This window comes from Salvelinus namaycush, chromosome 18 (genome assembly GCF_016432855.1).
Source record: "Salvelinus namaycush isolate Seneca chromosome 18, SaNama_1.0, whole genome shotgun sequence".
Taxonomy (NCBI): domain Eukaryota; kingdom Metazoa; phylum Chordata; class Actinopteri; order Salmoniformes; family Salmonidae; genus Salvelinus; species Salvelinus namaycush.
The window spans coordinates 19007019-19151197 of NC_052324.1; the positions used below are offsets into that span (position 1 = coordinate 19007019).

General features: G+C 42.2%; 1 protein-coding gene and 1 pseudogene across 1 annotated transcript; one reads left to right on the forward strand and one right to left on the reverse strand.

Annotated features, from left to right (window-relative positions):
• Positions 1–8447: 8447 nt before the first annotated feature.
• On the reverse strand, positions 8448–75317 carry LOC120062857 (annotated as a pseudogene).
• A 20565-nt stretch (positions 75318–95882) lies between these two features.
• LOC120062728 (angiopoietin-related protein 2-like) lies at positions 95883–118183 on the forward strand. Its single transcript, XM_039012788.1, has 5 exons — positions 95883–96170; positions 108793–109745; positions 115897–116090; positions 117301–117571; positions 117751–118183. Exons 2-5 carry the CDS (start codon positions 108830–108832, stop codon positions 117948–117950), a joined length of 1581 nt encoding a protein of 526 aa, XP_038868716.1. The 5' UTR covers positions 95883–96170; positions 108793–108829; the 3' UTR covers positions 117951–118183.
• Positions 118184–144179: the final 25996 nt, after the last annotated feature.

The following is a 144179-nucleotide window of genomic DNA, read 5'->3' on the forward strand; positions in this document are numbered from 1 at the left end:
TTCAAGAACGGAGAGTATGGTGGGAGATTGAGTGCGATGAAAAGTGGGTGACCAGTGAACCAATTGCAGACCACAGCAGCCCGGTGGAAACTAATATTGTCCCAGATGATAACGTACCTGGGCTGCTGTGGCCCCTGGTCATTAGAGATTAGTTTGTTGTGGAGGGTGTCCAGAAATGTGATAATGTGTGCAGTGTTGTATGGACCCATGATGGTGAAGGACGCCGTTTTGACTAATAGCTGCACACATTGTTATGTTGCCACCACATTGTCCCGGGACGTTGATTATGGCACGGTGTCCGATGATATTTCTGCCGCGGCTCCTTGTTTTTGCTAGGTTGAAACCTGCCTCGTCCACAAATATTAACTCATGATGTACTGCATCTGCTTCTAGCTCCATGACTCTCTGAAAGAGAAGACAAAACAATGTAGCACAGTATGAAAAGACAGGGATCAGTCAATATGATGTAGCACCATACACTTCCAGTACCAATGATAGGATAGTATAGCTTACCTGCACATATTCATATCTCAGTTGTTTTACACGGTCTGAGTTTCTTTCGAAAGGGACTCTGTACAGCTGCTTCATCCTAATTCTAATGCGTTTCAGTAGACGAGACAGAGAGACTCACTCTGTTAACGTTTTGGAATATGGTGTTATTTGCTATTATGTGGTCCTGCAGTTCTGAGTCTGATGCAGTTATTTGCAATGATCATATTTTCAATGTGGGTCTCCTGCTCTGGGGTGAACAGTCAACCTCTTCCAACAGATAGTGGTTTTCTTGCAGTCCTGTAAAAACATTTGAATGGTTTTAGGGATAGATCCTTCTCATGAAAGTTCAGTACATATTACTGCACCAGTAAGACTACAGCACAGTTACTTACCGGTTCTCATTTCGAAATATACCCGGATGATACCTGCAACAGTATAGCGGCTCAGATTTGGTTGAACCTGTTGCCCAACCTCTCATGCTCATCCCATGGTTGACAACATGGTCAACCACAGTCGCTCTGATTTCATCAGTTATTGTTTTCCTGACTCCCCTTCCCTCTTCCCCATCCTACTTCACCTCCTCTTTCTACTCCTCCTCTTACTTCTTCACTTCCTCGTCCTCCTCTAGTTCTCATCCCTCTTACTTTCTGTCCAATATTGGCCTCCATTGTTGTCCAAACCAAATGTTTATTTTTTTGTGCTCAAGTTCTGATTTGTAAGTGAACTCATTATCTAAAAGTGTTTTCACATGTGTCAATGTGGAAAGGCAATTGGCGAAATAGTGTAGCAATGTAGAGACCAATGTTTACAGTTTTGCTTGAAGTGTGTTATTAAATTGCAAACTGAGTGTAAAGCAGTGAGTTGTGTTTACAGTCTTGCAAAAAGTGTGTTATAAAATTACAAACTGAGTGTAATGCAGAGAACGTGCAATAAGTTTGGCACTGTTGGTAAATGCATTGGCTACAAGTGTCAATGATTTCAGAGATAGTGCTTCAAGAATCACTGTTAGTGTTTAAGCATTTAGAAAAAACTGTATTGAAAGAGTTCTGGCAGTGTCAGAACAATCCAATCAAAAACATTGCAGCTGTTTGGCGGCTATATTGGCAAACGTGTACCCTATGTTTAAAATCAGCAATAGCTGGTTTTCATTCAATATGGTTCAGAGTACATTTATCTATACAAGGCCCGATTCAGACTTAGGAAACGTACACCTTTCCTACACATGCTTTTTCCAACACACTTCTCAGTAGTTGTTATTCAGACTTACCTTATGCAGGTGTTTAACGGGCTTTGCAGGCGTGGCTCCCTGGGCTGAATACATTTTATTAAACTGCTGAAAACCCTCCCACTTTCTAGTCAACAGATTTTCTCATGGAGTTTTCACTACATTTATCTAAAGCCATCCCTTTAAAATTTGGCACACCGTTGATAAAAAAATATCGTGATTGTAACGGCAGATTTCCTCCTCTTCATCTGAAGAGGAGGTGTAGCAGGGATCGGAGGACCAAGACGCAGCGGGTAAGTGTCCATGTTTTAATAGAACAAACTGAACAAGACACAAATACAAAATAACAAAGTAATCCTAACCGAAAACAGTCCCGTGTGGCACAAACACTGACACAGGAAACAAACACCCACAAACCAACAGTGAAAACAGGCTACCTAAATATGGTTCCCAATCAGAGACAATGAAAAACACCTGCCTCTGATTGAGAACCATATCAGGCCAAATGACAAACCTAAACATAGAAACACAGAACATAGACTGCCCACCCCAACTCACGCCCTGACCATACTAACTAAAGACAAAACAAAGGAAAATAAAGGAAATAAGGTCAGAAACGTGACAGTGATACTTGTTTGTATCATGGCAAGGAAACAAATTACGAAGTGGATTTAACTTCTTTAGGAAAACAGACCTAATTTTGGAACAAACATCATTATGTTGTCATCCAGAATCACATTTATTATTATTATTTATTTTCCAAGCTATAGCACACATGATTTTACATCCAGCAGGTTTTTAAAGGGCCAAAGAGTTTGGTCTGCTTCCCGTTTTCATTTTTGCCATGGAAAAAACATTGCGATACTGGTATCGTTCTGGCCAAGTAAATACAAACATATTCATCTCATTTTCAGCACCAATTGGTAGATTTAAAAATACTCTGAATTTGTAAACTCAGCAAAAAAAATAAACGTCCTCTCACTGTCAACTGTGTTTATTTTCAGCAAACTTAACATCTGTAAATATGTGTATGAACATAACAAGATTCAACAACTGAGACATAAACTGAACAAGTTCCACAGACATGTGACTAACAGAAATGGAATAATGTGTCCCTGAACAAAGGGGGGGGGGGGGGGGGGGGGGGGGGTGGGTCAAAATCAAAAGTAACAGTCAGTATCTGGTGTGGCCACCAGCTGCATTAAGTACTGGAGTGCGTCTGCTTTGCACCAGATTTGCCAGTTCTTGCTGTGAGATGTTACCCCACTCTTCCACCAAAGCACCTGCAAGTTCCCGGATATTTCTGGGGGGAATGGCCCTAGCCCTCACCCTCCGACCCAACAGGTCCCAGACGTGCTCAATGGGATTGAGATCCGGGGTCTTCGCTGGCCATGGCAGAACACTGACATTCCTGTCTTGCAGGAAATCACGCACACATGGCTGGTGGCATTATCATGGTGGAGGGTCATGTCAGGATGAGCCTGCAGGAAGGGTACCACATGAGGGAGGAGGATGTCTTCCCTGTAATGCACAGCGTTGAGATTGCCTGCAATGACAACAAGCTCAGTCCGATGATGCTGTGACACACCGCCCCAGACCATGACGGACCCTCCACCTCCAAATCGATCCCGCGCCAGAGTACAGGCCTCGGTGTAATGCTCATTCCTTCAACGATAAACGCAAATCCGACCATCACCCCTGGTGAGACAAAACCGCGACTCGTCAGTGAAGAGCACTTTTTGCCAGTTCTGTCTGGTCCAGCGACAGTGGGTTTGTGCCCATAGGCGACGTTGTTGCCGGTGATGTCTGGTGAGGACCTGCCTTACAACAGGCCTACAAGCCCTCAGTCCAGCCTCTCTCAGCCTATTGCGGACAGTCTGAGCACTGATGGAGGGATTGTGCGTTCCTGGTGTAACTCAGGCAGTTGTTGTTGCCATCCTTTGCCATCCTTTGGGTTGGCGCCCCCCCTTGGTTTGTGCTGTGGTGGAGATCTTCGTGGGCTATACTCGGCCTTGTCTCAGGATTGTAAGTTGGTGGTTGAAGATATCCCTCTAGTGGTGCGGGGGCTGTGCTTTGGCAAAGTGGGTGGGGTTATATCCTTCCTGTTTGGCCCTGTCCGGGGGTATCATCGGATGGGGCCACAGTGTCTCCTGACCCCTCCTGTCTCAGCCTCCAGTATTTATGCTGCAGTAGTTTATGTGTCGGGGGGCTAGGGTCAGTTGGTTATACCTGGAGTACTTCTCCTGTCTTATCCAGTGTCCTGTGTGAATTTAAGTATGCTCTCTCTAATTCTCTCGTTCTCTCTTTCTTTCTCTCTCTCTGAGAACCTGAGCCCTAGGACCATACGTCACGGCAAACCGGGCATGATGACTCCTTGCTGTCCCCAGTCCACCTGGCCCTGCTGCTGTTCCAGTTTCAACTGCTCTGCCTGCGGTTATGGAACCCCTACCTGTCCCAGACCTGCTGCTTTCAACTCTTAATGATCGGCTATGAAAAGCCAACTGACTTTTATTCCTGATTATTATTTGACCATGCTTGTCATTTATGAACATTTTGAAAATCTTGGCTCTCTAATTCTCTCCTTCTCTCTTTCTTTCTCTCTCTCGGAGGACCTGAGCCCTAGGACCATACGTCAGGACTACCGGGCATGATGACTCCTTGCTGTCCCCAGTCCGCCTGGCCTTGCTGTTATTCCAGTTTCAACTGTTCTGCCTGCGGTTATGGAACCGCCACCTGTCCCAGACCTGCTGTTTTCAACTCTTAATGATCGGCTATGAAAAGCCAACTGAAAATTATTCATGATTATTATTTGACCATGCTTGTCACTTATGAACATTTTGAACATCTTGGCATAGTTCTGTTATAATCTCCACCCGGCACAGCCAGAAGAGGACTGGCCACCCCTCATAGCCTGGTTCCTCTCTAGGTTTCTTCCTAGGTTTTGGCCTTTCTAGGGAGTTTTTCCTAGCCACCGTGCTTCTACACCTGCATTGCTTGCTGTTTGGGGTTTTAGGCTGGGTTTCTGTACAGCACTTCGAGATATTAGCTGATGTACGAAGGGCTATATAAAATAAACTTGATTTGATTTGATCCTGTACCTGTCCCGCAGGTGTGATGTTCGGATGTACCGATTGGGGTGGTTAATTTCTTTACTATCAAATGAGGAGAGACAAACTTATCACACAAGTCAGAGTTATACTTAAACTAAATCTTTAATCACTTATTAATAAGGGAGCAGGTCAATACAACGCACGCATATAAAGTGAATCGATTGAGTGCTCTACGATAATGATGGCTGGTCATGGCTGGTCGACGATTCACACTCAGATGATTCGTTGAGAGCCACGAGACAACAGTACAAAGGTCTTTTCTAGCCAGGATACACCCCTTCCAACCTACATGACAAACAGATATAAATTGAATGGGTCACAAGGTTAAGATTTGTATGAAAGATACCTATAATACATAGCAGACAGTATCTGCTGTGTCAACAGTTTTCATTGTGTAGAGACCAGTGTCTGGCCCCATATAGAACAGAAACATTAACTCATGCTCTAGAATGCTCTTTAGGTTTTATCACCCAAAAGACATCGTAAATCTCCTGTCAGTGTTATCTCCCAGAGGCCCATCCTCAGCAGAACACACACAATATATATATATATATATATATATATATATATATATATATATATATATATATATATATATATATAATACTCTATTCTGTTGAATAAAACAACCATTTGATGCAATAAAAGTATTATAACATAATCTTGCAATTTTTCCACCATACGTTCCTGTGCAGGTGTTGTTACACGTGGTCTGCCACTGCGAGGACGATCGGCTGTCCGTCCTGTCTCCCTGTAGCACTGTCTTAGGCGTCTCACAGTACGGACATTGCAATTTATTGCCCTGGCCACGACTGCCATAACTGTGACCTTAATTGCCTACCGTCTGTAAACTGTTAGTGTCTTAACGACCGTTCCACAGGTGCATGTTCATTACTTGTTTATGGTTCATTGAACAAGCATGTGAAACAGTGTTTAAACCCTTTACAATGAAGATCTGTGAAGTTATTGTAGCCGATTTTTGTAGCCGATTTTTTTTGGGAAAGACAAGGTCTTGAAAAAGGGACATTTCTTTTTTTGCAGAGTTTATATTATTTAGGGTTAGGAAAGTATTTATGAATAATAAAAAAAAACTTTAAGCACAAAGTATATTGGGGAATAAAAAATACAATGGTTTGATTCATTCTGAAAGTTGCCATATTTAATTGTTCAATCCATGAAATATTGGAAGGTGAGAAAAGTGTACAATAGGGGTTGAACAGTAGTCCTATAAATCTACCCTAATAATCCTCACTAATCATGGAACTGTGATGACAATGGTCCAGTCGTCGTGAACTGTGCACCAGGCTCCAGGTTTAAACTGCTATGTATGGTATGTGTTGCATAATGATTAAAATAGGCTACATGTCCTAAAGTATTGCACAAATTAGCCATATGATAACTGTTAATATGTTAGCCATATGATCCACTATTGCTAGTGAACTTCAGGAACAATCACACAAATGTGACAGATGAAAAAAAGGTAAACGATGTAATGGAATGATGAACATTTTATTAACTTAAAAAAAAAAAAAATATTAATTAAAAAAAAATTAGTGACAGACATAAATGTATGTGGGTATAACTGACGTTGGCTACTGATAGTGGCTAATATTTAGCACAATACAAATTGTAAAAAGTAGTCTGTGCATATATTTAAGCATATAATTCAAACATTCTAGAAATCATAAATCAACTTGGTAGGTTTGGCTCTATGCTATCATTTGCACATGGCTACAGAAGCCTATAGCTTGGGTCTCCAAATATAATACCTGAAAGTTATAAGGCCAGCATTTAATAAACTCCAATGTGGAAAAGTTATGGTGATATGCTTCAGTTTGCTGCCATATGACTGGTCTCCAACAATCATAAGGTAAAATAGATTGTAATTTATATTTACAATCCCCTTATCCAAACGGCTTCAATTTACATTGTATCAATTTGTAAACTACAGCGCATGGAGAATGGTGTTATTTCTATCGGGAAAATTAAAGTAATGTTGTTCCAATTGGAACCGACAGGTTTCGTGACCTTATTCATCGTTTCATCGCGCATAAAGGTGGTAGAATTATGAGGGAATTAAGTCCAGGTCAGAATATTGCGTATCTCTAGAAACACCCTCATTTCTTTGATCTCCACCCCAAACAAATATCGGGTGAATAGCATGCCTTTCTCATGTTTAAGGTCAGAATACTCGTAGAGAGAAAAGTGCATAAAAAGGGAATTCCGACCATTTATGCATGCTTAACTCCTCGGAATTACCCCCAAAGAGCCTTGAGTCACCATCATTAAGTATTCACCTCCAAGTCAGTCATTGTGAGTCATCCCAGGTTTCAAAATCTCTAAAGTAGAAATAGGTCAGAGTCAGAATGTCAATTAAACTTTATTATTGAATTTAAAAAATGTATATACACTAGTTTTTCATTTGCTAGTATATATCGTTTTTCCTTAAGGTCCCAGTATTAAAAAGATAATTACCATTTTGCACAAAAAAAAACACAAGATAGACATGCCCATTGGGCTAAAAATGGACCAGCCCATCTGGCATTTGCCACAAATTTATTGGCCAAATTGTAATATGTTAGCCATATGTTCCACTATTGCTAGCGAACCTCAGGAACAATCACACGAATGTGACAGAGGAAAGAAAGGTAAAAGATGTAATGGAATGAGGCAATATGTATGGAAACTAACACTAAAGTGACAGTTATAAATGCATGTGGGTATAACTGACGGTGAATACACATTAGGAGTTTTTGTTTGCTGCTAAATCCTTTTTTCCCTTGAGGCCGAATTGTGATGGCCAGTCCACCTCCGGGTGTTTGTGAACAGGAAGAGAGGAATCAGATTAACATATTTAAGTTTTTTCCAATTAAAATCACTTAAAAAAATAATGATACACTCTGACAAACGGTAATAGTACACACCCATACACACAAATGTCAAATGGAAATTAATGTTAATGTTACTAATTATTCAGTAAATTATTGATAATTGGTTGAAAACTTTACATCCTTTAATATAACGCCACCTTTTTTATACACAAGGGGAGGTCCTTGGGACAAGTTAAAACAGGTTTTTCAAATAAATGACAAACAGAGTTAACCAAAGTGTCAAAACTGAGAATCTAAGCCATTTTTGTCTGATTTACTACCCTAACATATGGAAATGTTTTAAGATAATAATTACATGGACCATCTAGCTATTTTATTTTAGGACCCCTGGGGGTATAAGAAACAAATGTATATATTTGTATTTTTATGAAACATTGAATTTGGCCTTAACGCTATTAACTCATAGCAACGCACTGAATAACACACAAATACATAGCAAAAAAGATAGGCCAAAAATAAATCAGAAGGAAGTATGGTTTGTAGTGTCTGAAATGCATCAGGTAGGTATTGGAAATGTCAGGAAAACATCAGGGACGATCATAATGCAATAATTGTCCATTCACTCCCATTCATTTCATCGCGCAGTCATTTTCTGCTGAGTTGGGATGTGGCTGACCTTACTGTCTAACGAGTCGTCAAGGCTTGGCTAGAGCAAAACAGACTATTATTCATATGAAATAGGCCAAGAAACAAAAATGACAAAAGAATGTCAAAATCAGATTTGCTTCATCAAAGCAACAGTCCAGATTTCCTTAAAGTGTTGTCAACATTTTGAACTAGCTCCTTTTCATATTCCCACAGCTTTTTGTCCACAAGCAGCTGATCTTTAGTGAGGCTCCCTTGCAGGGGAACTCTGACGTGTACTAGCCGACACACATCAGGTGGTACCCAGAAGGTCTCCCCTAAAGTCTTCAGCACAGAGTGAACAGATGTCTGTACTACATGTCTAGGGTTGACAATCAGTTTGGTAGGGTTGATAACAGCTTCTCTCGAGGGTTCTCTGTAAATATGCTCCAGGATATTGATCCCTGGAATTTCCCTCCATTGTGGCAGTTTGAACTTGCCACTGTCATCGTAATGGTTTTTGGGGAATATGTGGTTCTCGATGACGAAGACTCCTACTCTGGGGTGCTGGTGTTGAAGGTCCTCCAGCAGTAGATGCAAATTGGCATGTTGGTAAGGCATCACGATCTCATCAATGTCATGAAGAAGTACATACTTCGACTGGTACATGTATCTATAGATGCATTCATTCAGAGTGGTCAGCTGCCCATAGTAGTGGAGATCTCCTTTGTGCTCCTCAAACCTCCAGCCTTTGGATGGGTTGAGGAACTGATCAATTGGCCATTCTACTATTTCCAGTATACCCTCTTCCCTGTAGTGAACTAACACTGGTTCCAAGTCCTGACCACAGCTGGTGTTATAGATAACCACTCTCTGCACCCCAAGGAGTTTGTACATCTCCATAGTTTGGACAAACTGCAGGACATTGTTATAGCCCCCGAAAAGGTTGGAGATGCACACTGTAAAGTTGTATGGAAATATCTTCTCCTCTCTCAGTTCTTTGTTTTGTATGGACAGGAAGTGCTGGTTTTGGGTGGCTTTGATATCTGAATGTATTGATATAGTGACATGTGTCACATTATACATAGATGGACTCTGGCACAGCACATCTGTGGTCACAAAGGGGAATCCAAAATGGTCGCTGTGCATCTCCACCTGTGCCACTGAGGCAGGAAAGCAGCCATGTCCACCACAGAAAAAAACAATGAAGTGGCTGGAGATCATCTCTTCTGATTATACTAATGATGCGGATTGCTCCATCCACTCTGTGGTCTTTGTAGGCAGACACCATTAAATGCTTTGTGTCTTTAATCTGAGTTATTGTTTGATCACTTATGAGAATTTGTGTTTTTGCAGGGTATTTGTTTGTATTCAATTTGATATATATGGACCATGTCCAATATAAACATACCACTGCAAAGAATATTAGAAGACCAAACCGAAATTTCAGCATACTGTAGGCTATGTCCATCAAAATCCAGCTCTGTGATTCCAGACCAGACCTATTGGGGGGAGATGTTATTGTTGAGAGCTCAAGTTCTCTTTTTTAAATACAGTAGCTAACCAATGCAACTTTGTCCTTGTTTTTTTATTTGCGGACTCGGATGTGAATATTTTAACACTGCAACATCCACATTAAAAAATATATCATTTTCCAAATTAGGCTTTTTTTTGATGGGATGCGCATCAGAGTGTTTTCACTCTAGTGCAGCAATAATACGAGCGCTTTATTTCCAGATGACGTTAACTATGAGGAAACACCGGTAATTATAATAACAGATTTTAAACATAATAAGGTAGTTAGTTGTGACCTACATATGTTTTTTATCAGCGTAGCCTAACATAAATTCGAGGAATCAATGTATTTACAATTGTCTTGATCAAATTAATCAAAACAATCAAACATACAAAATGTCCCATTTAATAATAATTGTGCAGGCTACATACCTTATTCATTGATGTTTCTTAGCAGGTGACAAACGCTTTCATATTTCAACGTCTCCACATGGTGGACTCTGAGCTAGTGTATGGTCGTTCTCGGACGAACCGCTCTTTTTCAATGGATCAAGAACCGAATCGCATCTGTGAAAGAGCCGTTCAATTAGCTCCCTGGTTTGCATAGGCTACTGCTTGAATAATCTTCCTTTTTTTGAAGGCGATCTAATAATTATGTCTGGTTAAAATGTATTTGAATACACATATCACGATCTGACATAATGGTAGTCAACTTTTTAGGCTTTACATTCGAGATGTGCTATTTTTCATGGTTTTATTATATTTTTAAGCACTCGTCACCAGTGGATCCAGATGACCAGGGCTGACCGTCGTTATCGCACACACATCATCATTTACAGTACTTTTCCATGTAGCCTACCTTAAATAATCATTAAAATAACTGGTGACAAGAAGTAGGCATACTACTGGCTTGATGCTGAAAAAGCTTATTGCCTCTAATTGGCAGCTGTAGTGTCGTCGGTAGGGAGACGGGCGGTTAAAGGGGGTGGGATGTGTGAGGAAAACTGCACGTGAACCGCAGGAGCACAGCTGCGCTTGACAAAGCGGCATATCTCCAGCGCCGCGTGAATGAGGAAATGGCCAACAAAGCTGACACACAGCGTGCGACCACTCTGGAGGGACTCCAGCCTCCGAAGTGCTCATTGCATTGCATTGCTATCTGGGAGGCTAGGTACTGAACAAAAAGCCATTTGGGCGCCAAATTAACAGCTATTTTAGGGGAATGGAGCCACAATTCCAGCTCATCAAAAAGACTCGGAATGCCCATCACTACTCAGGGCCGGCCCTAGCAACTAAGACATAAGCGACCGTTTTCAATTAACTGTTGAGAGTTAGAAAAGTAGATTCTTATTGCCAGCAGTAATAGTCTTATGACATTGACAGCAGTAAGATTTAAGTTCGATTTCCAAAAAGACAAGGCATGTAGCTTTCAAATGATGCCACTTTATATTATTTTTGTGTGTGCGCTCAGAGTTTAACAGGTTCCTAACCTTATCCTTAACCACTAACCTTATGTTAGCCATCTAGCTAATGTTAGAGTTAGCTACCTAGCCCCCTAGCTAACATTAGCCACAACAAATTGTAATTCGTAACATATCATACGAAATGGATGTTGGACATCGACAAATGAATACATACCAAACGTAACTGGAAGGATATTGACCTCATTCCGTCAGTAGAAGATACCTGGTTATTCTTTAAAAATGCTTTCCTCACCATCTTAAATAAGCATGCCCCATTCAAAAAAAATTGAACCAGGAACAGATATAGCCCCTGGTTCACTCCAGACCTGACTGCCCTTGACCAGCACAAAAACATCCTGTGGTGAACTGCATTAGCATCGAATAGCCCCCGCTAAATGCAACTTTTCAGGGAAGTTAGGAACAAATATACACAGGCAGTTAGGAAAGCTAAGGATAGCTTTTTCAAACAGAACTTTGCATCCTGTAGCACAAACTCCAAAAAGTTCTGGGACACTGTAAATTCCATGGAGAATAAGAGCACCTCCTCCCAGCTGCCCACTGCACTGAGGCTAGGAAACACTGTCACCGCCAATTAATCCATGATAATTGTGAATTTCAATAAGCATTTTTCTACGGCTGGCCATGCTTTCCACCTGGCTACCCCTACCACGGTCAACAGCCCTGCACCCCCCACAGCAACTTGCCCAAGCCTCCCCCATTTCTCCTTCACCCAAATCCAGATTGCTGATGTTCTGAAAGATCTGAAAAATCTGGACCCCGACAAGTCATCCGGGCTAGACAACCTGGACCCTCTTTTTTCTAAAATGATCCGTCGAAATTGTTGCAAGCCCTATTACTAGCCTGTTCAACCTCTCTTTCGTATCGTCTGAGATCCCCAAAGATTGGAAAGCTGCCGTTGTCATCCCCCTCTTCAAAGGGGGAGACACTAGACCCAAACTGCTACAGACCTATATCTATCCTGCCCTGCCTTTCTAAGGTCTTCGAAAGCCAAGTTAATAAACAGATCACTGACCATTTTGATATAATAACTGCCATCGATAAAAGACAGTACTGTCTAAAAAACAGATCCAACCGTACCTTCTCCGCTATGCAATCTGATTTCCGAGCTGGTCATGGGTGCACCTCAGCCACGCTCAAAGTCCTAAACGATATCATAACTGCCATCGATAAGAGACAATACTGTGCAGCTGTATTCATCGACCTGGCCTAGGCTTTCGACTCTGTCAATCACCACATTCTTATTGGCAGACTCAACAGCCTTGGTTTCTCAAATGACTGCCTCGCCTGGTTCACCAACTACTGGTGCTCTCTTATCTGTATGTACCCTGACAATATATTCGTGATTACCCTATGCAAACTTTGCTATTGGCAGCTCCTGAAAGAGAAAGGGTGAGAAGCCGGATGAAAGGGAGTTTAAAGTACACTGGGGATTATGGATGGTGTGTAAGCCAGCCATGACACAACCCTGTCACCCACAAAGGTATTCGCTGAGATCTGGAAACACTATCACCATTGAACTGAAGAACACACACACTGACTGTAGTATTTCTATGATGAGATCCCCGAGCACTGTCAGAATGACCTAAGCAATTACCTTGGACCTGCTCATTCAAAGACTTTCATCTGTAAAACTTGAATGAAAGCAGATTTGTAATAGATGTAGGATCAGCTTACCCTCCCCAAATTCTAGAGGGAAAACACAAAACTGACATCAATGTTGAGGGGGAAATTCACCCTACTGTACTCATTGGTGCCCCAGTTCATCTGACTGTTTGAACTTTGTACCCAGATTACCCCACAGGCTTTTAAAGGTGAACCCACCATCCACTGTGGAGTCCTAAAACTCTATCTCCTAGAATCATGTTTTTTGTTACTTAGCCTTTTCGAAATGTTTGATATGTGAATCAGGAGAGTTCATAACAGGGAGAAATTGTGTTATTGTGTTGTGTGAACAAAACTTAGTGAAGGGAGGAGTTGAGGAGCTGTTTGGATCACGGAACTCTGTAATGCCACTCAACCAGGCCCAACTGTTGCTCTCTACACTAATGCAATTTTCACAAAAGAAAATTAACACCCCCAAACATTGACTGTTGTGTTGTGTTTGATGAACATACAATACCTATTATTTGTATAGTGGATTACTATGGTGCGTTTCACAGAACTGTCAGAACACACTTTACATTGCAGTTTCTCGATAGCTTAGACACAATTCCTGGAACAACTCACCATTTTCTCAAATCTTCACACACAATTTTAAAAACTCACACCCAATGGTACAAACATCTAACTTCTGTGTCCCAATTCAAACTTTGCACTCAGACAACACACAAGCTGTCAAAAACACAGACTACATGATTGTTTGTTACACACTGGATGGATTACTTCAAAACACTGCTACCAAAATGTTTAGAATAGGTTCAGAGAAATCATTTGGAACTTTGTAAAATCACAGCACTGATTATCCAGGTGACCCTTTCTGAACACCCTGGCGAGAGAAATTCAAAACAGTACTGTAATAAATACCTCTTACATTAGTGGATAAGGGAATACTACTGTAAATGCTGTTTTGGTCAAAAACCTGACCTTTGAAATGTCACACTGACAAAACATGTAAGGAAGAGTCCATGCACAGTAAAATACCCAATTTCCAAAAGCTTTATTTCCAAGTGCAACAAATGTACAGGTTACTCAGCTTCAGCGTTCTCATCATCTCGTCTCAGGTCTGGGTCAGGCCTTATGTTTGCTCTTGCCAGGCAGCATGGGAAAAATGCCCTTGTGTGCCTTAGAAAACCCTAGATAGACTCCACAGACACATCACCACAGGCGTCCACCATTGCCTCCAGGAGGTTTTGCTATGCGTAGGGGTTGCGGTCATACACTCTCCACTGCCATGCTGAGAAAAATTCCTCAATCGGATTCAGAAATGGGGAATATGCTGGCAAAAAATGAACGGTGAACCTGGGGTGATCATTGAACCAGGAGCGAACCAGAGCAGCCCGATGGAAACTCACGTTATCCCAAATGACAACATATTGGGCTTGCTCTGGTTGCCCTGGCTCCCCTTCCTGTTGAAGAATGTTATTGTGCAGCTGATCTAGAAATTGAAGGAGTTGTGTTGTGTTGTATGGACCCACTTTGACATGGCGGTGGAGGACACCACGATTGCTGATGGCTGCACATAGGGTGATGTTGCCTCTCCTCTGGCCAGGAACTTGTATGATGGCACGGTGACCAATGATGTTGCGCCCCCTTTTGCGCCTTTTTGTTAGGTTGAAACCTGCCTTGTCAATGAAGATGTATTCCTGTGAGTCAGCCATGGCATCCAGCTCAAAGATTCTCTACATAAGTTTAAAAAAAAAAGATATTCTGAACGATCTGGTCAATGGTGGAAATACTGATGCTGTCAATTCCTTGGAAGACTACCTGGTCTTCAACTGTTTGGGTTTGAATTTCCCTCAAACGGATGGCATTACTGGCAATCACCATATTCACCAGGACAGTCTCCTGCTCAGCTGTGAGAAGTCTCCGCCTACCTCCAATAGATGGCCGCCTCTGTAACGGTGCATAGAGTGATGGGTGTGGAGTCAGGTGCAAAGAGCAGAGGATTCGGAAAAACACTTCATTCCGTACAATAACCGCGCACAAAGAGGGTGACGCCGAACACAGGCGTAAACACTCCAAAATAATGTACTCCACAGGCACATACGCTGTACAGCGGACAATCCAAAAAACAGAGACACTCCTATTCCAAATACAGCAAAACAATCCCGCACGAACACAGGCGGGCTAACTAAACTTAAATAACCCCAACCCAAAAACCCCAAACAAGGAACAGGTGAAACCAATTAGACCCAACAAAACGAAAAGGGAAAAAGGGATCGGTATCAGCTAGTAGAACGGTGACGACGACCGCCGAGCGCCACCCGAACGGGAAGGGGAGCCACCTTCGGTGATATTCGTGACAGCCTCTCAGTTCTGCAAAAATGAAATTTGTCCATTACTGACCTATGGTCATCCATTACTGTGGTAAAAACTACACTGAGAACAAAGTGGAGATTCAGTCTATACGCACTACAACATTACATGTATCACAGTAACAACAAGGCAAATTTCCTGTTTATTTAACAAGGTAGGCCAGTTGAGAACAAGTTCTCATTTACAACTGCGACCTGGCCAAGATAAAGCAAAGCAGTGGGACAAAAACAACAGAGTTACACATGAACAAACGTACAGTCAATTGTTGTAAGTCTGGAAGGAGAGTTTACAGTCTAACAAGACACCTACGTATTTGTAGTTGTCCACATATTCTAAGTCAGAACCGTCCAGAGAAGTGATGCTAGTCTGGCGGGCAGGTGCGGGCAACAATCTGTTGAAGAGCATGCATTTAGTTTTACTAGCATTTAAAAGCAGTTGGAGGCCACAGAAGGAGTGTTGTATGGCATTGAAGCTCGTTTGGAGGTTTGTTAACACAGTGTCCAAAGAAGGGCCAGAAGTATACACAATGGTGTCGTCTGCATAGAGGTGGATCAGAGAATCACCAGCAGCAAGAGCGACATCATTGATATACACAGAGAAAAGAGTCGGCCCGAGAATTGAATTCTGTGGCACCCCCATAGAGACTGCCAGAGGTCCGGACAACAGGCCCTCCGATTTGACACACTGAACTCTGTCTGAGATGTAGTTGGTGAACCAGGCGAGGCAGTCATTTGAAAAACCAAGGCTGTGAGTCTGCCGATAATTTATTTTATTTTATTTCACCGTTATTTAACCAGGTAGGCTAGTTGAGAACAAGTTCTCATTTACAACTGCGACCTGGCCAAGATAAAGCATAGCAGTGTGAACAGACAACAACACAGTTACACATGGAGTAAACAATAAACAAGTCAATAACACAGTAGGAAAATAATAGTCTATATACATTGTGTGCAAAAGGCATGAGGAGGTAGGCAATAAATAGGCCATAGGAGCGAATAATTACAATTTAGCAGATTAACACTGGAGTGATAAATCAGATGATCATGTGCAAGTAGAGATACTGGTGTGCAAAAGAGCAGAAAAGTAAATAAATAAAAACAGTATGGGGATGAGGTAGGTAAATTGGGTGGGCTATTTACAGATGGACTATGTACAGCTGCAGCGATCGGTTAGCTGCTCAGATAGCAGATGTTTAAAGTTGGTGAGGGAAATAAAAGTCTCCAACTTCAGCGATTTTTGCAATTCGTTCCAGTCACAGGCAGCAGAGAACTGGAAGGAAAGGCGGCCAAATGAGGTGTTGGCTTTGGGGATGATCAGTGAGATATACCTGCTGGAGCGCGTGCTACGGGTGGGTGTTGTTATCGTGACCAGTGAACTGAGATAAGGCGGAGCTTTACCTAGCATGGACTTATTGATGACCTGGAGCCAGTGGGTCTGGCGACGAATATGTAGCGAGGGCCAGCCGACTAGAGCATACAGGTCGCAGTGGTGGGTGGTATAAGGTGTTTTAGTAATAAAACGGATGGCACTATGATAAACTGCATCTAGTTTGCTGAGTAGAGTATTGGAAGATATTTTGTATTTGACATCGCCAAATTCGAGGATCGGTAGGATATTCAGTTTTACCATGGTAAGTTTGGCGGCGTGAGTGAAGGAGGCTTTGTTGCGAAATAGAAAGCCGTTTCTAGATTTGATTTTGGATTGGAGATGTTTAATATGAGTCTGGAAGGAGAGTTTACAGTCTAGCCAGACACCTAGGTATTTATAGATGTCCACATATTCTAGGTCGGAACCGTTCAGGGTGGTGATGCTAGTCAGGCGGGCGGGTGCAGGCAGCGAACGGTTGAAAAGCATACATTTGGTTTTACTAGCGTTTAAGAGCACTTGGAGGCCACGGAAGGAGTGTTGTATGGCATTGAAGCTCGTTTGGAGGTTAGATAGCACAGTGTCCAAGGAAGGGCCAGATGTAACGATTTTCCTCCTCTTCAGACGAGGAGTATGAACTAACTATGAATTAAGGTCAGTGCCCCCCCCCCCAAAGGTGCGGACTCCGGCCGCAAAACCTAAACCCATAGGGGAGGGTCTGGGTGGGCATCAGAGAAAAGAGTCGGCCCGAGAATTGAACCCTGTGGTACCCCCATAGAGACTGCCAGAGGACCACACAACATGCCCTCCGATTTGACACACTGAACTCTGTCTGCAAAGTAGTTGGTGAACTAGGCAAGGCAGTCATCAGAAAAACCGAGGCTACTGAGTCTGCCGATAAGAATATGGTGATTGACAGAGTCGAAAGCCTTGGCCAGGTCGATGAAGACGGCTGCACAGTACTGTCTTTTATCGATGGCGGTTATGATATCGTTTAGTACCTTGAGCGTGGCTGAGGTCCACCCATGACCGGCTCGGAAACCGGATTGCACAGCGGAGAAGGTACGGTGGGATTCGAGATGGTCAGTGATCTGTTTATTAACTTGGCTTTTGAAGACCTTAGATAGGCAGGGCAGGATGGATATAGGTCTGTAACAGTTTGGGTCCAGGGTGTCTCCCCCTTTGAAGAGGGGGATGACCGAGGCAGCTTTCCAATCCTTGGGGATCTCAGACGATATGAAAGAGAGGTTGAACAGGCTGGTAATAGGGGTTGCGACAATGGCGGCGGATAGTTTCAGAAATAGAGGGTCCAGATTGTCAAGCCCAGCTGATTTGTATGGGTCCAGGTTTTGCAGCTCTTTCAGAACATCTGCTATCTGGATTTGGGTAAAGGAGAAGCTGGGGACGCTTGGGTGAGTAGCTGTGGGGGGGGGGGGGGGAGCTGTTGGCCGAGGTTGGAGTAGCCAGGAGGAAGGCATGGCCAGCCGTTGAGAAATGCTTGTTGAAGTTTTCGATTATCATGGATTTATCGGTGGTGACAGTGTTACCTAGCCTCAGTGCAGTGGGCAGCTGGGAGGAGATGCTCTTGTTCTCCATGGACTTTACACTGTCCCAGAACTTTTTGGAGTTAGAGCTACAGGATGCAAATTACTACTTGAAAAAGCTAGCCTTTGCTTTCCTGACTGACTGCGTGTATTGGTTCCTGACTTCCCTGAACAGTTGCATATCGCGGGGACTATTCGATGCTATTGCAGTCCGCTACAGGATGTTTTTGTGCTGGTCGAGGGCAGTCAGGTCTGGAGTGAACCAAGGGCTATATCTGTTCTTAGTTCTGCATTTTTTGAACGGGGCATGCTTATCTAAGATGGTGAGGAAGTTACTTTTAAAGAATGACCAGGCATCCTCAACTGACGGGATGAGGTCAATATCCTTCCAGGATACCCGGGCCAGGTCAATTAGAAAGGCCTGCTCGCAGAAGTGTTTTAGGGAGAGTTTGACAGTGATGAGGGGTGGTCGTTTGACCGCGGACCCGTAGAGGATACAGGCAATGAGGCAGTGATTGCTGAGATCCTGATTGAAGACAGCAGAGGTGTATTTGGAGGGCAAATTGGTCAGGATGATGTCTATGAGGGTGCCCATGTTTACCGATTTAGGGTTGTACCTGGTGGGTTCCTTGATGATTTGTGTGAGATTGCTTAGATTGTAGGACTGCCGGGGTGTTAAGCATATCCCAGTTTAGGTCACCTAACAGAACAAACTCTGAAGCTAGATGAGGGGCGATCAATTCACATATGGTGTTCAGGGCACACCTGGGGGCTGAAGGGGGTCTATAACAATTGGCAACGGTGAGAAACTTGTTTCTGGAAAGGTGGATTTAAAAGTAAGAAGCTCGAATTGTTTGGGCAGAGACCTGGATAATATGACAGAACTCTGCAGGCTATCTCTGCACTAGGGCCGGGGCTAGCAGATGGGCATCCGGTGACGTCGCAACGGAAGAGCCTTTTGAAACCACCTCGGACGGTTACGTCGGCAGACCAGTCGTGATGGATCGACGGGGCTACATTTCGGCAGTAAAGGGTCCAGGCCAATTGGCAAAAAGAGGTACTGTAGCCCAAGAATAGGCTGGTGGACCTTTTTGGCTAGCCGAGAGATGGGCCTAGCTCGAGGCTAGCTCCAGGCTAACTGGTGCTTACTTCGGGACAGAGACGTTAACCAGGAGTAGACACTCGGATAGCAGCTAGCTAGCTGCGATGATCCGGTGTAAAGGTTCAGAGCTTGCGGTAGGAATCCGGAGATGTGGTAGAGAAAAAGCAATCCGATATGCTCTGGGTTGATATCATGCTGTGCAGACTGGCAGGAATTGACCGGGTTGAGGTTGGCTGATGTCCGAGTTAACGGTGAGGACCGCTAGCAGTGGCTAACTGACTACTAGCTAGAAAGCTGGCTAGCTGCTGAAGGGGGTTCAATAGCAGATCCGTACCACATTGGGTGAGGCGGGTTGCAGGAGAGTATATTCAGTCCGTAGATGGAAAGTGAGATTAATATATATCAAATGTATTTATATAGCCCTTCTTACATCAGCTGATATCTCAAAGTGCTGTACAGACACCCAGCCTAAAACCCCAAACAGCAAGCAATGCAGGTGTAGTATATACAATATATATACGAAGAAACAAATATATATACAGGAGAAAAACACACGTCCGACTACGCCATCTTGGATATACGCTGCCTGGGAAGAGCAAACATAATGTGTGACGTTGATGAGATATTATGGCCTGACCCAGACCTGAGACGAGATGATGAGAACGCTGATGCTGAAGCTGAGTAACCTGTACATTTGCTGCATTTTTTGGAAATTGCGTATTTTACTGTGCATGGACTCTTCCTTACATGTTTTGTCAGTGTGACATTTCAAAGGTCAGGTTTTTGACCAAAACAGCATTTACAGTAGTATTCCCTTATCCACTATTGTAAGAGGTATTTATTACAGTACTGTTTTGAATTTCTCTCGCCAGGGTGTTCTGAAAGGGTTATCTGTATAATCAGTGCTGTGATTTTACAAAGTTCCAAATGATTTCTCTTAACCTATTCTAAACATTTTGGTAGCAGTGTTTTGAATGAATCCCTCCAGTGTGTAACAAACAATCACGTAGTCTGTGTTTGACAGCTTGTGTGTGTTGTCTGAGTGCAAAGTTTGAATTGGGACCCAGAAGTTAGTACCAGAAGTTTGTACCGTTGGTTGTGAGTTTTTAAAATTGTGTGTGAAGATTTGAGAAAATGGTGAGTTGTTCCAGGAATTATGTCTAAGCAATTGAGAAACTGTAAAAGCAAAATAGTTAACCAGTAGATGGCGAGCTTTCTCTGTATAATACATGGCAATGACACTCATCAACATGCTGAAATAACAGATCAAACTAACATACAGTGGTGATTTTAGCATGTAAATCTTGGTGGGACAAAAAAAAGTGGGATGCATGCCAGCAAAGCCACTACACAACACTACATTGATTGCACTATCAGAGTGACAAACGGTGCCCACAAACTGTTAGAGCCTACATAAAGCTGTCACAACAGCAGAGCCCCAACAGCAGTCCCAACACCTTACCACTGCTACAGTTCATTCAGCCTCAGTGAAGTAAGCCTTTTAAATAAACATTGCTGATATGGCTGACTTGCTTAAACAAATGTGGTTTCTAATGACAATTGAGATGTTCAAACTATGTGTAACGGCTGTCTATCTCTTCCACCTCATCTGACGAGGAGAGGCGAGAAGGATCGGAGGACCAATACGCAGAGTGGTAAGTGTCCATGTTTTAATAATATAAACTGAACACGACAACAAATACAAAATAACAAAAGTGACACTAACCGAAACAGTCCCGTGTGGCACAAACACTGACACGGAAGACAAACCAACAGTGAAAACAGGCAACCTAAATATGGCTCCCAATCAGAGACATTTACATTACATTTTAGTCATTTAGCAGACGCTCTTATCCAGAGCGACTTACAGTAGAGTGCATACATTTTTTTTTATTTTTTATTACATACTGAGACAAGGATATCCCTACCGGCCAAACCCTCCCTAACCCGGACGACGCTATGCCAATTGTGCGTCGCCCCACGGACCTCCCGGTTGTGGCCGGCTGCGACAGAGCCTGGGCGCGGACCCAGCCCAGCCTGGAAGCGAACCCAGAGACTCTGGTGGCGCAGCTAGCACTGCGATGCAGTGCCCTAGACCACTGCGCCACCCGGGAGGCAAAACACCTGCCTCTGATTGAGAACCATATCAGGCTAAATGAACAAACCTAAACATAGAAACAAATAACATAGACTGCCCACCCCAACTCACGCCCTGACCATACTAACTAAAGACAAAACAAAGGAAAATAAAGGTCAGAACGTGACACTATGGCATAAGGGGACAACAAGCGGATAAGAGGCAATCCGTAATTTCGATTAAGACATTAATGAGTGAGAGACGACGGACGTAGTCAATATAACTATTTGTTCAGCACTTTTGAAATGTACAGCGACAGAATTCAGAACACGGGCTGTTCTTACATATAAAGAGACAATGAAAGCTCTTACAGTATTCGATGATTACATTTCTCTAAAACAGGTTATACTGTAGGCAAACAAGCACACACCGGCCACGAACGATGTGTTTACAATACCGCGTTGGTGAAAATAGACCAAATAATTAGGGTGAGGCACATGGCACAGCTTACTACACAACATACACTTAGTATTACTTTAGCTACTGTATACATTTCTCTCTGGAATCCTATATAATTTATGAAGCAGCATAAGACATTTTTGGTCTCACGTTGTGATGTGCTTGAACAGGAAAGTGCCGTGGCGGTCCTTCGTGGGGAAATGTCATCAAAGAGAAAGATACAGGATTTACAATCCAGATTTGTTGTGTAATGTTTATGTCCAATGGCCGATGAGCACCGAGACGTTTTATCTCTAATTTCTTTTCATATGACAGGATTGAAAAGGATTTGATTGTTGACTTGATTTATGGTGACGACTGCTAGCTTGCTAGCTAAGCATTTTGAAAGCATGATGTTGACATGATCAGTCCAATCAGTTTTACCTAATTACTATCAACATGTTAAATGTGCAAACAAAGGGAAAATAACTCTTGACCACCTATACTCCACACACAGAGATGCATACAAAGCTCTCCCTCGCCCTCCATTTGGCAAATCTGACCATAATTCTATCATCCTGATTCCTGCTTACAAGCAAAAATTAAAGCAGGAAGCGCCAGTGACTAGATCAATAAAAAAGTGGTCAGATGAAGCAGATGCTAAGCTACAGGACGGTTTTGCTAGCACAGACTGGAATATGTTCTGGGATTCCTGCAATGGCATTGAGCATCATGGATAAGTGCATCGATTACGTCGTCCCCACAATGACTGTACGTACATACCCCAACCAGAAGCCATGGATTACAGGCAGCATCCGCACTGAGCTAAAGGCTAGAGCTGCCGCTTTCAAGGAGCGGGACTCTAACCCGGAAGCGTATAAGAAATCCCGCTATGCCCTCTGACAAACCATCAAACAGGCAAAGCTTCTATACAGGACTAAGATCGAGTCGTACTACACCGGCTCTGACACTCATCGGATGTGGCAGGGCCTGCAAACCATTACAGACTACAAAGGGAAGCACAGCCGAGAGCTGCCCAGTGACACGAGCCTACCAGACGAGCTAAACTACTTCTATGCTCGCTTCGAGGCAAAAAACACTGAAACATGCATGAGAGCACCAGCTGTACCGAAGACTGAGTGATCACGCTCTCTGCAGCCGATGTGAGTAAGACCTTTAGACAGGTCAACATTCAGACGGATTACCAGGACGTGTACTGCGAGCATGCGCTGACCAACTAGCAAGTGTCTTCACTGACATTTTCAACCTCTCCCTGACAGAGTCTGTAATACCAACATGTTTTAAGCAGACCACCATAGTCCCTGTGCCCAAAAACACTAAGGTAACCTGCTTAAATGACTACCGACCCATTGCACTCACGTTTGTAGCCATGAAGTGCTTTGAAAAGCTGGTCATGGCTCACATCAACACCATCATCCCAGAAACCCTAGACCCACTCCAATTTGCATACCGCCCCAACAGATCCACAGATGATGCAGTCTCTATTGCACTCCACACTGCCCTTTCCCACCTGGACAAAAGAAACATCTATGTGAGAATGCTGTTTATTGACTACAGCTCAGCGTTCAACACCATAGTGCCCTCAAAGCTCATCAATAAGCTACGGACCCTGGGACTAAACACCTCCCTCTGCAACTGGATCCTGGACTTCCTGACGGGCCGCCGCCAGGTGGTAAGGGTAGGTGACAACACATCCGCCACACTGATCCTCAACACAGGGGCCCCTCAGTGGTGCATGCTCAGCCCCCTCCTGTACTCCCTGTTCACTCATGACTGCACGGCCAGGCACGACTCCAACACCATCATTAAATTTGCCGATGACACAACAGTGGTAGGCCTGATCACCGACAACAACGAGACAGCCTATAGAAAGGTCAGAAACCTGGCCGTGTGGTGCCAGGACAAACAACCTCTCCCTCAACGTGACCAAGACAAAGGAAATTATTGTGGACTGCAGGAAAAAGAGGACCGAGCACGCCCCCATTCTCATCGACGGCACTGCAGTGGAGCAGGTTTACCGCTTCAAGTTCCTTGGTGTCCACATCACCAACAAACTAACATGGTGACAAAACCTTTTCCCCCTCAGGAGACTGAAAATATTTGGCATGGGTCCTCAGATCCTCAAAATGTTCTACAGCTGCACCATCGAGAGCTGTTTTGGGGCTGTTCTTTGTGCTTTCGTTGTGGCCGCGAACCCCGGCGGCGTCGCTGTCTTCCCTTCCCTCCTTGCGTCTGCTTCCAAGGAAGGCTTTCGTGTCCTCCCATTATTCCCCCCCTAGTCCAGGATATTTTCTCTTTGATTTCCTCCCAAGCCCAGGATACCTTCTCCTCCTGGGCACGCTGCTTGGTCCTGGTGTGGTGGGATCTTCGGTCACAATCGTCGAAATAACATTCGGACCAAGGCGCAGCGTGATATGGGTTCCACATCTTTTTATTCGTGAAACGCAAAAAATAAATAAAGAGCAAACGACACATGAAGCTATGGAGTGCTCACAGGCAACTACACATAAACAAGGTCCCACAAAAACCCAGTCGGGAAATGGCTGCCTAAATATGATCCCCAATCAGAGACAACCCTAAACAGCTGCCTCTGATTGGGAACCATACCAGGCCAACATAGAAATAAAACAACCTAGATTACCCACCCTAGTCACACCCCGACCTAACCAAAATAGAGAATAAAAAGGCTTTCTATGGTCAGGGCGTGACACCCAGCCTATTCACATTGCCCTCCCCTCTCTACACCACTGCCACTCTCTGTTGTCATCTATGCATAGTCACTTTAATTATGTCTACCTACATGTACATACTACCTCAACTTACCGGTGCCCCCGCACACTGACTCTGTACCGGCACCCCCCTGTATATATTGTTATTTTTTACTGCTCCTCTTTAATTACTTGTTACTCTTGTCTCTAATTCTTATCCGCATTTTTGGAAACTGCTCCTTCGGTTAGGGGCTCGTAAGTAAGCATTTCACTGTAAGGTCTACACCTGTTGTATTCGGCGCATGTGACTAATACAATTTGATTTGATTTGAAATATAAGCACCCAACAAATGATTTATCATAGTGTGCTAAGTTGACCCTGTAAGAAGGTTTTGTGACTGCAGAAACAGTCATGTATGCTCTTTTACATCATATTGTAGGTTACAGCAAGGATAAGCCGATATCACGATATGCCTTGCTCATATCAATATCAAACAATACTGATAGTAAACAATATCGATTTCATACACTCTTAGAAAAAAAAGTGCTATCTAGAACCTAAATGGATTATTTGGCTGTGCCCATAGGAGAACCCTTTGAAGAACCTGTTTTGATTCCAGGTAGAACCCTCTTGGTTCCTGGTAGAACCATTTTGGGTTCCATGCAGAACCCTTTCCACAGAGGGTTCTACGTGGAACCCAAAAGGGTTTTTATCTGGAATCAAAAAGGCTCCTCCTTTGGGGACGTCCGTAGAACCCTTTCAAAACCTATTTTTCTAAGAGTGTACTATGCATCAAAGTGGAGAATTATAATTCCTGATATTACAGTGTATGAATGGTGATCAATAGGACTAATGTTCAAACAAATGAATTACTCACTGGGGCCAGCTGATGTACATGTGTACAGTTAGATTTTGAGGAAGTGACACTATCCTGCTCCAAGGTAGTTGAGAGAGAACACACATATTGGACACAAGTAAAGTGAATGTAGAATTATAAGACAAAATGAATTTGTTGATGAAATAGTTGTTTTAGCATTGATGACTACATTGATTCGTTGTCTATGTGATAGTCTCCAGTTCCCAGTCTTATTAACATGGCAAGTGTGGCTATTCTATTGGAACCGTGTTGATACTTGGAGAAAAAGTGCCCTCTTGTGTTGGATTTTGGTCATCGTTGTTGAGCACTCGTCCTACTTTTCTATGCTGTAGCGCGGGGCTGAGGGCTACCTGAACTGTTATATATCCCATGTGATAAGCAAACATTCAAGCCTAATTTCTTCCACCTTCGGTTTCTGGACAAACATTCATGAAGCCCTACAGTATGTCCATAAAACTCTATGTAATTTGCCTAAAGAACACGTGTAACAATATGTAGTCTGAACCACTGGTAATAGTGGAAGAGCAATATCATTAGGGCTTAAACACCTACTTCTGAATGAAACAAGGAATCACACAAATCAAGTAAAAGTGCCATCAAAGGGAAATTAACTGCATCTCAATTGGGTTGAATAAAAGAAATGTGAGTGTCTTTTAAAGTTTTGATGTCCTCAAATGTCTACTAACACATGCACTCAGGAGCAGTCTTAGGGTATTTTTCCACAGTGCTATAAAAGTGGAGTATTTGTGGAAGTGAAGCAGCATGGGTGTGTTCCTGCTGAGGATGTCTTCTAGCCTCAACTCCCCTACAGCTTTTAACAGTCAGGATGTCAGGACAAACTATGGGCTCCACTCTAATGAGCACAACTTTTCAACCAATTAGTGTGTGTAAGCTATGGAGCTCTGACCCCAACCATAGGCATTACAACTTTATGCTCTCCAGGAACAGATGGGTTAGGGAGCAAAATTAGGCTACTAGGTCTAGTATTTTACTGTATTCCAGATACTGGTAGTAAATAATGTCCTAAACATAAACTGATAATGTATAATGTAAGTACAGTATGCCTGTTTGCTGTTTAATCACTTCATAGGGTCATAGGGTCACAATATCATAATGTTATGACTATAACTACTGTTGCCTGAAGGGGGAGACGAAGTACATCATACTATGGGGAGTCGCACTCTACTGACTTCGGTTTAAGGATCTACAATCATGTTTGTCAAGAACCAAGGCAGAAACGCGGAAAGGAGGGTCCGAGGCCACTGTGCGACAGACCGTCCAACAGGGCAATCAGGTCCCTCATCAAGAAAAAGCCCCTCACTCTGGGGGTTACCAACTCCAGGAACTGAAAATAGGACACTCCTCGTTTAATTGTAATGCGTAAGATCTACATGGACCCTGACGAAAATGCCTCCACTCCTGAGAGAGAGGGTCCCACCTGGATAAAATATCTGCACCCGAGTTGAGGCATCGGTGGACATGCGCCGCCCAAAGCGAAAACGTGCTTACTGCTCCCCAGCAATAGGTAGCGAGCCAAGGTTAGGAGGGAGAGAGACAGAGTCTCTCCCCAGCTGTTGATGCACGCCACCAACTCAGCCCATGGGAGCCCCTTGACAATAGCAGAGGGTCCCACTAGTGGGCCATGGCCCGTAGGCCTGATAGGGACATCTGAAGCGGGTGAGTGGCTAGGACTCAGCACCGGAAGGGCCATATCAACAATAGCCCCACAGGAACGACTTCCATCACAGAAGCCATCATCCCCAGTAGTCATAGGCACTGTCAAAAAACACACTGAGACCCAGCCGAGATTTGGCTGAACAGAGCCGGAACCCGGACACCCTCCGTGGGAATAGAAAAGCACGATGAGAGTGAACCTAGCTCCAGACCCAGAAACGCAATGAGCTGAGATGGAGTCAGACAGCTCTTTTTCTGGTTTCTTATGAAGCCTAGAGACTGAATACGGGATTGTAGCATGGATGTGTGTATCACTGCTTGCCCCCTCGAGTCCGCCGCCACCAGCCAATCGCTGTAATAGCTGGTGGCTCATGAGCATTCTGAGTTTGTAAACGCTAAGGTGCTTGCTGAGAGCACGTAGGTCTAGAATGGGAATCAAAGTCCTGTACCTTTTCATAACCAGGAATACCGGCTGTACCAGCAGTCCCAGATCTTTGACATAGGAACCACTAGGGTTGCCTGCTTCTGGATACGAGAGGATATTTCCTCCCTCAAAACTGGCACTGGGGCCTCGGGAACTGTCGATGTGATGACCCTGCAGAAGCGTGGGGGACACACAACAAATTACAGCCTGTATTCCAGCGTCACTTTTCGCATGATCCAGAGCAACACTGCACAGCCGCGCCATTGGTTGCAGCAGACAACGAGACTCCCGTGAAGTGCCATCTGAAGGGGCGGGACGCCACCTTGTGGACTGGTAGAGATTGGTTCTTCTTCCATTTCCACAACTCTTGACAATCGTGTGTCTGAATACACTTTTAATCGAACTCACATACAGAGAAACTCACTTACTCATCCCATCGCGCCGGCTGGCGCATGGGGCAGCAACAAAGGCACTCCATTTCTGTCTGTCTCTGGCCATCTTCTCCACCGTGCCCCAGCTCTGCTGATGTTGTTGAAGCTCTGTCTTGATTGTTCTCCGCCATGTTGTGTTGGGCCTTTACGTCTGCCCTCTGGAGTCCAATGGACAGCTATTCTTGGGATAGAGTTTGTACGCTTTCTCAGGAAGCGTCCAATCCAGCTCCAGTAGCATCTCTTGAGTATGGCATCCACGGCTTCGTGCTTCATTTGGCTAAGGAGGTTGGTGTTTGATATTGTGTTTGGCCAGAAGATGTGCATGATTCATGTGTGAAATGTAGATCATTTTTTCAGTTCTGCTTCTGTCATTTTCTAGCATTCTGAACCATAAAGGAGAGTTGCCAGTACACAGCTCTGGTATATTTCAAGTTTTGTATTTGTGCTGCATTGTACATATATCCAGACTTTATTGAACTTCGGTTAAGATTGCTCTTGCTTTATTGATTCTGGTGCAGATGTCTTTGCTGGTGCCTCCATCATGGCATATGGTGGTCCCAACGTAAGTAAAACTGTGGTTTAACTCTAGGTCCTGTTCCTTGATTTTGACTGCTTTTGCTGAGTTGAAGTTGATGGGTATGACCTTTGTCTTGCTGTAGTTGATAACCAGGCCGACTGGCTGGCCAAAGAACTGGGCTCTGTCAGTTTTGTCTTGCAGATGTTGGTGTGTGTGTGATAAAAGAGCCAGGTCATCGTATTTGTTACGAATCCCTTTGGCCCGACAGTCTAGGGGGGGATGGTAATGGGACCCGTAACACAACTCATGCAAATTATAGTAGTGAAAACGTAACAGTGAGAACAAATAACACAGACAACTTAATTACCGTCAAACACTAAATGTTTATTTATAAACACACGGTAAATGGGGGGGAGCAGGAAAAGGGGCTGAGCGGGACCCAAGGAATGAAAGAATAACAATTCAAAAACACCCCTAAGCTAGACTAGCCTACTTCACAAACAGCTAACTAACTAACCAAAAATACAGGGGGTGGTCCGCCCAGTTCTAACTAGTGTTTTTAACAATGTTTAACTACGGGTAGTGTAGCCCAAGGGCGACTTGTCTGGTTACCCCCTTTTCCCACCATCAAACAAACACTCAAACACCATAACCAAAACAATACTCACAGGTGGGGACAAAGTGACATGTAGCTGCAAAACACACAAGCGATCTACAGACAGAAGGCATGTTACAAAGAGATTGAGCTGGGGAGAAAACAACTGACAGGGGTTTTAAACCAAGGGAAAGGGACTGTGATTGGGTAAGGGAAAAGGAGCAGGTGTCTTCCGATTAGCGACTGATTGATGACTGATTGGGGAATGATTATTGTCACCTGTGAGTAGGGGAGAAGGAGAGAAAAGAAATACACACAGGATACACACAGAACACTTGTATCCGTAACAGTATTCCTCTTGCCTGATCTTCTGTTGTTCGCTGCATGACCCAGTCTATTGCCAGGTTGAAGAGTAAAGCTGACAAACCCCAGACTTCACAGCAAAGCTCATGTTGCTCATTCCTATAGTGCATGAAAATCAAATCAAATCAAATTGTATTTGTCACATGCGCCAAATATAACAAGTGTAGATCTTACCGTGAAATGCTTACTTACAAGCCCAATGCAGTTCAAGAAATAGAGTTAAGAAAATATTAACTAAATAAACAAAAGTAAATGTTTTTATAAAAAGTAACACAATAAAATAACAATGACGAGGCTATATACAGGGGGTACCGGTACCGAGTCAAGGTGATTTGCACATGTAGGTAGGGGTAAAGTGACTATGCATAGATAATAAACAGCGAGTAGCAGCAGTGTAGAAGCAAAGGGGGGGGCTCAATGTAAATAGTCTGGGTGGCCATATGATTAATTGTTCAGCAGTCTTATGGCTTGGGGGTAGAAGATGTTAAGAAGCCTTTTGGACCTAGACTTGGCGCTCCGGTACCTCTTGCCGTGCGGTAGCAGAGAGAACAGTCTATGACTTGGGTGCCTGGAGTCTTTGACAATTTTTTGGACCTTCCTCTGACAGCGCCTAGTATATAGGTCCTGGATGGCAGGAAGCTTGGCCCCAGCGATGTACTGGGCCATACGCACTACCCTCTGTAGTGCCTTATGGTCGGATGCCAAGCCGTTGCCATACCAGGCGGTGATGCAACCAGTCAGGATGCTCTCGATTGTGCAGCTGTATAACTTTTAGAGGATCTGGAGACCCATGCCAAAGGGGGAAAAGGTGTTGTCGTGCCCTCTTCACAACTGTCTTGGTGTGTTTGGACCATAATAGTTTGTTGGTGATGTGGACATCAACCGCTCCACTACATCCCCGTCAATGTGAATGGGGGTGTGTTCAGCCCGCCTTTTCCTGTAGTCCACGATCAGCTCTTTTGTTTTGCTCACGTTGTTGCTGTACAACTGTTTTATGATGTTAACAACATGGGTGGGGATTCCATACATTTTTAAGATCTTCTTCAGATCTTGCGGTGAATGCTGTCAAAAGCCTTCTGGAAGTCAATAAAGTTGACGTTGTTCTTTGATGTTCCTGAGGGTTTGCGCTGTTCTGTAAAGGGAGTAGAACACAATGTTGTACGAGATCTTCAGTTTCTTGGAAATGTCTCGTATGGAATAGACTTCATTTCTCAGAACAAGAATAGGCTGACGAGTTTCAGAAGAAAGTGCTTTGTTTCTGGCCATTTTGAGCCTGTAATCTAACCCACAAATGCTAATGCTCCAGATACTCAACTAGTCTAAAGAAGGACAGTTTTATTCCTTCTTTAATTAGCACAACAGTTTTCAGCTGTGCTAACATAATTGCAAAAGAGTTTTCTAATGATCAATTAGCCTTTTAAAATTATAAACTTGGATTAGCTAACACAACGGGAACACAGGAGTGATGGTTGCTGATAATGGGCCTCTGTACGCCTATGTAGATATTCCATAAGAAATCTGCCATTTCCAGCTACAATAGTCATTTCCAACATTAACAATGTCTACACTGTATTTCGGATCAATTTGATGTTATTTTAATGGACAAAAAATGTGCTTTTCTTTCAAAAACAAGGACATTTCTAAATGACCCCAAGCTTTTGAACGGTAGCGTACCTGTATGATGACCCCCTTGGTCCAATCTAAAGGTATCTTTCCCTTCATCCAGGTGTCAGTGAAGAGTGGAAGAAGGATGTTTGCAGCCAATACTGGATCGATTTTGAGCAGCTCTGCATTGAGGTTGTCCTCTCTTGGGTAGGGGGCAGTATTTTCACGTCCGGATGAAAAGCGTGCCCAGAGTAAACTGCCTGCTACTCAGGCCCAGATGCTAGGATATGCATATTATTTGTAGATTTGGATAGAAAACACTCTGAAGTTTCTAAAATTGTTTGAATGATGTCTGTGAGTATAACAGAACTCAGATGGCAGGCAAAAACCTGAGAAAAAATCCAACCAGGAAGTGGGAAATCTGGGGTTTGTAGTTTTTCAACTCTTTGCTTATCCAAGATACAGTGGAAATGGGGTCATATTGCACTTCCTAAGGCTTCCACTAGATGCCAACAGTCTTTAGAACCTTGTTTGAGGCTTCTACTGTGAAGTGGGGGCGAATGAGAGGGGAATGAGCCAGAGGTCTGCCAGAGAGCCACGAGCTGAGAGGCGCGTTCACGTGAGAGAGTTAGCTTGCGTTCCATTGCATTTCTGAAGACAAAGGAATTCTCCGGTTGGAACATTATTGAAGATTTATGTTAAAAACATCCTAAAGATTGATTCTATACATCATTTGACATGTTTCTACGGACTGTAACGGAACTTTTGACTTTTCGTCTGCACCTAGTGATCGCACGTCATGAATTTTGATTACTGGGCTAAACGCGCTAACAAAAAGGAGTTATTTGGACATAAATGATGGACTTCATCGAACAAAACAAACATTTATTGTGGAACTGGGATTCCTGGGAGTGCATTCTGATGAAGATCATCAAAGGTAAGTGAATATTTAGAATGCTATTCTGACATCTGTTGACTACACAACATGGCGGATATCTCTTTGGGTTGTGTTGGTCTCTGAGCGCTGTACTCAGATTATTGCATGGTGTGCTTTTTCCGTAAAGTTTTTTTGAAATCTGACACAGCGGTTGCATTAAGGAGAAGTGGATCTAAAATTCCATGCATAACAGTTGTATCTTTTAGCAATGTTTATTATGAGTATTTCTGTAAATTGATGTGGCTCTCTGCAAAATCACCGGATGTTTTGGAACTACTGAACATAATGCGCCAATGTAAACTCAGATGTTAGGATATAAATATGAACTTTACCGAACAAAACATACATGTATTGTGTAACATGAAGTCCTTTGAGTGTCATCTGATGAAGATCATCAAAGGTTAGTGATTCATTTTATCTCTATTTCTGCTTTTTGTGACTCCTCTCTTTGGCTGGAAAAATGGCTGTGTTTTTCTGTGACTTGGCTCTGACCTAAAATAATCGTTTGGTGTGCTTTCGTCGTAAAGCCTTTTTGAAATCGGACACTGTGGCTGGATTTACAACAAGTGTATCTTTAAAATGGTGTAAAATACTTGTATGAATATGAGATTTCTGTTGTTTTGAATTTGGCGCCCTGCAGTTTCACTGGCTGTTGACTAGGTGAAACGCTACCGTCCCACATACCCTAGAGAGGTTTTAACAGGACCTTTCCCATTCTTTAGTGACTTGAGGGTAGTGATTATTTCTTATTTGGGTGGTGGGTCGGTGTTTATGTATAGATCTTCCCGGAGCAGCTTCAGGTGTGTTAATTGGATACACAGGGCGTTCTCTGTTGAGAACTTCTCTTAAGTGTTCTGTCCATCTTGCTTCCTGTTCATTTTCTGTAGTCAGGAGATTGCCTTGCTTGTTTTTGAATTTAGTATTTGACTTGAATTTTCTGCCACAGATTAGGTTAGTGATTTTGTATACTGTTCCTTGCTGGTTGCTTGCTGCTGCTTTTTCAGGAGCACTTGCCAGATCCTCCAGTTAAGCCCCTTTGTCTCATTTACTAGCCTTTATACTCGTGTGTTGATTTTTCTGTACTGCTTCTCCAATTTCTGTTTTAGCCTTTGTGATTTGGCATCTGTTGTTTTCTTTTTCAGGTTCCTTCTTTCCTCTGTCATTTCCCATGTTTCTGGGGTGATTAGTGGACTAGTGAGCTACAGGCAGGAATCAGCAATGAATCCCAGTAATGAGCCACCTATGTGGCCACCCCTTGTGGATAGTGACCCAACTTGTCACTCTTACCCTATGAACACCATGAAACGCCAAGTAACAGAGGTCGTTGTAATCCACCTGGCTTTGTGAATGTTGACCTGTTTAAAGGTTTTGTTCACATCGGCTACCGAGAGCATTATCACACAGTCATCCATAACAGCTGGTGCTCTCGTGCATGCTTCGGGGTTGCTTGCCTCGAAGCGAGCATAAAAGGCATTTAGCTGGTAGGCTCGCATCACTGGGCAGCTCGCGTCTGGATTTCCCTTTGTAGTCCGTAATAGTTTTCAAGTCCTGCCACATCCGACGAGTGTCAGAGCAGGTGTAGTAGGATTCAATCTTAATCCTGTATTGACGCATGGCTTGTTTGATGGTTCGTTTGAGTGCATAGCGGAATTTCCTATAAGCGTCCGGATTAGTCTCCCGCTCCTTCAAAGCGGCAGCTCTAGCCTTTAGCTCGATGCGGATGTTGACTGTAATCCATGGCTTCTGGTTGGGAAATGTACGTACAGTCACTGTGAGGATGATGTCATTGATGCACTTATTGATGAAGCCGATGACTATTCCTCAATACCATCGGATGACATATTCCAGTCTGTGCTAGCAAAACAGTCCTGTAGTGTAGCATCCGCATCATCTGACCACTTCCGTATTGAGCGAGTCACTGGTAATTCCTGCTTTAGTTTTTGCTTGTAAGCAGGAATCAGGAGGATAGAATTATGGTCAGATTTGCCAAATGGAGGGCGGGGGAGAGCTTTGTATGCATCTCTGTGTGTGGAGTAAAGGTGGTCTAGGATTTTTTTCCACATTCTGGTTAAAATTTGTTAACATTTGGGAAAAGTTTGAGTGCATTAATGTCCTCGGCCACTAGGAGTGCCGCTTCTGGGTGAGCAATATCTACCAAGAGAATTCTATCAAGAGAATTCTCATCTGTATTATTCATAGCCATCTATTTACCACCACAAAGCGAAGCTGGCACTAAGACACCTCTCAACCAACTCTATAAGCCATAAGCAAAGATTATAGAGTTGGTTGAGAGGTGTCTTAGTGCCAGCTTCGCTTTGTGGTGGTAAATAGATGGCTATGATTAATACAGATGAGAATTCTCTTGGTAGATATTGCGGTTGACAGCTTATCATAAGATACTCTACCTCAGGAGAGCAATACCTCGAGACTTCTTTAATATTAGACATCTCGCACCAGCTGTTATTGACCAAAAGACACACACCCCCACCCCTCGTCTTGCCAGAGGTAGCGTCTCTGTTCTGCCGGGGCATGGAAAATCTCACCAGCTCTATATTGTCTGTTTCTTCGTTCAGCCAAGCCTCGGTGAAACATAGGATGTTGCAGTTTTTAATTTCCCGTTGGTAGGATAATCTTAATATTAGGTCATCAATTTCATGCACGTTAGCAAGAAGAATGGAAGGCATTGGGAGTTTACTCGCTTGCCTCCGGATTCTCAGAAAGATCCCCGATCTGCGTCCCTTTTTCCGGCGTCTTTTCTTCACGCAAAAGTCGTGGATCTGGGCCTGTTCCAGTGAAAGCAGGATATCCTTCGTCAGACTTGTTAAAGGAAAACGTTTCTTCCAGTCCGCGGTGAGTAATCGCTTTTCTGATGTCCAGAAGTTATTTTCGATCATAAGAGACAGTAGCAGCAACATTATGTACACAATAAGTTAAAAAATAAGTTACACAAAATGGAAAAAATTACAAAATTGCACAATTGGTTGGGAGATGGTAAAACGTCAACCATGGTCTGCGGCGCCATCTTGTCATCTGTTATCCCACCCAATCCATCTCCGTTTCCTGCACCTCAGACCCAGCCAAGGTACCGGCATCCGGGAAAAGGAAGTCGCCATCAGTAATTCCAAGCTTCCTCAAGAATGCTACACATCTTTTCATGGAGTTTGTAAGCAGTACGTGGCAATGCGCACAAGGACTGGTTCGAGCAGATGCCGCCTGAGAGTGCTCCAAGCCGAGACAAACTACACAAAGATCGTGAATATCTTTCATAGAAATTATATAACTGCATGACTGGGGGCAACGTCGTCTAGGTAATTTTCTTAGCCATCTTACGCATTGAACCAAAAAAATGTAAGAATAACTCATTGTTTATGATTAAAAAACATATGAGAGCAAGCACAGATTTCAGCACACGGTGTCCAGGGGGTGAGCACGCTCTACCACTAGGGGACAATTTAGTTGGCGCAATGTAAGACAGTCTCGTTTTCCAATTGTTTGTTTTAGTAGCGTGAATTGTTCCTGTTCACACAGAAGTGATTGAAGGAATGAAGGAATGAATAATTGAAGGAATGAATCCAGGCCTTATCAGAGGTTGAAGGTGGGGCTTCCAGCGAGGCGTGGATTTCATTGTCCTGTGTGATTGTAGATCCTTCAAGTGAAGTCGCTAGAGTGCGACTCCCTTGTAGTATGCTGTACCGAAGTTGACTGACTGAAAGGGAACTTTAGTTATTGACTAGGAGAAAGTACGCCATCCCATCTGGTTTACACTTAGTGGGACTATCATTTGTTTTTCAACAGGACAATGACCCAACACACCTCCAGGCTGTGTATGGGCTATTTGACCAGGAAGGAGAGTGATAGAGTGCTGCATCAGATGACCTGGCCTCCACAATCACCCGACCTCAACCCAATTGAGATGGTTTGGGTTGAGTTGGACTGCATAGTGAAGGAAAAGCTGCCATCAAGTGCTCAGCATATGTGAGAACTCCTTCAAGACTGTTGGAAAATCATTCCTCATGAAGCTGGTTGAGAGAATGCCAAGAGTGTGCAAAGCTGTCATCAAGGCAAAGGGTGGCTACTTTGAAGAATCTCAAATATAAAATATATTTTGATTTGTTTAACACTTTTTTGGTTACTACATGATTCCATATGCGCTATTTCATTGTTTGATGTCTTCACTATTATTCTACAATGTAGAAAATAGTAAAAATAAAGAAAACCCCTTGAATGAGTAGGTGTGCCCAAACTTTTGACTGGTACTGTACATTCTGTCATTGGAATCCTCAAAAATAGCAGTATGAGTAATGTCGTCTGCTTCAGACCATCATAATATCACATCAGTCTTTGGCCTTCATTGTATGGGCAGATTGAGTAATACTCTCTCAACCATGATGACATTATGTGCTAGAGGACTTCAGTGGAGGGTAGGCACTTTAGCCACAGAATGAGCAACCCTTTAGATAGATCGCCCAGCAGTACTGTTACAAAACACATTGAGGATACTGTATGTAATGCAGTTAGGGGATGACCACTATACAGTATACATTCTGGTGGTGTTGCATCTGCTTTACAAAACTGGGTAATGCAATGGTGTTTGCCGTGAGTCTCGACATTAATGTCAATGGTGTGCAAGTGGAAATCTTGAGTCATTTCCAATGTTCTTCCGTATTCAATTAATCAGTCAACAAAATGCTTACCCGCTTCATGATTCCTGTGCAACCCCTTAAAGTACAATATGCTCTGAGACTCTAACGAGGGTGAATAAATACAAAGCTGTTGGAAATTTTTTTTTAGAACCATTAACAAGATTTGTTTGCAAGTGTTTTGTCAACGTTACGCTCACCCGTGAAGCCAAATTTATGAAGCCATATATTTCCAGATGACACATTAATTTCCCACTGCCCAGTTACTAAGACATTAGTGAATATGTTGATTAACATATGCATGTTCTTACCCAGAGCATTTCCACTGGCCCGCCAATTAGGCATAAAGGATGAGATGGTAAGGTTTACTGGTCACTATGGCAGCTACAAAAAACAATCCTCCTACTGGGTCAATGTGAAAACCTTGAATGTCATCACACCATCCAATGTGCACCCATAAATTGCAGTGACGCACGCACAGATTTTACATTTCCTATGGTAATTGTGTGATACATTAAATATAAATTATTATGTAACATAGCCTATAGTCTTGTCATTCATCCTTGTTAATAATAATCTAACAAGCTAACTTTGGGTAAAAACTTTGGATAAAAACAGTAGAGCTGTAACAGATAAGCTTTCATTGGAAGTCTCAATCAAACATGCCCCCTGTGTAGTACTGGTAAATATTTTTTATTTCAGTTTCCTTGGGACAATGTTCCCTTCCAACATGGGAGTACATTATTAATGAGTTTCAGCATCTACCTTTTATTGGCCTATATTACCACTTCATCTGTCTGCGTTTATTGAATATGTAGCCAATGACATCATATTCCACTGTTGAGAGGGGGCCCCCAGCTTGGCTTAAAAACCACCCACCATGTTCCCACCAACCCCCCACCCCATTCATCTACCCACACATATCCATGTTTCCCCATCCAATGCAATCCTCATCTATTTAAGAGAGCATCACTTTCCACCCTGCTATCCCTCTCACCCTTTACCTGTCTGCAGGGACAAGACTTCCCAGATGCTGAGCAATAACTGCTGGCTGGCACAGACAGGTGAAGTACTGGAAATGAATGATTCAACTTTTTGGCCCAATACAACCATCATCAACTTACAACACTCACCTTACAAGGATTTAAAGGTGTGGGTGACCAGAAGTGGTGATGTCAAAGAGTAGGGGCCAAGTCAACATTTCCTGAGATGTACATCCAAAAACGATTCAGGTTGGATCACACTCAAGGATCTGTTCTCTTTCTTTTACACAGAATACCCAGATGAAAGCGTCTTCCTTGGATTCAGGCTGGTCTCAGAGCAGGGCTATGAGCACATGGACTTGGAAGAGCTCTTGTGTGGGCTAGACACTGACTTCATTCCCCCCAAAGCTAACCACATGAGCCCCATCCATCTTGTCCCCCTTCCCTTCTCTACCCTCCTATCCAGCCAGAGCTGCTTCCTAACATTATAATCAGGGACTGCAGTTGGGAGAAAAAGACACTCACATCAAATCCATACAATATTCAGTAAGAAATTACAAACATATACAGTACCAGTCAAAATTTTGGACACACCTACTCATTCAAGTGTTTTTCTTTATTTTTACTATTTTCTAGATTGTAAACTCAACAAAAAAAGAAACGTCCTCACTGTCAACTGCGTTTATTTTCAGCAAACTTAACATCTGTAAATATTTGTATGAACATAACAACATTCAACTTCTGAGACATAAACTGAACAAGTTCCACAGACATGTGACTAACAGAAATTGAATAATTTGTTCCTGAACAAAGGGGGGGTCAAAATCAAAAGTAACAGTCAGTATCTGGTGTGGCCACCAGCTGCATAAAGTACTGCAGTGCATCTCCTCATGGACTGCACCAGATTTGCCAGTTCTTGCTGTGAGATGTTACCCCACTCTTCCACCAAGGCACCTGCAAGTTCCCGAACATTTCTGGGGGGAATGGCCCTAGCCCTCACCCTCCGATCCAACAGGTCCCAGACGTGCTCAATGGGATTGAGATCCGGGCTCTTCGCTGGTCATGGCAGAACACTGACATTCCTGTCTTGCAGGAAATCACGCACAGAACGAGCAGTATGGCTGGTGGCATTGTTCTGCTGGAGGGTCATGTCAGGATGAGCCTGCAGGAAGGGTACCACATGAGGGAGGAGGATGTCTTCCCTGTAACGCACAGCGTTGAGATTGCCTGCAATGACAACAAGCTCAGTCCGATGATGCTGTGACACACCGCCCCAGACCATGACGGACCCTCCACCTCCAAATCGATCCCACTCGAGAGTACAGGCCGCGGTGTAACGTTCATTCCTTCGACGATAAACGCGACTCCGACAATCACCCCTGGTGAGAGAAAACAGCGACTCCTCAGTAAAGAGCACTTTTTGCCAGTCCTGTCTGTTACAGCAACGGTGGGTTTGTGCCCATAGGCGACGTTGTTGCCGGTGATGTCTGGTGAGGACCTGCTTTTACAACAGGCCTACAAGCCCTCAGTCCAGCCTCTCTCAGCCTATTACGGACAGTCTGAGCACTGATGGAGGGATTGTGCATTCCTGGTGTAACTCGGCAGTTGTTGTTGTCATCCTGTACCTGTCCCGCAGGTGTGAAGTTCGGATGTACAGGTGTTGTTACACGTGGTCTGCCACTGCGAGTACAATCAGCTGTCCATCCTGTCTCCCTGTTGCACTGTCTTAGGCGTCTCACAGTACGGACATTGCAATTTATTGCCCTGGCCACATCTGCAGTCCTCATGCCTCCTTGCAGCATGCCTAAGGCAAGTTCACGCAGGAGCCCCAGAAATTGCAGCCCAAATAAATGCTTCACAGATTTCAAGTAACAGACACATCTCAACATCAACTGTTCAGAGGAGACTGAGTGAAGCAGGCCTTCGTGGTCGAATTGCTGCAAAGAAACCACTACTAATGGACACCAATAATAAGAAGAGAGTTGCTTGGGCCAAAAAACACGAGCAATGGACATTAGACCGGTGGAAATCTGTCCTTTGGTCTGATTTTGTGTCCAAATTAGTGAGACGCAGAGCAGGTAGCAAACCTATACAAGCTACTGAGGAATCCACGCCAGCCTACTTTTTATTTTTCTTCCACCCCAATAGCCGGACTCTCGACAGCCAACTGGCCGGTGCTCAGCATGGATCCATCCCAAATGGGTCTCCACCTTCCCTGGAGAATGGAGCTGTTCTCGAACCAACCGACCAGCCATGGAGATACATCACTCGCCGTGGAAGTCGAAGAAATCTGGAGACCCCCAGATAGTCTCCTTGGAGACCCCCAGATAATCTGGATTGAACATTACTGAGGATAATAGTGGACGATATTGCCACTCTTATTTGCCACATCTTCAATCTAAGCCTACTAGAACGTGTGTTCCCTCATGCCTGGAGGGAAGCTAAAGTCATTCCTCTACCCAAGAATAGTAAAGCCCCCTTTACTGGCTCAAATAGCCAACCAATCAGCCTGTTACCAATCCTTAGTAAACTTCTGAAAAAAATGGTGTTTGACCAGATACAATGTTATTTTACAGTTAACAAATTGACAACAGACTTTCAGCATGCTTATAGGGAATGACACTCAAAAAGCACAGCACTTACACAAATGACTGATGATTGGCTGAGAGAAATTGATGATAAAATGATTGTGGGGGCTGTCTTGTTACACTTCAGTGCAGCTTTTGACATGATCGATCATAGTCTGCTGCTGGAAGAACTTATGTGTTATGGCTTTACACCCCCTGCTATATTGTGGATAAAGAGTTACCTGTCTAACAGAACACAGAAGGTGTTCTTTAACCTCTCTTGGGTAGGGGGCAGTATTTTCACATCCGGATGAAAAGCGTGCCCAAAGTAAACTGCCTGTTACTCAGGCCCAGAAGCTAGGATATGCATATGTCGTGTCTTTGACTATGCCAGATTAATTGCTATGACATGCTATTCTATAAAATAATTTCTCCGTAATTAATATTACCTGATTGAACTAATCATGTAAATATTAATTAACTAGAGAGGGACACCACGAAAGAATATTTATAGAGCTGTTATCTTCCGAATAAACTCTTAAAGATTTAGTAAGATTTTACATCCATAACAGTCACATTAATCATCATTTTATTCAGTCTCATCTGAAAGTTGTAAATCCTTGATTATCTGCAAGAATCCTGGCTAACAAGTTGAATCAGCAATACAAAATTGGGTTTAATTATTTATTTACTAAATACCTAACTAATCACACAGAATCACACATATACAATTAAATCATAACTTGATCACAAATTACGTCATACAGAAAAACGTCCCTAGCGGGCGGAATAGATATGACAGCTTGTTACACAAAGGGAAGGGGCTGAGTCCTAGTGAAAGAGCGGGAGACTGGAACATAGGCGAGCTGTGCTATCGTAAATACAGTATCTTATGCATTCTAAATTACCGCCCATTTGAAGAGGAAAATGCAATAAAATATTTACTCTGAGCTGCGCTTCAGTAGGTTGGTGGTAGATGGACCGTGTCGCCAACCCGAGTCCTCTGTCCTTTGAAGAATGTCTCTGGTGCCTTACTGGATACGTTGGAGGAACGTTGGTTACTCGGACTGTCCTTCCTAACCTGCGTTTAGCTGTTGCTAACTCAACGGCTAGGAGATATCACTTCTGTAGTGAATACGAGTTCAAAGTTCATACCATTCACAATCAAAGTCCATGCTGATGTTGGCTTAGTTCTGTAGTTATTATCTGAACCATTCTGACACCGGACCGTCATCCTGGTGTGCCCGGAACAGGAAGTTATATTCTTGTCAATGGCTTTTATAGTGGAGGGAGAGGGGTGTGTCTGAAAAGTTTATAACCCATGCCTCTTCACAGGGGCGGGCCACTGTGAGCAGAGGAACACTTATGAAAGTCCCGATCTCTCATGTGGAAGCTAAAATTAAATTTCATCTCTTCACAAATAATTTCATATTCAAACATTTGAATTAAACAACAATTCCATGTGAATCCGATACCTCTGACGTTTAGACTTTCCACAGTAGAGTTTGTCATTCTATCATTGATGAGAATGTGTCAGAGGGCAACCGAACTGACATAATATACCTTAAGTACCACCGCATATGTTCAGTTGGTCGGATTACCAGAATATAGTTCATTTCCCCCCACCTTCTGATGTCCCCAGAATCTCTATGTTAACCAAGGGGTTTTCTTATGTCACATCAGTTATAGTAGGGAGAGAAAAAGGGGGAAAGAGGTATTTATGACTGTCATAAACCTACCCCCACTGCCAACGTCATGACACATATAATTGGTAGATTTGGATAGAAAACACTCTTACAATAATGTCTGTGAGTATAACAGAACTGATATGGCAGGCGAAACCCCGAGGACAAACCACCCCCCCCCAAAACAATTCAGCCTACCACTATTTTCAATGACTGTCACTTTTATTATAAGGCAAAGTCCTCCCAGATTGCAGTTCCTAGGGCTTCCACTAGATGTCAACAGTCTTTAGAAAGAGTTTCAGGCTGGTTTTTGGGAAAATGAGCCAGAAATTGTAGTTTTTCTAGGTGGCTCCCATTTTGGCTGTAGTGTTTCCAAGCGCGTGAATGAGAGCGCGTTCTTTGGAATTTTTCTCCGGTAAAGACAATAATGATTCTCCGTCTTAAATTTTATCGTTTATTTACGTATTAGGGTACCTACGGTTTGATTATAAACGTTGTTTGACTTGTTTGGAAAAGTTTATTAGTACCGTTTGGGATTCATTTTGTATGCATTTTGATGGAGGGAAACTGGGTGGATTATTGACTGAAGCGCGCCAGCTAAACTGAGTTTTTATGGATATAAAGAAGGACATTATCGAACAAAATGACCTTTTGTGATGTAATTGGGACCTTTTGGAGTGCCAACAGAAGAAGATCATCAAAGGTAAGGCATTTATTATATCGCTATTTCTGACTTTCCTGTCGCACCTGCCTGGTTGAAATATGGTTTTCATGGTTTTGTATGCGTGGCGCTGTCCTCAGATAATCGCATGGTGTGCTTTCGCCGTAAAGCCTTTTTGAAATCTGACACAGCGGCTGGATTAACAAGAAGTTAAGCTTTATTTTGATGTATTACACTTGTGATTTTATGAAAGTTAAATATGGGACGCTACCGTCCCACCTGCCCATAAGAAGTTAATGGAAGCCTCTCAAACATAATCCAGGTAGAATCAGGAATTCCCCAGTGTAGCTGTTTAGGACCCTTACTTTTTTCAATCTTTACTAATGACATGCTTTGAGTAAAGCCAGTGTGTCTATGTATGCAGATGACTCAATACTACAGTATACACATCAGCTACTACAGCAACTGAAATGACTGCAACACTTAACAAAGAGCTGCAGTTAGTTTCGGAATGGATATGAAGGAATAAGTTAGTCCTCAATATTTCCAAAACTAAAAGAATTGTATTTTATTTTATTTTACCAAGCAAGTCAATTAAGAACAAATTCATATTTACAATGACGGCCTAGGAACAGTTAACTGCCTTGTACAGGGGCAGAACGACAGATTTTTACATTGTCAGCTCGGGGATTCTATCCACCAACCTTTCGGTTAGGCCCTAGGCCCTAGTTTTGTTGCACCTAGACTACTGTTCAGTAGTGTAACGGTTTTCCTCCTCCTCTTCGTCCGAAGAGGAGGAGTAGGGATTTGACCAAAACGCAGCGTTGTGATACGACATGAATTTTATTTACACAAGACGAAAACTAAACAAACTTGAGAATTTACAAAATAACAAAACGACGTAGACAGACCTGAACATGGAACTTACATAACTACACGAAGAACTCACGAACAGGAACAGACTACATCAAACGAACGAACAAACGAAACAGTCCCGTGTGGTGCGCAGACACAGACACGGAAGACAATCACCCACAAACAAACAGTGTGAACAGCCAACCTATATATGGTTCTCAATCAGAGGAAAACGTAAAACACCTGTCCCTGATTGAGAACCATATAAGGCTAATTACAAACGACCTAGACATAGAAACACAAAACATAGAATGCCCACCCCAACTCACGCCCTGACCATCTAAACACATACAAAAATAACATAAAACAGGTCAGGAACGTGACAAGTAGTGTGGTCAGGTGCCACAAAGAGAGACTTAAGAAAATTGCAGTTGGCTCAGAAGAGGGCAGCACAGCTGGCCCTTAAAAGTACATGGAGAGCTAACATTAATGACATGCATGTCAGTCTCTCTTGGCTCAAAATGGAAGAGAGATTGACTTCATCACTACTTGTTTTTGTAAGAGGTGTTGACAAGCTGAATGTACTAAGCTGTCTGTTTAAAATGCTTGCACACAGCTCAGACACCCATGCGTACCCCACAAGACATGCCACCAGAGGTCTTTTCACAGTCCCCAAGTTCAGAACAGACTATGGGAGGTGCACAGTACTACATACAGTATAGTGGTATCAAACATTTAGTATTGTATATATGTAGTAGTGTAATAATATTATATGATGTACTATTCTATCTTTTGATTTAAATGCAATGTAACTGCTTTAGTATGTTTGGACCCCAGGAAGAGTAGCTGCTGCTTTGGCAGTGTTACATTATTATGTGTTATTTCATAGTTTTGATGTCTTCAGTATTATTCTACAATGTAGAAAATAGTAAAAATAAAGAAAAACACTTATATGAGCAGCTGTGTCCAAACTTTTGACTGGTACTGTATATCAAGTGTTATTTCATTTAAACCATACTCTGCTACCGTTTTGGATATGATTCTAGTTCGTGTCAGTCATAATTATACAGGAATTTCATAAACATGTTAGCCATACCAGATCAGATGTTGTTGCTCATCAATTTCACAAAATTCAGCAAATTAAATCAAGTGATGGAGAAATAATCTTCTCTCTAATGGAGGAAAAAACGGAGGACCTTACAAATACAAAAATCACATGAGTGCTCTAACTCAACTTATGTAACCATTCAAAAGAGGGGAGCTTCCCCTGTTTTCCCGAAGCGAGGAATATAAAAATTAAGTAGAAAAGTTATTACAGATGTAGGATATTCATTTGATCACCCTGTTGCAGGAGAACTTTCCTGCAATGCAGGACATGTAAAACTTGAAGTGTATTTGAGGTTTAAAAAAGCTTCTGAATTTGTAATTTCCACATACAAATTTCAGAGTTGATTTTCCCTTACGAAAAATGAATCAACCCCTACAAAAATGTCCGTTAATTATAATCTACATAATAATTCACATTAGCTGTTGCTGCAGGATTATTTTCCTGCTGTAGCAAACTGTCTCAAATTAAGATCCTATATCTGTAGACCAAGATGAAAGTAATTGTCACAGAGAATGTCAAAACATATGAGGTATCTTTACTAACCCAGCGCCATCGTTATAAATAAGAATTTGTTCGTAACTGACTTGCCTAGTTAAATAAAGGTTAAATATATATATATACATATTTTTTAACACAGTTTAATAAATGTTTAATGTAAGGTATGGCAAAAACATTGTATAAAATGTATACTATACATCCTCAACAACACACTGCCACACTTCCATCATGTCATTATAATCAGTGGAACTTTCCCACCCCCTCAGGGTTATTCTGCAGCCGTCTGCACCGTTAGCCGGAGTTAAGTTTCCCTTCTCCAGTCCCACAGTTGTCCAGTAAATCAGTAGGCTGAGATTTACAGCCTCGTTGGGCAGGTAATTGTCAATCCTGCACCGGTGATTATGCTGTTCACTGCTGGAACCGTGTCTGCTTTCTCACGCCAAGGCCACCAGCAACAAGGTGAGAACACCCTCGTCTATTACCTTGGTCTAATATCACGGGAGACACATGACACAGGTCACATAACGTGAAAATAAGACCATGTTGTGTCTAGTGGATCACTCTGGGCCTATGCATGATAACCATCAGAGTGCCAGTTGTGAGAGACAGTTAACCAGTGGACATTTTGATACAAATAATGTGGTATATGGATTCTACCACAACATATGCATAATATATACAGTAGCAGACACGTGATGATAAAGGTAGAAACCCCAATGAATTTGGTTGTTTCAGGCTCAGAAACAGCAAGACTGCTTAGCCACTCTTCCTTCCCATTGCTGAACCAGATGCCATGCTAGCCCCTGCCTGTAATCAGACACTTGTAAAGGAACTTTTTCACCAAATGTTCAGGTGGTTCAGAAGTGTTTTGGACATCTGTCCAACTATACTCTGCCAGACTACTGGGTCAAAATAGCAAAGGACTCAATGACATCGTATGCATCTAGATAGGGTATATTCCAAATAACGCAAAACATACATAAGATCATGGTATCTACATGGTCATAATTACATGTTCATGGCCTAACTACCTCCTATAACTACATCTCCTATAAAGTTCTAGAACCTTTATAATCCCCAGTTCACAAGGCAGTTGAACTCAACGTTTGTTCAGCATGAGTAGAAACATTCTCTGTGTAATGAGCAACCTATAGAGGGTCAGAGTTTACTGGGTCATTTTATGCTTGACCATCTAATACATTTCTCTCCTAAATAGAAACAAGTGTACGGGTGTTAGAAGCCATAACCTGAAGGTGACACACACATTCCATGTTGTACACTGAGAACACTGCCTGATCACTTAGGCCCACTGAGCCTTTAGCAGATGGAAGAGTTATGGCTCTAAACCACGCTTTACCCATGACAGAAATAGCTGTGTGTGTGTGTGTGTGAAGCCTTGCCACTGTCCTGACCCTCACACTCCTCCTAGGGACCATGCAGTGGGTGGCTTGGTGACCTTGAATGAACTACTGCTCACACTGACAGCCAAACTGTATATTATGAACCCACAGAACAAGGTAGTAACTGGCACGAATCTCCGGTTGAATGCACACTGTCAGTTGTACAGTATAGCGCTCCAGAACAGCCAGACATTATGCCACTATGCAGAGCCATACAACCGGATATCAACTGACCAACAGGACCAGATACAGTAAGCTATAACCACACAACACATGTGACCTATAACTGCAACAATACTTAGCTGTCTCAAAATAGAAAGAATTGCATTTTACTGCTTAACTATTGTTTCAATGTACAATGGCACATCAAAAAGGAGTCTAATACCACAACTAAACGTTGGCCAATGTCTTAATACGGCAGCGAGTGCACTCTTTTACCCCAATGTCGACTGGATAATCCTCCATTACAGGAATATGCGTCAGTTTGTGAGCGATTTGGAGCTAAAGCTTTGCGAGAAATCAATGCATTCTAGGAAATCTGATTACAACTCTTCTCCTTCTTTTGCAACAACTTGGAGAAAAGTAAGTGCCAGCATACCACAGTAAAATATTGTTTGTCTTGGCAAAGCAGTCATTCATTATTCACCAATCCTCTATAATTTTCTCTGTTTTTTGGCTCCATTTGAGCGATTTAAGACTTTACGAGTGTCTAGGATGCATGGGATAAGAGCTGAGGTTCCTGGAAATGAGAGTGCTGATGGCTGGCCTCCAGAAGAGCAGTGCCTTCAGCAGCGTGACCCCAGGGAGGGTCTGGTGGTGGGGGCCTGACAACCATCCATCACGGCCAGTGCCCTGGAACAGACGGTGAGGCATGCCTGGAGTGTGGCCTGCCTGAAACCAGTGACCATTACAGCCATGGATATTTACAGACATGGTTTATGCAGCTTGAAATGTAATACACACGTATATTTAGCCTCTCCCCTTTTTGACTTTTACAACACAAATTGGACCTGTCAACCTCTCCTGACTGTTGCATGAAATACTGCCGTGGATGGTTGTAAAATATAGCAAACAACCTCTTCTCACTGTAGCCATTTTGGACATACAGTATACCGTAGAAAGTCTATATAATGTAGTCTAACAACAATATGGACTGTATAATACATTGCTATCAGCTGTGGTGGACTACGGTCTATTAATAATGGTGTTTAGGGAAATGTGATCATATTTCACTGGGGTGTGTACAGTAGTACTCTATCTTGGAGGGTCTGTGGAGAACAGGCATGTTGAGAAGAGAGAGCCATAACCGTTCATCTAAATATACCAAGGTCAATCAGATACAGATTCACAAGACTAACTCTTGAGAATGAGAGAGAGGACTCATGGTGTGCATTCTCAATGGCTACAGCCTGATGCTTGAAACCATTCAAGGGATGATTGCGAGGTTGAGTCAAGAAGAAATGCATGATTTGACAAACAGTCAGTGGAGGTCATCACGGTAAATGGCACTGTGTTGAAAACTTCAATAGCACATAATTAGAGGCCCCCACAGCCACAGCAGAGACCAGCCATAAGTTACAGAAGGCAGCTGTTTTAAAACAGCTTTCACAACTCTGCTGTGATTGTCCCACAATGGCATTCCCATCACTGGCCTAAGGACAGCAGCTGCAGGTGTCAAGGCGCCTTAAGAGAGATTTACCCTTAATTGGGACCAATGGAAACGGTGAAGTTGTAGAGATATTGCTCCGGTCGTATAGATGGCATCATTTGCTTTTATATGCCTTGATTATTAAAGACGCATGATCAATATAAAAGGTCTTGATCTTTTGCTCACTGAGTGGAAAGGAAGATTTACAGTTTTGAAAGTCATTGGCTCATAAATCAACAGCAGTCTTTTAAACGAGCAATAGATTAACTGTTAGATTAATACAATTTATTAGCATGAAAAGTGGTGTTCCTGTCATTGCAGACATGTTTCAATAATATTTACACAAAGTATTTTAGGCCTCGCTTTTCTTACGCAGGAGCTACAAGAACTGCTTGTCACAAGGTGCCAATATGAAAAATATTTATATTTCCAAACGTGTGGGTTAGAGAGTAAGGGCACAGAGTGAGACATATACAGTAAAGATAGCGTGAGCAACAGTGTGGCTATAGGCAATGACCTGACTGACAAGGTCCGCCTCTACTTGGCAAAGGAAACTGTAGTAATATGTTCTAAACTCCAAACAAACAGGTCAAGTGCTTTGCCCTGACCTTCAAACTGCTCAAATGAGCATTCCACTGTCATGACCTCATATGAGGCAGTAAGGGCTGAGGGTAGTAAACGCCACGGCAACTGTCTCCGCGGACATGACTTTTCCAGTCGCGCTCCTGTCTCCACTCTCAAGGACCGCCAATGAGGATGTGAAAGAGAGCCTGTGGGATGCACCCGCAGGCGTTCCACTGTACTTTATTCTGCACTGCAGACTCTGGGCTAACTTTACTTTACGTTTAAAGTGGTGTTTAAATATAGTAGAAAACAAATTGACAATACAAAATTCATAACAGTTACATGCCAACAACAAAAGACTAGCCTGCTGGCTTCACTGGGTCGATAGGAACATTAGCCCGAGCTGTTCAGATACTGTAGGATATCACACCTGGCACAAATGATTGTCTATTTCAGTTTTTCCTGCCCGGTGGTGCCCTATACCTTCACCCAGAGAGGACTAGTTCCAAGTCTGGGTACAGGGGGTGGCTTGGGTCTAAAATGATTTTGTGAGCCTTGCTGTGGGTCCTGACATTAAAGATCTCATCAAAGCCTGTCTGTTTGGCTCCAAGTACCTTACTAACTGTGGTGATAATCCTTCTCAGCATATATTTCTGGCTGACAGTGGCATTGCCAAACCAACAAACAATACAAAAAGTTAAAATACTCTCAATGAAAGATTTGTAAAATAGAGTCAGTACAGTAGAGTAAAAGATCCCAGCTTTTTGAGAAAGTACAGACTGACTCTTTTTGTAGATCAGGTCTGTACATTTACTCCACTGAAGCTTATTGTCCAAGAGGACACCCAGATATTTGTATTCCTCTACAATCTCTATGTTCTGACCTCTGATAGATGTTGCAGAGGTAGGTGTTGTACGCTTCCTGAAGTCTATGCACATCTCTTTGGTCTTGTTGGTATTGAGGACCAAGTGTGATTCCTCACACCGCTCTACAAAGTCATCTAGGACCGGGCCATGATGTTCCTCGTCATCATGCAACAGGCTGATCAAGGCAGTGTCATCAGCGAACTTAACGAGGTGTCTGTCAGGATGGGAACTAGTACTACTATTAGTGTACAAGATGTACAGGAGTGGGGACAAAACACATCACTGAGGAGAGCCTGTGTTGGTGGTGCATATGTCCGACACGTGTGGACCCACCGTGAACCTCTGTGACCCGCTGTGACCTCTGGTTCAGGAAGTCCAACAGCCACAAAACCAGCCCCCCATCTAAGGAGAAGTCCCTTATGAATCTCTGTGCCAGAATGTAAGAGTGGATTGTGTTGAAAGCAGAAGAAAAGTCAACAAACAGTACCCTGATTTGGGATTTTGCGCCCTCTAGATGTCTAAAGACCATGTTGAGGAGAGTAAGAATGGCATCATCAACTCCTCTGCTGGGCTGATAGGCAAACTGAAACGGGTCGAGGAACTTCTGGGTGACTTTTCACAATTTTCTCAAAGCATTTCATTACTAAGGATGTCAAGGCAACAGGGCGGTACTCTTTCAGCACAGAGGGATTAGATGCTTTAGGAATGGGTATAATTGTTGCGTTTTTCCACAATACTGACACGTGTTGCTGGTCGATCGAGGATTGGAAAATGTCTGTTAAAAACACCAGCTAATTGTTCAGCACGGTGCTTTAACACATGTCCACTTATTTTGTCTGGGCCTGGGCTTTTGTATGCATCCCCTGAACAACTTCAAAACATCAGCCTGTTTAATAAACAACAACCCTCTTAAACATTTGTAATGATGCTTCCATTTGTTTTACCTCTGACACAAAGGCTTTTGTTTCAAATCTTGAGTAGAAAACATTCAGTTCATTAGCCATGTTCTGGCCCTCATGTCTCCCAAGGTCAGCACTGGTTTTCCCCTGCCTGTGTGGGGGCACTAGACATGGATGTAATCCCTTAAAGGCCACCCTTGAGTTTCCTGTTGAGAGGGTCCTCTCCACCTTGCTTGTGTGCCTCCTTGTCCACCAGTATCTGTCTTTTGATCTCACGTTGTACATCTCTAAAAGCCTATCTATTACCCTCAGCATAAACTGATCTCACGCTGTACATCTCTAAAAGTCTGTCTATTACCCTCAGCATAAACTGCCTTCATTCTATTATGTAGTGATTTTAGATGTTTTGATACCCAAGGCTTATTGTTAGGGAAGATTGTACAGGTCTTAGTAGGCACGACTGGTTCAACACAGAAACACTGAAACAACATCTGTAAGTTCATTAAAATCAGAGTTGCTGTCCTCAAATACCTCCCACATAGCTCGTCTCCAAGGCTGTTTTGACTGTACTAAGGGGTTAAATGCTACAGTACATCTACATGTACCGTAAGGACTACTTTACACTGGGTGCTCTTATAAAACAATAACAAAGCCCTGGTTGTACATGATGTAATAAGTGACAGATAACAGGCAAACAAGCAGGAAGATAAATCAACAATTGATGCCACTTCACCCAATGAAAGTGAGAGTATACTGTCAGGGTGTTTCTGTCTGCAGAGCTCCTACTCTTGTGGAGAGAGAGGTTTTAAGGACACTGCCAAGAGAAAGCCAGTGGAAAGAGCTGACACATCATTGGAAGCTAAATATCGTCTGCCACCGCATGGAAGGTATGACTGGTAAATATGAGGTAGCTGTGCCTTTCTTTTTTTGTGCCTTTCCACTTTCAAGTGGTGAAGAGAGTAATGTGAGACATAAGTACAGTACACACTATTCTCATGAGGGAAATATTTTTGGGGCGACACATTCTGGAATGATCATGAGCACGCATTGGAAAATCATTACTTTACAGTTAAGCTACTGTATGGGCACAAAATAATGTTCAATTATACAAGGACTTGCATATTAATCCACATTAAATACATGTTTACATTCCTTAAGCTTTACTGATATTATGGTTGATTTAGAAGCCTAAATATAGCAATTCAATTACATCCCAGGGCTTTGTTTTGATTCAGTGTTGTGACTAGAGAAGCACACTGTACATGTGCAGAACAATAATGCTGGGTTCAGGAACATACTGTCTGGAAAAGCAGTCTCTCTGTTGGTTGGCTTCAGAGTAGCAGCTTATATTATGAAGTCTACCTATACAGTGGGGCAAAAAAGTATTTAGTCAGCCACCAATTGTGCAAGTTCTCCCACTTAAAAAGATGAGAGAGGACTGTAATTTTCATCATAGGTACACTTCAACTATGACAGACAAAATGAGAAAAAGAAATCCAGAAAATCACATTGTAGGATTTTTATGAATTTATTTGCAAATTATGGTGGAAAATAAGTATTTGGTCACCTACAAACAAGCAAGATTTCTGGCTCTCACAGACCTGTAACTTCTTATTTAAGAGGCTCCTCTGTCCTCCACTCGTTACCTGTATTAATGGCACCTGTTTGAACTTGTTATCAGTATAAAAGACACCTGTCCACAACCTCAAACAGTCACACTCCAAACTCCACTATGGCCAAGATCAAAGAGCTGTCAAAGGACACCAGAAACAAAATTGTAGACCTGCACCAGGCTGGGAAGACTGAATCTGCAATAGGTAAGCAGATTGGTTTGAAGAAATCAACTGTGGGAGCAATTATTAGGAAATGGAAGACATACAATACCACTGATAATCTCCCTCGATCTGGGGCTCCACGCAAGATCTCACCCCGTGGGGTCAAAATGATCACAAGAACGGTGAGCAAAAATCCCAGAACCACACGGGGGGACCTAGTGAATGACCTGCAGAGAGCTGGTACCAAAGTAACAAAGCCTACCATCAGTAACACACTACGCCGCCAGGGACTCAAATCCTGCAGTGCCAGACGTGTCCCCCTGCTTAAGCCAGTACATGTCCAGGCCCGTCTGAAGTTTGCTAGAGAGCATTTGGATGATCCAGAAGAAGATTGGGAGAATGTCATATGGTCAGATGAAACCAAAATAGAACTTTTTGGTAAAAACTCAACTCGTCGTGTTTGGAGGACAAAGAATGCTGAGTTGCATCCAAAGAACACCATACCTACTGTGAAGCATGGGGGTGGAAACATCATGCTTTGGGGCTGTTTTTCTGCAAAGGGACCAGGACGACTGATCCGTGTAAAGGACAGAATGAATGGGGCCATGTATCGTGAGATTTTGAGTGAAAACCTCCTTCCATCAGCAAGGGCATTGAAGATGAAACGTGGCTGGGTCTTTCAGCATGACAATGATCCCAAACACACCGCCTGGGCAACGAAGGAGTGGCTTCGTAAGAAGCATTTCAAGGTCCTGGAGTGGCCTAGCCAGTCTCCAGATCTCAACCCCATAGAAAATCTTTGGAGGGAGTTGAAAGTCCGTGTTGCCCAGCAACAGCCCCAAAACATCACTGCTCTAGAGGAGATCTGCATGGAGGAATGGGCCAAAATACCAGCAACAGTGTGCGAAAACCTTGTGAAGACTTACAGAAAACGTTTGACCTCTGTCATTGCCAACAAAGGGTATATAACAAAGTATTGAGAAACTTTTGTTATTGACCAAATACTTATTTTCCACCATAATTTGCTAATAAATTCATAAAAAATCCTACAATGTGATTTTCTGGATTTCTTTTTCTCATTTTGTCTGTCATAGTTGAAGTGTACCTATGATGAAAATTACAGGCCTCTCTCATCTTTTTAAGTGGGAGAACTTGCACAATTGGTGGCTGACTAAATACTTTTTTGCCCCACTGTATGTGAATTCAATCAACAGGCCCCCTATTGTTTAAACTGGAGCAAGCTGCCAGGTTGGCTGAGTAAAACCAATGAAATGTTTCATTAGACATCGGTACTGGATGAATGCAACTTTTGAGCTCTCAGCAAGATTTTTATGTCTGAACATCAAGTCCACAGAAATGACGTGACGTTTACAGGGACATCTGTCAGAAGACGTTAGAAATGAAATAGCCATTTCTCATTCTGCCACTAGGAGGAAATTAAACACTTCACTCTCTTTAAGGCGTAAAGTACACATAAACTCCAGGGAGTCAGTTACAGAGGGATAGCATTTAAAAACTGAACAGGGCACTGTTGAGCATCTCATTGGCCTCAGCTTCACACAGTGTTGTGTTTGATATGGGTTGAATGGATGGGTGTCCTGTTGGTGATATAATCAGTTCATATCCTCAGTGGGAGAAGAACCCATTCAACCTGAGTCATCACTACTATGCAGTTGCATTTATAACTTTCACTGAAGAACTTTGAAAGAGTAAAAGAAAGTGCTTCACTCTTCTGAAGTACTGCCAAGCCAAACACAGAACTCTGATTTTCAGAGCCAGAGGAGCAGGAGGAATGGTGGGCGTGTGGGTGTGGAGGAGCAGGAGGAATAGTGGGCCTGTGGTTGTGGAGGAGCAACTCAACGGGCGCAAAGAGCCTGCAGAGGTGTGGCCAAACTATGAGCTCAGCAGAGCCTGTTGGACCATGGAACCGAGGGGATAGGTGTCTGTCCTTCTGTGGTCCCTTAAGTGCATTTGAGTGAGCGATTGTCAGGTCCAGAACCACAGCCATAACCAGTAAGATTCACCGTACTTCTGCTCTTAGGCATCCCTTCTTTTTACTTTAATTCAAGCCAACTACTGTAACCTGAGAAATAGACTCCTTGCTTGAAGCTCTAAATGGTTTTGAATTATCATTCATGCATATGATATGGAAAATTGATCAAATCATTTTGCATTACTCAATGCTCAAGTTAACATTTTCAACAAGTATGCATTAGATGATACGATAGAGTATAGTGATATCATTTTATATCAAACCATTCCTTCAGATTACAGGAAATTCAGCCTGAAGTAGAAATTACTCCTTTTTCAAAATGCCTTGGGAAAAGTGTATGGAAATAATGTTCTAGTCTGTGGCTATTGAATCCAGGCACACCACTTTTATCACATTATCTCATAATGCAGTGGAAAATAGCAAATTCCCACTTTGTGGTTCCTCTGGTTTCACCCTCCAAATTGCATCTGGCCCTGGAGTCTTGATGGGGGAAAGGAGAAGTCCATGCTTTAATCTGGAAAGTATTACTGGGGTTTGCAGAACATGGGAAACAATAACACCGGGAATATTCCTATTCTATCCATAGTGCTCTGTGAGCAGGACAAGATATGCTGCAGTAAGCAAGTTTCCCCCCACCACAGCCACCGCTTGGCCCCCAGCCTCAACCCCTTTTTTTCTACCATACACACTGTACTGTACTGTATATAGTGGGCTATTGTTTAGCAGGGCCTGGGGGAGAGAGGAGAGGAAACTCCAAGTACTGTTGTGTGATCTACAGAGGAACACAGCTCCCACAGGAAACACCTCTATCACCTGGCCAGACATTCAGGCAGCAGGCCCTGCATCCGATATAAAACACAAGAATAGAAATAACATTGCATTTGATGAATTCTAATCCACTTTATTTGAGGCTGTTCTACTATAGATTGGAATTGTATCAAAGCACATGTCTGATTCAACTAACTCTCCCCCCAGTTGAATCACATTTCCCGTAATTGAAAGTGGTCAGTTATGAAGGGAACCGCTTGACATTCTGTGGTGAAGGGTTGCTGGACAGGAGTGGTAATTGCTCTGAGGATAACCCACTCTAGTTCCCCACAATCAGACAGGGACTCCCTGATGTTGAAAATGGAAATATACTGAGGCTACAGGGTCAACAACTACTTCCTTTTCCAAAGCCCTTCTGAGCAGAGTGATGTCCTTCTGCTTTCCTCATCTGGGCAACCAAAGCCTTCCAGCAACTGATTAACTAGTGATTTCATAGAGGAAATCATCACGACTGATTTGTAAGCTCATGTCAAACACAGTCACAATGGGTACACATACAGTAAAAGAAAAAGCCCAGCCAACATAGACTTCTCTTTCTGGTGAATGTCAAGTGTGGAGAAACTTCCTGTAAAAAGTAAGAATACAGAACAACAAACAACAATGTCTCCATCACAGTCTAACAATCCCACTTTTCAAGTGCAACATTATACATCCTACAGGCACATGGTCCTCTACCTCAGTTCTGGAGGTCTTGGTGATTAAATGCTCTCGACCATCAGATTGTCAATAGAGGTTGTGGTCTGGGTCTGGTCTGGGGATGAATCCCATGGAGAAAAGTGTCTTGCTCCAGGGGTGGAGCAGTCGAAGAGCAGGGTGGCCTGAGAATAATCTACCAGAGCTCTGGTCTGTTTATTTGAGCTCTAATGATCCAAGACAAACAGGCTGAGCTTTCAGAGAGCGGGTGGGCTCAGTGTGATCTTCCTGTGTGCGACTGCGGTAGTAGTGCCCCTACTGTAACTCTGCCCACAAAGGGCCAGAATGACACCAGTGAACCACCAGGAGGGAAAGGCTACATGGAGCCTACATAAACATGGTTATAGAGAGCAATTACACGGTCCAGCTGAGAGGACTGGACCTGGCCAGTTCAAAGGTCACCAGTGTTTCTGGATGTCAAGGTCTCCATGGGAGATAGTGAAATCAGTCATCATCGTCTCTGCTCTTTGATGCATCTCTGCACAAGGCGACAGGGCTTCTGGGAGCACAGAAAGGCCTGTGTTCTTGGGCAGGGACACACAAATACAGATGCCGTTCTCAAACACCGGTGTGGAAAACACCACACTTCAGTGATTTGGCCACATAAACGTAATAGAATACTCCCCGGCATTTAGGGTCAGTATCTGCGTCTTGGAAATATACTCATTAAGCAAGAATTTATCTGAATAAAAATGATGGATGACTAGCAGACTGATGTGGAATGGACAGTAAGTGAAGACACATCAGACATACATCATTAAAGAAAGTCTCCTGGCTGACATTTTTGTCAGATATTTGGCATAAGCATGATTACAGTGGGTCTAACATTTTCATTCCTAACACTTTCATTCCAATCAAGGAGAAAAAGGAATCCCCTAGCTAACTGATGTTTGAGTATTGACTTTTACATGCATTAAATAGTTTTATAAACTGGGTGGTTTGAGGCCTGAATGCTGATTGGCTGACAGCCGTGGAATATCAGACCATATACCACTGGTATGACAAAACATGTATTTTTACTACTCTAATTACGTTGGTAACCAGTTTATAATAGCAATAAGGCACCTTGGGGGGTTGTGATTTATGGCCAATATACCACGGCTAAGGGCTGTATCCAGGCACTCCATGTTGTGTTATATTGGCCATATACCACACCCCCTCATGCCTTATTGCTTAAGTATATCATTGATTGTGACAGAAGAAAATAGAGTATATTCTATGAGACAGTGTTAACAGGACAGTGCAGAAATCAAAAGTGATAGAACTGCTTAGTGATGGATCAAAATGTACAGAATGGGTACCAGTCAAGGGGAGGGTTTAGTATTTTTTTTATGGTCATGTAGTTTGTAATTGATGAAATTTCAATATTTCTCAGTGTTATTTTGTTATTAGGCTATATATCGATGTGTGCCTGATGCCACCCCTCATCTCTGATTCTCTGCTGGGCGTGCAATATCAAGCGCGCCTATAGGCTATTTAGTGTAGTCTCAATCAAATGATCCATTGCCTATAGGCTATGAAATGCATGCTTAGAGAAGCACAGAGTAAAGTTATATTTCTAAGATGGCTGCTGGGATGGTGTAAATAAAACTAGGCTGCATTAAACACTGCAATGGCTATTCCAACCATGAGCCCCAGCCTGCTCTGCTCTTGCTGATCAAAACCTTTTTTGTGATGCTTAACCAATGCTGTGTAGGCCTACAGTGGCCGTTCAGGAGGATTAGGCCTAGTCAAAAAATGCAATATCTTGCGTGTGGACTAGCCTATAGCCTATGCTCTGTTCAGTTTGAGAAGGAGAGCGCAAAGATGAGAAGGAGGACCGGAAGCCAACTTTGATAGCTTGTGACTACTATAATTTATTTGAAAAAAAACGATGTGTTTCTTGCCCATTATGTATTTATTGAGTTATTGACCTGACAATAAGCCAGATTCGAGTAAGTTACATTGTGGTACTGCAAATTGAAGCAACATTCACGGCACAATCAATCGGAAATGGACAGCTCATGGTGATGAAAGTCGACAAAATCGAGTAGGCATAATTCATTCAACATCTTCATTTTAATTAGACTTCTAACAACAAGAGAGCTTTGTGTTGGAGCCTATATCTTCCGATTTAATAAAAAAAAGAGGTAGGCCTTCCTGTTTTACAGACAAAACTAGGATATAGGCTGCTATATAAAATTGAAATCGGACGTTTACATACACTTGGGTTGGAGTCATTAAAACTTGTTTTTCAACGACTCCACAAATTTCTTGTTAACAAACTATAGTTTTGGCAAGTCGGTTAGGACATCTACTCTGTGCAAGACACAAGTATTTTTTCCAACAATTGTTTACAGACAGATTATTTCACTTATAATTCACTGTATCACAATTCCAGTAGGTCAGAAGTTTACATACACTAAGTTGACTGTGCCTTTAAACAGCTTGGAAAATTCCAGAAAATTATGTCATGGCTTTAGAAGCTTTTGATAGGCTAATTGACATCATTTGAGTCAATTGGAGGTGTACCTGTGGATGTATTTCAAGGCCTACCTTCTAACTCAGTGCCTCTTTGCTTGACATCATGGGAAAATCAAAAGAAATCAGCCAAGACCTCAGAAAATAAATGTTGACCTCCACAAGTCTGGTTCATCCTTGACAGCAATTTCCAAACGCCTGAAGGTACCGCGTTCATCTGTACAAACAATAGTACACAAGTATAAACACCATGGGACCACGCAGCCATCATACCGCTCAGGAAGGAGACGCGTTCTGTCTCCTAGAGATGAACATACTGTGGTGCGAAAAGTGCAAATAAATCCCAGAACAACAGCAAAGGACCTTGTGAAGATGCTGGAGAAAACAGGTACAAAAGTATCTATATCCACAGTAAAACGAGTCCTATATCGACATAACCTGAAAGGCCTTCTCAGCAAGGAAGAAGCCACTGCTCCAAAACCGCCATAAAAAAGCCAGACTACGGTTTGCAACTGCAGATGGGGACAAAGATCGTAATTTTTGAAGAAATGTCCTCTGGTCTGATGAAACAAAAATAGAACTGTTTGGCCATTATGACCATTGTTATGTTTGGAGGAAAATGGGGGAAGCTTGCAAGCCAAAGAACACCATCCCAACCGTGAAGCACGGGGGTGACAGCATCATGTTGTGGGGGTGCTTTGCTGTAGGAGGGACTGGTGCACTTCACAAAATAGATGGCATCACAAGGAGGAAAATTATGTGGATATATTGAAGCAACATCTCAAGACATCAGTCAGGAAGTTAAAGCTTGCTCGCAAATGGGTCTTCCAAATGGACAATGACCCCAAGCATACGTCCAACGTTGCGGCAAAATGGTTGTGGCAAAAAGGACAACAAAGTCAAGGAATTGGAGTGGCCATCACAAAGCCCTGACCTCAATCCTATAGAACATTTGTGGGCAGAACTGAAAAAGCGTGTGTTAGCAAGGAGGCCTACAAACCTGACTCAGTTACACCAGCTCTGTCAGGAGGAATAGGCCAAATTTCACCCAACTTATTGTGGAAGGCTACCCAAAACATTTGAACCAAGTTAAACAATTTAAAGGCAATGCAACGAAATACTATTTGAGTGTATGTCACGACTCCCTTCGAAGTTGGCTCCCCCGCCTGTTCGGGTGGTGCTCGGCGGTCGTCGTCACCGGCCTACTAGCCGCCACCGATCGCTTTTTCTTTTCGGTTAGTTTTGTCTCATTAGTTTCACCTGTTCCTATTTTGTGTGTGCTTGATTTGCTCCCCTATTTAACGTGTGGAAACCGCCCCTTTGTTGTGCGGGATTATTTTCATGTTCACGTTTGTGTCGTTGGTGTTGTTTGTGCTCTGGACCGTGTTACCCGTTGTGTTGGGTTGGTCAGTGTTTTGCGCCCTGCATGTTTGGGCATTTACTTTTGGTGCCGTATTAAAGTGCATATTTTCCCTGGACCTCTCTGCTCTCTGCGCCTGATTCCAATCTACACACCTAACCAGCCGTGACAGTGTATGTAAACTTCTGACCCAATGGGAATGTGATGAAATAAATAAAAGCTGAAATTAATCATTCTCTCTACTATTCTGACATTTCACATTCTTAAAATAAAGTGGTGATCCTAATTGTCCTAAGACAGGGCATTTTTACTAGGATTAAATGTCAGGAATTGTGAAAAACTGAGTGTACATGCATTTGGCTAAGGTGTATGTAAACTTCCGACTTCAACTGTATATTTCAGCTACTACAGCAATTGAAATCACTGCAACACTTAACAAAGAGCTGCAGTCCATTTCAGAATGGGTGACAAAAATAAAGTCCTACATATTTCAAAAACTAAAAGCATTGAATTTGGCACAAATAATTGACTAAACCCTAAACCTCAACTAAACCTTGTAATGAATAATGTGGAAATTGGGTGAGTTGAGGAGACTAAACTGCTTGGAGTAACCCTGGATTGTAAACTGTCATGGTCAAAACATACTGATACAACAGTAGCTAAGATGGGGAGAGGTCTGTCCATAATAAAGCGCTGCTCAAATCAAATCAAATGTATTTATATAGCCCTTCTTTCATCAGCTGATATCTCAAAGTGCTGTACAGAAACCCAGCCTAAAACCCCAAACAGCAAGCAATGCAAGTGTAGAAGCACGGGCTCAGGTGCTCTGCCTTCCTAACAACGCTATCAACAAGACAGGTCCTACAGGCCATAGTTCTGTCACACCTGGTCTACTGTCCAGTAATGTGGTCAGATGCCACAAAGAGGGACTTGGGAAAATTACAATTTTCCCAGAACAGGACAGCACGGCTGGTCCTTAAATGTACATGGAGCGCTAACATGAATAATATGCATGTCAATCTCTCTTGGCTCAAAGTGGAGGAGAGATTAACTTCATTACTACTTGTATTTGTGAGAAGTATTGACATGTCGAATGCACCAAGCTGCCTGTTTAAACTATTAGCACACAGCTCCGACACCCATACATACCCCACAAGACATGCCACCAGAGATCTTTTCACAGTCCCCAAGTCCAGAACAGAATATGTGAGGCGCACAGTACTACATTGAGCCATAATTACATAGAGGAAGAGTAGATCCCTAACGGGATCCATAATAAATACAAAATACAAATCATGTCTGGGGTGGAAAGATAGGCCTAACTTTTGAAGGTACCATATATGCTCAAATTCCTACTGAGGTCTCAGATTTCATTATTTGCAAACAGGGACAGTTTTGTTCAAACAAGACACTGATTTGGCATTGGAGAAATGTGTGTGCTTTGTGTGATTCTGCTAATATGTAAAATTACGTAGAATTGCATGAAAAGTTTATAAAACAAAACATTTCTCAGGCCTGCAAACACGATGATATATTCATGCAGCACTTTTACTATAAAGGAGATCTTTCCACTGTTGTCCACGGTGGTCTGTAAACCCACAACCTTCTGTCTCCCAATTACTGCATTGGATGTAATGCTTACAGGACAAAGAACAATTTGTATAACGGCATATCTAAGGCTCTGGTTTGTCCAAGAAGTGAGGGTAAACGGTAAGGATGTTCTCTGCTATTTACTTTTATGTTTTAATTATTATTTTGAGTGTAGGAGAGGGTCACTTGTTTATTTTTTTACACGTTCAGGTAGGGTTTAGGTCAAATATATTTTGCAGAGGACATAATAGGCACAGTATGTGGGTATGTATGAGTGTATATGTGAGGGAAGTGCGGGTGTGTTGGAAGATGGGATGCCTGTGTGTTTTGTGTGATTGGAAAAGTGTGATGAGTTAAGTGAGTGACTAAGGAAAATGGTTTCAAATTAAGAGCCCCAGTGCGTCTGTGAGCACTTTCGCACAAATATGGGATATACATTTTAAAAATATATAGTTTGTTTATATATCCTAGACACCGACCTTAGCGACCCACCCACTAAGGAGAAATCCTTATCTGTTTTATAGGCCTACTGCAAGTAGCCTACAAAACCATGACAGAAAGGTGAACGCGGTCAGAAACCCACCAAAGCAGCATCGCCCCCTCAAGAGTCTGAGCCTGCCTGACAGGATTGATCCAAAAGCCAAAGCCCCCGGATGGGTGAGCATAATACTGTATACAAGGATTTTCTCAAAAGCTGCTAGTGGGAACCTTGACGAGCTTGTACCTAGCCGGTAGGAATTCCGGTGGAGTACCCCACCCAAGTAGTGGCAGTGCTGGCAACACTGGCTGCAGTAACCCATAGGGAGAGAATCACACTCGGACAATTAGAGAGGTGGCATATTATTGTGGCCCTGGCGGCACAGAATAATCAAACGGTCTGACTGCACAGAGCTGCTAGATGGGTCACAACAGGGGACCAGTGTGTGTGGGTGATGGGGGGATCCAAGCTGCATCAGCTAGGACTAGATATTGGTTAATCAAATCTTCCTATTCCTGCTCAATTTGGCATGCCTTCTTAAACAGCCAAACTGTATACACATTCACACATCAAGTCTTCTCTGAGTTGGGCTCGGGGATGGAACAACCGTTCAACATTTGTGCTTGTGTGTGGTTGTGAGTATGTGTGGGGGCATGTACAGTGAGGGAAAAAAGTATTTGATCCCCTGCTGATTTTGTACGTTTGCCCACTGACAAAGAAATGATCAGTCTATAATTTTAATGGTAGGTTTATTTGAACAGTGAGAGACAGAATAACAACAAAAGAATCCAGAAAAACGCATGTCAAAAATGTTATAAATTGATTTGTATTTTAATGAGGGAAATAAGTATTTGACCCCTCTGCAAAACATGACTTAGTACTTGGTGGCAAAACCCTTGTTGGCAATCACAGAGGTCAGACGTTTCTTGTAGTTGGCCACCAGGTTTGCACACATCTCAGGAGGGATTTTGTCCCACTCCTCTTTGCAGATCTTCTCCAAGTCATTTAAGGTTTCGAGGCTGACGTTTGGCAACTTGAACCTTCAGCTCCCTCCACAGATTTTCTATGGGATTAAGGTCTGGAGACTGGCTAGGCCACTCCAGGACCTTAATGTGCTTCTTCTTGAGCCACTCCTTTGTTGCCTTGGCCGTGTGTTTTGGGTCATTGTCATGCTGGAATACCCATCCACGACCCATTTTCAATGCCCTGCCTGTGGGAAGGAGGTTCTCACCCAAGATTTGACGGTACATGGCCCTGTCCATCATCCCTTTGATGCGGTGAAGTTGTCCTGTCCCCTTAGCAGAAAAACACCCCCAAAGCATAATGTTTCCACCTCCATGTTTGACGGTGGGGATGGTGTTCTTGGGTTCATAAGCAGCATTCCTCCTCCTCCAAACACGGCGAGTTGAGGTGTTTGTTCGGGAGGGGTAGAGTGAGTGAGTGAGTGAGTGAGTGAGTGAGTGAGTGAGTGAGTGAGTGAGTGAGTGAGTGAGTGAGTGAGTGAGTGAGGGAGGGAGGGAGGGAGGGAGGGAGGGAGGGAGGGAGGGAGGGAGGGAGGGAGGGAGGGAGGGAGGGAGGGAGGGAGGGAAAGAGTGTATGCATTCCACATCTGTTGACACAAATGTAGAGTTCCTGCTAATGGCTGTTGTTATGGGTAACAATTCTTCATAGAAGTGGTAACATTATTACTCATATTATTCATCAATTGTGGGAATAAATTAAGATATGCAAGATGTTGTAAATATACAGTGCCTTCGGGAAGGATTCAGACCCCTTGACTTATTCCACATTTTGTTACGTTACAGACTTATTCTATAATGGATAACTAAAATGATAATTGTGAGGTGACCAAGAACCCGATGGTCACTCTGACAGAGCTCTAGAGTTCCTCTGTGGAGATGGGAGAACCTTCTAGAAGGACAACCATATCTGCAGCACTCCACCAATCAGGACTTTATGTTAGAGAAGCCAGATGGAAGCCACTCCTCAGTAAAATGCACATGACAGTCCGCTTGGAGTTTGCCAAAAGGCACCTAAAGACTCTCAGACCATGAGAAACAAGATTGAACTCTTTGGCCTGAATGCCAAGTGTCACATCTGGAGGAAACCTGGCACCATCCCTACGGTGAAGCATGATGGATGTCAGCATCGTGCTGTGGGGATGTTTTTCAGTGGCAGGGACTGGGAGACTTGTCAGGATCGAGGCAAAGATGAATGGAGCGAAGTATAGAGAGATCCTTGATAAAAACATGCTCCAGAGCGCTCAGGACCTCATACTGGGGTGAAGGTTCACCTTCCAACAGGACAACGCCCCTAAGCACACAGCCAAGACAATGCAGGAGAGGCTTTTTTGGTTAATACATGATTCCATATGTGTCATTTCATAGTTTTGATGTCTTCACTATTATTCTACAATGTTGAAAATAGTAAAAATAAAGAAAAACCCTGGAATGAGTAGGTGTGTCCAAACTTTTGACTGGTACTGTCATATATATATATATATATATATATATATATATATATACACACACTACCGTTCAAAAGTTTGGGGTCACTTAGAATGTCCTGGTTTTCCAAGAAAACATACATGAAATAAGTTGCAAAATGAATAGGTGTCACGTTCCTGACCTTGTTTTCCTTTTGTATAGTTGTGTTTAGTGGGTCAGGACGTGAGCTGGGTGGGCAGTCTGTGTTTGTTCTATGTTAAGTGTCAGGTTTAATTGACCTTGTATGGCTCTCAATCAGAGGCAGGTGTTTTACGTTTTCCTGTGATTGAGAACCATATATAGGGAGGTTGTTTCACATTGTTTGTTGTGGGTGGTTGTCTCCTGTGTCCGTATATGTTACCACACGGGACTGTATCGTTTGTTTGTAGTCGTGTACCTGTTCGTGCGTTCTTCGTTATATGTAAGTTCACATGTTTTAGGTCAGTCTACGTTCGTTTGTTGTTTTGTAATTTTCCAAGTGTTTTTCGTGTTCGTCTTTGACTTCAGTTAATAAATCATTATGTCATCATACCTCGCTGCACATTGGTCTTCCAATCCCTCTCTCCTCTCCTCGTCCGAGGAGGAGGAAGAGCTAGAGATTCGTTACAGAACCACCCACCCCTCAAGGATCAAGCAGCGGGGAAAAGGGCAGCGACAGCAACCGCAGAAATCCCAGGATTCATGGACATGGGAGGAGATCTTGAACGGAGAAGGACCCTGGGCACAGGCTGGGGAGTATCGCCGCCCCAAAGCTGAGCTGGAGGAAGCGAAAGCTGAGCGGCGGCGATATGAGGAGGCAGCAAGGCAGCGCGACAGGTACGAGAGGCAGCCCCATAATTTTTTTGGGGGGGGGCTAGAAAGGAGTGTGGCTAAGCCAGATAGCAGACCTGAGCGCACTCCTCGTGCTTATTATAAGCAACGCGTCACTGGTCAGGCACCGTGTTATGCGGTGAAGCGCACGGTGTCGCCAGTGCGTGCCCATAGCCCGGTGCGCTATAGGGCAGCCCCCCGAAAGTGTCGTGTGAGTGTGGGCATCCAGCCGGGGCGTATTGTGCCTGCTCAGCGTGTCTGGTCTCCGGTACGCAGTTTCGGTCCAGGGTATCCTGCGCCGGCTCTGCGTGCTGTGTCTCCGGGGTGCTGGGAGGGTGCAGTGCGTCCTATGCCTACGCTTCGCTCGTACCGGGCAAATGTGGGAGTGGAGCCTAAGAGAGGTGCGCGTAGTAGGCACTAGATCTCCAGTGCTCATCCACAGCCCGGTTCAACCTGTGCCTGCACTCTGGAGGGTATGGGCTGGAATAGTACTCCAGCCTGGGGGAGTGGTGCAAAGGCTGCGCACCAGAGCTCCAGTGCTCCTCCACAGCCCGGTCCTTCAGGTGCCTCCTCTTAACATCAAGCCTCCTGTAGGTCTCTCCAGCCTGGTGGGTCCTGTGGCAGCCCCACGCACCAGGCTGTCTCTCCGTCTCCTCCCTACAGGTGTGCCAGTCTGTCATGAGCCGCCTGCACTGCCAGTCTGCCCAGAACTGTCCGTCTGTCCCGAGCTGTCAGAGCTGCCCGTTTGTCCAGAGCCGTCGGCCAGCCAGGACCAGCCAGAGCCGTCGGCCAGCCAGGACCAGCCAGAGCCGTCGGCCAGCCAGGACCAGCCAGAGCCGTCGGCCAGCCAGGACCAGCCAGAGCCGTCGGCCAGCCAGGACCAGCCAGAGCCGTCGGCCAGCCAGGACCAGCCAGAGCCGTCCAGCCAGGACCCGCCAGAGCCGTCCAGCCAGGACCCGCCAGAGCCGTCCAGCCAGGACCCGCCAGAGCCGTCCAGCCAGGACCCGCCAGAGCCGTCCAGCCAGGACCCGCCAGAGCCGTCCAGCCAGGACCCGCCAGAGCCGTCCAGCCAGGATCCGCCAGAGCCGTCCAGCCAGGATCCGCCAGAGCCGTCCAGCCAGGATCCGCCAGAGCCGTCCAGCCAGGATCCGCCGTCCCTCAGCCAGGATCCGCCGTCCCTCAGCCAGGATCCGCCGTCCCTCAGCCCGGAGCTGCCGTCCCTCAGCCCGGAGCTGCCGTCCCTCAGCCCGGAGCTGCCGTCCCTCAGCCCGGAGCTGCCGTCCCTCAGCCCGGAGCTGCCCCTTATCCCGGTGCTGCCCCTTATCCCGATGCTGCCCCTTAATTTAGGTGGGTTTAGTTGGAGGGTGGTCATTGGGAGGGGGATACGGAAGCGGGGAGTGACTATGGTGGTGTGGGGACAGCGTCCGGAGCCGGAGCCGCCACCGTGGACAGATGCCCACCCAAACCCTCCCCTTGAGGTTGAGTTTTGCGGCCGGAGTCCGCATCTTGGGGGGGGGGGGTAATGTCACGTTCCTGACCTTGTTTTCCTTTTGTATAGTTGTGTTTAGTGGGTCAGGACGTGAGCTGGGTGGGCAGTCTGTGTTTGTTCTATGTTAAGTGTCAGGTTTAATGGACCTTGTATGGCTCTCAATCAGAGGCAGGTGTTTTACGTTTTCCTCTGATTGAGAACCATATATAGGGAGGTTGTTTCACATTGTTTGTTGTGGGTGGTTGTCTCCTGTGTCCGTATATGTTACCACACGGGACTGTATCGTTTGTTTGTAGTCGTGTACCTGTTCGTGCGTTCTTCGTTATATGTAAGTTCACATGTTTTAGGTCAGTCTACGTTCGTTTGTTGTTTTGTAATTTTCCAAGTGTTTTTCGTGTTCGTCTTTGACTTCAGTTAATAAATCATTATGTCATCATACCTCGCTGCACATTGGTCTTCCGATCCCTCTCTCCTCTCCTCGTCCGAGGAGGAGGAAGAGCTAGAGATTTGTTACAATAGGAAATATAGTCAAGACGTTGACAAGGTTATAAATAATGATTTTTAATTGAAATAATAATTGTGTCCTTCAAACTTTGCTTTCGTCAAAGAATCCTCCATTTGCAGCAATTACAGCCTTCCAGACATTTGGCATTCTAGTTGTCAATTTGTTGAGGTAATCTGAAGAGATTTCACCCCATGCTTTCTGAAACACTTCAACAAGTTGGATTGGCTTGATGGGCACTTCTTAAGTCAAGCTGCTCGCACAACAGCTCAATAGGGTTGAGATCCGGTGACTTTGCTGGCCACTCCATTATAGACAGAAAACCAGCTGACTGCTTCTTCCCTAAATACAGTTGAAGTCGGAAGTTTACATACACTTAGGTTGGAGTCATTAAAACTCGTTTTTCAATCACTCCACAAATGTCTTGTTAACAAACTATAGTTTTGGCAAGTCGGTTAGGATATCTACCTTGTGCATGACACAAGTGAATTTTCCAACAATTGTTTACAGACAGATTATTTCACTAATAATTCACTGTATCACAATTCCAGTGGGTTAGAAGTTTGCATACATTAAGTTGACTTTGCCTTTAAACAGCTTGGAAAATTCCAGAAAATTATGTCATGGCTTTAGAAGCTTCTGATAGGCTAAGCGACATAATTTGAGTCAATTGGAAGTGTACCTGTTGATGTATTTCAAGGCCTACCTTCAAACTCAGTGCTTCTTTGCTTGACATCATGGTGAAATCAAATGAAATCAGCCAAGACCTCAGAAAATAAATTGTTGACTTCCACAAGTCTGTTTCGTCCTTGGGAGCAATTCCCAAACATCTCCTAGAGATGAACGTACTTTGGTGCGAAAAGTGCAAATCAATCCCAGAACAACAGCAAAGGACCTTGTGAAGATACTGGAGGAAACAGGTACTAAATTATCTATATCCACAGTAAAACGTTCCTATATCGACATAACCTGAGAGGCTGCTCAGCAAGGAAGAAGCCATTGCTCCAAAACCGCCATAATAAAGCCAGACTACAGTTTGCAACTGCACATGGGGACAAAGATCATACTTTTTGGAGAAATGTCCTCTGGTCTGATGAAACAAAAATAGAACTGTTTGGCCATAATGAGCATCGTTATGTTTGGAGGAGGGAAAATGGGAGGCTTGGAAGCCGAAGAACACCATCCCAATCGTGAAGCACGGGGGTGGCAGCATCATGTTGTGGGGGTGCTTTGCTTCAGGAGGGACTGGTGCACTTCACAAAATAGATGGCGTCATGAGGAAGGACAATCATGTGGATATATTGAAGCAACATCTCAAGACATCAGTCAGGATGTTAAAGCTTGGTCGCAAATGGGTCTTCCAAATGGACAATGACCCCAAGCATACTTCCAAAGTTTTGGCAAAATGGCTTAAGGACAACAAAGTCAAGGTATTGGAGTGGCCATCACAAAGCCCGGACCTCAATCCTATAGAACATTTGTGGGCAGAACTGAAAAAGCGTGTGCGAGCAAGGAGACCTACAAACCTGACTCAGTTACATCAGCTCTGTCAGCAAGAATGGGCCAAATTTCACCCAACTTATTGTGGGAAGCTTGTGGAAGGCTACCTGAAACGTTTCACCCAAGTTAAACAATTTAAAGGCAATGCTACCAAATACTAATTGACTGTATGTAAACTTCTGACCCACTGGGAATGTGATGAAAGAAATAAATGTCAGGAATTGTGAAAAACTGAGTTTAAATGTATTTGGCTAAGGTGTATGTAAACTTCCGACTTCAACGGTAGTTCTTGCATAGTTTGGAGCTGTACTTTGGGTCATTGTCCTGTTGTAGGAGGAAATTGGCTCCAATTAAGCGCCGTCCACAGGGTATGGCATGGCGTTGCAAAATGGAGTGATAGCCTTCCCTCTTCAAGATCCCTATTACCCTGTACAAATCCCCCACTTTACCACCGCCAAAGCACCCCAGACCATCACATTGCCTCCACCATGCTTGACAGATGGCTTCAAGCACTCCTACAGTATCTTTTCCTTTTTTCTGTCTCACGAATGTTCTTCTTTGTGATCCGAACATTTAGATTTGTCTGTCCATAACACTTTTTTCCAATCTTCCTCTGTCCAGTGTCTGTGTTCTTTTGCCCATCTAATTATTTTATTTTTATTGGCCAGTCTGAGATATGGCTTTTTCTTTGCAACTCTGCCTAGAAGGCCAGCATCCCGGAGTTGCCTCTTCACTGTTGACATTGAGACTGGTGTTTGAGGGTACTATTTAATGAAGTTGAGGACTTGTCTGTTTCTCAAACTAGACCCTCTAATGTACTTGTCCTCTTGCTCAGTTGTGCACCGGGACCTCCCACTCCTCTTTCTATTCTGGTTAGAGCCAGTTTGCGCTGTTCTGTGAAGGAAGTAGTACACAGCGTTGTACGAGATCTTCAGTTTCTTGGAAATTCCTCGCATGGAATAGCCTTAATTTCTCAGAACAAGAATAGACTAACGAGTTTCAGAAGAAAGTTCTTTGTTTCTGGCCATTTTGAGCCTGTAATCGAACCCACAAATGCTGATGCTCCAGATAGTCAACTAATCCAAAGAAGGTCAGTTGTATTGCTTCTTTAATCAGCACAACAGTTTTCAGCTGTGCTAATATAATTGCAAAAGGGTTTTCTAATGATCAATTAGCCTTTTAAAATTATAAACTTGGATTAGCTAACACAACGTGCCATTGGAACACAGGAGTGATGGTTGCTGATAATGGGCCTCTGTACTTCTATGTAGATATTCCATAAGAAATCAGCCGTTTCCAGCTACAATAGTCATTTACAACATGAACAATGTCTACACTGTATTTCTGATCAATTTGATGTTATTTTAATGGACAAAAAAATTGTTTTTCTTTCAAAAACCAGGACATTTCTAAGTGACCCCAAACTTTTGAATGGTAGTGTATATATATTTTGCTGAAGGGAGGGCCATCCATTTTCATTTCAAATAGGTCTGATTTTCTCCATGTTACCCTTATTATAAATAACATTAACTCCCTTAGATGTGTGCTGTCAGTGCTGAGAGTATGGTAGATCCACGAGAATCTCCTAATAGTTAATTAGGTCCAGCTTAGTTTGGTCCAGCTGCTCTGGACTCAATCTGGTAACAGGAAATTAGTTCAGACTGCTTTCAGACTTGGATGAAACTGAATGAAGTGCAGACACTGATTCTGACCCAGCTTGCTCATAGCATTGCTGCTGTGGTTTATTAGATCTATGTTCCAAAATGTTACCACAACATGCAAAATGAAACACTTGGACGACATTGATATTTCCGATATTCTGCCTGATACTGCTTCATGTAACTCTTCAGCTGGATCTCTATTATTAAGCAGTGAGGTGTTTTGGAGATTTGACATTTTTGGCTCAAAACTGTACCAAACGTCAGGAGGGATTGGAGCTTTGCTCACCTAGGTACATAAACAGAGGGGAAATGAGGTATGGATGAACATGGGTCAGGAGTCCCCCATAGTGCTGTTCCTACTGTTCACTAGGCTGTCCCCAGGACATCACTCATTAAAGTCAGCAGACCTGAATCTAAATACATGCCAACAGAACACACCTTGTTCTCCACAGTCAAGCAGCTGAGGCAGCAGGGAAATGCGCTTCAAGTCACATGTTAGCACCATTACAAGCCACAACTGACTTGAAGGCCAGCTTGTTCAAAACTGTTTTCAGAATGATGTTGTTATCCTCATAAAGGTTGTGTAACATTACTGACTAAAGGTATTTGAGTATTTAAACATAATTATTTAAGGTTCTGTAAAACGAAGCTGGACATGAATATGTTGTTCAGGATTTTGGGATAACTGAATAGCAGGGGTCACTGATTTGCCTGACTGGAGGTGTAACTAGTTAACGGGAGGTAGTGTTTTACTTCACTCCTGACAAACATAGGCTGCATTTAGATAGGCAGCCCAATTATGGTTTTGTTTTCTATAATTGGTATGTTGACCAATCAGATCAGCTCTGAAAAAGATCTGATGTGAAAAGATCTGATGTGATTGGTCCAAAGAACCAATTTGTAAACAACCTAAGACAGCACAGTCCACTAAAATGATCTAAGTAAAGACATTTAACATGTATCATGCTTACTAATGCAAGGGACTGTTTTTAGGTGGAGGGAAAGTATGTCAAATATTCTGCCAGTATCCAAACAGGTAATTAACCACATCATTTTTAGATGTGAGATGAAGTCTCCTGATAACTGACCACTAAACTGGAAGCTGTAGTATTTATCAGGACCACTCCTGTTGAAAACCACTCTCCAGCATTACCAGGCCTTCCCCATGAGGTCCCATGTCATCAGGTATTCCAGAGGGAATTCCCTTTACTATGATATTTATTTGGTCCAGCTGCCATTGCCTTTTCATCTCCTCATTCAGTCATTATACAATGGGTTGGTCTAATCCTGGACACTGATTGGTTAAAACCGCATTCCAGCTGGTGTCTATTCCACAAGTTACCACCGGCTAAAGCTATGACGTTGAAATGCCTATTTACTACGTTCCATATCACTGAGCGAACTACTGTCTCATCAGCCTAGCCAGACAATTTATAAACTTGATCTCCAATGTTAAAAGCATCTAGACATTTTCTCCCATTTCTTTTAGACTAGCAATTGGTTTTCAATGTCTCTCTGACATTTGCAACATTGTTTCAATATTGAAATTCGATCTCCAGCTGTCCCATAGTAGAGAACGTGTAGAGGTCGGAAGTCGGGATAAGACAGACAGGCAGGCAGGCAGCTTTTCTAAGCCACCCAAAATCATGAATCAGCATAATTTTTAAGAACATATACAAAGAAATGTCAATAGAAAACAGGTACAATTAAATGCAGCTAGTTTGCAGTCTTTCCAGCTTCAGTTTGAAGTGATTGTGTTAGCTGTGTTGTTGGCTAGCTCCTCTGAACAACAGTGTCCTGACATTTTCTATGCCAGGTGAAATCTCCAGTGGTGGAAAAAGTACCCAATTGTGATACTTGAGTAAAAGTATAGATACCTTAAAGTTACTCAAGTAAAAGTGAAAGTCACCCAGTAAAATACTACTTGGTTAAAGTCAAAAAGTTTTTTTGAAACATACTTAAGTATCAAAAGTAAATGTATTTGCTAAAATAGACCTAGGTGTAGTGTCTTAGCTCTTATTACTTATTTATATAATAAGAAAGACTCGGAATACAAGAAATGGTACTGGAGCTTCACATTTTACTGGAATCAGTTAGTACCAGAATAACATAGAACAACACTGCGCATGACCAAGGATGCTCCATTCTTAAAGGGGACATCAGTAATTAACAGAACATAACATTCCCTCTCTTATACAATCAGAGTTACTTTTACCAAACCACAACTGAAACACTTCCCAGAACTTGTTGTAGTTATTTTGCATCTTTTAATTTGAACTTGAACAGTTAGTTTTTGTTTGTTTGTTTATAAGTCCAGTCTGTCTGGTGGACGGTGCCTTCGTTCTGGGTAGCGCCTAGGATTGTCTGGAGGCTCCTGAACATCCTCAGTGTGTGCTTGCTCCCTTATAGGTTCTGCTATAGCAGCACCTTCATCAACACGTTCCCTTCTTTCAGCCTGGGGTCTCTTTACTGCTCCACCGCCCTCTACAGTTCCCTGTGTGTCACTCTCAGGAGCTCTCTGTGCCTGTTCTCTCTCGATTGTTGTGCTGTTTTCCGTGGAATGCATTTGGTTAATGTGACGCCGCCACATTATGTCTGGGCTCACTTGAACCTGGTAAGTTCTGGGTCCCGTTTGTGTATGTACGGTCCCTCTTGTCCATTTCCCTCCTCCTCTGTAGTCTCGCACCATCACTTCCTGTCCTGTTTGGAGATGGCGCTCCCGGCCACCGGAGAGCATCTTGGCTTGTTTGTTCAGCACTTCATTACGCCTGTTAGGCTTCATGATGTCCAGCCGTGTGAGGAGAGGCCTCCCGAACATCAGTGCGGCTGGGCTTTCATTTGTTGTGGCATGTGGGGTGTTTCGGTAGGAGACCAGGAACTTGGCCAGTTTTGTTTGCAAAGTCCCTTCGTCTCGTTTTGCTGCACGGAGTCCTTGCTTTAGGGTTTGCACAAAGCGTTCTGCCAGCCCATTGGTGGCAGGGTGGTACGGAGCTGAGGTTGAGTGTTTGATTCCATTTACTGACATGAATCTTGTAAACTCGTCACTTACAAAAGCTTGCGCGTTGTCACTTACTAGCTGCAGCAGCAATCCGAAGCGTGTAAACGTTGTTCTGAGACACTCTATCGTCTGAGCTGAGGTGGAGGAGTCAGTGCAAAACACCTCTGGCCATTTGGAATGGGCATCAACTATAACCAGAAACATGTGCTTTTCAAAGGGACCAGCGTAGTCCACATGAATTCTCTGCCATGGCTCTGTGGGCCATTCCCAAGGGTGGACTGGGACAGGAGCAGGCATGTGAAGGGTTTCCAAACATCCGCTACAGTTCTTTGCCATATTTTCTATCTGTTGATCCAGACCTGGCCACCAGAAGTGGCTCCTTGCGAGCAGCTTCATTTTGACAATTCCAACATGACCTTCATGTAGTTGCTGCAAAACCTGATGTTGGCATTTCTGGGGTATCATGACTCTCATTCCCCACATCAAACATCCTTGGTACGTTGTAATTTAATTTCTCCGCTGGAAATACGGAGTCAGCTCCTTTCTGCCAGTAGCTGGCCATCCTGACATGGTGTAGGTGTACACTTTTGACAAGGTCACATCTTTCCTTGTCTCCTGTTTGATAACTGTGCTTGTGACCGGTAGTGCCTCGAGCTGAGCGGTATGGAAAATGTCCACTGCATCCACACTCCTTTGTCTTTCTCTTGTACACGGCAGTCTGGATAATCCATCTGCATTTGTGTGAAGGGACAACGGCTTAAACTCAATGTCATACATATGACTGGCAAGGAACAAGGCGTATCGCTGTAACCTGGCCGCTGTCATGGCCGGAATACCTTTCTTTGGACTGAAAATGGAAAGCAACAGCTGGTGATCCGTAACCAGTCTGAAATGCTCGCCATATAAGGCGTGGAATTTCTTGACGCCTCACACTAGCGCTTCTTTGTCGATTTGTGAGGAGTTCTTCTCGGCATCATTCAAAAGTTCGTGACGCAAATGCAACTGGCCTCTCTGACCCATCTTTCAGCGTGTGTGTGAAAGGACGGCCCCTAAGCCATAAGGGGACGCATCACAAGCCAACTTCACTGGCAGTTCAGGGTCGTAATGCATCAGGACCTGTTCAGATGTGATGAGCCGTTTTGCCTCCAGAAATGCATTTTCACACTGTTCTGTCCACCGCCATGTCCTATTATTTTCCAGGAGCTGATTTAGAGGCTGGAGTACTGCTGAAAGGTTTGGGAGGAATCTTCTGTAGTAATTGATCAGTCCCGCAAAAGATCGCACTTCTGTGATATTTTGTGGTCGTGGTGCCTGTACCACTGCCTCGATTTTGTCCTGTGTTTTGTGCAATCCATTGCGGTCAATTTCATGTCCACAGAAGACAATCTTGTCTTTGAAGAACTCACACTTCTGTAAGTTTGCCTGTAGACCATACTCTTTCAGTCTTTTCAGGACCTCTTCCAGGTTAGCCAGGTGTTCTTTGTCGGTGCGTCCTGTTATGATCATGTCATCCAGGATACACTGGGTTCCTGGGATTCCTTGCAAAATCTGGTCAATAGTTCGTTGCCAAATGGCTGGGGCCGATGCGATGCCAAAAACCAGGCGGTTATACCTGTATAGACCTTTGTGTGTGTTTATTGTCAGGTACTGTTTGGAGCTCTCTTCAACCGGTAGCTGCAGGTAAGCCTGTTTCAGATCGATTTTACTGAAGTGTTTCCCACCAGCTAGTGCAGCAAAGATGTCCTCCAGACGTGGCAAGGGGTATTGGTCCACATGCAACATTGAATTCACAGATACCTTGAAGTCCCCACACATTCTAACAGACCCGTCTTTCTTCACAATAGGAACTATGGGTGTGGCCCATTCGCTTCTGTCCACTTTCGTCAGGATCCCTGTATCCTGCAAGCGATCGATTTCCGCTTCCACCTTTGGTCTCAGGGAGTATGGAACCGATCTGGCTTTGCAGAATTTTGGGGTTGCGTCATCTCTCAGTACACGTTTTGCTGTGAAGCCTTTTACTGTTCCCATCTGATCACTGAAAACTGTGTTGTATTTCTTCCGCAAGTGTTCCAGTGTTTGGTCTGTGTCTTTCTCTTTGGACTGGAACGTGTGGAGCATTTTCAAATCACACCAGTTCAGCTTTATTTTTGAAAGCCATTCCCTGCCAAATAATGGGGGGCCAGTTCCAGGCACCACATACAGCTGTAACTGCTGTCTTTGCCCCCCATAGCTCACTCTGACCTGCAACGCCCCCATTGGGCTCAATCTCTCTCCTGAGTAGGTCTTCAGCAACACATTTGTGTTCTTCAGCTTGATAGCCTTGAAGTGCTCATTGTAGACAGTAGTGGAAATTATAGACACTGCAGATCCTGTGTCCAGCTCCATTTTGAGGGGTTTGCCTTCGATATCTGGTGTCACCCATATTATGCTACTGCTGGGAGAAGTCACTGTGTTTAACTCCATTGTACCAATTAATCGTTCATCTGAATCACTGCCACTGTTCTCTGCTAGTGCATTCACAGACCCTTTAATTTTCTCAGTTTTCCTGTTGTGACTGAATTTTGCTCTGCATGCTCTTTGAATGTGCCCCCTTCTACTGCATTTGTGACAAATTTCGTCTTTGAAACGGCAGTCCTCTGCTCTGTGACCATCTCTGTCACACCTGTTGCATTTTTCGGCCAAACGGGGGCGCTGTCGGCTGCGCGAAAACTTGTGCAGGGAAGTTTGTGATAGGTCAGTATTTCTTTTACTTTGCAACTCAAATGCATCTTTCGTCGCGATTTCCATAGTCACAGCAATTTCAACAGCCTTTGCAAACGTGAGACCTGATTCTGTGAGCAAACGTTTTTGAATGTGTTCATGTTTCAGTCCACAAACAAATCTATCCCTTAATGTGTCATTTAGGTTCTCTCCAAACTGGCAATGTTCAGACAGTACATATGTAGCAGAGTTGAAGAAACTAACACCCTCACCCTCATTCTGATCTCTCTTGTGGAAACGAAAACGTTCCGCGATGAGGAGTGGTTTAGGTGATAGGTGATTTTGCAATATCTCCACAATCTCTGTGAATGTTTTATTTGAGGGCTTCAGAGGGGCAGTCAGATCTCTTAGCAAACTGTACGTTTTTGGGCCAATTAAACTCAACAACGCTGGTACTCTCTTGTTATCAGCAATGTCGTTTGCAATGAAGTACTGTTCCAGTCGTTCAATGTAAGTTGCCCAGTTTTCTTGCGTGTCATCAAACACATCTATTTTCCCGATGCTAGCCATTCTCTTTACCTCCGGCTCCACGGGTCTTTGATCTGCCGCCTCGTTCTCGTTAGCTCTCCCCTCGTCGTCACTGCTTGCTAGCTGTTGTGCTACAGGGTCAACATTTTCCTCTCTTCCTACGAGTTCCATCTGCATTCGTGATGCACACTGCAGGTAATCATCCTCGTCGCCATTGTAGTGTCTTAGCTCTTATTACTTATTTATATAATAAGAAAGACTCTGAATACAAGAAATGGTACTGGAGCTTCACATTTTACTGGAATCAGTTAGTACCAGAATAACATAGAACAACACTGCGCATGACCAAGGATGCTCCATTCTTAAAGGGGACATCAGTAATTAACAGAACATAACACTAGGTATGAAAAGTAGAAGTAAAAGTGTAAATAATTTCAAAATCCTTATAAAATAAGCAAAGCAGAAGGCACCATTTTCTTGTTTTAAAAATGTACGGATAGCCAGGGTCACACTCCAACACTCAGACATTATTTACAAAAGATGCATTTGTGTTTAGTGAGTCCCCCAGATCATAGGCAGTAGGGATGACCACGTGTTCTCTTGATAAGTGTGTGAATTTCACAATTTTCCTATCCTGCTATGCATTCAAAATGAAACAAGTACTTTGGGTTGTCAGGGAAAATTTTCTGGATTAAGAAGTACAATATTTTCTTTAGGAATTTAGTGAAGTAACAGTAAAAGTTGTCAAAAATATAAATAGTAAAGTACAGATACCACAAAAAATTACTTCAGTAGTACTTTAAAGTATTTTTACTTAAGTTATTTGGCGCATCATTAGCTAATTCTTATGAATATATACAAATAAATGTCACTAGAAAACAGCTTAAACAAATGCAAATGCAGATAGTTTGCTGTTATTCTGGCTGCACTGTTTGACGTGACTGTAAGTTAGCCATAGTTGGCTAGCTAGCAAGCAAGTGATAAGAACGTTGCCAGCCAGTATGGCAGTAGAACATTTAGAACGAACGACTGGGTTGCGTCCATAGATACAGAAGAAAAATACATAACGACTGGGTCGCGTCGTCTCTGGGAACCGATTGAACAAATGACCAGTCGCCTTGGGTAGAAACCCTAGATTTGTATCAGGACCATATCTTGTGGAAGGATGAAATAGTATGAATAAATTAATCAAAATAATGTTTTTAATGAAAATATGTCAATCATTATTTGAATAGGATGGTAACCCGTTGTATAAAAGTGATAATTCCCTCGAAGCCGGTGTTTGGAGGATATATTGGCACAGTTTGCCAGCTCTCGACATCGTCTCAGGCCTACAGTAACAACACTCATGCCAATATATCCTCCAAACACCGACTTCTCTGGCATAATCAATTCATTATCTGTTTAGGTGAGGCAGTCCAGAGATATGGAACTTCTTTCTTTTTTGTTGCAATTATGTTCTGAAACGATGACCTTGGGTCTTATTCTCCATATATCTGGCCAAGGTTTCTGTCAAGCTGAATGGCATTTAAAATCTGCTGCAGTTGAACAACAGCAGTGTAACTTGTATGAATGTCAGGAAATATAAGAAACACACCCAGCCAGCAAGACACAGGGTTAGTATTTAGTCCGGGGACACCAGGTGGCTAGATCCCCTAAACTCTAAACTTGAAGTTTGCAGCTTCAATACTTGTGGGGATGAATTGATAAATCATCTGGGAATCAGCTGGGATTTATGAGCAAGTAAAGTGGAGAATCGGTCACACAGGCCTATGTTCCTATAGTCACTCACACTTTAAACTTCAGACTCATAAAGTCTAAATAAAATCCCATTCCTCTGAATTCTCACACATTCCACATTTAGTGGTTTCATTCTGAGGCTTTTAACAGTCAGGGTGATTCTGACAGAATCCTGAGCCAGACCCACTGATCATAAAACTGAACTCAACTTCTATCCAATAGGAACACACCAGGGCCCAGTTTAAAGGAATAATCCACAAAAAAACAATATTTTGATATTCTTTTCATTAGTCCACTGTTGATACAATCCCAAAATGTTGTGCATGTCAGCAATCTCATTTTCAAGATATGGGACATTCAAAAAGCTAATAGTCACATCAAAACAGCAAAAAGCATCCTCATGATGATGTGGCAACTGACAATTTGCTTTATGAAAGTCCTATATCTTGAAAACGTGATTAATGACATGCAAAACATTTTGAGACTGTATCAACAGTGGACTAATTAAATAAATATCAAACAATAGTTTTTTTTGTGGATTATTCCTTTAACAATCACATCCGGCATTGCATACTGTGCTTTCCCCTGCGTCACTGAGAAAGAGGGAGTGAAAGAGTCCAACGTGGGATTACTCATATGATCAATGTGAAACGACCCGATAACAAAATACAAACAAAACAACAACAGCATGTGTAAATCTAAATGTTACGTGAACGCATAGGCTTCTACCGCGCGTTGGCGTATAAACAGTGAGATCATTGACCCCCTGCCCTCTTCTTCAAAAAGCAGACCATGACTCACTTAGAGATGTGACCTGCGGTTGAGTCAGTCTCACCCCAGAACAGTTCATCTTCCCAGCTGTCTCTACAGCTCCAAAACACCAGACCTCCTCAGGCACACCGCCAGACGCACAGCCAATAGAACCATCCATTTATTCATGAAAGGAAACATCACAAAGTTAAAAAGTAAATGAGAGGATGGAAAATAATGTGTTAGTGTTAGTGTTACATGGAAAGGTCCCCAGTCTTGGTGAGCAACCAGGAAGAGTACTGTATACAAGAGACTGTAGTTACAGATTGCCAGTTCTGCAGATCAGAACAGGTGAGACACAGATCAATAATTCTCCCAGACACTACAATTCTCTGTATGATACTGTAGTTGTAAATGACTGATGATGAGCTGTTTATCTGACTGTTCACTTTAGCTCTGGGGCTTGTGTGTGAGTGGAGTGGAACAGTCCGTAGTGTGAGTGTACTGTAAGTAAACAAAAGTAATCCAGAAATAAATATTATTTCCTGATAAAATTCCCCCAACGGCTTCACCCATCTACATGTCATACTCCAACCAGAGGGAGTAGGCATGTTCTGATGCAAAAATTCCACAGAAAAATAAACCTATATTATATATTTCTCCTTTGGTTTGAGAGCTGTCAGCCAATGTGGGGTACAAACAGTGAGTAGCAATTGATATCAGCCCAGGGATGACAAGGTCGCTAGGGGTTACCATGGGACCATCCATCATTGCCAGGGAGACAGGGACACGCTTTGGCCTTGTGCTGCAGCAGACCCATGTTTATCCTGCAGGGGCTGAGCGGTAAGCATACTACACTATGGGGGTATGGGTGTGAGTATGTGAGTGTGTGTGTGTGTACAGTGGTGGAAAAAAGTACCCAATTGTCATACTTGAGTAAAAGTAAAGATACCTTAATACCAAATGACTCAAGTAAAATTGAAAGTCCACCAGTAAAATACTACTTGAGTAAAAGTCTAAAAGTATTTGGTTTTTGAAATTTTCCCTAAGTAACAAAAGTAAATGTAATTTCAAAAATCTACAAAAGTATCAAAAGTAAAAGTGAAAGTATATATCATTTCAAATTCCGTATATTAAGCAAACCAGTCGGCACAATTGTTTGTGTTTTTTAAATTTACGCATAGCCAGGGGCACACTCCAACACAGACATCATTCAGAGACAAAGCATTTGTGTTTAGTGAGTCGCCAGGTCAGAGGCAGTAGGGATGACCAGGGATGTTCTCTTGATAAGTGTGTGAATTGGACCATTTCTTTCCTGCTAAGCATTCAAAACGTTTGGGTGTCAGGGAAAATGTATGGAGTAAAAAGTACATAATGTTCTGTAGGATGTACTGAAGTAAAAGAAAAAGTAGTCAAAAATATAAATAGTAAAGTAAATACAGGTACCCCAAAAAAACGACTTAAGTTGTACTTTAAAGTATTTTTACATAAGTACTTTACACCACTGTGTGTGTGTGTTTGCGTGTGGTCTCAGTAGGGAGCTCACATCAGGCACTCACCGTACAGCTGAATCACAGAGACGTCAGCCTCATCTCTATTCCTTCTCTTTCATTGGTGTAAAATGATGTCTTCTCTCTTTCTGAAATGTATCTTATCTAATTTTCGATGGTGACCCTGAAGGCATACCTACTGTACGCTACAGTACTGCATGCCATGACTTTGCAGTTGGAATAAGGTCACTGCTGTTTTCAGCCTTTGTTCCATTTACAGTACATACAGCTAAGTTAAACAAAGCATTTCAACAGTAACTGGGAGCTTGTACTCATGAACACTGGAAAGCCAGTTAATCCATCTGCAGTTGGCCACACTGAACTGATCACAGTGATACGGATAAAAACGATGCAATGTCACAGAGTCGGTTTTCTTATTACTTATTAGTGCATTGTTTACCTTCCCATGGCCTGTCTATAGCTTACTGCTTAATACCATAAGATGATACAGTACATCCCTCGCCTAAAAGAGGGATAAAACCAGATAGGAACATCAAGGAGATGGACTTCAGCCCTGGGCTTCAGCAGGACTTCAGAACTTCATGTCACAGTTACCAGGATGCAGTAATGATTGAAACAACATAGAGTACATTACCTCAAATGGCCTGCCTTGATGAAAGAAACAGCTGCAGCTTCATCCTTGCCATAGAGAAAATGCATACAAAAATCTTAAGGGATTCCTTTTGGCAGTTCTGCAACTTATATGTTTTAGGATGAAATAGAGAGGCCTTAATTAAGATAAAGGGCCTGATGCATTTAGAGCTGGGATCATCAACTAGCCTTAGCCGCGGGACGATTTTTTTCTTGAGCGGATGGTCCGGGGGCCAGAACATAATTACAAATAATTTGTAGACGCCAAACAGATATTATATTTGACTAAAACATAACAATTTCAAAAATTGCTTACATTTGTATACGATCACGTCTCTCTATAATGCATGGGATTTCCTGGTGTTTTTACAGTCTTTTATGTCCACCAATTTAAAAAATTTAAAAAATATCACCCGTGGCCTGCCAGTTAGGGATCCCTGATTTAGAGTAACAGCAAGACAGTTTACAATTTAGTAATTTAGCAGACGCTCTTGCAAGTGCCTTGCTCTAGGTCACAGACTTTTCACCTTGTCGGCTCAGGGATTCAAACGAGCAACCTTTCGGTTACTGGCCCAATGCTCTTATCTGCTAGGCTACATGCTGCAATCTATGCAGCCTGAAACAAAGAGCCACATAAAATCATCTACTGATCCATTACCATTTCATGTGTTCAGATTTCTATTACTTCACTTTCCACCACAAACACTCCAGTTTAATGTGAACCATAATTGCTTTGCACAATGTGTTCTGTATGAGACACTCTTTTCCATCCTTAAATAGATGCGGTTACATTTAGCAAGGGAGTCTTTGATTGGATGTGACAACTCACAGAGCCTGTCTCCCTGCAGTGCAGACCTCTTCTTCTTTGTATAGGCCTCTTTACAATGGCTGTCTGTGGATAGGGAGGGCAGCTAATTGCATTTTTATGTCTCTGCATCCAGTATAAAGGAAGTTGGAAGTAGCTTTGTGAGCCAATGCTAACTGGAGTTAGCGCGATAACCGGAAGTCTATGGTAACTGCTTCTACTAGCATGCTAGTAGTTATGATAGACTTTGCGCTAACGCTAGTTAGCAACCTCCTTCGGACTGCATGCAGAGACATAAGAATGGTATCCACGAGTTCATCTGTCTCTGGGGAAGTAGATAAAGGGCTTCATTGACAAAATCCTGAAGTATAGTTTTAACGACCAGCCTTGCACCTTTCAACATTTAGCCTTTACCCTATCTCATCATGTGCATTTGCTTTCATACGTGACGAAACACAAAATGAATTAGAGAAAAAAAGAACCATGCACGCTTGGCACATAATTAGAAGAGTTGGAGAAAAAAAGTTTAGTGTACAGCTAGTTTACATCATATTATGTATAATATGTGATATCAGGAACAAATGTTACGATTTTTAGGAACACAAGACTTCAAACGAAAGCTGTGGTATTTACAGTCATACAGAGGTTGAAAGCCGATAAGTGACTTCTTAGATTTTTGGATGGCTTTAAAAATACTTGCCAGAAATCCATTCCTAAATATTGTTGACTAAAACAGTATTTAGGACTGCGATAAAACAAAACGTCTTATTGAATATTGGAGTAAATGGAAGAAGGTCTAGACTCAAGATGGAGAGTGGACAGCACATCAACTAAGACAAGTTGCAGCCAAATTAGACACCAGAAATAATATCTAGAATCTTCTGTTTCTAGTACTAATGAGAGACAACACTGACAAAGCTGATATATGGAATTGTTTTTAGATAGTAATACCATGGATCATTTAGCTATTTGATTTGGAATTTTAGGACCCCTTTAGGTATTAAAAAATATATTTAATTTGTCATTTAATAATATAGCCCAAAGAAACACATTGAATAACACATTCAATGGCAAAAAAAGAGTCAAAAAATAAATAATGAGGAATAATGTTTTGAAGTGTCTGTCCTACATCTAGGATATATAAGAAAGCTCAGGAAATATATATATATATATTTTTGGACACATATTTAACTTTTTTTTTTACACATGCTGGATCAAAACTACCTCCATACTTCCATTCATTTGTATGGGTTACCTTCAGACAAGCATAACGGAGAAGACCACAGTGTTCGTGAGAGTCTCCCCTTTCCATAGTAGGGTCATATTCGTTTGTAGCTCATACAGATCGAACGCTTCAGACAGAAGTTGGCACATCAGCATTGGCGACTTCAGACGAGTCCCGTGACACTATCGTGTTCATGAGAGTCTCCCCTTTCCATAGGCCAAACTGTTTGGCTGCTACAGAAGTTTTCTTGAGAAGACCGATTTTAGGGATGTCTCATGGTCTGACAAACACAGAGCTCTAGCTCTGCCACCTTTCACCGCAGATGTGGAAGGCCTACATATGCGGATGTGGTGGATTGAGACGCAGACCATGCAAACACACTCATATCTCTAGCTTAAACTGACAGAGTTTTATGGGGATTTTTTTATTATGTTACGCACAGGTGTGTCAATAGACTATTAAGGATTAATAACCGGTATCCAACACTGTTAATGGACTTCTTCAGGGATACATACAGTGCATTCGGAAAGTATTCAGACCCATTCCCTTTTTCCACATTTCGTTAAGTTATAGCCTTATTCTAAAATGGATTAAATAAAACATTTTCCTCATTAATCTACACACAATAGCCCATAATGACAAAGTAAAAAGAGGTTTTTAGACATTTTAAAACAGAAATACCTTATTTGAATGAGTATTCAGACCTTTTGCTATGAGACTCGAAATTGAGCTCAGGTGCGTCCTGTTTCCATTGAGCATCCTTGAGGTGTTTCTACAACTTAATTGGAGTCCACCTGTGGTAAATTAAATTGATTGGACATGATTTGGATAGGCACACACCTGTCTATATAAGGTCCCACAGTTGACAGTGCATGTCAGAGTAAACACCAAGCCATGAGGTCGAAGGAATTGTCCGTAGAGCTCCGAGACAGGATTATGTCGGGGCACAGATCTGAGGAAGGATACCAAAACATTTCTGAAGCATTGAAGGTCCCCCAAAACACAGCGATCTCCATGATTCTTAAAATGAAGAAGTTTGGAACCACCAAACTCTTCCTAGAGCTAGCCGCCCGGCCAAACTGAGCAATTGGGGGAGAAAGGCCTCGGTTCGGGAGATGACCAAGAACCCGATGGTCACTCCGACAGAGCTCCAGAGTTCCTCCGTGGAGATGGGAGAACCTTCCAGAAGGACAACCATCTACAATCATGGCCTTTATGGTAGAGTGGCCAGACGGAAGCCACTCCTCAGTAAAAGGCACATGACAGCCCGCTTGGAGTTTGTCAAAAGGCAAAGGACTCTCAGACCATGAGAAACAAGATTCTTTGCTCTGATGAAACTAAGATTGAACTCCTCGGCCTGAATGCCAAGCGTCACGGCTGGATACAATCTGGAACCATCCCTACGGTGAAGCATGGTGGTGGCAACATCATGCTGTGGGGATGTTTTGCAGCAGCAGGGACTGGGAGACTAGTCAGGATCGAGGCAAAGATGGGTGGAGCAAAGTACAGAGAGATCCTTGATGAAAACCTGATCCAGAGTGCTCAGGACCTCAGACTGGGGCAAAGGTTCACCTTCCAACAGGACAACGACACTACGCACACAGCCAAGACAACGCAGGAGTGGCTTCGGGACAAGTCTCTGAATGTCCTTGAGTAGCCCAACCAGAGCCCGGACTTGAACCCGATCGAACATCTCTGGAGACCTGAAAATAGCTGCGTAGCGACGCTCCCCATCCAACCTGACAGCGCTTGAGAGGATCTGCAGAGAAAAATGGGGATAACTCCCCAAATACAGGTGTGCCAAGCTTGTAGCGTCATACCCAAGAAGACTCCAGGCTGTAATCACTACCAAAGGTGCTTCAACAAAGTACTGAGTAAAGGGTCTGAATACTTATGCAAATGTGATTTATATATACATTTTCAAAAAAAACTAAAAACCTGTTTTTGCTTTGTCATTATGGGGTATTGTGTGTAGATTGAGGGGGAAAAACTAAAATTGTATGAATTTTAGAATACGACTGTAACGTGGAAAAAGTCAAGGAGTCTGAATACTTTTCGAATGCATTGTATGTTAGGAGGTCCATGTGATTTACAGAGGTAGGCCACATTTGGTTTACACCTGCTTGTCCTCACAATGGCGCCCACGCTGATGGGCATCTCATCGGTGGACAGAGCTGAGCTGAGCTGAGCTGGAACAACTCATTTGTCTGCAGCTTCCTCTTCCGTTCTTTCCCAGATTAACTCCTGCTCTGAAGGATGCCGTTAATTGTCAATATAGGGGGTGCTGTTTCAACTTAGTAAAATATCGTTCTCAAATTAAACTGCCTCGTACTCAATTCTTGCTCGTACAATATGCATATTATTATTACTATTGGATAGAAAACACTCTCTAGTTTCTAAAACCGTTTGAATTATTTCTCTGAGTGAAACAGAACTCATTCTGTAGCACATTTCCTGTCAGGGAGTGAGATTTCAGAAATCGAGGTCCCTGTTCTGAGGTCAGTTTATAAGTCCCCATGTAAGCCATCGGGCTACATGCACTGCATACGTCTTCCTCTAGATGTCAGTAAGCGGGGAGAATTTGAATGGAGTGGATTGCGCAATCTGGGACCTTATATAAGACCGTGGAACGGAAGTACCGTCCTTTTCAACGGTGCGCCTGGCGCAAGAAGACATCACAATGGCGTCCTGCAAACGCTTTCGTTTTAGTAGTTCTATATCTCCGGTCATGTTTTTATTCGTTATAAGTGTTAAAGACATCATAAGGTAGTTAATTTAAACCGACTTATAGCAGTTTATAGCAGTTTATTGCGATTTTCTGGGATTTCTTTGTCATGCGCTTTCACGAGTTGGACACCTCTCCAGTTGGTGGCTAACATTAGCGGCTATTTCGACCGGACAAGAGGACATCTTTCAACCCAAAGACGATTGTTCTGGAGAAAGGACACCTTGCCCAAGATTCTGATGGAAGCTCAGCTAATAGTAAGCAGTCTTTATGCTGTTAATTCGTACTTATGTTGACAAATGTAAAATAATAATTCCGCCATGAATTATGGGGCGGTCTCGCTTTAGCGCACGCTGTATTGCGCAGTAACGTTAATTTTAAAAATCTAACTCAGCGATTGCATTAAGAACTAATTTATCTTTCATTTGCTGTCCAACTTGTATTTTTTAGTCAAGTTTATGAATAGTTTTCGATTAGAATAGGTGCCTCTCCAAGATGGCGCCGGACAGATTGCTTGAATTTTTGGCCACTATTCTCATTGTATAACCACGATTTGTGCCGCTAAATATGCACATTTTCGAACAAACTCTATATGCATTGTGTAATATGATGTTATAGGACTGTCATCTGAAGAATTCTGAGAAGGTTAGTGAAAAAATTAATATATTTTGGTGGTTTATTCGTTATCGCTATTTTTGCCTTGAATCAATGCTGTTGTGATGTTTGCTATTGTGGTAAGCTAATATAACGCTATATTGTGTTTTCGCTGTAAAACACTTAGAAAATCTGAAATATTGTCTGGATTCACAAGATCTGTGTCTTTCAATTGCTGTACGCTGTGTATTTTTAAGAAATGTTTTATGATGAGTAATTAGGTAATACACGTTGCTCTCTGTAGTTATTCTAGTCGCTTTGGTGAGAGTTGTGATGGTGGCTGCAATGGTAAACTATGATTTATACCTGAAATATGCACATTTTTCTAACAAAACATATGCTATACAATAAATATGTTATCAGACTGTCATCTGATGAAGTTGTTTCTTGGTTAGTGGCTATTTATATCTTTATTTGGTCGAATTTGTGATAGCTACTGATGGAGTAAAAAAATGGTGGAGTAAGAAAGTGGTCTTTTGCTAACGTGGTTAGCTAATAGATTTACATATTGTGTCTTCCCTGTAAAACATTTTAAAAATCAGAAATGATGGCTGGATTCACAAGATGTGTATCTTTCATCTGGTGTCTTGGACTTGTGATTTAATGATATTTAGATGCTAGTATTTACTTGTGACGCTATGCTAGGCTATGCTAGTCAGCTTTTTTACTGATGGGGGTGCTCCCGGATCCGGGTTTGGGAGGAACTAGAAGTTAATAACCAAACAGCTTCTCAACACACTAACGAAGCCCATCTGTGAAACATTTCCAGTAAGAACCCACTCTTCCTTGATTCATCCCATGTGTGCATATTTGGTTTATAATGCATTGATTGGTCACTATTTCAATATGAGTAACATGTTCCTCTGACATTTGTATTGGATTTTCTTCTTACACCTGTTGTAGATTAGAGGTTATATCCTTCCTGTTTGGCCCTGTCCGGGGGTATCATCGGATGGGCCCACAGTGTCTCCTGACCCCTCCTGTCTCATTCTCCAGTATTTATGCTGCAGTAGTTTGTGTCGGGGGGCTAGGGTCAGTTGGTTATATCTGGAGTACTTCTCCTGTCTTATCCAGTGTCCTGTGTGAATTTAAGTATGCTCTCTCTAATTCTCTCCTTCTCTCTTTCTTTCTCTCTCTCGGAGGACCTGAGCCCTAGGACCATACGTCAGGACTACCGGGCATGATGACTCCTTGCTGTCCCCAGTCCACCTGGCCTTGCTGCTGTTCCAGTTTCAACTGTTCTGCCTGCGGTTATGGAACCCCTACCTGTCCCAGACCTGCTGTTTTCAACTCTTAATGATCGGCTATGAAAAGCCAACTGACATTTATTCCTGATTATTATTTGACCATGCTTGTCATTTATGAACATTTTGAACATCTTGGCCATGTTCTGTTATAATCTCCACCCGGCACAGCCAGAAGAGGACTGGCCACCCCTCATAGCCTGGTTCCTCTCTAGGTTTCTTCCTAGGTTTTGGCCTTTCTAGGGAGTTTTTCCTAGCCACCGTGCTTCTACACCTGCATTGCTTGCTGTTTGGGGTTTTAGGCTGGGTTTCTGTACAGCACTTCGAGATATTAGCTGATGTACGAAGGTCTATATAAAATAAACTTGATTTGATTTGATTTGATTAGAGATGGAAATAGAAGTGATCAACAGTGTAACACCACCGTGATTCTGGAGGAAGACCCGGGAGTCACTCTATTGCTGAACACCTGCTCTCCATCTCCAGAGATGGGTTCATACACCATCAAACTGCATTGTCAGATGCAGGTGCTATTCTAATGAGCAGGAAGAGGAGAGATAAAGAGACTGAGTGACACATTCTGGAGACAGATTTCCATCGGGACATGTGGTGAAACGTATGTTCGTGTTTTAATAAAAGTTACTTTGATCAAAGCTTGCTCCAAGAGATTAGCTTGTAAAATAGTAGTGATATAAAATACCATTTGTCTTGGTTCCTTTGTCTTCTTCTCTTCCCCAGGCCCTTTGTTTCCGCACAGACAGTTGTATATTCTCAGTACAAGTAAAGATGCCTGAGATTTTTCCATTGACATTCGGAGGAAAGAGAAGGGTCATTCTTGGAAGTGACATTCATTAAAGTGATCAATAATGATGAACACACAGTCAGTATTGTAAAACATTTGCTCTAGCTCAGTGAGGGTTGGCACTTGGAATTGTATGAGAATGCTTAGTTTGGTAGATGGATCTCATGCAGTCTTCAAGTGAGTGAGAAGAAACCCTCTTAAATTAGTTGGTTTCTGTGAGCTGCAATCCAATGGGCACAGACATCATTTCAACTTGTAGTTTTGATTTACATTTGGTTGCGTTGTCAACTAAAGTAAATTCAATGTGAAATCAACAAAACATTTCACTATGTCATTTGATTTAGGTTAAAACTTGGGTGAAAGAAAGACGAAATTCCCTTACATTGATGACTTTTTGCGAATCTAATCAGTTTTCCCATGTTGATTCAATCTCATCTCATTGAATCTCATCTCATCTTCATCTCATTGAATTTTGGAAACAAAGTTGATTCAGACAGTTTTTGCCCAGTGGGAAGCTTTCCAGTCAAAGCCTAACTGCTACTTTCTCTTAATGGCTTTGCGATATTGTCATTTATTTTCAATACCTTTGAATCCACAATATGCATTTACTTTTATATACTAAACATTTTCCATGGATTTTTCCAGCTAAGTAAAGCTAAAGCCAAGAAGAACACCAGAGCACTCTCTTTACCTTTTCCAAATAGCTTTTCCTGTCCTATCTTAAAATGCATAAGTGCAAACTATTTAATTCATTGATACAGGCCTACTGCACTTTCACAGTTAAGCAGCAAATCAGTATAATCCCAATATAGGCAGGGTCTATTAAGTTTCTTGTTGGCTGTTAAAATAATAACTTCAGTGTTATAAGAGATTGATGTGAAAGCAAAAATACCTACTCTAAATTGAGAAAGGTGGTAAGCTATGGCATTAAACATAATTTATCAGGTTACAGTCAAGTTATAACCTGGCCATTTCATTGTTGTCAGTATCACATTAACTCGGGCTCACAAACAATGCTTTTCGTGTTTAAACAATAGAGGGTTATAAATGTAAATCTTGTTTTTTTACTATTTGGTGGATGAGAGGTTAGGGCTGGCCTGATGGAAGGGAGGCTTCTAGCCTATACTAGGGCTCATGTATACCCATACACTCTTAGAAAAAAGCTATGGGTTTCAAAACGGTTCTTCAGCTGTCCCCATAGGATAACTATTTTTGGTTCCAGGTAGAACCCTTCTGGGTTCCATGTAGAAATCGAATCAATCAAAATTGTATTGGTGGCATACACATATTTAGCAGATGTTATAGCGGGTGTAGCAAAATGCTTGTGTTCCTAGCTCCGACAGTGCAGAAATACACAACAATACTCACAAATCTAAAAAGTAAAAGAATGGAATGAAGAAATATAGAAATATTAGGATGAGCAATGTTGGAGTCCAGAGTATAAATACAGCACCAGTCAAAAGTTTGGACACACCTACTCATTCAAGTTTTTAAATTTTTAAAAATATTTTCTACATTGTAGAATAATAGTGAAGACATCAAAACTATGAAATAACACATATGGATTCATGTAGTAACCAAAAAATATAAATGTATTTTATATTTGAGATTCTTCAAAGTAGCCACCCTTTGCCTTGACAGCTTTGCACACTCTTGGCATTATCTCAACCAGCTTCATGAGGTAGTCACCTGGAATGCATTTCAACTAACAGGTGTGCCTTGTTAAAAGTTAATTTGTTGGATTTTCTTTCCTTAATGCGTTTGAGCCAATCAGTTGTGTCATGACAAGGTATTGCAGGGTTGGTATACAGAAGATAGCCCTATTTGGTAAATGTCCATATTATGGCAATAACAGATCAAATAAGCACAGAGAAACAACAGTCCATCATTACTTTAAAGACATGAAGATCACTCAATCTGACAAATTTCAAAAACTTTGAACATTTCTTCAAGTGCAGTCGCAAAAACCATCAAGCGCTATGATGAAACTGGCTCTCACGAGGACCGCCACAGGAAAAGAAGACCCAGAGTTACCTCTGCTGAAGAGGATACGTTCATTAGAGTTAACTGCACCTCAAATAAATATACAGCCCAAATAAATACTTCAAGTAACAGACACATCTCAACATCAACTGTTCAGAGGAGACTGCGTGAATCAGGCCTTCATGGTCGAATTGCTGCAAAGAAACCACTACTAAAAGACAATAATAAGAATATACTTAATTTTATTTATTGAATATCCAAAACATACAATATACTTGCAGAGAAGCCGCTCAACAACTACACCACACCAGTCATCCAACAGATTCCCATTCAGAGCGACACACAGAAGCATCCAGGGTCAATGCCCTTAACAGATCTCCCACCAGGCCAAAAAATGTGAACCCGAACCCTCCAAGATCCTTCCACAGCCCCCCCCCCCAAAAAAAGACAATTCATTCCATTCCCTACCCCCCAATGCACCAACAACCAAGAAAATGAACTAAAGAGAAAAAAGAAAAAGACTGAATTAAAACAGCAAACAACAATGCAAATGTGTAATTTTTTTTAATACAAAAAAGCAAAGGACATCAAGGACAACTAAAATCATAACAGCAATACCAACTGTATACGTTTGAGTGCATGTCTGGCACTATTACATGTGTGTGTGTCTGTGTATGTGTGTATTTGAATGAGTGTGTGTATATGCATGTGTACAAACACCTGCACGGCATCAGCCTCAGGCAAACCGGCATTAACTGTAAAAACACTGCCCCTCAATGTCATTCAAACTTACTTTTTATTATGTTTAGACTTGCTTGGGCCAAGAAACATAAGCAATGAACACTAAACAGGTGGAAATCTGTCCTTTGGTCTGATGAGTCCAAATTTGAGATTTTTGGTTCCAACCGCCGTGTCTTTGTGAGACGCAGACTAGGTGAACGGATGATCTCCGCATGTGTGGTTCCCACCGTGAAGCATGGAGGAGGTGTGATGGTGTGGGGGTGCTTTGTTGGTTACACTATCAGTGATGTAGAATTCAAGGCACACTTAACCAGCATGGCTACCACAGCATTCTGCAGCAATACACCATCCCATCTGGTTGGCTCTTAGTGGGACTACCATTTGTTTTTCAACAGGACAATGACACAACACACCTCCAGGCTGTGTAAGGGCTATTTGACCAAGAAGAAGAGTGATGGAGTGCTGCATCAGATGACCTGGTCTCCACAATCACCCGACCTCAACCAAATTGAGATGGTTTGGGATGAGTTGGACCACAGAGTGAATGAAAAGCAGCCAACAAGTTCTCAGCATATGTGGGAACTCGTTCAAGACTGTTGGAAAAGCATTCCAGGTGAAGCTGGTTGAGAGAACGCCAAGAGTGTGTAAAGCTGTCATCAAGGCAAAGGGAGGCTACTTTGAAGAATCTCAAATATAAAATATATTTTAATTTGTTTAACTATTTTTTGGTTACTACATGATTCCATGTGTTATTTCATAGTTTTGATGTCTTCCTTAATATTCTACAATGTAGAAAATAGTAACAATAAAGAAAAACCCTTGACTGAGTAGGTGTGTCAAAACATTTACTGGTACTGTATGTGATGGGATGTATAGACAACATGGACAGTATATGGATAGTATATGCAGTATATCTGTCGAATAGTATATGTACAGCAGAATTGTATTGTCCAGAGACTGAACATTTGGGAGTAATATACTCAGAAGCGATGGAAAGTGGTGGATGGTATGAACCCTCTGTGCAAAGGGTTCTACATGGAACCCAAAAGGGTCCTACTTGGAACCAAAAAGTGTTTTTCAAAGGGTTCTCCTATGGGACAGCCAAATAACCCTTTTAGGTTCTAGATAGCACCTTTTTTCCCTAAGAGTGTAGCAGTGAGAGGTAACATCTGAATCACATTTATAATGGATGCAGCTCAAGGGAAAAGCCAGACATCCTGTACATTGTAAAAACCCACAGTTTAACTTAATGATTATATTATAACACCAACCAATAATAAAAAGCAGAGAAGTAACATATTTACATAACCTTGTAGCATTTAATAATGTCGTAGCCTGCTGTTTCAGTTGACCAACTAGCCTAGGCCTAGACATCTGAAGTCATCTTTGATCATGTATCACGAATCAAGTCTGAACAAGAACAATGGCAACTACTTACATTTAGTTATTATTACAGTTTTTCTCAATTGCTTAGACACAATTCCTGGAACAACTCACCATTTTCTCAAATTTTCACACACAATTTTAGAAACTCACAACCAACGGTACAAACATCTAACATCTGTGTCCCAATTCAAACTTTGCACTCAGACAACACACACAAGCTGTCAAAAACACAGACTACATGATTGTTTGTTACACACTGGATGGATTACTTCAAAACACTGCTACCAAAATGTTTAGAAAAGGTTCAGAGAAATCATTTGGAACTTTGTAAAATCACAGCACTGATTATACAGATAACCCTTTCAGAACACCCTGGCGAGAGAAATTCAAAACAGTACTGTAATAAATACCTCTTACATTAGTGGATAAGGGAATACTACTGTAAATGCTGTTTTGGTCAAAAACCTGACCTTTGAAATGTCACACTGACAAAACATGTAAGGAAGAGTCCATGCACAGTAAAATACCCAATTTCCAAAAGCTTTATTTCCAATTGCAGAAAATGTACAGGTTACTCAGCTTCAGCATCAGCATCAGCGTTCTCATCATCTCGTCTCAGGTCTGGGTCAGGCCATAATATCTCATCAACGTCACACATTATGTTTTCTCTTGCCAGGCACCATGGGAAAAATGCCCTTGTGTGACTTAGAAAACCCTGGATAGACTCCACAGACACATCACCACAGGCGTCCACCATTGCCTCCAGGAGGTTTTGCTGTGCGTAGGGGTTGCGGTCATCCACTCTCCACTGCCATGCTGAGAAAAATTCCTCAGTCGGATCCAGAAATGGGGAATATGCTGGCAAAAAATGAACGGTGAACCTGGGGTGGTCATTGAACCAGACGCGAACCATAGCAGCCCGATGGAAACTCATGTTATCCGAAATGACAACATATTGGGCTTGCTCTGGTTGCCCTGGCTCCCCTTCCTGTTGAAGAATGTTATTGTGCAGCTGATCTAGAAATTGAAGGAGTTGTGTTGTGTTGTATGGACCCACTTTGACATGGCGGTGGAGGACACCACGATTGCTGATGGCTGCACATAGGGTGATGTTGCCTCTCCTCTGGCCAGGAACTTGTATGATGGCACGGTGACCAATGATGTTGCGCCCCCTTTTGCGCCTTTTGGTTAGAAGATGAAGATGTACTCCTGTGGGTCAGCCATGGCATCCAGCTCAAAGATTCTCTACAGAAGTAAAAAAAAAACACACATTTTACTGTACCACAAATACAGTACTATAGTGTACTACTGTACTGGAATGAAAGATTGTGTACTGTATATACTGTAACACATTACTGTACAGTACTGAATTGATATGCTCGAGAGATTTGCCATACTCTATATACTGTAAAACTTCTGTACAGTATAGCAATTACCTGCACATATTGGAATCCTTGCTCCTTAACTCTGTTTGAATTCCTTTCAAAAGGCACACGGTACAGCTGCTTTGTCCTTATGTGGTTCTTCTGAACGATCTGGTCAATGGTGGAAATACTGATGCTGTCAATTCCTTGGAAGACTACCTGGTCTTCAACTGTTTGGGTTTGAATTTCCCTCAAACGGATGGCTTTACTGGCAATCACCATATTCACCAGGACAGTCTCCTGCTCAGCTGTGAGAAGTCTCCGCCTACCTCCAATAGATGGCCGCCTCTCAGTTCAGCAAAAATGTATTTCTCCATTACTGACCTATGGTAATCCATTACTGTGGTAAAAACTACACTGAGAACAGAGTGGAGATTCAGTCTATACGCATTACAGCATTACATGTATCACAGTAACAACAAGGCAAATGATCTGTTTTCGCATGATGAACTAGGGTGGCACGGATTTCATCTGAGATTACTTGTCTTTGTTGTTGTCTTCGTCGTCCTCTTCCTCTCTGTTGTCTTGCAACATCAGCATTGTTAGGATCCATTGTTCCAAAGCACATGGACATGCCTCTAGGCCCTATTTATTGATCCTGCAATTCTAATTGATGTGTTAACAATTTTGAGGCTTAGTGTTTGCACCTGGAGAACGGTGTGATGTAGGTTGTGATGACTTGAGTTAACTATATTGAGAGCATGTGCTGGCTGAATGAATATATAATGCAATAAATGATTTATTTAGCCACTTTTGTGTAAGGTTTTGCAGAAAGAGTTTTGAATGTTGAAACATGCGTGGAAACAAGTGAATAGTGTTTACGGTTATGGGAAATGTGTGTGTGTTTTTGGGAATGACGTAAGGGTATGGGTTTGGGTTTTTGTGCTACAGGAACCAGTTTTTGTGTTTAAGCAATCGAGAAAAACTGTAAGCCCTCACTGTTGGAAAAAAGCAATTCAACAAATGCTTTTAATTGCTTATTACCCTGAATCGGACAGCATTCAGAATAAACGCATAAACAACTAAAGTGGAATCCTTAAACCTGATAACAATACTATTTCTCTGAGAAAAAGTTAAATAAGTTAAATAAGAGAACAACAAAACCCATTTGACTACAGCCAGGTGAAGACTGTCAATGCCAATTCTCTGCATGACTGCTTTTCTCAGAGAGTTGGCAAGCTTGTCTACACACTGACAGATCATGAACACACTATGACTCTGTTCATATTGAGCAAGATGTTCCCAGTCACAACCAAGTCCAGTCATCTCCTTCAAACAACATCAACAAACCAAACACACAAACACAATAATGCAAACAACAAGAAAAGTAACCCTGGGTAGAGAAAGACGAGGAACTGAAGAAATAAAGAAACAGTTTCAATCATCCTCATCACCCCTTCAGCCCAATCTGGAGCCCTCTACAGAGCAGCCTGCTTTACAACAGAGAAAGCTTGCTCCTTAGCTCTGGTCTAGGATCTACTTTCACTCGTCCAATCAAAAGCTCAACCACTATTATCTCAAACCAATGCTCGGGTGCTTTTCTTCATATGTCTTTAACCAGCTTCCTTCCTCCTACAGCGCTGGCTCACATACATCAGAGCCCAATTAGGCTCTGATTGCTGTGACATCACCACTCCCTGCTGTTACAACCAACAGAGGGTGAGAGAGTGCTGGGAAACTGTGTGTCTGTGTGTGTGCGCGCGTGTGTGTGTGCGTGCGTGAATGAGAGAGAGGTGTGTGGTGTATGTGTAGTCAGAGCTTGTATCTCATGCTTGTGGATGTCTTTGTGCCAAGGGGAGGAGACAGGGGAGGGCTTGTGCTCAATTTGTCAGCTTACTGAAACGTTGTGCCAGAGCATTTTTCATAATGTAAATGCACTGAGGAGAGAGAGAGGGAGAGAAAGGAAAGGGGAGGTAAGGAGGGCAGCAGAAAAATACTGTGTCTTAGAGCTGTGAGGCAGAAGTGATGGACTCAGCACTCAGAAAGTGACATTCTTCTCCTACCGGGCTACAGAAAGCACACTGACCTCTCACTGTCTCCTGCGTTCTCACTGCCTGTGAGGAATCTCCACATTACATCTAAAAACAAATGTGGATTTACTCTATTTAGTAATTTCAAGTGGATTTTTTCATATTTGCTCAATGCCTTCAGTACAAAGGACATCTTCCCGACAAGTGCAGCTCCTGGTTCTAGAATGAAGGTGTTTCAATAACAGGCTTCAAACCGCAGTCCACTTTTAAGTGAAAGGACGGATGCAGGTGACAAAAAACAAGTGATCGAGAGAGAGGACAGCCCCAAACAGCTTTCACACAGACCGGTGATGACTTTCTTCAAGGGGACACTTCAATCAGTGTTGCCAGGGATAACAAGCTAGAGTTGACAATTATCTGGTAAGGATTCAGTGGCCTTTGACTTTCACTGTGTCTTTCTCTGTATTGAATGTGTACATGCAGTAATCTAGCATGGCTTGCTCATACTTCTGTAAGTGTTGCGCCTAAGTAGAGCCTCAAGATGAACTTTTCACTGATTGAATTAGCTCACTTGTCTAACCTGTTGATTATCAGTTGATAATTTAGTAACTTTGTTTGAAATTGACCACTGAGCTGCACAGTGTCAGACAGGCTTTGGCCACTCTGTGTTGAGTTAGCCAGAGATTCCTGCTGACCAGTTTGAAGCTTAGCACCTGGGTGCTATCTATATGGAGCTACAAGGAGAGGTCTGTTGTCCAGGGTTAATTCCCCTGTCTGGATTAACGAAGCAGCTGGATCTGATATAGACTCAGAAGATAGGGGTCAACACAAAGCAGAGAGACTAAAGTCGTAGGCTTTCCAGGGCAAGGGCTTGTTAACTACTGATAAACACGCCGCTTATCATCACAGAGGATTCCAAAGGTGTACTCGAACAACAAAGATAGGCTGCTAGTGAATAGTGCCAATAGCAAGAGCCCGGGCTTTTTAATAGGAACATCTATTCATTCATGATTGTAAGCAGAGCCACAAAAAACTATGCCCTCATTTTGTGATATGGTTCACACCAGCAGAAGTTGTTTGTTTGAGATGTTTGATTATTCATAAAAATAAAATATTTCACTTCACAAAATTCCAAATTCCAACCCAATAATTTTGCACAGTTTAATTTTAGTCTAAATGAGTTTGCTGTCATTTGTACATTAATGGATATAGATAGATATATTTTATTAAAATTATCCATAGAGTACTGGGTACAGCCTTCCCCTGCGTCAGGATGTTCCCCCATGCTGAAGTGGACAGGGAAGAAGAGAGCTGTTCTGTTGAATCTCTGCTTTGTCTCTGCTGCCAGGGCTGTGCTTGGATAAGATGGCTTTGAGGGTGCATTTAGAAATGTTTTGAAACGGTTCCTGAAACCCCTGCCTGACACCATCAGAGGAAATGTGACAGCCAAAACAACAACACACAAGCCAGAAAGAGTCAAATAAAGCAACCCTACTAAATGTGGTAAATGATCATCAGAACTATTCTGTGCTGTGGAAAGCCATAACAATGGCGGCTTTCCATCAGCTTCAGACTCAACACAATCAGACCGAGCAGATAGTTTAGGCTGCGTCTGGGGCTAAGTTGAATTATGTCTACAGTGTTATGTTATGGGCTAACCAGCATTACATGCATGAGGGAATAATGTGGTCACCTTAGATAAAGTAATAACCCAGATTACCATGTGCAAAGTTAACTTGATTCTGATCCAAAACATATTGCATGTCATACAACCAGCACTGTTATGGCTCACTATAATTGTTCCTAATTTGAGCATGTTCGGGTGCCTCATTTTGCACAGTGCTCCAGTGCTGTAGTTTGGGAGGTGTTGAATTTATATGTTGTGACTAGTAATAAACTGTGAAGATTGAAGTGCACTTGTATTAGTGGGGGTAGTAGTTGAGATAACAGAGCTTCTGATGTTTGTATGACTTGCTGTGGTGTGGTAGGGCAGGAGGCAGAGCTGACGTATAGGTACAGCAGAGTTGGGGCAGAGAGGAGGGGTCTCTTTCTTTCTCCGCGAATACCAGTGTGTCTGTCTGTAGTGTCTGTGGCAGCTCACTCTAATGAGGTGGCTAAGAATGTGAGGAATGCCACGCTCACTCTGAAATGAGAGGGGCTGGGGAGAGGGACATCAGCTGGGCCCGCCGGTCCGCTTTGCTCACCTACTAATTACTATGTGCTGAGCATGAACAAAAACACTGGAGCATGCTGCTGCTCACAGCCACACTGAACCACACAAAGCACTACCTGTCACACTATTAGAAAAAGTCACTACCGACCTGTGAATTTGACAGACATGCTAACGAGCAAGACAGCCCTACTTAGGAACACTGTTTACCCCAAGGGCACTATCATCCATAAAGCTACTGTAGTTATTTGTCTACAGTATCACTGTCCTCTTCAACACCTATCCAGTGAGTGTTGACACAGAGATGTTCAGTGTCCTCTGAGGTGTCCTCTGAGGTGTCCTCTGTGGTGTCCTCTGTGGTGTCCTCTGTGCCCGACAGTATATGAAGCTACTCAACACCAGTAAATCATACACATTGCTAGTGGCCAAGCAGTCAATGGCTGCTCATTTAAACAGAAATGATGTCACAACAATAATAAGGCCAGTCAGTCTGCTGTCTGTGTATAGGAATGAAGGAGGAGAGAGCATGTTGCCTCAGGGGTTAATAACAGGGTGATTTTCTTGGGCAGATGGGAATCTCTCTGGTTCCTGGGAGCCTGAGTCTGGCATGTGGTGTTATCTGAATACACACACACAAGCTCAGACATTTTCCTCCAGCTTTGAGGTGGCTGGGAGACTCCTGGCTAACCGCATGGTATTATGGGGCTCCTCTGCAGTCATGAAGTGGCTGGCGCATAACTTCCCTCAAACAGACAGCTCATGTTTCAGAGAGGGAAGCCACAGCAGTATCACAGTAGTCCCAGGCCATTAACAGAGTGGAGACCGTGACTGTTTTATTAGACCCGATTGGTCATTATCAAGTGTTGTTGTCCTCTGTTTCCCCCTGAGGAATTCATTTTATTTTCTGTTTTACATCCCACAAAGTGCTCAGCAGATGTTCTTAATAAGGACTTATAGCCTGTGTTTAGATAATGTAGCTAAATCCAACCTTTACCATCTTCTCTTTGTCAATCAGCACTTGCTGTGATGATGTCATATGGCTTGATTAGTGATGAACTCCATGAAAGAGACCCACATACTGTATCGGAGGAGTGTTTCACAGTAAAACAAAACCTAACCATGGCTTCTTTTGAACTTTTACTGGTAGGAAAAAATAGACTCTTATATTCATGAGAACAACATATATCGTTGATGTCTGATGAAAACCTCCAAAACAAAAAATTCTATTAAGAACATACAATTATGAAACTTCAGAAGCTATTTTGAATAAATGTTCTTTGTCCTAGAGTCATGAAATGTTTAGAGTATATTGAGGAGAGTTACTGCTTTCAATAAATGTAACAAATGAAAAATTGCCAAATCGGACAGCGACGATATAGAGCTTGAAATGTGTTAGAACATGTACAGCTCAAACAGTTTTAAGTAAGTTAGTATATGTTTGTCTCTCCCACTCCATGTCTTTATCGCTTTCATACAGTATCTTCAACACTAATTTTCTTCATACCAGCCAGAGATCTCCACCCGTCTTGATCTTGGACAGTTGCTCTCCGTCTATTCAACCTAATGGGCTGGCCCCATGCCCAGAATAGCAAGGCAAAAACAAAAGTGTTCTCCTCTCTGATTCTGAAGGCTGTCTGGACATCTTGCACGTGATTCTCCTTTGGGTCAGACCTCAAGCAGTAACTACTGAGCAGGTAATGTAGTTACTCTAAACTAAATAGAGTCAACAGAATCAGGCCAGCAGCCATGCGCCTGCCCTGCACCAAGCCTCCCACTCTAGAGGTATGAGATCAGAAAGGCTTGTCCTGACTCTGGGGAGGTGTTGCACAGGGCTCCTCTGTAATCCAATCTGCAGCAGCTTTCAATTAAGGAACCCAAGGGGTGCAGGCCCTTGTTATCCTTACACTGCGGTCACATTCTCCTTTGCACTCAGTGGCATCCCCTCCGCTTCCAATAGCACCACAGTCCCTTCAACTGCTGACCGGCTATTTTTCTAATAAAAAGGCTCTTTGAAATCTGGAACAAACAGTCAAAGTGTCTCTTTTTCATGAACTCCTGTGAAAATCTAAGCGTTGCATCTTAAAAGTTAGTTCTTGTGAACTAATCACACTACTTAAATGCAACCTCTGTCCAGAGATAAACTGTATCAGGTAAGATTGTTATTAGACAACATTCCCTCTACACTGTTTAACAGAGCAATGTAATTGTCCAGAGAAGGTTTAGCTAAGAGTTCAACATTCTTTCCAGGTTAAGTTTAGATTGAAATTCCAATATTCTAAATACATATAGGAAATAATATACTGTATAGACAAGGATGTGTGCTTTATCTTGCGAATGAGCCGTATTACCTGTCTCTTGGTAAACGGTTCAGGCCTGATGCAATCTGATCAATATCTTAGAACAGGCGCAGGAATAGCATCAGCTGCTCTGTGTCAGACTTTCCATACGCAGTGTGAAGCCACTCCTCTTAACAGTGGCAGTCACCCAAGAGAGCCAGAGTCAGGACAGCTAGCTAAACACACTCACCTGACATCAAGTGAGATAATGGCGCCGGAGGGGATGGCTGCCGTTGTACGGGCTCCTAACCAACTGTGCTATTTTGTGTGTTTTTTCTGCATTGTTTGTAACTTATTTTGTACATAATGTTGCTGCTACTGTCTCTTATGACCGAAAAGAGCTTCTGGACATCAGAACAGCGATTACTCACCTCGAACTGGATGTAGATTATTTCTTAATCCAATCCAGTGCTTCTCCGAGACCAGTCCCAAATCCCTGTCATTCATGTGAAGAAAAGACGGAAATACAGGGGGCGGAGATCGGGTTGCCTTGTGAGAATTCGTTGGCGAGTGGGTAACCCGCCTCTACCATCCGTTCTATTGGCCAACGTGCAATCACGGGAAAATAAACTGGATGAAATCCGCTCGACACTATCCTACCAACGGGACATTTTGCATAGGCAACTTACACACAGCTCTGACACACACACACTTATCCCACGAGACATGCCACCAGGGGTCTTTTCATAATCCCCAAATTCAGAACAAATTCAAGAAAACGTACAGTATTATATAGAGCCCTGATTGCATGGAACTTCCTTCCATCTCATATTGCTCAAATAAACAGCAAACCTGGTTTCAAAAAACAGATAAAGCAACACCTCGCGACACAACGCCTCTCCCCTATTTGACCTAGATAGTTTGTGTGTATGCATTGATATGTAAGCTATGTGTGCCTTTTTTAAAAATGTATGTAGTTCTGTGCTGTTCTTGTCTAATAATGTCCTGTATTATGTTATTCTGTATTATGTTTCATGTTTTGTGTGGACCCCAGGAAGAGTAGCTGCTGCTTTTGCAAGAGCTAATGGGGATCCTAATAAATTACAACATTTTTAAAACTGTAATATCTTATGTTTCATCGAGTCGTGGCTGAACGACGACACGGATAATATTCAGTTGGCTGGGTTATCCGTGCATCGGCAGGACAGAACAGCTACGTCTGGAAGGACGAAGGGTGGGGGTGTGTATCTATTTGACAGTAACAGCTGGTGCGAGAGGTCTAATATTAGGAGGTCTCAAGGTATTGCTCGCCTGAGGTAGAGTACCTCATGATAAACTGTAGACCATAGTATCTACCAAGAGTGTTTTCATCTATATTATTCGTAGCCGTCTATTTACTACCACAAGCCGATGCTGGCACTAAGAACGCACTCAACGAGCTGTATGAGGCCATAAGAAAACATAAAAATGCTCATCCAGAAGCGGCGCTCCTAGTGGCCGGGGACATTAATGCAGGCAAACTTAAATCAGTTTTACCTCATTTCTACCAGCATGTCACATGTGCAACCAGAGAGAAAAAACTCTAGACCACCTTTACTCCACACACAGAGACACATACAAAACTCTCCCTCACCCTCCATTTGGCAAATCTGACCATAATTATATCCTCCCGATTCCTGCTTACAAGCAAAAACTAAAGCAGGAAGTACCACTGACTCGCTCAATACGGAAGTGGTCAGATGAAGCGAATGCTACGCTACAGGACTGTTTTGCTAGCACAGACCAGAATATGTTTCGGTATTCATCCGATGGCATTGAGGAGTATACCACCTCAGTCATCGGCTTCATCAAAAAGTGCATCGACGACGTCGTCCTTACAGTGACCGTGTGTACAGTACATATCCCAACAAGAAGTCAGGGATTACAGGCAACATCTGCATCGAGTTAAAGGCTAGAGCTGCCGCTTTCAAAAAGTGGGACACTAATCCGGATGATTATAAGAAATCCCGCTATGCCCTCAGACGTACCATCAAACAGGTAAATGGTCAATACAGGACTAAGATTGAATCCTACTACACCAGCTCTGATGCTCGTCGGATGTGGCAGGGTTTGCAAATTATAACCGACTACAAAGGGAAACCCAGCCATGAGCTGCCTAGTGATGCAAGCCTACCAGATAAGCTAAATGCCTTTTATGCTTGTTTCGAGGCAAGCAACACTGAAGCATGCATGAGAGCACCAGCTGTTCTGGACGATTGTGTGATCACCTCTCCGTAGTCGATGTGAGCAAGACCTTTAAACAGGTCAACATTCACAAGGCCACGAGCCAGAAGCTCAACACTAAGCTAAGGACCCTGGGACTAAACACCTCCCTCTGCAATTGGATCCTGGTCTTCCTGACTTCCAGCCCCAGGTGGTAAGGGTAGGCAACAACATCTGCCACACTGATTCTCAACATTGGGGGCCCCTCAGGGGTGCGTGCTTAGTCCCCTCCTGTACTCCCTGTTCACCCACAACTGAGTGGCCAAGCCCGACTTCAACACCATCACTAAGTTTGCTGACGACACAACAGTGGTAGGCCTGATCACCAACAACGATGAGACTGCCTATAGTGAGGAGGTCAGAGACCTGGCAGTGTGGTGCCAGGACAACAACCTCTCACTCAACATGAGCAAGAAAAAGGAGATGATCATGGACTACAGGAAACGAAGGGCCGAACATGCCCCATCGACGGGCTGTAGTGGAGCAGGTCGAGAGCTTCAAGTTCGTTGGTGTCCACATCACCAACAAACTATCATGGTCCAAACACAACAAGAGAGTCGTGAAGAGAGCACGACAACTCATTTTCCCCCTCAGGAGACTGAAAAGATTTGGCATGGGTCCCCAGATCCTCAAAAAGTTATACAGCTGCACCATCGAGAGCATCCTGACCATTTGCATCACCACCTGGTTTGGCAACTGCTCGGCATCCGACCGTAAGGCACTACAGAGGGTAGTGCGTACGGCCCTGTACATCACTGGGGCCAAGCTTCCTGCCATCCAGGACCTATATACTAGGCGTGTCAGAGGAAGGCCCAAAAAATTGTCAAAGACTCCAGTCACCCAAGTCATAGATTATTCTCTCTGCTACCGCACGGCAAGCGGTACCATAGCACTAAGTCTAGGTCCAAAAGGCTCCTTAACAGCTACCCCCAAGCCATAAGACTGATGAACAATGAATCAAATGGCCACCCGGACTATTTACATTGACTCCCACTGCTGCTACACGCTGTTTATTATCTATGCATAGTCACTTTACCCCTACCTACTAGGGATGGGCGATATGGCCAACATTTCATATCCCGATACGGCACATGTGGAAGATTGCAAAGCTTCGTCCAATTGACAAAAAATATTGCCGTAAAGAGTGTGATTTGCGACATAACAAAATAAATGATAGAGCATGATATGAAACGATAGACGTTTTTCTATCGTCATATCGCCCAGCCCTACTAACTACAGTTGAAGACGGAAGTTTACATACACCTTAGTCAAATACATTTAAACTCAGTTTTCACAATTACATTTAATCCTGGTAAAAATTCCCTGTCTTAGGTCAGTTAGGATCACCACTTTATTTTAAGAAGGTGAAATGTCAGAACAATAGTAGAGAGAATGATTGATATATATATTATTTCAGCTTTTATTTCTTTCATCACATTCCCAGTGGGTCAGAAGTTTACATACACACAATTAGTATTTGGTAGCTTTGCCTTTAAATTGTTTAACTTGGGTCAAACGTTTCGGGTAGCCTTCCACAAGCACAATAAGTTGGGTGAATTTTGGCCGATTCCTCCTGACAGAGCTGGTGTAAGTGAGTCAGGTTTGAAGGCCTCCTTGCTCGCACACGCTTTTTCAGTTCTGCCCACAAATTTTCTATAGGATTGAGGTCAGGACTTTGTGATGGCCACTCCAATACCTTGACTTTGTTGTCCTTAAGCCATTTTGCCACAACTTTGGAAGTATGGTTGGGGTCATTGTCCATTTGGAAGACCCATTTGCGACCAAGCTTCAACTTCCTGACTGATGTCTTGAGATGTTGCTTCAGTATATCCACATAATTCTTCTCCTCATGATGCCATCTATTTTGTGAAGTGCACCAGTCCCTCCTGCAGCAAAGCACCCCCTCAACATGATGCTGCCACTCCCGTGCTTCACGGTTGGGATGGTGTTCTTCGGCTTGCAAGCCTCCCACTTTTCCTCCAAACATAACGATGGTCATTATGGCCAAACAGTTCTATTTTTGTTTCATCAGACTAGAGGACATTTCTCCAAAAAGTACGATCTTTGTCCCCATGTGCAGTTGCAAACCGTAGTCTGGCTTGCTGAGCGACCTTTCAGGTTATGTTGATATAGGACTCATTTTAATGTGGATATAGATACTTTTGTACCTGTTTCATCCAGCATCTTCACAAGGTCCTTTGCTGTTGTTCTGGGATTTTTGCACCGGAGTACGTGTCACGCCCTGTCCTTAGTTATGATCCGCAGTCCAGAGCCTCCGGCGAGGATCCGCGGTCCGGATCTACAAAGGCGGAGGGATCAGTGTAAAGATTGGGGGCGGCGTCCAGAACCAGAGCCGCCACCGAGGGTAGATGCCCATCCGGACCCTCCCCCATAAGTTCAGATTTGCGGTCGAGAGTCCGCACCTTTGGGGGGGGGGGGGGGGGGGTACTTTCACGCCCTGACCTTAGTTATCTATGTTTTCTTTATTATTTAGGTTAGGTCAGGGTGTGACGAGGGTGGGTATGCTTGTTTTTCTATTGTCTAGTTTTTTTTGTATATCTAGGGGTTTTGGTATGTCTAGGTATATGTAGGTCTATGGTGGCCTGAATTGGTTCCCAATCAGAGGCAGCTGTTTATCGATGTCTCTGATTGGGGATCATATTTAGGTTGCCATTTTCCCTTTTGGTTTTGTAGGTTCTTGTCTATGTGTAGTTGCCTGTTCAGCACTCTTTGTATAGCTTCACGGTTCGTTTTGTTGTTTTGTTAGTTTTGTTCAGTGTTAATTCTTATAATAAAGAGAATGTACGCATACCACGCTGCGCCTTGGTCTCCTCCCTACGATGGCCGTGACAGTACGTTCATCTCTAGGAGATAGAACGCATCTTCTTCCTAAGCGGGATGACGGCTGCGTGGTCCCATGGTGTTTATACTTGCGTACTATTGTTTGTACAGATGAATGTGGTACCTTCAGGCGTTTGGAACCAGACTTGTCTACATTTTTTTTCTGAGGTTTTGGCTGTTTTCTTTTGATTTTCCCATGATGTCAAGCAAATTGACTAAAATTGACTGAAATGATGTCAATTAGCCTATCAGAAGCTTATACAGCCATGACATCATTTTCTGGAATTTTCCAAGCTGTTTAAAGGCACAGTCAACTTAGTGTATGTAAACTTCTGACCCACTGGAATTGTGATACAGTATAGGTGGTCCAGAGTTCTTTTCCCTGTGTTTGCACATTTAACATGTCAATAGGAATTAGGTAAAACTGATTGGACTGATCATGTCAACATCATGCTTTCAAAATGCTTAGCTATAATTTTGAAAAAAGGTCCACCAGCCTATTCTTTACTGCCGAAATGTAGCCCCGTCGATCCATCACGACTGGTCTGCCGATGTAACCGTCCGAGGTGGTTTCAAAAGGCTCTTCCGTTGCAACGTCACGAGATGCCCATCTGCTAGCCCCGGCCCACTAGCTGTCTGAATCGCCGTGTCTCCAGCTCGCCTAGCATAGCAGCGACTACGGAATTGGCTCCCTGAATCATCTAGTGCTACTCATTGGACCCTATGATCACTTGGCTACACATGCCTCTCCCTAATGTAAATGTGCCTTGTCTATTGCTGTTTTGGTTAGTGATGATTGTCTTTTTTCACTGTAGAGCCCCTAGCCCTGCCCAATATGCCTTAGAAAGCCCTTTTGTTCCACCCCCCACACATGTGGTGACCTTACCTGGCTTAACTGGTGCCTCTAGAGAAAAAACTCTATCATCGTCACTCAGTGGCTAGGTTTACCTCCACTGTACTCACATCCTACCATACCCTTGTCTGTACATTATGCCTTGAAACCATTCTTCGCCCAGAAATCTGCTCCTTTTACTCTCTGTTCCCGAACGCACTAGACGACCAGTTCTTATAGCCTTTAGCCGTACCCTTATCCTACTCCTCCTCTGTTCCTCTGGTGATGTAGAGGCTAACCCAGGCCCTGCAGCCCCCAGCACCACTTCCATTCCCCAGGCACTCTCATTTGTTGACTTCTGTAACCGTAAAAGCCTTGGTTTCATGCATGTTAACATTAGAAGAAGGAATTACAAGTGAAATGATCTGTCTGTAAACAATTGTTGGAAAAATTATTTGTGTCATGCACAAAGTAGATGTCCTAACCGACTTGCCAAAACTATAGTTTGTTAACAAGAAATTTGTGGAGTGGTTGAAAAACTAGTTTTAATGACTCCAACCTAAGTGTATGTAAATGTCCGACTTAAACTGTACATGTACAAATTACCTCAACTAACCTGTACCCCCTCACATTGACTCGGTACCGGTACCCCCTGTATATAGCCTCGGTATTGTTATTTTATTATGCTACTTTTGAATTTTTTAAACTTGAGTTTATTTAGTAAATATTTTCTTAACTCTAATTCTTGAACTGCATTATTGGTTAAGGGCTTGTAAGTAAGCATTTCATGGTAAGGTCTACACCTGCTGTATTCGGCGCATGTGACAAATATTTTTTATTTATTTGATTAAAACAGACTTAGCAACTAGAGAGATCAGTACTTTACTAGCTAAAACTAGCTAGTACTTTACTAGCTAAAATAAAGAACATAGCAGGGGTCGAAAGGGTTAGACTAATAACACTCCAACAGCTTCCATTTAACACATATGATTCTCACCCACTGAATTACAGTTCACAACTCCAAGCTACTGTATAGCAGATTACTGGTGACTAAATCCGTTCAATTCACACTGAGCAAAAGTCACATTTTATGGTGTCTGGCTGTGTTTTTCATACTCAAACATACATTTTAAGATTCTGCTTTTCCTTTTGTAACACAGTTACCAGTAGTGTAAAGTACTTAAGTAAGAATACTTTAAAGTACTACTTTGGGGTATCTGTACTTTATTATTTATATTTTTGACAACTTTTACTTTTACTTCACTACATTCCTAAAGAAAATTATGTACTTTTTACTCCATTAATTTCCCCTGAAATCCAAAAGTACTCGTTACATTTTGAATGCTTAGCAGGACAGAAAATGGTCCAATTCGCACACTTATCAAGAGAACATCCCTGATCATCCCTACTGCTTCTGATCTGGTGGACTCACTAAACACAAATACTTTGTTTGTAAATTATGTCCGAGTGTTGGAGTGTGACCCTGGCTATCCGTAAATTCAAAATATTAAATAATAATTGTGCTGTCTGGTTTACTTAATATAAGGAATTTTAAATAATTCATACTTTTACTTTTGATACTTAAGTATATTTTAGTAACTACATTTACTTTTATACTTACAGTAAGTATATTTAAAATCAAATACTTTTAGACTTTTACTCAAGTAGTATTTTACTGGGTGACTTTCACTTTTACTTGAGTCATTTTCTATTAAGGTATCTTTACTTTTACTCAAGTATGAGAATTGAGTACTTTATATATACCTTATATAATACAAAGTCACAGCATCCTTAACGGGAAAGGCCTCCTTTTATGGTGGCCTATATTTCTTTAGCCCTAACAACCCCCAGTCTGCCATGGATTCTGGGCTGGGATCTGGAATGAATAGGGGGTCCCAGGACAGAGCATGTCTGCTCCCTGAGCTGTGTTTCTGCCTGGCCCTCTCGTGCAATGGAGACTAGGAAGAAGCCATCCTAAGGGACAGGCTGCCTCTGGTACCAATCAGTGGTGCTGTGAAGCCTCCCATTGATGTCCTGTCCATGTAAGAGTAGACTCCAGCCCTATGGGTCTCCAAAAGGGGCCTTGGTGGACTGAACAGGCAGGCCAGGAAAAAGGTTTCATCATACCCAATCTAAGACAGCCAGAGCCAGCCATGCTCTCACAAACAGCCTAAACCATCAGCCTGGTGCCTTTAGATAGAGATATTATGGCACACCAGCTTGACCCCTTGATGAAATCTAACCTGGCTCGCAGTTGAGATTTCCACTGTTTGATAATAGTGGGAGGTTTAGTGAAACCCACTCAATGATATCACAAGCATAGAATAGGTGATGCCAGATCTTGTTGGAATCAGCATGTCGTTTCTCTCAGCCTGTTCAGACAAGACCCATGGAAAACACCATTACCAGGGTGACAATACCTGACCAAACAAAACCCTTTCACTGGAGACACGCTAAACCCAAGAGGTGAATATGAGAATTAGTTGAAATAATACAAAGGAAACCGTTTAGGCTTTATAACACATTTATTTATAACACAATTAGAGATCATTTGAACAAGATAGCTGACCTGGTTGGTGTGTCACAGTATTTGTGTAATAATTCAGTATTTTATACCACAGCAATGACCTCCCTGTCTCTCATATCCCTCTGCCTCCTAAGCCTAAGGTGTGTGTGAGTGAGAGCCCTTCCCAGACTGATGGAGCTCCCTGCAGTGGTGCTGCTGTTCCTGGTGTATGGTCTGGTGTCTGGAGCCCAGCAGCCCCAGGGCCAGGGGAACCGCCAGGAGAGCAACCCCCAGGCCAGGAGCCAGGGCAGAGCCCCGTCCCAGGAGTTTGAGAGCAGTGAGGATGGCCTGGAGAGAGAGTTCCTGTATTCTGGGCGGAGGAGCAGACGGGCCCTCGCCGACTCCCAGCAACCTGACAGGTGTTCATACACCTTTATCGTTCCCCAGCAGAAGGTGACAGGGGCCATCTGTGTGAACCGCAAGGAGCCGGACACAGTGCTGGAGAACCGCGTCAACAAGCAGGAGCTGGAGCTGCTGAACGGGGAGCTGCAGAAGCAGAAGAGGCAGATCGAGACGCTGCAGCAGCTAGTGGAGGTGGACGGAGGCATCGTCAATGAGGTCAAGCTGCTGAGGAAGGAGAGCAGGAACATGAACTCCAGGGTGACCCAGCTCTACATGCAGCTGCTACACGAGATCATCAGGAAGAGGGACAACGCCCTGGAGCTGTCCCAGATGGAGAACCGCATCCTCAACCAGACCTCGGAGATGCAGCAGCTCACTAACCGCTACAAGGACCTGGAGCACAAGTACCAGCACCTGGCCTCTCTGGCCAATAACCAGTCGGTCCTCATCGCCCTGCTGGAGGAGCAGTGCCAGGGTCGGCCGGTCAGCCCCCCTCGCCCAGTCCCTGTACCCCAGCCCAGGCCTCAACCCCCACCCCCACCCGCACCATCACCACCCATCAACAAGCCCTACCAACCTCCCACCGACCCACGCCTCACCAACCAGATAACCAACGAGATTCAGAGTGACCAGAAGTCTGTGCTGCCTGTCCTTCCTACCATGCCCAGTGGCACAGGCAGCCCTTCTACCACCAACAAACCCTCTGGTGAGTCGCTCTGTTTCATTGAGCAGCCTGCATGCTTATAGTCACCTATTGAAATGAATATTCCTTGATACAGATCTGGTCTGAAGTTACATTTACAGTGAGCTCGGGCGCAGCGCTTTACCATTCAGTCACTTGAATTGTAAATAAGAATATAATATATTTCTAAACACTTCTACATTCATCTGGATGCTACTATGATTATGGATAATCCTGAATGAATCATGAATAATGATGAGTGAGACGCACAAATATTGATATTTGTTCGTCTGTAACTTTCTCACTCATCATTATTCACGATTCATTCGGATTATCCGTAATCATAGTAGCATCCAGATGAATGTATAAGTGTTTAGAAATATATTATATTCTTATCTACAATAAAAGTGACTCCAAAATGGCAATACATTATTTACCATTCATTTCTATTGGGCACAAAATTATCTGAAACACAACCAAAACTAACAGCAAAGGCATCCAACACATTTGGAGAGTCACAAGCTTGATGTAGTCATTGCGTGCTAGGAAAACGGGACCAAATACTTAACTTTTTACTACTTAATACACATATAAGTGAATTACTTTTGGAGCTCACTGTATATGAGGAATCAAGCGGAAAAAGAGAAGTTGGCATGTTCTATGAACCCTCACCAGACTAATGTCAGACAGTCTGAAACAGAGGGTTGTGTGTGAGACTAGTTTGGTCTTTCTAAATCATTAATCACCAGACAACAGCAGCTATCTATTCTTTATCCATTCTTCTCACTATTGTTTATGGGAATAATACGTCTCAAACATTCCCTGAGAAAAGGCCTCTAGGGGAGAACAGAGCTGATGTTGTTTAAAAGCCATTGCGACGCATATCATCTAATGGGCTTGATACTGATGACAATCCACAAAGCATCTTAAAACACATATTTTGTATGCTCATGGATGGTTGGACTGGAGCCCTCTGGTATTGAGGCCACTGAAAGTGGAGCTGTCTGAAACCATCCTCATTGATTTAGTACATTTAGAAGCTTAAGTTACTGGATGATTACTTGGCAACTTAGTGAACTGTGTAGTTGACTGAATACAACAGAGATGTGGATGAGACTGACTGTCACGCTCGTTAACTGTCTGTGTGGCGAGTTAACTATGGTCTTAAGCTGATAATAGAAGTACAATAATCAGAGTGGTCTTCTAACAAAGCATGTCTAATAACTACAGTATATCATGTTCTTGTGATTTCTCCTCAAGTCTCATCCCTTTCACAAACCTTGCTGTATTTATTATCCTGCTCGTATTTAACTGTTAACAGTGAGGTGTTAGTTCGTATGCCTGTGCCAGTGACTATTGCTGTTGGATGGGAGGGCTGAGCCACAGACAGACATGTGTCTCAGCAGAAACAGACACCAGATGAGGGGAAGTCTAGAGACAGGCTCTGTGTGGTCTCAACTCACCATGGGCTACAAGCCCACTGCCGAGGGGGCAAAGCCAGCTTACACTGCATTTCATGGTCAATCTAACCCTGACCATGGTAAGAATAGTGTTTCAGTTATGAGGGGAAACCCCACCACAAGCTAGCAGCAGGAATTGGCCAGAGGATGTATGGGACTCTAGGGAGAGCTCTCAATCATCTCAAAGTGATTTGATTAGTATTTTCTTGTTAACAGATACTTCCACTAGATACCATGTCATTTGAATGTAGTAGGTCACATTGGCTTACGCTATACAATATTTGACCATGGTAAGCTCTTTCCCTCGACACTGTGTCACAGTGTGCTTTCCTGACTGATGTGTAGACACTGTGCTCTGTACTCTGCTAAATAGTTCACAAAATAGCTACCCGGACAATCTGCCTTGACCCTTTTTGCACTAACTATTTTTGACTCTATGCTCACACACTGGACTATACACAGACTCACAAATACTTACACTGACACTTCAACACATACTCACTCACTCACTCACTCACTCACTCACTCACTCACTCACTCACTCACTCACTCACTCACTCACTCACTCACTCACTCACTCACTCACTCACTCACTCACTCACTCACTCACTCACTCACTCACTCACTCACATAACACGTACACACAGGCACACATTTGGCCCACACACATACTTCTACACTTCCACACTCATCCCATACGCTGCTGCTACCTCTTTATTATCTATCCTGTTGCCTAGTCACTTTACCCCTGCCTAAATGTACATTATGTACATACACTACATAAGTATGTGGACACCTGCTCGTCGAACATCGCATTCCAGAATCATGGGCATTAATATGGAATTGGTCCCCTCTTTGCTGCTATAACGGCCTCCACTCTTCTGGGTAGGCTTTCCACTAGATGTTGGAACATTGCTGCAGGGACTTGCTTCCATTCAGCCACGAGCATTAGTGAGGTCGGACACTGATGTTGGGCATTTAGGCCTGGCTCGAGGTCGGCATTCCAATTCATCACAAAGGTGTACGATGGGGTTAAGGTCAGGGCTCTGTGCAGGCCAGTCAAGTTCTTCCACACCGATCTCAACCAACATTTCTGTATGGACATTGCTTTGTGTATGGGGCATTGACATGCTGAAACAGGAAAGGGCCTTCCCCAAACTGTTGCCACAAAGTTGAAAGCACAGAATCATCTAGAATGTCATTGTATGCTGTAGTGTTAAGATTTCACTTTACTGGAACTAAGATGCCTAGCCAGAACCATGAAAAACAGCATTTCCACTGCTCCAGAGTCCAAAAGTGGCAAGATTTACACCACTCCAGTCAACGCTTGGCATTGCACATGGTGATCTTAGACTTGTATGCGGCTGCTTGGCCATGGAAACCCATTTCATGAAGCTCCCGACAAAAAGTTTTGTGCTGACGTGGCTTCCAGAGGCAGTTTGGAACTCGGTAATGAGTGTTGCAACCGAGGACAAACTATTTTTACGCTCTAATAGCTTCAACACTCTGCAGTTCCGTTCTGTGAGCTTGCTTGTGTGGCCTACCACTTCGCGGCTGAGCCATTGTTGCTCCTAGACGTTTCCACTTCACAATAACAGCACTTACAGTTGACCGGGGCAGCTCTAGCAGGGCAGAAATTTGACGAACTGACTTGTTGGAAAGGTGGCATCCAATAACGGTGTCACGTTGAAAGTCACCGAGCACTTCAGTAAAGCCATTCTACTGCCTATGTTAATCTATGGAGATTGCATGGCTGTGTGCTCAATTTCTACACCTGTCAGCAATGGGTGTGGCTGAAATCTTATTTTATTTTTATTCTGCATTGTTGGGAAGGCCCTGTAAGTAAGCATTTCACTGTTAATCTATACCTGCTGTTTAGGAAGCATGTGACAATTAAACTCTTATTTTATTTGAAGGGAGGCAAGCAATTTCCTGTCAGGGCCAACTGCAACTCACACCCCAAAGTTTATACAAACTCACCACACAAAAAGAGAGTTCTGTACAATGCAGAAAGGGAGGGAGAGAGAGAGGTGTGGTGGAGGGAGAGAGAGAGAGAGAGAGAGAGTGGTGGAGGGAGAGAGAGAGAGTGGTGGTGGAGGGAGAGAGAGAGGGAGAGAGAGAGGTGTGGTGGAGGGAGAGAGAGAGAGAGGTGTTGTAGAGGGAGAGAGAGAAAGGTGTGGTGGAGGGATAGAGGGAGAGAGAGACAGAGAGAGGGTTGTAGTGGAGGGAAGAGAGAGAGAGAAAGAGAGAGAGAGAGAGAGGTATGGTGGAGGGAGAGAGAGAGAGATGTGGTAGAGGGAGAGAGAGAAAGATGTGGTGGAGGGATAGAGGGAGAGAGAGAGAGAGAGAGAGTAAGGAAGGGGGAGGTTGAAAAGACAGAGGAAATGTGTGTTGTAATTTATTCCAGCCCCCCAGGCTTGTATCAATCAAATGTTCTGCCACAGTGGCAGGGTTTATCAGTAGTGCAGTGCTCTGGCTTATGTCTGAACAACATACATCTTTCTGGAGAGGAGGTGGCTGGCTAATGGATTACTTCTCACATGCCATTTAGCAAAACCTATTTTATAGAAGTGACTATAGCCGTTTAGCCTATCAGTTTACAATGTGAACCTTTGTTCATATGTCTCTGTGTGACACTGTGCGACACTGTGCGAAACCTTGTGGTTGACAGTCCTGCTTGGAATTAGCTCCATGTTTTCCTCCTTTATATTCTGATACAGCCAGGCTGTCACTGTGGTCACTTTATGAAAGCCTGACATCTCCCTGTCTGGTCTTCCTCTCTCTCCATCACCCCTCTCTCACATACTGCCTTTTCCTCATATTGCTCTCTCCCTACCCTGGCTGGATGCAGACCAGCCACTTCTGCCTCTGTGTGGATACCTCTCTTCCTCCTGTTTCTGTACAAATGTCCATCGTGTTCTAAACAGGGTCATTTGGCGAATCACATCAGTGTAAACTCTTGAATAGGTTAATACTTTCACATCCAATTAAAAAAGTGGAGTCAGAAGCCCTATAGAAGACTGTTTCCATGTCTGCGGACTAAAGATCTTTTGAGGGGGAGAGTAATGGCTAACAGGCAATACGCCAATTCCTGTTTTTACAGATATGAACCAGAACACCAAGACAAAGGAATAAACCAAACACAAGCAGAATTTAACATAAACTTCATTCCTCGTTAAATCATATACTGCAGAGCAATATAAAACACATCCTGCTCAGTCTTTGTTTTCTGTCAGGGCATCCATCTTCGCATTTGGGTCTGTTATACACTGAGTATACAAAACATTAAGAACACCTGCTTTTTCCATGACAGACTGACCAGGTGAATCCAGGTGAAAGCTATGATCCCTTATTGATGTCACTTGTTAAATCCACTTCAATCAGTGTAGATGAAGGGGAGGAAGAAGGGTAAAGAAGGATTCCCCCCTACTTACACTCAACATCCTTTACCCAAACACCTTTATTTAATCACTCCCCCCCTCACCCTCCAACCCCTACCAGAAGATATGTGTACTTCTCTGAGTGAGAAATGGCGCTTGCATTTAGACAGCTGTATGTCACATTGTGTGGTTGTGAGTGGCATGTAGTGCCATGCTGTGTCCTGGTGAGAGGCTTCATTTCAAGGCCACACCACCCATGTAAACGCACAAGCATTTTGATGAAGGAGACCACTGTCTCAGCAGAGTTTCCATGGCTGATATCTGAGATTAGATTAAAACCCTATAGTTTTCATATATAACCTGATGGAATGTCTCCGATCTGCATAATAGCGCAACAGCTCTCTGGGTCAGTATAGTACAGGATATGGTTTTACCTCCACCGGGGTAGGTCAAAAACACCCACTGACAATAACAACATGGGAAACATGCATACTAATGGATGAAATCAAGGAGAGGCACCTACAGCGAGTACTGTCTATAGTTTGTTCCATTTTGCTCAGAGGTTTACTATGATTGTTGCTGCATCCTAAATGGGTTTAGGAAGACATCAAATATTCGATTTTTTAACTCTATTTCAATGAAAGAGAATTTTCTTAAAGCCCAATGCCCTTGATGTCATTCATCACCAAGGGATCTTTAGAGTCCCTGCTGATCCATCTGCTACTGTTGCATCATTCAGCAATCAGGTCTCCCTTTAGCCATATGCCAATGTTGCTCTTGGCTGCACTGCCTGCAGCCATTTCGCTTGTGAGAGCAGCAGCCAAAGTCAACGCTGGCCTTAAGCTGAGAGCTTTTCCTACTGAAAGATGGTAGTAGCAGCATTACAGATGTAGGATATTAATTTGAGCCACTTTGCTAGAGCAGGAAAATAATCCTTCAACAAATGGAAATGTTAATTATTATGTGGATTATAATTAATGGACATTTTTGTAGATATTGATACATTTTTCGTGGAAATCAACTCTGACATTTCAAAGTGGAAATTACAAACTTTAGAAGCCCTTTTAAAGCTCAAATACACTTAACGTTTTTCCATTCCTGCAACAGGCTGATCAAATGAAGATCCTGCATCTGTAACAGTAGATCATGCTGTGGTCAATTAGGCTACATAGCCTCTGTCTCTAATACTGTGATAGTCACACAATAATACAGTTGTATTCGTTATGAATATATGAAGACTAAAGAAGCGAGTGACTCATATTATAGAAAAATATATCATTTGGCAACCTCCATTGACTCCACCATGGTTTCTGTCTCCTGTCCTGTCCCATACAGGGCCATGGAAGGACTGCCTGCAGGCCCTGGAGGATGGCCACACGGCTAGTGGCATGTACCTAGTGAAGCCAGAGAACGCCAACAGACTGATGCAGGTGTGGTGTGACCAGAGACATGACCCTGGTGGCTGGACTGTCATCCAGAGGAGGCTGGATGGATCAGTCAACTTCTTCAGGAACTGGGAGACTTACAAGGTAGGTAAACAACTCCACACTACGGCAAACTCATTTAGTAAAGAGGGAGGCAGGTTCTATGTCGACTTGTGTCTCTGTATGTCGTGGCTGAGTGAAACAGGTGACATGTCTGGTGTGTCTGACGTTATACAGAGCTGTACTAATAATGAAATGTAATTATTGAGGTTTGAGGAGAATGGTCCCCTGCACTGCCTGCTCTGCTACCTACAGGGTTCTGCACCTGTCAGTCACACCACTGGCCTATGACTCCAACATGAGTTGGGTCTTTGTGAAATTAGTCCACAAAGGACGCATACAGACTTAATGAGAAACGTGTAGACGAGAGGCTGCCATACTGGAAATAAATGCCACAATAAAAAAACAGCCCACTGTAAAATAATTCATGGTCCATAAAAATTATTTATATTTACGTCATGGCAATGGTTTATGATGAGGAAAAATACATTGATGAATTCAGGCATTTACACAACTTTACACAAGCATTTATGAGGACAGCATGAAATACTAAGGGATGACTATTGCCAGTGTTTTTCCTGAGCCAGTAAAAGGATCTAAAGCACTAGAAAAGGGTGAAGCAATTGAAGGGTGAACATCAGAGGGCAGACAATTTGCAAGGGTCTTGTTTAAATCTTTGCCAGAGAACTATCCAAGACCTTACAATACACCTTAAAACACATGGGAATTAAATGTGTACAATAGCCAGATCATCCCATGAAACAAAGCATCTACAATGTAATGTAAGCCATATTACATCCTATGACTTAGGCTGGCACAGAGCTGAGGCAGAACAGTTCAGACCAGCACACATCTTATAACAAGCTCACAGATCTCCCACTCTTCTACACAGGCCATCAATACGTTTTTGATAAATGAAAGATAGTGAAGAACTAACCACTTAATACCGGGCTGGCTATGGTGTAGTTGGTTCATGGCCATTTGCTGTTACTTTTTCTGACAATAAACAACACTCTAAGACAGATTCATATGGAACTTAATTGTCAGGGCGTTCTAGAGGGACTGTTCCTCTCAGTACTTCCAGGGCATTGAGTAGAGTAGAGCCTCTGTAGTTAAATACAAATAAAACCTATTTAAAAAAAGAGTAGAGCCTCTGAGTTATCCCCCAGACCTCCAGATCAACTGCTTACAGCTGACGGGACTTGTGTAAAGCCCATGATGTTGACTGTGTTGTATGTATATTTTCCCCTCATAGCAAGGCTTTGGAAACATAGATGGAGAGTATTGGCTGGGCCTGGAGAACATCTACTGGCTGACCAACCAGGGGAACTACAAGCTGCTGGTGACTCTGGAGGACTGGTCTGGTAGGAAGGTGTTTGCAGAGTACGCCAGCTTCAGGCTGGAACCTGAGGCAGACTTCTACAAACTCAGGGTGGGCCGCTACCATGGCAACGCCGGAGACTCCCTCACCTGGCACAACGGCAAACAGTTCACTACGTTGGACAGAGACCATGATGTGTATACAGGTAATGTCAAGATCATACAGTTGCATGCACTATCACTATAACAACAGAAATGTGAGATAAAAGCTTCAGTGTTCTGACAATTTGCCAAATTAACTGACATTTAACCTAGTGCATAGGCCGACAATAGATTTTGATTGAGATTCAACAATGATGTCTAACTAATATTTGCTTCAACCCAGGTAACTGTGCCCACTACCAGAAGGGAGGCTGGTGGTACAATGCATGTGCCCATTCTAACCTCAATGGAGTATGGTACAGAGGTGGACACTACCGCAGTCGCTACCAAGATGGAGTCTACTGGGCTGAATTCAGAGGAGGGGCCTACTCCCTGAAGAAAGTATCTATGATGATAAGACCGAACCCAAACACCTTTCATTAAGTATCCATGGCAAAACTATTTCCTTTCCACGAACTTAAATTCAAACAGCTCTTGAACTCTGATACAATGGAACCTCACACAACCAGATCAAGAGGACGATGACATAGAAAGTGCAATATCTAAGCCTTGGAAAAGCAATAAAGGAGAAGCATCATGCTGCTTCAAAGTCCCTTAGTAAACAAACAAAAAAAGTGTTTGACCAGATACAATGCATTTTCACAGTAAACAAATTAACAACAGCTTTTCAGCACGCTTATAGGGAAAAGCATTCAAAATGTATGGCACTTACACAAATGATTGATGATTGGCTGAGAGAAATTGATAATAAAAAGATTGTGGGAACTGTTTTGTTAGACTTCAGTGCAGCTTTTGACATTATCGATCATAATCTGCTGCTGGAAAAACGTACACTACCGTTCAAAAGTTTGGGGTCACTTAGAAATGTCCTTGTTTTCCATGAAAACATACATGAAATGAGTTGCAAAATGAATAGGAAATATAGTCAAGACGTTGACAAGGTTATTAATAATGATTTTTAATTTAAATAATAATTGTGTCAAAGAATCCTCAATTTGCAGCAGTTACAGCCTTACAGACGTTTGGCATTCTAGTTGTCAATTTGTTGAGGTAATCTGAAGAGATTTCACCCAATGCTTCCTGAAGCACCTCTCACAAGTTGGATTGGCTTGATGGGCACTTTTTACATACCATATGGTCAAGCTGCTCCCACAACAGCGCAATAGGGTTGAGATCTGTTGACAGTGCTGACCACTCCATTATAGACAGAATACCAGCTGACCTCTTCTTCCCTAAATAGTTCTTGCATAGTTTGGAGCTGTGCTTTGGGTCATTGTCCTGTTGTAGGAGGAAATTGGCTCCAATTAAGCGCCGTCCACAGGGTATGGCGTTGCAAAATGGAGTGATAGCCTTCCCTCTTCAAGGTCCCTTTTACTCTGTACAAATCTCCCAATTTACCACCAAAGCACCCCCAGACCATCACATTGCCTCCACCATGCTTGACAGATGGCATCAAGCACTCCTCCAGCATCTATTCATTTTTTCTGCATCTCACGAATGTTCTTCCTTGTGATCCGAACACTTAGATTTGTCTGTCCATAACACTTTTTTCCAATCTTCCTCTGTCCAGTGTCTGTGTTCTTTTGCCCATCTAATTATTTTATTTTTATTGGCCAGTCTGCGATATGGCTTTTTCTTTGCAACTCTGCCTAGAAGGCCAGCATCCCGGAGTCGCCTCTTCACTGTTGACGTTGAGACTGGTGTTTTGAGGGTACTATTTAATGAAGCTGCCAGTTGAGGACTTGTCTGTTTCTCAAACTAGACCCTCTAATGTACTTGTCTTCTTGCTCAGTTGTGCACCGGGGCCTCCCACTCCTCTTTCTATTCTGGTTAGGGCCAGTTTGCACTGTTCTGTGAAGGGAAAAGTACACAGCGGTGTACGAGATCTTCAGTTTCTTGGAAATGTCTTGCATGAAATAGCCTTAATTTCTCAGAACAACAATAGACTGATGTCTTTCAGAAGAAAGTTCTTTGTTTCTGGCCATTTTGAGCCTGTACTCAAACCCACAAATGCTGATGCTCCAGATACTCAACTAGTCTAAAGAAGGCCATTTTTATTGCTTTAATCATCACAACAGTTTTCAGCTGTGCTAACATAATTGCAAAAGGGTTTTCTAATGATCCATTAGACTTTTAAAATGATAAACTTGGATTAGCTAACACAACGTGTCATTGGAACACAGGAGTGATGGTTGCTGATAATGGGCCTCTGTATGCCGATGTAGATATTCCATAAAAAAATCAGCCGTTTCCAGCTACAATAGTAATTTACAACATTAACAATGTCTACACTGTATTTCTGATCAATAATTTGATGTTATTTTAATGGACCAAAAATGTGCTTTTCTTTCAAAAACAAGGACATTTCTAAGTGACCCCAAGCTTTTGAACGGTAGTGTATGTGTTATGGCTTTACATCCCCTGGTATATTGTGGATCAAGAGTTACCTGTCTAACAGAACACAGAGGGTGTTCTTTAATGGAAACTTCTCCAACATAATCCAGGTATAGTCAGGCATTCCCCAGGGCAGCTATCTAGGCCCCTTACTTTTTTCAATCTTTACTAATGACCTGCCACTGGCTCTGAGTAAAGCCTGTGTTTCAATGTATGCTGATGATTCAACACTATACACTTCAACTACTACAGCAAGTAAAATAACTGTAACACTTAAAGAGCTGCAGTCAGTTTCAGAATGGGTGGCAAGAAATAAGTTAGTACTGAATATTTCAAAAACTAAAAGCATTGTAGTTGGGACAAATCATTCACTATACCCTAAGAATCATCTAAATCTTGTAATGAATAATGTGCCCATTAAGCAAGTTGAGGAGACTAAACTGCTTGGATTGGTCCTGGATTGTAAACTATCATGGTCAAAACATATTGATGCAACAGTAGCTAAGATGGGGCGAAGTCTGTCCATAATAAAGTGCTGTTCTGCCTTGTTAACAGCGCTATTGACAAGGCAGGTCCTACAGGCCCTAGTTTTGTCGGACCTGGACGACTGTCCAGTCGTGTGGTCAGGTGCCACGCGACTGGACAGAACAGGCCCAGAACAGGACAGCACGGCTGCCTCTTAAATGTACATGGGGAGCTAACATTAATATGTCAATCTGTCCTGGCTCAAAATATAGGAGATTGACTTTATCACTGCTTGTATTTGTGAATGTATTTACATGTTGAATGCACCGACACCCATGCATACCCCACAAGACATGCCACCAGAGGTCTCTTCACAGTCCCCAAGTCTAGAACAGACTATAGGAGGCACACATTACTACATAGAACTCTATTCCACATCAAGTAACTCATGCAAGCAGTTAAATCAGATTGAAAAACCCTAGATAAAAACACACCTTATGGAACAGCAGGGACTGTGAAGAGGCACACACACACACACAAATGATAACGTACGCACTATACACACACGTACACATGGATTATGTGTTGTAGATATGTGGTAGTAGAGTAGTGGCCTGGGGACACACATTTAATGTGTTGTGAAATGTAATGTTATGTTTTTAATTGTATATAACTGCCTTAATTTTGCTGGACCCCAGGAAGAGTAGCTGCTGCTAATGGGGATCCATAATAAAAACAAATGTTGCTCCAAAGACAAACATATGCACTAGCACAGCTTTATGCTTGCTTCTTTCCCTTCAAATTCTATTCAAATGTGGCTGTTAAGGTGTACTGCTGCCTTAGAACTGATGGAACGGTGTGATTCATTTGGGATAAAACAAAGATAAAAAGAAAATTAGGAGAGAGTACGTCAGTTCACAGTACTTACACTAAGGAGCTTGGGATTGCGATCTTATATTGAAGTCCGTATGTATTATAATGCAATAAATATTTTTATTAGAATGAAGATGACACAGGACATTATATCCAGTGACTAGCCTTATTTTGTTTAAAGCAAGCTCTTCAAGTGAGTAATTTATAGGAAACAATAATCACATTTCTTGGTACAGGTACTCTTGTTGTGTATACCTGCAATTCATTCACCATTAGCCATCATCTTTGTTAAGATATACAATCTAATGTCTACCACGGATGTTAAAGGAGGCACAGATACAATAGTCTGGTACTGTCAACAATCATCACCTGATATCTGTCTTACAAACTCACAGTAAACAATGATGTATATCATTCAACTATGCATAATGCTTGTGTGGCACAGTAGTCCAAGGTACAGGGTCCAGTAAAACCGAAGTACAGTCATGGCAAAAAGTTTTGAGAATGATACAAATATACATTTTCACAAAGTCTGCTGCCTCAGTTTGTATGATGGCAATTTGCATATACTCCAGAATGTTATGAAGAGTGATCAGATGAATTGCAATTAATTGCAAAGTCCCTCTTTGCCATGCAAGTGAATTGAATCCCCCAAAAACATTTAATCTGCATTTCAGCCCTGCCACAAAAGGACCAGCTGACATTATGTCAGTGATTCTCTCGTTAACACAGGTGTGAGGACAAGGCTGGAGATCACTCTGTCATGCTGATTGAGTTCGAATAACAGACTGGAAGCTTCAAAAGGAGGGTGGTGCTTGGAATCATTGTTCTTCCTCTGTCAAACATGGTTACCTGCAAGGAAACACGTGCCGTCATCATTGCTTTGCACAAAAATGGCTTCACAGGCAAGGACATTGCTGCCAGTAAGATTGCACCTAAATCAACCATTTATCGGATGATCAAGAACTTCAAGGAGAGCGGTTCAATTGTTGTGAAGAAGGCTTCAGGGCGCCCAAGAAAGTCCAGCAAGCGCCAGGACCGTATCCTAAAGTTGATTCAGCTGCGGGATCGGAGCACCACCAGTACAGAGCTTGCTCAGGAATGGCAGCAGGCAGGTGTGAGTGCATCTGCACGCACAGTGAGGCGAAGACTTTTGGAGGATGGCCTGGTGTCAAGAAGGGCAGCAAAGAAGCCACTTCTCTCCAGGAAAAACATAAGGGACAGACGGATATTCTGCAAAAGGTACAGGGATTGGACTGCTGAGGACTGGGGTAAAGTCATTTTCTCTGATGAATCCCCCTTCCGATTGTTTGGGGCATCGGGAAAAAAGCTTGTCCGGAGAAGACAAGGTGAGCGCTACCATCAGTCCTGTGTCATGCCAACAGTAAAGCATCCTGAGATCATTCATGTGTGGGGTTGCTTCTCAGCCAAGGGAGTGGGCTCACTCACAATTTTGCCTAAGAACACAGCCATGAATAAAGAATGGTACCAACACATCCCCCGAGAGACACTTCTCCCAACCATCCAGGAACAGTTTGGTGATGAACAATGCCTTTTCCAGCATGATGGAGCACCTTTCCATAAGGCAAAAGTGATAACTAAGTGGCTCGGGGGAACAAAACATTGATATTTTGGGTCCATGGCCAGGAAACTCCCCAGACCTTAATCCCATTGAGAACTTGTGGTCAATCCTCAAGAGGCGGGTGGACAAACAAAAACCCACAAATTCTGACAAACTCCAAGCATTGGTTATGCAAGAATAGGCTGCCATCATTCAGGATGTGGCCCAGAAGTTAATTGACAGCATGCCAGGGCGGATTGCAGAGGTCTTGAAAAAGAGGGGTCAACATTGTAAATATTGACTCTTTGCATCAACTTCATGTAATTGTCAATAAAAGCCTTTGACACTTATGAAATGGTTGTAATTATACTTTTATACAGTATTCCATAGTAACATCTGACAAAAATATCTAAAGACACTGAAGCAGCAAACTTTGCGAAAATTTATATTTGTGTCATTCTCAAAACTTTTGGCCACGACTATACAATGACAACTGACTTGATCATAATTCTAGATGGTAGAGTGATATTTCATCAAATATAAAGGTTACATGCAGCTGTCATATTTCAATATTGCTTTCTGACATGAAAACTCAATTTTGCTTGCAACCAAGGAACAATGTATACTGTACTGTATTGTTGGTGTAAAATGACTCAACACATTTTGTCTGTACATAAAATATATTTGTAATATAATGTAACAAAGCTAACATGTATCACTATACAGTTGCAATAAACGATGTGCAGCTTCTTTGCTTTTCTTTGGGAGTTCTTGCTTTATGTACAGACATTCTGTTGTATGATCTTGTATATGTTCATGTGTCTTGGATCTAGTATTACAGGCCATACACACACACAGAGAGAGATAGATAGACTGATAGACAGAGAGAGAGAGAGAGAATGTCTGAGAGGCCGAGCCAGACAGGGCATGGCTCCATGGAGATTAAGCTAATTACAGACAGTCTGCGATGAAGATGTCAGCTAGCTGCTCTCCTCTCCTGTGGACAATATTAGGCCACGTGTGACTAAGGAGACAGAGCCACTGTCTCTGTCTCTGACGTAGCATTTACCAACCACAGGGCCAGTGGAACATGGGATGACAAATGAAACCTGACAGCCTGTAAAACCCCAGGCATGCTACAGTCCCTTACCCTCACAGCAGACAGTGCTTTTATTTGACTGAACCAGGGATTTCCAAACCAGGGTGGAAAATGACGAGAAAGAGAGAGAGAAGCACATTCACGGACTAATGGCAAACTGTTAAGCAAGCCATTTGTAATGCAGTCTGATATTTCCCTTTAGGAGAGATATGACAGGACATTCATGCATTAAGAAACTATAACGGTATATCAAAACTTAGTAGATGGATATTGCCCATCTCTAGAGAAAGGATAAGCATGTTTACACTGCAATCAAAAGAGTTTCATCCAATGTTTTTCATCTGAACATCCTTTGCAGCCATCCAATGAAATGTATCAAAAAGAACCATCCCACTGAGCAAAAAACTATTCAATCGTTGTTTCCATGTCATTTCAACACCAAAAATATATGTTCTGATGTTGAATCAACGTGGAAAACGAATTGGATTTGCAAAAAGTCATCAACGTAATGACATTGTCTTTTTTTCACTGACATTTTTACCTAATCCAATGACATAGTGCATTTTTTTGTGAATTTACATTAGTTGACAACTCAATCAAATGTAAATCAAAACTAGACGTTAAACTGACATCTGTGCCCAGTGGGATCGGTTATTCGTGTCCAAACGAATAATAAACAGAGAAAAAACTTGATGAGCATGTTCATTTATAACAGCTCTTAATTAAGAATAAAATCATCTAAAATACGTTAGCACAGCCACCTAGCATGCTAGCAGCCACCTAGCATGCTAGCAGCCACCTAGCAAAATTATGATAATGCCCTTTTAGTGTAAGAGCTGTTTGAACAGACCGCCTGCAATTTCTGCCTGTTTAAGCTATAAGAAAGAGAGTTCCAACCCTCTATGCCAATAACAGCTAGTTTTCTCCTTCCCACTCAGACCACTCCTAGACAGTCCTAGCAAAATCCTTGCTTGAGAAATTGCTCGTGGCTAAGAAGCTATTTTTGTTTGCTTTTGACCATTTTAATTGAAAACAATCACAGTAAGGTAATTACTTGTCCAGAAATGATTTGATATTGAGATAAAAACGGCTTAAGGTGAATTTCCTGCAATTCTACACATTTTACCATGAGGAGTTGCGAAAATGTTGCAGTTTTAAAGCAAGCTTTCTGCATTTCTACACATTTTACCATGGGGAGTTATGAAAATGTTGCAGTTTTAAAGCAAGCTTTCTGCATTTCTACACATTTTACCATGGGGAGTTGCGAAAATGTTGCAGTTTTAAAGCAAGCTTTCTGCATTTCTACACATTTTACCATGGGGAGTTATGAAAATGTTGCAGTTTTAAAGCAAGCTTTCTGCATTTCTACACATTTTACCATGGGGAGTTATGAAAATGTTGCAGTTTTAAAGCAAGCTTTCTGCATTTCTACACATTTTACCATGGGGAGTTATGAAAATGTTGCAGTTTTAAAGCAAGCTTTCTGCATTTCTACACATTTTACCATGGGGAGTTATGAAAATGTTGCAGTTTTAAAGCAAGCTTTCTGCATTTCTACACATTTTGCTATGGGGCAGAGAGAAGAAATTTGCAGTTTTTCAGCTAACAGTTGGTATTCGGCCATGATTACTACAAGTTTAGATAGCTGGCTAGACTAACTTACCAATCTAACATTTTTTTCCTGAAATGGCTAATTGAGTGAATGTCAGTGACTGACATGACAAGAGTAAAACTCCTGATGCACAACCACATGTTTTAATTGCACCTTGTGTATTCCACTATTCTATTTTTGTATGATTATAGATATTTTCCTCAAACAATAAAAAACATACATAAACAAAAGACAAACAGACGCACACAAATTCCAACAAACATCAATAACATGACACACTGCACAGACCCACATGTTCCCACCTCAACTATACACATCACATATGTCTCACAACCACACTCCCCCTCATTCTTCATCCCCTGTAACTTTCCAGTTTTTGCCATATGGCCTCAAATTGCACTGTTCTATTTTTATCTGTAGCCCACACCTTTTCAATATTTAAATTATAGTACATTTGACCCATCCACTGTTGTAGTGATGGAGGATCATTTGATTTCCAGTTTTTAAGTAGTTGAGAAAAGTATGGTCCTCCCCATTGGGTATCTGACCGTAACCTCATATGCCGTGTCTTGAAATATGCAGATAGACAGTTTAAAAGTAAACTTATATTGTAACATTTCTGACTGCCAACGTTCTAACTTCGCCCATAACTTTTTGACTTTATAGCACTCCCGGAAGGCATGAATTATTAAGTTCTTGTTAGTTTTACACTTAAGACATGACTCTGCTGTTGTGCTGTAGAATTTGTGAATTAGGTTGGTTGTATAATACATTCTATACATTAGTTTATAATGGATTAAGCGTAGATTTTCATTAACTGTAATTCATGTTTGTTCATTATGTTCCAACACTCCCTCCATCTTGTGCTAATATCAGTTATTTTAAAGTCTTGGTTCCAATAGTTTATATATTTTCTAAGAGATTGTCAGTTGGTTAGGCTCTCTGTAAGGTTGTGTATATCTCATCATATGAGTATATTTTCTGACTCAAATAAGATTCCCTCAACATTGCTTTGATTTTCTAAAGCTTTCAGGTCAAAACTTAGTGATTTAAAACTTAAGTTGCATATTTGAAAATGGCTTCATTGGTCAGTCCAAAATTGCTTTTTAATTCTGTTATGGAAATAATTGTATTTCCTATTACCATGTAATTACCACGGTTTCTATGCCTTTAGTTTTTCATGTGGGCCAATTTATCTGTGGATTCTGAAAATGAAAGTGGATGGCCATATCCAATAATTATTCCATAGGGGTGTTTTTTTGGGCGTGATATTGGTTCTTGTAGAATCCATTTAATTTTCTTCCATGTTGTTATAGTGTTCTTCACTAAGAAGTTGTTCATGTTCAAGATTCTGGGGATGAGCATGCACATCTTCAGTATGTAATATTAATAATAATACATTTTATTTGGTGGATGCCTTTCAGGGTACTCAAGGACATCTTACATTAAAAGTAGGCCTACATACAAGCAAGTGCAGTATATAAGATCATGAAATCATTTGCATTAATCAAAGTAAAATTTGTATCAAATTTTTATCAAAGGACCAGACTAAACAGATAAAAAGAGGATGAAGGGTTGGGTAACAAAATTGGTAGAGGATACGAACCCAGTTTAGGGTAAGGTTGTGGGTTGGGGGGGACACATAGGGATACATACAGTGCATTCGGAAAACATTCAGACCCCTTGACTTTTTCTACATTTTGTTACGTCACAGCCGTATTCTAAAATGGATTGAATAGTTTTCCCCCCCACCTCAATCTACATACAATACCCCATAATGACAAAGCAAAATCTGTTTTTTTGAAATTTTTGCAAACAAAAATAAATAACGGAAATATCACATTTGCATTAGTATTCAGACCCTTTATTCAGTACTTTGTTGAAGCACCTTTGGCAGCGATAACAGTATTGAGTCTTCTTGGGTATGACGCTACAAGCTTGGCACATCTGTATTTGGGGAGTTTCTCCCATTCTTTTCTGCAGATCCTCTCAAGCTCTATCAGGTTGGATGGGGAGCGTCGCTGCACAGCTATTTTCAGGTCTCCCCAGAGATGTTTGATCAGGCTCTGGCTGGGCCACTCAAGGACATTCAGAGACTTGTCCCGAAGCCACTCCTGCGTTGTCTTGGCTGTGTGCTTCGGGTCGTTGTCCTGTTGGAAGGTGAAACTTCGCCCCAGTCTGAGGTCCTGAGCAGCCTGGAGCAGGTTTTCATCAAGGATCTCTCTGTACTTTGCTCTGTTCATCTTTCCCAACTTGTTTTTTAGCGTACTGTATTATACTAAAATACGTACTAAAATAGTGTAATTTTTTTATAAACCCAGTTTCATTAATATGTATCAAGTATGGTAATAGTTTTGCCATTATTTTATTGTTGCAATTTATTACATTTCAGGGTCTATAATCTGTAGGACACTTTTCCTGAAATAACTGTTAGATACATGGAACTCGGAAGCACTGAATTGAGTGACTTGTGTTATTTAAGTAAATTGGGATGCTACTTTGTCCCAGAATATGAAATACAATTCTATGGGAAAGCTTTTCTGAGTGCAAATGTTTTAACAGTGTCTAACATTTTGGGGTGATTTCCATTTTTGCTGATAGTTGCTTCAGGGTTATTGAGTCTAAGGCGGCAGTAGGATCAGTCCAACTGTTATTTTAAATAGATTTTAATAGAATCTTTTAAAATTGTTATTAATAGCATTGTTGTTTCTAATTAAAGCATCTGTATCCTTATCTTTGAAAATTATAACTAGTTTGGCATGTATTGGTTTTGTGAGGTGTTTACCAGGTTTACTTCCCATTAAATAGTATGCTTTATTTGAGTTTAACCTGGAGTTGTTGGCCCTCTTCAAAAGTAAAAGATCGTATTCCTGCTTAAGTTCAGAAATGGTATATTCTTCTTTACCTTGTAAAGATGTTTTACAGGCCTTTTCTAATATAGTGATTTATTTATCTTTCATTTTAATTTCTAACTCAGATTTAATTTTAGCTGAGTATAAGATTATCATTCCCCGAATGTATACCTTAAAAGCATCCCAAATGTTGTCGGGGTCAGCTTTTCTTTGTCCTCTATGTCTAGATTTATAATGATAAAGGTCTTTATTTTTTCGTTTACATATTTAATGTCTTGAAAATGCTCGTTCTCCATATTCTGTCAGTGTGTATCTTTCTGTTGGTGTAAGTATGATACAGGAGAATGATCCGATATCACTTTATCATCGATTTTAGAACCAAGTATATTGTTGAGCGCAATTTTGGAGAAAACAAATGCAGTCATTTTGTGAATAGCTTTTCTTACTTTGAGAAAAAAAGAGAGACATTTTCAGAGTTCGGAATAATCTCCAGGTGTCCTGTGAAATACTTGTAGAGATGACATTTTTCAGCCTCTTTGGAGATTCCATGAATTTCCCTTTAGTATTGCTACGTCTGTCTAACTTGTTGAATGCTTGATTTAGGTCACCTGCTGAAATAATAGTATCTGTCTGGGTTTGATCTAATATAGCTTGAATTCTATCTAAAAAATACCAGGTTTCCCCTGGGAAATACACAATGAAATCAATGTGTATTTTTCCCCCATGTAAGGTACAATTCAATGCTGGGATATAAGGAAAAAGGGTGTATTCGTATTCATCAAGATGCCTACACCTCTGCTGTTACTACATTAGGTGGCAGCATAGGCCTCTCCAACCCAGCTCCTCTTTAAATATTCAATTTCTCCTTTTTTGAAGTGCTCGTCCAGAAAAAACATCTGCTGACAAGCTATTTAAATGTTCAAGGCTTCCATTAAAGAACTGTCTGTGTTCTGTTAGATAGGTAACTCTTTATCCACAATATAGCAGGGGGTGTAAAGCCATAACACATATGTTTTTCCAGCAGCAGACTATGGTCGATAATGTCAAAAGGCGCACTGAATTCTAACAAAACAGCCCCACAATCTTTTTATTATCAATTTATCTCAGCCAATCATCAGTCATTTGTGTAAGTGCTGTGCTTGTTGAATGTACTTCCCTATAAGCATGCTGAAAGTCTTATCAATTTGATTACAGTCAAATAGCATTGTATCTGGTCAAACACTATTTTTCCCCAAAGCTTTGTGTTCAGGGTTGCTAACAGGCTGATTGGTTGGCTATTTGAGCCAGTAAAGGGGCTTTACTATTCTTGGGTAGCTGAATTACTTTTGCTTCCTTCCAGGCCTGAGGGTACACACTTTCTAGTAGGCATAGATTGAAGATATGGCAAATAGTAGTGGCAATATCGTCCTCTATTATCCTCCGTATTTTTCCATCCAAGTTGTCAGACCCCGGTGGCTTGTCATTGTTGATAGACAACAGTAATTGTTTTACTTCTTCCACACTCACTTTACGGAATTCAAAAATAAAATAGTCTTTCATAATTTGATCAGCTTAATTTGGGTGTATAGTGTCAACGTTTGTTGCTGGCATGTCATGCCTAAGTTTGCTAATCTTGCCAATGAAAAAAATCATTAAAGTAGTTGGCAAAATCAGTGTTTTTTTTTGATTCAATGAATGATGGAGTTGAGTTTGCCTTTTTGGCCATAATTTCATTTAAGGTGCTCCAAAGCTTTTTAGTATCATTCTATATGTCATTTCACCTTGTTTCATAGTGTAGTTTCCTCTTATTTTTATTCAGTTTAGTCACATGATTTCTCAATTTGCAGTATGTTTGCCAATTGGTTGTGCAGCCAGACTTATTTGCCTTTCCTTTTGCCTCAGTACCAGTCCAAAGTTTGGACACACCTACTCATTCCAGGGTTTTCTTTATTTAATAAACTCCTATAAAAATGGTAGACTTTCAGATACTCAACAAGAAGGTCTGATTTCATTACAACTAAAACAGGACCCAGGTGGTAAGTATAAAGGTCCAGTCCATTTAAAAAACTGGAGGCCTCTTACACTTCAATGTTGTGATGCGAAAATATAATAAAAAAGGTTTTACCAGATATTGTTCATCCTGATAAGACAGAGTTTTTTACATGAAGGACATAATTGAGATATTATGCAACAATTACTTGATACAATTTATTATGAAACATCAAAGATATCAGGCCTGGTCTTCATAGCAGATTTTGAAAAGGCGTTTGATAAAATATGACTAGAATTTATATAAAAATACCTGGATTACTTTAATTTCAGTGAATCTTTTATACAATGGGTTAAAGTTATGTACAGCAACCCCAGATGTAAAATAGTAAATAATGGTTACTTCTCAGAAAGTATTGAGATTTTAAGAGGAGTAAAATAAGGCTGGTCATTGTCTCCAAATCTATTTATTATGGCCATTGAAATGCTAGCTATTAAAATTAGATCCAACAAGAACATCAAGGGGTTAGAAATCCAGGGGATAAAAACAAAAGTGTCCATGTATGCCGATGACTCCAGTTTTTTCTTAAGTCCGCAATCTTGATCCCTGCACAGTCTCATTGAAGATCTTGATATTTTTTATAGACTGGACTAAAACCTAAATATGACAAGAGTACCATATTACATATTGGATAGTTAAAAGACACAGTGTTTACACTACCTTGTAGTTTACCAATAAAATGGGCACATGGTGAATGGTGAAGTATACATACTTGGTATTCACTTACCACAAAAAAATTCAATAGAAAGTTAGCAAAAATAGATATGATTCTGCAACCATGGAAAGGTAGATACTTGTCTATTTATAGAAAATAATCACATTGATTAACTCTTTGGTCCTATCAGAGTTAACCTACCTACGAACGGCGCTGCCTACTCCAGACGACTAACTTTTTAAAATTATATGAGCAAAAATATTTTTCATTTTATTTGTTACGCTAAGCCAGAAAAAATTAAACGTGCCTGTTTATATGATTAATATGAGTTTGGGGGGCTAAAATGATTAAATATTAAAGCTTCACTCATACTTAAGTTATACTTAAACCCAAAATGGTTCTCCAGTAGATTATTAAGAAAGACTCATCCTTTGTTAAAAAATTGCCTTTTTGCCTTTATACAGATTACAACTTCTCATTTCCGACTAATTGAAAACTATATTTTGTTTAAAAGTATCGTTCTTTCTTAAAGAAGCCATACAAAGCTAGTTACAATTTCAGTTTTATCCTCCAGAAAATAAAAATATTACAACAAATGTTATGGTTAAACTCAGATATACTGATTAAAAAAACATTCTTCATGGAATTAAAAAATATATATATTTACTAAGAAACGGTGGAGTTATGTAACATATGCAGCTATCGAAAAGATATGGAAATGTCTGCTCAATCCAAACTTAGAACCAAGTGATTGCAGCATTAACACAAAAATGGAGAACGAAAGCGGAAAATGGAGAAAGTAGGGAACTTGTTTGCCTGCCATATATTAAAGATTCAAATTGGCTGAAAGGAATTGGCATAAATAGAAAAATATACCAGTTTCATTTGAGGACATAGATGTTGACAGCTACGCCACAAAGATTGCAAAATAAACGGGAAGAGATTTTCGATGTACCGATTCCATGACACATGGTATATGAACTGATACAAAAAACTACACTTGATTCATCACTTCAAGTTTTTCCATTTAAATTATACAAAATTATTACCACCAACAGAATGCTATATATATATAGTGCATACAACAATCTCAGCTCTGTAGATTTTGCTGCGAAGAGACAGAATCACAAGATTATTTATTCTGGTATTGACCCTTTGTTTCTGGTCACAGGTTCAGGAATGGATAAAAATCACATTCACTGAAAATGAACCTTACAAATAGCAGTGTTTGGCGATTTGGAAAGCCATAGTCAATCAATAAATAACATAATACTCGTAGGAAAGGTTTCCATCGTTAGCTCACAATCTGTGGACACTATACGATTAGAAAGGTTCAAAATGTATGTAAAACATCACAGCACAATTGAAAAATATATGGCACATGGAATCCAAACGAGGGTAGTCTATGGTGATAGGTGGGATGGGCTGAGAGTAGCTGAGGGGTGGGATAAAAGAGCGTATGTTTGGTAATGTGTTATGTGATTGCTTTCTATAAAAGTACAATGTATGCAAAATATGTATGTAAAATGTATGTATATGTAACAAAAAAGCTGTAGAAAACAAAGCTGTGTCCCCCGAAGAGGGGTAAAAAAAAAAAAATCCATTAAATTCCGTCAGTTTAAGCTAGAGATATCAGTTTTGCATGGGCTGCGTCTCAATCCATCACATCCGCCTATGTCGGCCTTCCGCATTTGTCAGACCGTGAGACATCCCAAAAATGGAAAACGTCTGGCCTACAAACTAATATGACCACTATGGAAAGATGAGAATCCCACAAACATGACGGTGTTCTCCGTTTCCCGACAAGTTTCACGTGACTTGACCGAAGGTAACCCATACAAATGAATGGAAGTATGGAAGTAGTTGTGTGTCACATATCAGCATAGACCGATGAGACAGGACAAATTAAGACAAGCTCATCCTCCCCCTTTCATGTTCAGGTCTCTGCCAGAAGAGCACAAATACAATTTCTTATGTAACAGTCTATGTCCAAGGTGGACTGTAAAGCTGCTCTGACAGTGGGCTGGCTCTCAATCAGCTATTCACTCACACTGAGTTGAGTAAGCACATCCAGCCTGGTGAAGAACCAACCAACCTGCTGGGTCAAGAATCTACTAGAGTGGCACTCAGAAACAGGCCTAAACATGTCATCTCTTCAACCTTAAGCAAGAACTCATATGCTCAGGTCTAAGCAGATCTGTTTATCTTCAAATTGTATCTCGGTAAGTGAAATGGTATAAGAGAGTTCCATTTATGGATCTAAATCTGAGGAGCGAGGTATATCATGGACATGAATGTGAGTGTAGCCTAACTGTCAGCTAAATATAGTGTCAGCTCATCAGCCAGCTTCAACTTTGCCAAAACAGAGTTACAGTAGGTGTCTCATCGTCTCCATAAACAGAACAGCCACTCCGGCTGCCGCTGCGTCTGTTTGAGGTGACACCACAATGGAAAAACCCATTCAGTGAGGCTGACAGAGTCCCCACCGCCACTGCATCCTCCCAAACAGACAAAACCATGTTCTAGTGTTGAATCTGCATATACACATATAATGATGCTGACTGACTCATATTGCTGTTCAGGCTCATTGATGCCAGTATCTCCCTGAGGTTCCAAGAGATCTTAATACCTCATACATCAATGGCTGTGGCAGGGCATTGAGAGATCATTTCCATTAGATGCATTTCATGGCTCCCTGCAGTCAGTCTTTGTGGCTTTGGGCCTAAAGGCCATGTAGCAGGAGTGTATCAGTGCATGTCTGTCTGTAGAGCAGTGTACGTGTAGTCAGGGTTGGAAAGGTTACTTTCTAAATGTAATCCGTTACAGTTACCTGTCCAAATTTGTAATCAGTAAAGTAACTTTTGGATTACCCAAACTCAGTAACGTAATCTGATAACTCTACCTACATGTACATATTACCTCAATTACCTCGACACCGGTACCCCCTGTATATAGACCCGGTATTGTTATTTACTGTTGCTCTTTAATTATTTGTTATTCTTATCTTTTACTTTTTGGGGGGTATTTTTGCTGGCCATACATTTTACTTTAAGGGTTGGGTATGTAGGCTTCTTCTGACACATGATTAAATGATATCTTTACATTGAAAACCAAAGTCTTTCAGAACTCCAGTCATTCCAGTAAGTGTTATACCACTTGATCTTCAAGAACAGGACTTGGAAATATGGAAGTATAGATTAGCCAAATTGTTTAACCTGAGCATGACCCCAAAACTAAGGACCTATTAGCCAGTCCTACTCTGTTGTTTATGATTGTTGTCATGGAGGACTGATTGGGCTCATTGATTCCAGTTGAACAATAAATGCTGCCCTCATGGAATGGCATGCTTTGAGCACTACTGAAAATTATTTACATGTGAAAAATGAATGCCATATGCTGCATTTGCTATAGGCCTATGGTTTACCTTTTTGTTGGTGACATTTAGATATCTTGATAATATGCAACTGTTTAAAGGGCAAATCTACAGATGAAACAATAACAAAATGGACACCCCGCCTCTGTTTTGGTAAAAAGCTGAGGGATGGGCCTGGAGAAATGCAACCACTAAGATTAATAGACAGAGCTATGGATGCAAGGACTGAACATCCATGATATCGAAATGATTGTTTTAGCATTTTATGAAGCTATACAGTGATTGTTTACATTTAAAATGTTTACAAACATTGGAGAAAAACAAGCTTATATTTAAGGTTCTCGTGGAGTGTGACAGTTTAACTAAGCTCATGAGGCATTTATGTTATATTTTTCAAGATTCAATGGATATATTTATAAACTGGGTGGTTCGAGCACTGAATGCTGATTGGCTGACAGCCGTGGTATATCAGACCGTATTCCACAGGTATGACAAAACATTTATTTTTACTGCTCTAATTAGTTGGTAACCAGTTTATAATAGCAATAACGCAACTCAGAGGTTTGTGGTATACGGCTAGTATACCACAGATAAGGGCTGTATCCAGGCACTTACGCGTTGCGTCGTGCATAAGAACAGCCCTTAGCCGTGGTATATTGGCCATATACCACACCTCCTAGTGCCGTATTGCTTAAATAAGTCCAAAAATGGATATAGCAACTACATATTGCCCTTTTAAGTGTATCAAAAGTGTGTGAGTTTGAGCACGTTTCCATTAGGACTATGGATTTAAAAAAATTATCAGCATGAATTAGATTGAGCAATGAAAGCCCATAGGTTGGGATCCGCACTATGCAGCTGTTGCAAGAGCGCATATTTCACTGCCTGTCCACTGGTTTCAAAAACAATGATTGATAAGCAGCTTAAAGTTCTTGAATTCAACCATTATTGGGTTCAAATACACATTTAGATTTGTGAACAGCCATCCACAACAACCACAACAACCAGCAATCCAACAACCACAAGACGCAAATAGCTAAATGAGAGAGCAGCAGTGTGATTCACATCAATGCGCTAACGTAGATATCAATAATAAGTGATATCCGTATCACCGTAGACTACACCACTACTGTCATCCTTACCTCCAAGTGTTTGTTTATTCAAGTTGGATAATCTTTTGGATGCCGACAGCAGTCGCACCATTGGAAGACATACCTTGAACTGTAGCCTACAAAAGCCTACTCATGCTCTTTTCCCGTGATCCATCATACACATTTGGTGTGTTATCATAGTGATCTCTGACTTGTGGCCAGACTCACTCAGGTGGAACACTTTTTCAATGCAAATTTTTCAATGCTGATTTTCGTTACTCCCCAACAGAGTGTAAAATATTTTTTTCCCCAGAACATCCTTTCTGAATTTAAAAGTAATCCCCGAAATAATCTAGTTTTTCAAAAGTATCTGTAATCTGATTACAGTATTTTTTCTGGTAATGTAACAAATTACAGTTACCGTTTTTGTAATCCCTTTACATGTAATCAGTTATATGTAAGGGATTACAAAAAATGGTAACTATAATTTGTTACGTTAGCAAAAAAAAATATTGTATTACTTTAAAAAAAATATATTACTTTTAAATTCAGAAAGGATGTTTTGCGAAAAAAATATTTACACTTCTCTGTTTCTCAATGACATTGAAATCAGCATTGAAAAAGTGTTCCACCTGAGCGAGTCTGGCCACAAGTCAGAGACCACTATGAAATCTGTGGTTTTACATTTAATCCATTACTCCCCAACCCTGCATGTAGTAAGGACAAGGAGTGGAACCACAGGAATAAAAACTTTTTAAAAATGTAACCTTTTTAACTAGGCAAGTCAGTTAAGAATTTTTTTTAATTTACAATGACGGCCTAGAAACAGTGGGTTAACTGCCTTGTTCAGGGGCAGAATGACAGATTTTTACCTTGTCAACTCAGGGATTCGATCTAGCAACCTTTCGGTTACTAGCACAACACTCAAACCACTAGGCTACCTGCCGCCCCAAAATGGAATATATACTGAACAAAAATATAAACGCAACATGTAAAGTGTTGGTCCCATGTTTCATGACTTGAAATAAAAGATAGCCCAAATTTTCCATACGCACAAAAAAAGCGTATTTCTCCCAAATGTTGTGCATAAATTTGTTTACATCAGTGTTAGTGATTATTTGTCCTTTGCCAAGATAATTCATCTATCTGACAGGTGTGTCATATCAAGAAGCTGATTAAACAGCATGATCATTACACAGGTGCACCTTGTGCTGGGGATAATAAAAAGCCACTCTAAAATGTGCAGTTTTGTCACACAATGCCACAGCGTGCAATTGGTATGCTGACTACAGTCCACCAGAGCAGTTGCCAGAGAATCTAATGTTAATTTCTCTACCATAAGCAGCCTCCAACATCGTTTTAGAGAAATTGGCAGTACATCCAACTGACCTCACAACCGCAGACCACTTGTAGCCAGCCCAGGACCTCCACATTTGGCTTTTTCACCTGCGGGACCATTTGAAACCAGCCACCCAGACAACTGATGAACAGGTGGTTTTGCACAACCAAATATTTGTTTTAACAAACTGTCAGAAACCATCTTAGGGAAGCTCATCTGCGTGCTCGTTGTCATCACCAAGGTCTGGACCTGTCTGCAGTTCAGCGTCGTAACCGACTTCAGTGGGAAAATGCTCACCTTCGGTGGCCACTGTCACACTGGAGAAGTGTGCTCTACACGGATGAATCCTGGTTTCAACTGTACCGGGCAGATGCCAGACAGCTTGTATGGCGTCGTGTGGGCGAGAGGTTTGCTGATGTCAACGTTGTAGTGCCCCATGGTGGCGGTTTGGTTATGGTATGCGTAGGCATCAGTTACGGACAACGAACACAACTGCATTTTATCGATGGCAATTTGAATATGCAAAGATACCGTGACGAGATCCTGAGGATGATTGTTGTGCCATTCATCCGCCGCCATCACCTCATGTTTCAGCATGATAATGCACGGCCCCATGTCGCAAGGATCTGTACACAATTCCTGGAAGCTGAAAATGTCCCAGTTCTTCCATGGCCTGTATACTGACCAGACACCTCACCCATTGAGCATGTTTGGGATGTTCTGGATTGTTTTCTTTTACTGCATCGTTGGGAAGGGCTTGCAAGCAATCACTTCACGGTAAAGTCTACACCCTGTTGTATTCGGGGCATGTGACAAATATAATTTGATTTGATACAAATATTTTGTCTGTGTAGACTACACTGGATTTGTTTCTGTGTGTATGTTTGGAGTGCCAAAAAAAAGGCGGACTCTGCTGTACAGTTGTTTGCAGATACCCCCCTGTATATAGTCTCGCTATTGTTATTTTACTGCTGCTCTTTAATTACTTGTTACTTTTATTTCTTATTCCTATCTGTATTGTTTTTGTTAAACTCGCCCTCCATTTGGTAAATCTGACCCCGTGTTTGTATATTTAAAACCAAAAACCTTTGGACTTTTACTCAAGTAGTATTTTACTGGTTGACCTTCACTTTTATTTGAGTCATTTATATCATATAATATAATTTCATGAGATCACAAGTCCAATACAGCAAATGAAAGATAAACATCTTGTGAATCCAGCCAATATTTCCGATTTTTTAAGTGTTTTACAGCGAAAACACAACATATATTTATGTTAGCTCACCACAATATCCAAAAACACAACGCCATTTTTCCACCGCAAAGGTAGCTTTCACAAAACCCACAAATAGAGATACAATTAATCACTAACCTTTGAAGAACTTCATCAGATGACAGTCTTATAACATCATGTTATACAATACGTTTATGTTTTGTTCGAAAATGTGCATATTTATAGCTACAAATCCTGGTATTACATTGTGAATACAGCGCCATAATGCACCAAATTGTCCGGAGAAATTTTGGACAATCACGTAATCTAACCAAAAAACTCATCATAACCTTTACTAAAAAATACATGTTGTACAGCAAATGAAAGATACACTGGTTCTTAATGCAACCGCTGTGTTAAATAAAAAAATAAAAAACTTTAGTACAAAGTACAGCATGCAATATTGTGAGACAGCGCCCAGCAATTCTCCGCCATGTTGGAGCCAACATATACCACAAAAATATGAAATAACATCATAAATATTCTCTTACCTTTGATGATCTTCCATCAGAATGTAGTGCAAGGAGTCCTATTTCCACAATAAATCGTTTTTGTTTTAGAATGTCCATTTCTTCTGTCGAATTAGCAACTTTGGCTAGCATTGTGCCTCACACGTGTCCATCAACTCTTGGCGCATGGAACGAAAAATTCCAAAAGTCACAATAAACGTCGAATAAACTGGTCAAACTCGGTTGAAAATCCATCTTTATGATGTTTTTCTCATATGTATCCAATAAAGTCCGAGACGGAGCATTTCGTCGTGTATACCTAACGCATTTCAGAAGACAATGTCGTGTTCCCTGGTGCGCAGTTGAATACTGCCAATAGGGCGGACCTGTCACTCCAAAAGCTCTCATTCGGTCTCACATCAAGCTAGACACCCCATTCAACATTCTACTGCCTGTTGACATCTAGTGGAAGGCGTATGAAGTGCATACAGATCCATAAATATAAGGCAATTGAATAGGCAAGCCCTGACACAGAGCCCCATTTTCAGAATTTTCACTTCCTGTTTGGAAGTTTGCTGCCAAATGAGTTCTGTTTTACTCACAGATATAATTCAAACAGTTTTAGAAACTTCAGAGTGTTTTCTATCCAATAGTAATAATAATATGCATATTGTATGATCTAGAACAGAGTACCAGGCCGTTTAATTTGTGCACGATCTTATCCCAAAAGTGAAAACAGCGCCCCCTATTTCCGGAGAGGTTTTAAGGTAACTTTACTTTTACTCAAGTATGACAATTGGGTACTTTTTCCACCACTGCCAGATACTGACTGGTTTTCTGGTCCACGCCCCCACCTTTTTTTTTTAAGGTATCTGCAACCAACAGATGCATATCTGTATTTCCAGTCATGTGAAATACATAAATTATGGCCTATTGAATTTATTTCAATTGACTGATTATATTTTTTGTTCAGTATAATTTAAAAGGCATTTGGTCAATATACAAACAGCTAAAAACAGCCAGCAGTAGTATATCATCAATCTTTATGCCAGCACACCCTCATCTATCACTCTATCACTCTCTCCCCTCCACCTGATGAGCACCAGTGCACACTTAGCTCTCCATCCTTCCCTCTTTACTCAAACTCCACAGGCTTTCAGGCGGACCTTGATAAAATAGTCATGTTTTCCTATTGGCGTTTGAATTACCCCTCACCTCTGCTTCTCCTATCTTTCCATCTCTGTCATGTAGCTTTCACAAAGGTACTGTATCATAAGACAATCTCTGCCTTGCAGTACACTACAGTCTTTGCTGAGCAACCTAGTGAAGGCTGAACCAAGCTGATGAGGGGTTGCTGTGCTGTCAACATAGTTATCTGCCTGCAACAACAATCATGGTACAATACAGCAATTGCAGACAGGTTCTGATCTGAGGCAATGTTTCAGGGAAGCTGAAGAAATTGTGATGGTAATGATGTTTGTTTATGATGATAATTATTAGGTGTAGCTACAGAATCTTCAATCTAGTCTAGCTATTGGTATTTTATTAGGACCCCCATTAGCTGTTGCAAAAGCAGCAGCTACTCTTCCTGGGGTCCACACAAAACATGAAACATAATACAGAATGACATAATACAGAATATCATTAGACAAGAACAGCTCAAGGACAGAACTACATCATTTTTTAAAAAGGCACACAGCCTACATATCAATGCATACACACAAACGATCTAGGTAGCTAGCTACAGTAGCTATCTTTAGTTGCTCTGTGTATGCTAGCTTGACTTGCTAGAAAGTAAGAGAAACAAGTTGAGGAAAAAGTAACTAAACATGTTTTATTATCACCTGAAACAATATGTTTCTCCTGTCTTGACTGAAAAGGCCATATTTTTCAATCTCCCAAAATAAATGCAATCTGACGAGAGACGGGCTCTCCTCCATCTTGCATTATAAACACTACACGGTGAGATAGATCCAGCCACTTGCAAAGTGACGGAAAATTATGAAACACAAAAAGATGAAAAATATTGTTTTATAATTATTTTGCATTGACTTGTCCGAGCAGTAGTGGGGCAAGACTGCATGAAAAGGACGTACAGTCAGTGGAATTCCATCCATGTGTGTACAAGGCGTTAGGCATGTGCAAATGTTTTCTGAAATCTGAACCCATTCATGCAGCACAATGTAAAACACATACTGTAAATCTGTCAAAGCTTCCAGGGCAGACAGTTATGGAGTCATTTTAACCGACCACAGAATGAGAAATGCATGGACATTATGATCTCATAGGCCCATTGTTGAGAGGCATCAGTGTTAGTTAGGGCCTCTATCAAGAATGTCTATAGGCCTATATTTTACAACTTTACCAAGATAATTTACTGCAAAGTGCTCTGATGTTAAGTGCCTTTTTTTTTTTTAAAGCCCAAATGTACCATATTCCACTCTTAATGGTGACATGCAGTTATGGGTAATGTGAAGAACATTCCTCAGCCAGTCTGGTCATACTAGAGTATTCTTCTTTGACCTTTGTTTTCATATATAAACAAATATGCCCTATAGAGTACATCAGACTGGGAAAAGGAAACTGCCACGTAACAAAGACTTTCCCATGGAGGTGACATACAGTATAGCATGTCACTGAATAGAGCAGAGAATGGTACCACTTCACTGACTCAGTGCAAATCAGCAAAAACACAATTCTAAACAGCATGGGTGGAATCATTCTAATAATAAATAGTGTGCAATAAAAGACTAACCAGTATATTTTTCCCTGTCTATATCCAAACCACACCAAATGATGGTCACAAAAGTATTATCATCCATATGGTAGTCATTGGAAACATTTAGAAACAGAGAATCACACATAGTATATTGGCTAATGCAGTGTAGCTGGCTGAAGAAAAATATCCTTAGTTGTTTATTGCATTTGTCAGTATCAAATGTGGAATAATTCAACTTTCTCAATGACCAAAACCATTGAACTGAGCTTGAACTGGCTTCAAAATGTGGTAATGTCTAGATCTGATAGCTGTAAAACCTGGGGTAAAAACTGATGACCAAAGTTTCAAGTTCTTCCAACCCACTTCTGTTCCCTTTTCTCTGTGAGGACATTCTTATCTGTCCTGTGTTTGAATAGACTATTCGATCATATACTTCTTGAAACAGTTAGAGCAGGGTGTGATGCAGTGAGCAACTTCTTACTGTCCTACCATGTCATGCCGTCCAAGTCTGTCTGAGTCTGAAGATCTAAAGTGCAGAGAAAAGAGAACATAGGTCATTCAGTTCCAGGACAAACAGAGAAGAGCATCAAGTTTTCAAAAATGAGACAGCTATTAATGAATTATATGGCTTGCTATAAGCATTCACAATAGTGTACGGCTTTGTAGCAGACAAAAACAATAAAATATTACAAGTTCAAATGCATTTAATTTTAATACTGAGACTCTGCTTTCATCCTACTTCCTTACATCCTCAATAAACTCAATGATTTATTGACCTCTGTGCAATCTTCAGTCGTTTGTTCCTTCCCAGATTTTTGGGGTGGATGATGTCATTCTTCTGCCACGTTCTTCATTTCCACAGGGTGACCGGTCTGTAGCACTGTGCTGGCTTTCGTTGTAGGAGAAAAGCCAGAAGGAACTCTTTGTTTTTGTTGTCAATGCGCCTGCTTTAGCCATTACCTTTAACACACTCATGCTAACTGACATGTGATGATCAAAAGGAGAAGAGAGATTAGGAATTGGAAAGAGTCATAACACAGATATACAGTAGTACACACTGCTGTTGTACCCTTTAGAGTTGAATTTATCGTATTGTAGAATGGTATACCAATGTGTTACAGTAAAAAAAAAAAAAAAATATCCTTTAAAGCCATCAGCTCTCCTAGTCTGTTACTGACATGGAGCACATTGTGGACTAAATCCCATTTTCATAAGTGTTCCCATGACAGCTGCAAGTCCAATAAAACGCATGAACTAGATTTTCCCTTGAAATGGAAATAACACTTAAAATGATCACATGAATTCAAGGAATGCGTTGCCTACAAGAGAGAAAAGGGAAAAGAGAAGATACAAGATCAACAGTACAATACCATTTTTTTTTTTACCCCTTTCAATGTCCATCAGCTAAGAGCAGAACAAACTGTTATTTTCTCACACTGTAACCCATACTATAACAGTAAACTGTAAATTATACACTCATTTTTATCAGCAGTAAAATAACTTGAAATGTTTTACTGCAGCATATTGTACATTATGTTGCATTGTGGGAAAATGTTGGGAGCGGGGAAAGAATTGCTGTATTTCAAATGGTACTGTAATTCTACCCCACAGAATAGAGAACCGTAACGTACCGTATCTTTGGAGCGTCAAAAACCAAATGACCACTAGTGGGTGCATGGTGTTGTTTCCAGTCTCATTAACATATTTTGAAGTGTGCCTTGTAAGAGGCTATATTTGATGCACCTTGTGAGTGAGAATGCGGTACCAATTTAGCTCCTATGTGGTTATAATGCCACATCAATGTAAGATGTATAGGGGACAGATTGGCAGAAAGTCTTAAACCTTAAAATGGTTGAGCATTTTACCATGTCCTTTTGGTCTGTTTTGCCCTGCAGTCGCTTCCAGTTTGGAAGCCTTTGTTTGTTTGTTTTTACAATGTAATACAGTATATTTTAAAGGTACTGTGTGTCATTAGACAGTACTTGCTTTGATACCATATTTATATTACAGTAGCTGTACTGTAATATGAAATACATAATTTTACTAACAATCAAGCAGCCTGTAAGCTACTGTCAAATTCACAGTAACCCCTTTACAGTGCAGCAGGTTCCACGCAGCTGATAGGGTCTGAAACAATAGGAGTGTTCTACGGGTACTGACAGTACCAGTCAAAAGTTTGGACACACCTACTCATTCAATGGTTGTTCTTTATTTTTTAAATGTTCTACATTGTAGAATAATAGTGAAGACATCAAAACTATGACATAACATATGGAATCATGTAGTAACCCCAAAAAAGTTTTAAATCAAAATATATTTTAGATTTTAGATTCTTCACAGTAGTCCCCCTTTGCCTTGATGACAGCTTTGCACACTCTTGGCATTCTCTCAAACAGCTTCACCTGGAATGCTTTTATAACAGTCTTGAAGGAGTTCCCACATATGCTGAGCACTTGTTGGCTGCTTTTCATTCACTCTGCGTTCCAACTCATCCCAAACCATCTCAATTGGGTTGAGGTTGGGTAATTGTGGAGCCCAGGTCATCTGATGCAGCACTCCATCACTCTCCTTCTTGGTCAAATAGCCCTTACACAGCCTGGAGGTGTGTTGGGTCATTGTCCTGTTGAAAAACAAAAAAAGTCCCAATAAGCACAAACCAGATGGGATGGCATATCTCTGCAGAATGCTGTGGTAGCTATGCTGGTTAAGTGTGCCTTGAATTCATTCTAAATAAATCACTGACAGTGTCAGCAGCAAAGCACCCCCACACCATCACACCTCCTCCTCCATGATTTTGACTCATCAGACCAAAGGACAGATTTCCACAGGTCTAATGTCCATTGCTCGTGTTTCTTGGCCCAAGCAAGT

What these genes read in the sequence shown, in the direction of transcription:
- LOC120062728 (XM_039012788.1), top strand. Translation starts at nt 108,830, where the DNA reads ATGGAGCTCCCTGCAGTGGTGCTGCTGTTCCTGGTGTATGGTCTGGTG. An exon ending in GGAACTGGGAGACTTACAAG is followed by an intron (nt 116,091 to 117,300) that starts GTAGGTAAACAA and finishes TTCCCCTCATAG; the next exon opens with CAAGGCTTTGGAAACATAGA. An exon ending in AGACCATGATGTGTATACAG is followed by an intron (nt 117,572 to 117,750) that starts GTAATGTCAAGA and finishes GCTTCAACCCAG; the next exon opens with GTAACTGTGCCCACTACCAG.